Genomic DNA, 136,671 nt, shown 5'->3' on the forward strand with positions numbered 1-136,671 from the left:
TAATCCAGGTTCCTCCTGGTGTTGGACGTCCTCACCTCCCTCCTCTTCCGCCTTCCAGGGCGAGGTTAGACGTTGGCATCTACTTCCCTACTTGGGAAGCTGGATCTCTCTCGGTCGGAGAAGTGAGCATCTGTCTTGCCATCTGGTATGCAGAGTCTTCCAAGGCTCCAGCCAGAAGGCGCAGAAAGTGCAGTTAATCATCACGTTTAAGACGAACAAGAGCTATCTGTGAGCGACAACCACCTGGAATGTCAGTGTGCTCCTCTACAAAGTAGGAGTGGTGGCAACGATCCCCTTCCTTCACGTAGAGCCCGGGGCGGTTCTCACAGCCTGGGCCTCATGAGTTCTGGATAAGTGACAGCTGTTACAGGAGACTGTAACCATGAGCTGCCCTGGTTGGCAGTTGACATCTGATGGCTGCTCCACTGGCCATCTATCTCCCTCATATGACAGGGGTAGGTTTGAAGCCAGGAGCCAGGAGACTCCTCCATTCTTCCGATCTGAAAACGTCCAAGTTTATATTTGATGAGGGAAGATAGGAAGGAAACGGCACCAAGGGCTATGGGAAGACAGATGATTGGCTTCAACTGTGAACTGAATCCTTATTTTTTCTTTTTTTCTGGGAGAATGAAATCTTCAATCGGTCCCAAGCCTTCTCCAATCTTATCCCAATGTCTAGGCAATGTGTTTCTTCAAGGAAGGGGCTCAAATATCTTGGTTTGGTCCAAGTAACTGTTATGAAGATTCCAACATGGGACACCCCTCTTGGGGAATGTGACCCTCAAACTTCTAGTTGCTTTTTGACCAGTTACTTAAGGATGAAACTGACTACTCTAGGGATCAAATGTAAGAGAACTAAGTGACCATGGGTTTGGAGTGAAGCAAATCTGAGTTTAAATGGGATATCTCATGAAACATTCTGCACTCTGGGTTTCCATTTCCTCCTGACAGCTGCTTCAGGAGGCCCTCCTTACAGTGCTGGTCTCCTCCAGGGAGGCTTGCCGGAACTGGTCACAAAGAGGGGATTTCCTTCATGTCTCTGCTTTTCCTCAAGAAAAGTAGTTGTTTCAAACAACGTTGCGCCACTTAGGAAGGAAAAAGGAGGCATGAGATGAGTGATTTCAGGCCAGATTTCAGAAATATTTGGTAATGTGCTTTCTCTTTGCTTGTCCAATCAAATACAAGCAAAGGGAGACTCCACTTTACTTCAAGTTTTGAAAAGTTGTGAAATACTCTGCCAGCAGTGGAAATTTGCTCTTTGATTCTGCTTCCAGCATGGATGTCACTTCTACTTGTCTCTGCAGTCCCCTTGATCTCCACCATTTCCTTTTCTCATCCTTTCAGTTCTGACCTGACCATCTTTGAGTGGTATCATCTTTATTGGAAAATTGAAATATCTGTGAGAAAAATGCTCTTGAGACCTCTAGTTCTTCCCCCTATCCATTTTTCAGGATTTCAGTAAAGACTGTTTTGGAGAAAAACGGTAGTAGTGGTAGACTCCTGAGGCCTCTGAGATTTCTTTTGTCCTAAAAAGGAGTGAGCGTGGCCAGCAGGGACCTCAGGTTATTTTCTTCTGAGTCAGAATACAGGTAACCCAAATGCCCTCCAGATGTGTACTGAGGGAAAATTTAAGTTCCAGCAAATACTCTTATCAAACATCTTTTTTAAAAAAAAAGTTAAAAGTAATTTTCAACAATACTATACTTTGTGTGGTTATGTCTTGAGTACCATGTTTATGAGGACTAAATTTCTTCAAATGCACTGCTTCATTGTTCATTCAGCTAGATTCCATGCACACACAAACACGCACACACATATTTGAAGAACCAGTTTGCTTTTCTCTCTGCCCATGAGAGTAAAAGGAACTGAGTTTACCATCCCAACACAATCAGTTAAAACCTGGGCAGGACATGAGAAAGAGTTCAGATGTTGAAACAAGTATTGTGGCAGGAGAGGAGACAAATGAGCTGACACTAATAGCCCAGCTTATGTCTGCAATTTCCAGGCCACACGGCACAGGGAGAAAGAGCTGCATATCCCGTGCCCTCCTTGTGTTCAAAGACTAGGCTTTGGGAGAGCCAAACAGCCAGAGTTCCTAGAGCAGGGTGCAAGAGTCACAGCTGCTCAGGTCTGTAGAGGGCTCCCCAAGTCTTTAGCTCATGGTGTACCTGTGAACACACTCCTGGAGGTCAGGGAGAGATCCACCAAAGACACAAGCAGAAGAGTTCCTGGAGCTGCCAATTGCCCAGGTTCCCATCAGCCTTAACAGAGCCTTAGTGGAGAAACTGCCCACTTGTCATCAGGCATTGCTTCTGCAGTGGGCAAAATTAGCCCTAATGGCTGCTCTGGTCCCAGCTAAGAAAGCTTAGAAACAGTGAACCCTTTTTATTTATTTAGTACTGGGGATTAAATCCAGGAGGTGCTTAACAACTGAGCCACATTCCCGGCTGTTTTTGAGACAGGGAGTAAGTTACTTAGGGCCTCACTAAATTGCTGAGGCTGGCCTCAAACTTGTGATCCTCCTGCCTCAGCCTCCTGAGTTGCTGGGATTACAAGCATGCACCACTACACTGAAGCCATTTATGTCAAGGAAAGATGGAAATCTAGTATAAGATAAAGATCTCCATATATGGCTAAAAGGATGCTATATGTTATCAATTTCTTTGCAATTGTTAAAGAAAAAGGAGTAATACATTGTGTTCATGACATTTGCACATGGACAGGTATGATAACATGGCACAAGAGCAGAGAGATGGGGAAGTGTGTGCTGTTGGAATTTTCTCACACTGGGTAAAGTGATACGTGTTAACGTGAAAGCACAATACATCTACAGATATAGACTAGAAATTCATTAGTTACTTGTGGTACTGAAGATTGAACCCAGGGGTGCTCCACTATTAAGCTGCATCCTCAGACCTTTTAATTTTGAGACAGGGTCTCACTAAATTGCCTAGGCCGACCTCACACTTGTGATCATCCTACCCTTGCCTCCCCAGTTGCGGGGATTATAGGTGGGTGTCACTGCATACAATGCTAGAAATTTTAAAGGAAATGCAAAACGTAGCGATAGGATCAGTAAGCCAACAAAGGAGATAAAATGAAATATAAAATTACCTACCTAATTAACTAACCCCACACATGTATGGCCAACTGAATTTTTTTTAACAGAAGTACAAAATTAATTTAATGGAGGAATTAATTCAAATAATGGTAATTGAGCAACCAGAATCTATAGGCCAACCCCATCCCCAAATCTTGATGAAACCCCATACTTTATACAAGAATTAGCTCTAAATTTGTCAGTTTAAATGTAAAGCATAAGACTATAAAATCTTTGAAGATAACATATAAGAAAATCTTTGGACTTGGTGGAGTGTCCTTAAACAAGATACTGAAAACATCCACCAAATAATAACTAATAGTACACTGGGCCTCATTAAAAATCTTAGAAGATGGAAAGACCTCCCATGCTCCTGGCTAGGCAGAATAGTCAAAAGGCCATACTACCAAGAGTATTATACATATTTAGTGCAATCCCAATGACATTCTTCATAGAAATAGAGAAAACATTCATGAAATTCACTTGAAAAATAAGAGACCCAGAATAGCCAAAGCAATCCTTATCAAGAAAAGTGAAGCAGGAGGTACCATAATACCAGACTTCAAACTATACTACAGAGCTACAGTAATAAAAACAGCATGGTATTGGCAGCAAAATAGACTCAGACCAATGGTACAGAATAGAAGACACAGAGACAAACCCACATAAATACAGTTATGTCATACTTGACAAAGGTGCCAAAAAACATTCACTGGAGAAAAGATAGCATATTCACCAAATGCTGGGAAAAATGGAAAGCTACGTGTGACAAGATGAAATAAAACCTTTATCTCTCACCCGGCACGAAACACAACTCCAAATGGATCAGACTTAGGCACTAGAACAGAAACCCTGCACTACCAGAAGAAAAAATAGGCCCAAATCTTCACCATGTTGACCTAGGATCTGACTTCCTTAACAAGACCCCTAAAGTGCAAGAAGTTAAGTCAAGAATCAATAAATGGGATGGATTCAACTAAAAAGCTTTTCAGCAAAAGAAACAATAGTGTGAAGAGAGAGCCTACAGATTGGGAGAAAATCCTTACCACATACACCTTCAGATAAGGCATTAATCTCTAGGATATATAAAGAACTCAAAAAGCTTACCACTGAAAAAACAAATAACCCAATCAACAACTGAGCTAAGGAATTGAACAGACACTTCACAGACAATATACAATTGATCAACAAATATATGAAAAAATGTTCAACATCTCTGGCAATCAGAGAAATGCAAATCAAAACTAAGATTTCATCTCACTCCAATCAGAATGGCAATCATCAAGAACACAAGCAACAATAAATGTTGGTAAGGATGTGGGGGAAAAGGTTATCATACACTGCTAGTGGAAATGCAAAATGGTGCAACCATTATAGAAATCAGTATGAAGATTCCTCAGAAAACTTGGAATGGAACCACCATTTGACCTAGCTATCCCACTCCTTGGTTTATACCCAAAGGACTTAAAATCAGCACACTACAGTAACGAAGCCACATCAATGTTCATAGCAGCTCAACTCACAATAGCTAAACTATGGAACCAACTTAGGTGTCCTTCAACAGATGAATGGATAAAGAAAATGTGTGTGTGTGTATATATGTGTGTGTGTGTGTGTGTGTACACGATGGAATATTACTCAGCTTTAAAGAAGAATGAAATTATGGCATTTGCTGGTAAATGGATGGAGTTGGGAGAATAAGCTAAGCGAAATAAGTCAAACCCCCAAAACTAAAGGTCAAATGTTTTCTCTGATAGGCAGACGCTAATTCACATGGGAAAGGGTGCTAGGGAGGAACAGAGTTACTTTAGATTAGGTAGAGGAGAGTGAAGGGAGGGGAAGGGGTATGGGGTAGGAAGGACAGTAGAGTGAAAGAGCCATTTTTACTTCATGTACATATGACTGCATGACCAATGTGATCCTACAGTATGTACAATCAGAAGAGATTATACTCCATTTATGTATGACTTATCAAAATGCACAAATGCATTCTACTGTCATGTATAACTGATTAGAAATAAAAAATTAAATAAAAAGTCTTTTGCTCTGCAAGACCTTTGAAAAGGATGAAAAGATAAGCTGGGAGAAAACATTTGCAAAACAGGTGAGCCAACAAAGGCCTGAGATCCAGAACATAATGAAGTTTCAAGACCCACAGTAAGTCAAACAATGCAATTACCAAGTGTGCAACATCAGGAAGGGCTAATTGGGAGCCTGAGGCAGGAGGATCACAAATTCAAGGTCAGCAACTTAGAGCCTCTCAAACAGGGCTGAGGATATATAGCTCAGTGGGTGAGCACCCCTGGATTCAACCCACAATATCACAAAAAGTCACAAGCAGATGTTTCACGGAGGATTTATAAATGGCAAGTAAGCACACGAAGGGGTGTTCAACATGTTTAGCCATTAGATAAATGCAAAATCAAAAAATGCAGTATCACTTCCCATCTATCAAAATGGTTAACATAAAACACAGTAACACCACTAAATAATGGGTCAAAACACAGAAAACAGTCCACTCATACACTGCAAGTGGGAAAATAAAAGGATGTAGCTGCTCTGGAAAGTTTGGCAGTTTCTTATAAAACTAGCAACTAACATACAACTCAGCAATTGCACTCCTGAACACTTGTTCCAGAGAAATGAAAACCTACAACTAACAAAAACCAGTACTTGATTGTTCAGGGCAGCTCTGTGTTAGTGCCCCAAACCAGGTGTGACATATGTCCTTCAAGGTTGATGGTTAAACTGGTATATACACACTGTGGAGTACTATGTCACAATAACAATGAACTATGAACACATACAACTTGGGTGATCTCAAGAGAACCCTTATGAGTAAAAAGGGTCAATCTCACTGTGACCCTATGTATGATATTCTTGAAATAAAATTATAGAGATTGAAAACAGATGAAGGGATGGGATAGGGAGGGCTACAAAGGGGTAAGCACGACAGAGCTCTGTGGTAATCCAACAGTTCAGTATCTCAGTTACACTGTTTACGTAGATCTATACAGGTGTCGTGGTTTGGATGTGAGGTGTCCCCCAAACGCTCACACGTGAGACAATGCAAGAAGGCTCAGAGGAGAAATGATTCTTAACCCAACCAGTGAATCAGTCCCTGATGGGATTACCTGAGTGGTAACTGGAGTGGGGTGGCTGGAGGGCTGGGCATTGGGGCGAGGTTCTGGGCTCGTATTGGTATCTGGCAAGTGAGAGACTTATATCTCTCTCTGCTTCCTGACAACGTGAGCTGCTTCCCTGTGCCATGACCTTCTGTCATGATGTCCAACCTCACCTTGAGCCCTTGCCTGAGGAAGGGAGCTGGCTGTCTATGGACTAAGACCTCAGAAACTGTGAGATCTCAAATAAACTTTTCCTACTCTACAATCATTCTGGTCAGATCTTTTAGCCACAGCAGCGAAATAGCTGACTAAAACAACAAGTGGTAAATTTATATAGAACTATTCGCACAACACAAATAAAACTGGTGAAATCTGAATAAGCTCTGTCGACTGACCTAATGTCAATTTCTTAGTGTTACTCTACATCTTAAGATTAAAAGTCTTTTTTTTTTTTTTTCCAGAAGTATTTTTAGGGCTAGTAAACAGAGACTTGAATAAAACTTTGGCTACGGGATTGTGAAGGAGAGACTGGAAGACTGGAGATTCTGTTAATGGCAAGGGAAAGTACCAACCTACAGATCCAAGGTGTTTTTTTTCTTATTCTTTTCAGCTCCATGAAGCAAAGCCAGGATATATCTTGAGTGGTTAGATTTTTTTCAGTCTGGCCCAAGCTCCCTTAATAACTAATGACAAACAGCCTAAAGCCAGACCTAGTTAAGAATTATCTTAGACAGTGTGGGGTTGTGGCTCAGAGGTAGAGCACTTGCCTAACATGTGTGAGGCACTGGATTCAATCCTCAGCACCACATAAAAATAAATAAGTGAAATGAAGTTTTTGTTTTTTTTTTTTGTTTGTTTGCTAGAATAATTAAAAAAAAAAAAAAAAAAAAGAACTATCTTAGGGAAGCTTTAACCATCAAAGTATATTATACAAGTACATACAAGGTTATCTACTGCCAACACTGTGTAAGAGTCAAAAAATGGAATGACTCAAATACCCATCAACAGGAGACAGTACGGCCATACAATAAAACATTACATACAAAAAGAAAAACAAACAAAACACTGCAAATTGAAAGGAGAAAAAGCCAAGCACAAACTCAATACAGATTGGATTTCAGAGACTTAGTATGAAAAAAGAATATAGATCTTAATAAATCTTTAATATTCTTTACATGTTGAAATGACATTCTGGCTATATGCATTTCATTAAAAACAGATTAAAAAATAATTTCTAAGATACAAAAATGACCTTGATGTTCATCAGGAGATGAACAAGTGGACACGTGGCCTATGTACCCAACACAGTACCAGTCAGCCTTAAAGGAGGAAAGCCAGCCATATTCTACACGCGGTCCAACCTTGAGGACAGGACGCTAAGTGACATCGGCCAGATGCAGGAGGAGAAACACTGCATGGTCTCACCATGAGCTATCTAAACAGTCCGACTCACAAAAGCAGAGTGGAGGTGGCTGTCAGGGGCTGGAGGAGGGACCCAGGCATGAGGTCTCAGTTATGCAAGATGAGTACACTCCCGAGATGTGCATGAACCCAAGTTCCTGTAGCGTACTATACTGTAAACGTGAAAATCTGCCAAGAGGGCATGTCTTGAGTCCAGTGTTCTTGATATACACACAAAGATACAAAGACCACAGAGGGGCAGACCTTTTGGGAAGGATGCTCGTTTATTTACCTGACGGAGAGATGGAACACAGGTTGTGCACAAGTTCAAACCCATCAGCTGCACACGTTCAGCATGTGTAGTTTTCTGCACAGCAATTATACTTCAATAAAACTGCTAACATTTCTACTGGTCTGCTTTTACTTCATGTGGCTATAAGAATAAAAAACTACATAACTGGCCTGTAACATTGTATCCCTTTCCCTTGTGTGAGCTTTATTCATCAGCACATCATTTTTAAAGATGATACATGTGGAATTTTTTAACAAATACACCAAAAGCTGACCTCAGTAATCACACCGGAGATTCAGAAACCTTGAGCTCTGGTTGCCTGGTCTTGGTCTAAAGCACCAACGCCCTGGAGGAAACCTGGACCCCGGCGCTGCTCTGCAGCTGCATCCCGTTTCCGCCTGCGAGCTCTCCCGTCCCCAAGGCTGAGGCCTGCTAAGCGACATCCAGCTTCACTTTGATGTTCATGGCCGCCAGTTCAGCTACAAAGTACCGGAATACGTAGGGCACTGAGATAGTGTCGATGGTGTCACTGCGGCCACAGAGAACACAGTTGTACTTTCTGTTGCGCATGGCAGACCATGAAGGGGGTGGCTTCTCCAACAGTGGAGAGAGTAAACTGCCACAGCCGACACACACGTGGGCCACCGAGCGGTCAGAACAGTTGAAGAGGCGGTCGTGAAGGAGAAAAGACGTGCCGTGGGCCAGGAGCGCATCCCGCTCCATCTCCCCGAAACGGATTCCCCCCTGCACGTTTCTCCCCCCAATAGGCTGGTTGGTGACTTTGTCCCTGGCTCCAGTTGTTCTAACTTGAAATTTATCAGACACCATGTGGCGCAAGCGCTGATAATACACCACGCCTATGAAAATGTCTGCCTCCAGTTCCACCCCGCTGATGCCACTATACAGCCTCTCTGTGCCATAGAAGTTGTAGCCAGCAGCCTTTAACATCTCGCCGAAGTACTCCAAAGCCGAGTTCTCCTCGGAGAAGGTGAAGGGGGTGGCGTCGTGGCAGAGGCCGTGCAGGGCGGCAGACTTCCCAGCCATGCTCTCAATCAACATGCCAATGGTCATGCGGGACGGAAAACCGTGAGGATTGAACAGGATGTCTGGCACCATCCCACTCTCAGTAAAAGGCATGTCCTCGGCGGGCCACAACCTGCTCAAGATGCCCTTCTGCCCGTGGCGACTGGCAAACTTATCTCCAATAGTCGGGTTCCGAGGGACGCGCATGGTGATGCAGACGCACTTGAACTTCCCACTCCCCGCATCGTTGCTGCACACTTTGATGTTGTCCACGATGCAGTTCTCTTTACTCCTAGGAAATGCAAATCGCAGAAGTCAAGCTTTTGTTCACACTTACGAGGAGTTTTACTGACTGATTAGAGTCTCATAAAGGGCATTTGTAATGTAAGTAGAGCTGGGAACCCTAGAAGTGTTTTAGGGCTATTATGATGTTCATCTGAAAGAACACCAGCAACAAAGGCAAGGAAAAGCCATTAGGAAGGCCTATTAAATCAATTTTGTCATAAAAGAAACTAAAATAAAAATTTTGTTTCAATAAGGAGCATAGTGAACTCAAGGTTTTGGCTCCAAAACCTCCCCCAAATCATGTAGGAGATGACAAAGTCCAACAACAGTTTTAACCTAAGTCACAGACAACTCAAACTGTGAGGTTGTCGACAAAGAAAGCAGAAAAGCAAGGCAGCATGACAAACAGGCCCTCGTCTAGCTGGCAGCGTCAGCTCAGCTCAGGCACGACCGAGTCCCTCCGAGTTCATAGCCCTCCCTGCAGAGTGTTAGAGGAGGGACCCCGGGAGGTGGCCAAGACTGGAGGGAGGGGGAGCCACCTGCTCCTGCTTGCCCTTCACCTTCCACCCCAAGGGCACCCAGACAGGCCATCGGTGGGGAATAAGTCCTCAGTAGACACCGGATCACCTACCAGTGCCTTAAGGGTTTTGGACTTCCCAGCCTCCATAACTGTGAGAAATAAATTTGTTTTTATTACCCAGTTTCAGACATTTCGTTACAGCAGCACACTCTTATTTTTTTCCAAAACCTCCCATTAAAGGACAACTCTCACCAGGTATGGTGGCACAAACCTGTAATCCCAGTGGCTCGGGAGGCTGAGGAGGAGCTCAAGTTCAAAGTCAGCCTCAGCGACAGCGAGGCACTAAGCAACTCAGTGAGACCCTGTCTCTATAGAAAATACAGAACAGGGCTGGAGATGTGGCTCAGTGCTCGAGTGCCCCTGAGGACAATCCCCAGTTCCCCCCCAAAAAGACAACTCTCATGAATAGCCAGTAATTCCACTGAGGAATCACCGCTCTAGAAAATGGCAGAGACACACACTCACTTGTAGAACATCACGAAGCTCTCCCCAGTGTTGATGTTGAGGTAGCCATAATACGGGTCTCCATACTGCAGTGCTGCCCCAATGAATGGCAGCCCATCACCATCCAACTTCCGCAGAGTCCGGGGGTCACCAGGTTTGACGCCGAACACCAGACTATCATCTCCCTGTTTAATCTTTTCAGAGAGGTCTATGAACTCCGACTTGTACACACTTCCGTGGGCAAAGCCTCGCTCCCAAGAGGCCTTATTCAGAATCTGTGAGGACGAAGAATTGTTAACTGAGGCCAACACAGGATTTTCAAAATAAAACCTGTTAGGATTATATTAATACTTAAGATAACTGGCATTGAATTTTAAAACTCTTCCCATATTTTACAAATCATCACTACTATTAATACCCAGCTATATAATTGGCTTAAGGCCCAATCATGCATAAATATAAAAGGTGGCTACATCAGAGACTACTCACTCAACATTTACTGGTACTATGTGCTCAAGTATGGAAGACAGACGTACACCTGAATATCTGAACGTATCTCAAGGCCCACTTCCAACTTAGACGAGGAACTAACAATTTAACAGAACACTAATGTGCCAAAGACTAGGCAGAAGGGGACACCTAAGTGCTCCTTCAGTGACCTCACAGTAAACAAAGTTAAAAAAAGACTGAACAACTTCTCCTGGTAAATCTTACCATGGCATCTTCCATGTCATAGCCAGTGTATGAAATCACAGCAACAATGGCGTTTGTCCCAATTGGATAGTTATCCATGTCATAATAATCATACATGTATGGTCTTACGAGAGGACTTTGTGGAGTCTGAAGACGATACAGTTTATTATCTGATCGGTCTTGGTAAGTGAGAAGGGGAAAGCCCATAGTCTGCTTACCTACAGAGGAAAAAAAATTCTTCGCATTTGTTATTTAGCCCTCAAATGTAAAGATGTTATAAAAAACTGAAATAACTAAATATTCGTCATAGAAGAATGAATAAAAAAATCATGGTGGTATAATCACTACACACTAATACTAGCTGTGAAAATGAAGTGGTTCAGTATCAACATGCTCAGACCGTGAACAACTGAGTGAAAAGTACAGAGGGAGGTGCTGTTGTGGTTGATGTGAGGGGTCCCCCAAAAGCTCATGTGAGGCAATGCAAGAAGGTTCGGAGGTGAAATGACTGGGTCATGAGAGCCTTAGCCTACCCAGTGTGTTAATCCACTGAGAGGGATTAACTGTGTAGTAACTGTAGGCTGGTCAGGTGTGGCTGGAGGAGTGGATCACGGGGGTATTTGTCCTTGGTAAGCAAGGGCTCTGAGTCCTGGTGGCCAAGTCCTAAACTGCTTTCCTCCACCATACTCTTCCGCCATGATGTTCTGTCTCATCTCGGGCCCAGAGCAATGGAGACAGTCATTCACGAACTGAGACCTCTGAAACCGTGAGCCCCAAATAAACTTTTCATCCTCTAAAATTGTTCTTCTTGGGTCTTCTGGTCTCAGCAACGCAAAGCTGACTAGCAGATGCAATGATCATACTATTTGTGTGCATTTGGAGCACATCCCAAACAATTCTATATGTAGTTTATGGATCCATGCAATGTAGTAAGAGGACAAAGAGGGCACAGATATAAAGGCCACACACAAACTGCAGGGTATTACCACTGGGGGAATGTAGGAGAAGGCAGAGAGCAGCTGTCACTGAATTAGGCTCCTTTCTTATACACAGAGGAAAGTGTCAGTATGTGTAAATTCTGAGTAATAGGATATTCTAGGCAAGACTCACTGTACTACTTTATAGTACAGGGAATCATTTAAATATATATACAGAATGGATTTTATTTTTTTTAATACAGGAGATTTACAGTTTTTAGTAACACGGGGCAACTCCCTAAGGGAAAAACCAACTATACACATGGAAACCCCGGCTAAAGCACTAGAGAGTGACCCAACCATCAGACTGAGGATCTGCACCTGGACAGAAGCAATGGCATTACTGGAGAGTGACCCAGCCGTCAGACTGAGGATCTGCACCTGGACAGAAGCAATGGCATTACTGGAGAGTGACCCAGCCGTCAGACTGAGGATCTGCACCTGGACAGAAGCAATGGCATTAATGAGTTCCTAGTTTTTCCAATTTTTTCTCCCTCATGGCTCAAACAGTGCAGTATTACAACTTAGATTGAAATTCACAGCCTTATTGTCTTAAGAGAGCCCAAGGATGGAGTTGGGGACGTAGCTCATTGGCAGAGCATCTGTCTAGCACGTACCAGGCCCTGGGTTCAATTCCCAGCACTGCAAAAAAGCAAACAAAAAAAGAACCAAGGAATAGAGCTCAGATCGTGACAGCAACTGCAAAGCGAGGGGATGATTTCAGAAAGGATGATTTAAGGATTTCAGCCTTAAATCCTGCACTTAAACTGAATCCACGCCTTCAGCAGATTTCTGGGCTCTGTGTTGAAAGGACGGGACCAGGCTGCACACCAGTGACTAAAAGCAAAGTTAGCTACCAATTAAAACTAAAAATCAATTTTATCCAGGAAGTTATAAGAGAATCCAGTTTTCAAAACATATTACTCAGAATGTCCACAATACAATTCATGACTGGTGGACAAAGAAACAGTCAAACATGACCTACTCTCAAGAAAAAGAGCAGGAGATGTCCTGAGATGATCCAGCAGCTGGAATTAGGCAATGATTCAACAACACCTCGCATAATCCACGCTCAAAACTGTAAAGGAAAATATGTCCACAATGAGCAGAAAAACCTCAGAAAATTGAAACTATTAAAAAGAAACAAATATAAGTTCTAGACCAAAAAGTATCTGAAATAAAAATTCACTAGATGATAAAGTCAACATGATTTATTAAAAAAAAAAAAAAAAAATCCAATCTGACAAGAAAGAAAAAATGAGAAAAAAGAAACTCAATGGCTCATGGGTCAATACAAAAGGTTTGACATTAACAATGCACAATAGAATCTTAGAAGAAAAGGAGAGGGACAGAAGCAATAGCTTTAGTTATACTGGAGGAAAACTTCCCAAAGTTGGTGAGTTTATTTTCTCTTACAGATTTAAGAAGACCAGCCACTCTAACCAGGACAAACACAAAGAAACCAAATCTAGGCATATCAGAGTCAATCTCCTAAAAGCCAAAAAAATAAACATCCTTAAGGTCAGAGAAAAAACAACACATGACATTTAGGGAAACAAAAATAAACACTGCCTTCTAATAAGGAGACAGCAAGAACAGGTAGCTTAAGAACTTAAACATGCTGAAATAAAAGTAGTGATCAACTCAGAATTATGTACCCACTGAAAATTTCCTTCAAGTAAAGGTGAAAATAGTTTTCAGATGAATGAAACCAAGAACCTGTGGCCAGCAACCTGTATTACAAAACCTCCAACATTTTTCAGGCTGAAGGGAATTTACACATGATAAAAACGTGACCCCCTCAGGCAGAACTGAAAAGTACTGGCAGTGCTAATTATGTGGGTGACAGTTATAGCCACCAGTCTCCTCAAAACCAAATCAAAGGCCTTGGACAAATCCAAATCAATGGACACAAATAAATCATACAAACAAACAAATCAAATCGCCTTTTTCTTGGAAAATACCAGTGTCCAGACAGACAGAGAGGGGCTAAGGGCCATTCTAAACTACAGGAGCTGGCCCACACGAAGCACATGGTGATCCTGGGCCAAGCGCCTGCAGCATGGAAACGCCCATTGCACACGGATGAAACCGCAGCTACGGTAACTCTCCTGGTTTTGTCAACTAGCCTGTGCTGTGTGGGTGAGGGCCCTGCTTGGAACGCGTGCTGCAGTGTCCAGGGGTGAGCACTGTCTCAGTCTGCAACACATTTTCATGGAAAAAACAGGGCGAGGGGAAACGTCAACAGAAAAGATGACGGTTTATGGGAACTCTGTGCCCTGTTCTTGCAAATTTTCTCCAAGTTTGAAAAGTACTTCAAAGTAACAAGATCGATGTGCATTTTTCTTGCACAACTGCGCCCACCATTGCCCACCGTCCACCTTACCCATCTGGCACTGGTACATGTTCCGTGGACTCTGGTTGTGGTCAGAGAAGGGGATGAAGTTGGCAATCACACTGAGCAGGCTGTGAGGGAAGAGTTCCTGGTGTGTGGTGACTCCAGCAAAAACCTCGTCCTCAAAGATAGCGATGTTCATGAAGAGCTGCAGAAGAGGAGGGATGAGGACAAGGCCAGAACAGCCGCGACTCTCGCCGCCTCACTCCCCCACCAGCATCGTGAATGCTGAAGGGACGCTCTGGGGAGCAGAGGAAGCTTCCACTTAGAAATACCACTCACCTCACCCCGAACCCACCCCACCTGAAGGGGAACCCCTGAAAGACGAGTTTGGTCAAGAAGCGCAAAGCCCCGTTTTGCAATTGAAAGATGTAGGCGCAGCTGAGAGTGACAGGAACTTTACTCTCTCCCACTAGGGGCTAGGGCAAAACCAGGGGCAAAGGCGCTCTGGGAGCTGGACAGCATGGAAAGACAGTCAAGGTGACCACAGGTCCTATGGAGAAAGGCAAGACACGGAAAAGGCCAATATTGGTCACAGAGGGTGCAGAAAACAAGTTCTGACTTTCTTTCAAATGCCTGACTGTTGCTGAAACAACACCCTTAAAAGCAACAGGAATGCCTCTGGAGGTTCTACACTGCACAAGCACAGACTGCTTCGCACGCTGCCAGCACCTGTTCCATTGTGCCGATCAGTTCTTCTTTGCCCAGGTCCAAGTTCTGCACAGGCCGAACCAGTCGGCAAGGAGTGGTGAAGAGCAGCAGCCCTGGGTACAGGCTCGGCTTTCCCGTCACGGGGACAAGCACCACCTCCATCCAGGGGGGGATTCTTTTTTCTCTCAACACCTGTTCCAACAAGAGAATGCAATTAAGAGCACATGCCATGCTTTAGGCCACCCCACCTTCTTGCTGCAAGGCAAAGCACTACCTTAAAATATTAAGTCACACTAGTAATAAACGTAGGGCCAGCCGAACCCGAAGCCATAGCTGTCCCTGCCAGACTCATTCCAACACAGATTTCCATTCACCTCTTATTCAAAAAAGGCAAAAGCCCTACACTTCCGTGGCTCAGGCCCCTTATCGGGCAAACCAGTTATGAGACTGGGGAAAAGGTAAATAAAGTTTATTCTCTTGAGTCTGAAACACAGATGATTGGTTTTACTTTTAAATATATTACATGAAAATACCCTTCCACCTGGGAATTTTAAAAAATCCAAAAACTATTAAGCAACTCCTGGGTGAAGGAGAAATACAAATCAAAATTCCAAAAGTTAAAAAAAAAAAAAAAAGGTAAGACCCCTGTGTCAGAACTTGGGGGATTCTAAACACGTGATGTGGGAACTAAACCATCACCAATAAAGATGAAAGGACACTGGGAGAGGCTGGTTATGTCACAGGAGTAAGATCCACTGTACAGCACGTGACCACAGCTAACGCTGGTTAATGACACCGTAGTGCGCACTGCAAATCTGCCGAGTGTGTAAACCTTGAGGGTTCTTTAAAAAAAAAACAAAATGGTCCCCCAAAACAGTAAACTCTGAACTCAAAAGCTAAAAAGAACAAAGTAGACCAAAAGAAATTAGCGACAATATTTTAGAAGCCAGCAGTCTAAGAAACCAAGAGGAAATGGAAAAAGGCAAGCTACCACACAGACCTTACATAGAAATAGCAGGCTTAAGAAGACTAATCCCTTAATAAAAATAAAGAATTTCTAAAGCTTTACCAACTACTCCAAGGCAAGGAAAACTTTCTCTTTATAAAAGATAACTCTTATGAATGCTGATTTTAAAACAACTTAAAATAAAAAATAAAAATATAAATGAACCACATCTTCTACTGGTCCTATTGCCTCTTTGCCTCACTTTGGACCTCTGGCCTCAGTTGTCCCTAACAGACCCCCCCCCCTGCTCCTGAGCCACCAGGGCTCCTGCACCTGCGAACACGCCTCCTGTGGGAGGGGCAGACACACTTGTTTCATTCCTTCCTCTACCAAGCATAGGAATGGTGGCAAGTCTCTGACTTGCGAAGAAAAACCCTTGAACTACTACTTTTCTCGCCGAATATTGGGAGAAGAATCCAGAGCTTCTTTGCATATGCTAAACAATTGTTCTAGTACAGAGCTACATCCGCAGATCCCCACTGTTTTTGAGACAGGGTCTTGTTAAGTTCTGAGCACAAACTTGTAATTCTTCTGCCTCCGCCCCATAGTAGCTGGGATTACAGTGTACGCCACTGCACTCAGCTTTGAAGTACTAGTATGGTACTCCTTAAATATTAAGAAAACAATCACCAGTGCCAAATGGGATCTTTCCACAAAACTGACTCATTATTCATTACTATTATCAGAGAATGAATTAACATACCATATTAATACATCTACAGGAAAACTTGAATTTCCCCTGCAAAGGTGTCAAAAATTAAATGTAAAATTACTATGTGATCCAGAAATTCCATTTCTAGATATATAACCTAAAAGAACTGAAAGCAGCTGGGCATAGTGGCACATACCTATAATCCTAGCAACTAGGGAGGCTGAGGCAGGAGGATCACAAGTTCAAAGCCAGCTTCAACAACTTAGCAAGGTCCTAAGCAATTTAGCGAGACCCTGAGTCAAAGTAAAAAATATAATGGGCTGGGGATGTGGTTAGTGGTGAAGCTCCCCTGGGTTCAATTCCAGTTTCAAAAAAAAAAAAGAAAGAAAGAAAGAAAGGAAAGCAGAGACTTGAATAGCTATTTGTATAGCAATGATGACAAGCAGATAAACGAAACGTAGTACAGCCACACAGTGGACTGTCACTCAACCTTAAAAGGAAGGAAACAGTGATACATGCTGTGAAATGTCAGACTTGATGAACCTTGAGGACGTTACACTACATGAAATGAACTAGTCACAAAAAAGACACTGTATGCCACTTACACAAGAGACCTAGGGCAGTCACTCCACAGAGGGAAAGCAGAACAGCAGCAGAAGCGGAGAGGGATGAAGAGGCAGTGCTCAAGCAGTACCAAGCCGCAGCGCAGGACCCTGATGGAGGTGTGGAGGCGGATGGGGGCGCCAGCCCACAACAGTGAGACTGTGCCTGAGGCCACTGGGCTGCACTCTTGCAGTGGTTAAAGTGGTCAAAATTTTTATGTATATTTACCAGAAAAAAAAAGAAACCAGTGCAGCGGGGTTCCCACTGACCAAGTCTGATACAACCTGAGCATTAAAATAAATGATAGTGGGCTGGGGTGTGCTCAGTGATAGAGAACACCGAGTTCAGTCCCTAGCAGTGGGGGGGCGTGCACAAAAAAACAAATGAGAACAGAATGCTCAAGAAATAAAGCGAGCATCTACGAATCTATGCTGATGTAAATAAACAAATAGAGAAGAAACAAAAACCACTCTCACAGAATAGCAACTAATAAACAGAACAAATGACAGAGTCAGGAAACGGCATTCAGCAACCACCACAGTAACCATGAACTCTAGAGAGAATCCCCCACGCAGCAGGGATAAATCAACAAAGAACAAATCAACCAGTGGTGAAAAGGGGCTTCATGTACCTTTCAACTCTCTCCACAAATTACTTGTTCGTAATTGTACAGTTACCATTATACAACCTAATAAGAATTAAAGTTAACCTTTCCCCAGGAAAAACCAACATCATGTGCTTCCTGAAATGACATCCCAAATGTCACCATAAGGAAGTAACACACAAACCTACTTTAAGGGGTCTTTTACACAGTAAATGGTGGTTCTCTTAAAGTTAAAATTTGTTAAGACAGGCAGACTGGGGCCTCAATGAAACCAGCAAAACATGCATGTGAGTTAGGTATCTGTCACTGACCCCAACATACAACTCTGGTACAAGGCAAGACTCCACCACTGGAATTAGCTTCCACCCCTGACAGTTAGGCAGCTCCAGACTACACTGGGGCTACCTCATCAACTAGTAAAGGCCTGAGAAACCAAAAGTCAAGGGGCAAGAGAATTCATAAAGATTCACCTTAAAACGTCGGAGAGAATCTGCGATGCCAGGAGCAAGATCCTTATCCACCCAGCCCACCATGAGGCCATCCAGCAGGACAGGGTAGCACTCACTGTAGGGTCGATGTGGCACCCCATCGACAGGAGTGACCCCTGGTGAAGACAGCAGACAGAACAATCAATGCAGAATGCTTTACCCAATCAATCCCCTCTGGGTGGGCTGGATATGCTTCATCAGTTTAGATATCTAATTATGCTGCCTCTAAACAGGTAAAACTGTATTACAGCATGAATCATGTCAGCAAGGATGCAGGTGACACTAGGAATGTGCCTGTTAGCAGACTAGTCAGGGACAGAGTGTAACGAAGCTTCCCACTGTTTAACTTCTGACAAGCTGATTTCTGAAGAGGCTCTTTATTTTTTTGGTGATGCTGGGGATTGAACATGCTAGGCAAGCACTCTACCAACTCCAGCCCTTCATGCTGATTTCTGAGCCATGGAAATCTAGTGACTTTTCCCAAAAGAGCCTAACTATAGTCGGCCCTCATTATTTGCAGACTGATATGTGCATACATGCCCACTTGCCACATTTGATTTTAACTACAAAATTAATACCATGGACAATTTCAATGTCATGCAACCAAAGATTTGAGCCACCTCATGCACACCTTCTGTCTTCTTGTCCCAGCTCTCAACTGTCAAGCACCCTGTTCAAAGCTACATTTTTTGCATTTTTGTGCTTTCTGTTGGAGATTTTGTGGCTTTAAAGGGCCCTCAAGTGTGGTGCTGAACTGCTGCCCAGCGTCATAAGTACAAGGCAGCTATAATAAGCCTCACAGAGAAAACGCGTGTTAGGTAAGCTTCCAGTCGCACTGCTGCTGCTGTGAGCCCAGGGCTGGACTTGGGGTGGGGGCCTGGGTTCAGCAGTCAGAGCAGGGGTTCAGTACTGGTAATTCAGTGTTGGCAATGAACTTACAGAACACAAGTGCTGCAGACAATGAAAATCAACTGCAATTAAGTGAAAAAGAACCCTCTTTCACACACCGTGACCCCCTCTAAAGGCAGCACGTTTCCCTGGTGGCCACAGGTCGCCCGTGCTGTTGCTTCAGTCATCCAGCACTTCCTGCAGAAGGCGGTCTCGGTCTCTGCTCCTCTGCAGTCTTCCCCAGTGCTGCAGCAGATCACCCTTCCCACCCCTTCCTCTGCAGGGGAGATACCTTCTGCCTCTCCACATTGTTCTTTCTTCCTTTCTACCTTCTCCTGGACTTGGACACTTTTAATCATTGGCAGTACACACAATTATCCTTTTCCTTGTAGAGAGCAAAAGTACAAATGACATGATTCTACCTTTAGCGTTGTAACTACTACTTGGTAACTTCCACTGGAACTTCCTCTCACAGGTTACTTTCTAGTTGGGAGAAATACTTTTACACAGAAATGTCTTGACCTTCTTGGGTCGCCTAAGAATATCCATCACCTGAACCATATGAACAGAAGTTTTACTGTATAAACATTAATCCCCCGGAGACCCTCCACCAACCACCAAAGACAGAGCACTTGTGGTTTCTCAATCACAACCAGAGAACCCTAGGACAGGAGAACGTCTTAACACTCAAAGAAAAGGCTGCTATTTGTACCTATGAAGGTCAATTCAAGTTCAGTATCAAACCTGGAAGAACAGGAGCATGTTCCAGGCAAGGCAGAGACAGCAGCTGCTGGGCTACTAGGAACGGGGGCTACTGTACTTACCGCTGATGATATCAGGGACAGAGGAGAGCCTCCTTTATAACCGTCTTCCTACAACCAGCATCGTTTGCTACTTAGAGATACAACGGTCCACCAACAGATGCAGAAAAAGTGCCTCTAAAAGTTATGTAATAGCTTGTCTACTTTCAATATCAACTATTGTTCTATTTCAAATGTTTTGACTTCTTTTTAAGAAGAGAAAAAAAGAAAACCCTACAACTTTTAATTTTTCTTGTTTTCATTTCCAAAAAATGCATTCAATCTTCTTTCAAGAAGCCAAGAACAAAGTCCCACTCCTGCATGGAGTAGTGAAAAAGAGTTTTTGTAAGAATTATCTGCTGAATCCCTAGAACAAGCATGCCTTGATGCTTTGCACCTGTTAACAACCACAAGCCCAAACAAGAACGTTTCCTGCTGGACACCACATACCCAAGCTGCAGAGCAGAGCTGGAAGAGATGTTGTGTACACAAGCTGCGTGACAACCTCGCACGTGGCAGTTAGGTGGTTCATCAGACCACAGGGCGCGCCATCTGGGGTGTGCACAGGGCAGAGGAAGCCCCAGGACTCTGGCAGCAGCCTACGCACAGTGGTGGTCCTCATCTTGGCAAAATCGGCCCCTCTGTGCACACAGCGGAAATGGGAGAGATAGCGTATGAAGTTCAGCTTGTCTGCCACAACACAAAGTCCAGAATCTTGCAGGAAGCCAAGACCTTAATAAAATAGAAGTTACTCAAAAACAGGCCAAACTTTTCCAAAAAATGTCTATTTCTGAGGCTTTGATGGCAAAGCCTCAGAGAACTCTACAGAGCAAAGTGGGTCATTATAACATTCACTCTATTCATCCTGATAAGTAGAAACAGAAAATAATATTTAAAACCCCAAGGATTCAGAAATCTATTGGCTGCAACTGGTTGCCTATCTCCTCCACCACTACCTCCTTTGTGGGAGAACATTAAATGGTAATAAAACCACAGTAATTAAACTCATCTAAGAGCACTGGAAAATATACAAGCAATGCTAGCACGCTAACAAGAACCTGCAGAATCTGCACCAGGAGCACCCGTTTAAAAAAAACAAATTGCCGAGCCCCATTACAGCCTTTTCAGTTTCCCAGATCACTTCAAAGGACCTGGTTCAGGGATGGGCCTACAGCAGTTCTTCTAGGCCTCCTGAGACACCTAAGGCCAAGATGCGTGCACTAGGATGCAAGCCACACACCCATCTAAAGCCCTTTAGATTGACATTCATCAAAATTTGTCATAAAACAAAATCTGTCTTCAGTGAAAGAGAGAAGTTCACTTTTAAAAAAGAACCTTTCTCAGTGACATAAGCCTACACTATGCGAACAGTTTGAAATATATAACTAGAGTGAAGCCTAATATTTAATTTCACCTGTTTTCGAACGCAGATTTCCAGTAGCAAGAAGATATTCAAATGGTCTTGTAAGGTCTGCTCCCATACTAAAAATCTTCATCAAATTTTCAGAGTTGATGGACACACCAGTCTTCTGAGCTTTTTTATCTAAAGCTATTTTAATAGACACTAACCAAGCTTCCATTTTTTCCTGAAAGAAAATTTAAATTTTAAACAGTAAATGCTCTAATTATCACAAATTCCATATTCACTCTGCCATAATCTGTACCATCAGTAACAGTCCATTAATTTATACACTTGATGTAGAAATTGCAAACCACAAGCCTTAAAAACAGCTTTTTGATGTCCTGCGGGAGGCCAAGCATTTCTTAAGAGAGAAGACACAAACTCATCTAGACCAGGGTTTCCTCCCCAGCACTACCAACCCAGGGGCTGGAGACTGTGTGGTAGAGGTTGTCCTATGCACTACAGGGTGCTCAGTAGCATGCCCCACGTCGTGGCAACCAAGTATGTGTCTAGACCACGCAGACGGGGGCAGGGGTAGAGCCCTCCATGCACTGGGGTGGGGCAGAACACTGCTCTGGATCATCCACATTGAAGTGTTGGCCTTAGATAAGCTTTAAATTCAAATGCTCTTATCAAGCAGTCAGAACAATCAACCACAAAGCTTTGAGACCAAAGCAACAATTACTTTGTTCCCAAGAAGAAACACGGCCAAGAGCATGAGGTCTCCAAATTATATCCAACATCCAAGACAGCCACAAGCCTGGAGGGAAGACTGACACTGTCTCCTGTAAATATGAAATATAATCAAAGAGTAACTGAAGACAAAAAAATCAGCAAAGAGGAAAGAAAGCCACCGAGATGCAGGTCAGATGTGGCAAAAGTTCTGTGGCCTAAAGAATAAAGAGCTACATTCTCTCCTCCCTCCTCCCTCAGAGGACTGCTTATTGTCTTTTAAGTATTTATTCATTTATTTTTTGCAGTGCTGGGGACTGAACCCAGGGCCTTGTGCATGTAAGGCAAGCACTCTACCAACCGAGCCATATCCCCAGCCCAAGTTCTGATTTTATTGACACAAAACTGTACCAATTTAGGGATTACAATGGGATGATTTCCAGTACACACACACACACAGTGCAATGGTCATTTGTGAGAACTAGCATTTGTGGGGCACACACTACAGCTGGCACTGTGCATGTTTTTCAAGCCTCACAACAAACTTCCCTCCAGGGAGCGGAGCAGGCCAGGACCACTGAAAACCCTGGGCCAAACTCCTCAGTACCAAGAATTCTGCAGACTTCTCCAGAAGCTGATGGGTGTGTAAAGCACGCAGTGCCCAACACTGGGACCCTGACTTGCAGTCAAACGCACCTCCACAGACCCACACAGCCATGGCAGGACAAGGGAAGCTACATATCTCCTGCAGTCAGGCCAGGTCTTGCTGCCAACCCACTATTTTTGTTCCGGTACTTTTGAGAGCTGGAACTACAGATGGAGCTAGGGACTCCAAAGTGCAGCCTGCATGGTTCGGCACAAGCAGCGGAAGTGAGCGAAGCCCCCGGGTGGCCTCGTATGGGGCTCCAGCCTCTCTGACAGGTGTAACCTGGTGCTTATCTGGGAGCAGACCATGCCTGTGGCAGGGAGGCGGCTGCCAGTGCTCCCACCCCCGCCCTTGCACAGCCCTCAGAACCAATCACATGCACCCCAGAGTGACCCTTGATCCAGCAATGGCTAGGGAAGTCTGGGATTCCTCTTCTGTCACTGTCAGGTATCTTCTGAAGATGGTTTTCACACCTCAGATTCAGAGGTTTGGAAGCTCAAATAGAGCGAGTGCAAGGTAAGGAAATCAAATGTTCCTGTTGCTGACACAGGTCCCCGAACTAATGGCTTGCTTCTGAAGACACGCCGATAGCACAGGGATACGATGAACCCTGTGCTTCACTGTAAGGACATAGTGCTGGGTGTGGTGGTGCACACCTGTAATCCCAGTAGCTCAGGAGGCTGAGACAGGAGGATTGCAAGTTCAAAGCCAGCCTCAGCAATGGTGAGGTGCTAAGTAACTCCATAAGACCCTGTCTCTAAATAAAATACAAAACAGGGATGAGGATGGGGCTCAGTGGTCAAGTGCCCCTGAGTTCAACCCCTGGTACCAAAAGAAAAAGAAAAGAAAAAAAAAAAAGGAAATGTACCTGATAGGCCACCAATAATAGCAAACTTCTGCTGGCTGATCTAGATTTTTATCAGGGAAATTCCAGGGTGCTAAACTTTTTCAATCCAAATTTTATGAACAAAACAAACAGAAACAAAAATAATTACCTGCCAGTAAGAATTATTAACAGGATAATGAGGAATTAGGAGAATTTTTTTTTTCATCTTTAGCCCTCTCTATCTTCCAACCCACAACATTACCTTTCAGATTAAATCTTTTTAGGAATAATATGCAAAGTATAAGATGCCATGGAATCAATTTCCCTATGAAATCACCTTTTACCGTGCCAATTCCCACTGTGTACACAGACACACGGTCAAGTCTCGCTTGCTCGGGTTCCATGCCACTGCTGTAACCTGAATTAGCAAGGGCTGGACCACTGCTCCCAGGGAAACGCAGAGCTCGGTTCCTGCCGGTCTCTGGTCAGAACACTTCTGCAACTGGTCAGTCCACAACACCTTATTTTACTTGTGTTCTGATACAAGGAACTTTGTTTAGTACGTGTAGTTGCTTTACTGACTGAACGTGGGTTCAGTGGATAGAGCACAGCCGTCTCACTTTCAGGAGTGCCAGATGGCACTCTGGCACCATAGGCCATTCTGAGAAGCAAAGCACGCACACACACGCACAAACATAAACCCATAAAAGTGTGAAACACACTCAGGAGAACTCACAAAGGACACCACAATGGCTGAGAGAAGGCAGCGCAGCATTGCCTCATTCATCCTCAACTGGAACACAAGGATCAGGGGTCTCCACGTCTACGTCGTGAATGGCTAAGAAGTGCTGGGTACTGACCTTGGTATACACATCACTTTAGCAAGTAGTGAGTCTGAATATAAAGAGTTTGCAAATAATGAGGATTGACTACACATGTATACAGGCCACTGATACTATACCATCAATGTTATGACCAAGATTTGACATTTTCTTTACACTCTTTAAAAATATTAAAACAAATTTCTGAACCTGGAATAAGCTAGGATTTTTGATTATGTCCTTGCTGCTAAACAAACAAAAAGGAAGACTCTGCAGATGCCAAAATCAGAAACCAAACATGCAGGGGACAACACTGCTGGATGCAGCACACCACTCCCTGAATGGCGCAGCTAGCGCAGGGTGAAAGCAACAGATTTACCTTCAAAAACATAAGGAAGAGCTGACCAGGGGTAAGGACTTCTTGATTCACCAAACTATCAGGATTCTCCTCCATGCACTCTCCTCTGGCTAAAGCAAAGAGCTTCCGGGTCATGAGACAAAGTACATAAAATTTTTCAGTACTGGATTTCAAGTGGATGCAGATGCACTGACTGTAAAATAGAAAAGAAAAAGCTTCCAACAATTCAGCTGCTAATCCCTCTTACCAGATCCCTCTTACCAGATGTCCCTCTTACCAGATCCCTAATTCATGCCGAATTTTTTTTGTAGGCATTAGGGATTGAACCTAGAGGAACTTTATCACTGAGCAACATCCCCAACCCTTTTTATTTTGAGAAAGAATCCTGCTAAGTTGTGCAGGCTAGCCTCAAACTTGCGACCCTCCTGCCTCAGCTTCTCAAGTTGCTGGGATTACAGGCATGCACCCCTATGCCCAGATCCAAGTTTACTTAAAATAAAACACCTTCCTCCAAAAAAATTACATTTTACCTTTACTAACAACATTAGCAAAAAAGCTGAATATCCTCACCAAGTCTAGAACTGTGCTGGCCTATGTGGCTATTTAAAGTTAATTTTGCACTGGTCATATTTCAAGCATGCCGCACCTGGCTACATACTAGACAGTACTGCTCCAGAGCTGGGCTCCTCTAATAATCATAGGGTGGTTACGGAAGACAAAGTTCTTGCCGTGGGGAAACAGAATGACAGGACACTTGTAACCAGTGCATCTACATACAAAGAAATCAAGAAAATGTCTAAAACGTGAACTACTTCAGCCGCTACAGTGTCCAACGTGCTATTTGGACAATGTGCTAGACCCCTGAAATAATTTCAAAACAAAGAAGTACACTAAAATGAATGAAATGACCATAAGGAGAATGGCCAGAGACAAAGCTAGCCCACACTGGCGGGGCCTGGATTCCACCCATGTTCACTGATTCCCGGACGACTCATCAGAACAATCTGTACTCCACTGAAGACCACTGACACCCCTCCTCCCAACCCCGCACCCTCAAAACACAGGCCCAGCACACATACTTGAACAGGAACTCTGCAGCTTGTTCATTAGAATACCAGTCAGGAAGACTGAGCTTTACTCTGAAGCATTCCCCGAGATAGTTAAGGACCTGTTTTTGTGTGGAACAACCCTCTTCCATTACGATCCTCAACATCTGAGACACAGAGTTCCTAAAGAATGAGTCATCCTCTTTTCCTTTGATGAGCTCCTGAAAAATCTGATAATCAGGAAAGCTGACAAGTGCCTAGAATGGAAAAAAAGATTTTTTAAAATCATTTACCAATAATAATGTAACTATTTTATTTGTTTAATTATAATTCTCTCCTCTAATGACTTTAATAATGAAGAAAAATTAGCACTCCGCTATTGCTGAACTGAAGTGAATTCTGCAAAATAAAGCATTCTTTGTGAGATGGCTGGACACCAAGATGCTTCCAGTGGTCCTCACCTCCTGGCAATCACAAACTCATCTAGTGTCCTCCCACACTCAGTGAGTGGTGTTGGCCTTCATGACTAAATCAACGTGTCAAGAAAGATGTTGTAGACTCCCAAGGTTGTCATGAAGGGCACTGCAGCATCCACCTTGTCCTCTTGGCTAACTATATGGGGGAAGATGGGGGAGAGGAACTGAGATCTCCTGCCAACAGCCAGCACTGACTCACCAGCCAGTGGGAGAATCACATGAAAGTGGAGGCTCCAGCCCTAGTCAAGCCACCCCTGCTGACATCTCACTGCAAGCTCCTGAGACCCCCAAGCCAGAAGTGCCCCATCAAGCCACTCCTAAACTCCCAACTCACAGAAACTGTGAAAGAGAGATGTTTACTTATATTTCAAGCTATGGAATTTTGAGGCAATTGGTTATGGAGCAGTAGATAACTGGTATAGCATGTACTTAACAAACAGAACCCATCCAATCTACATAGGATATTACCTCCAATGAATCTCTTCATGACAAAAGGAAACATTCAGCAAGTCATACCTTAAGTGCAAATCCTAATGGAAGAAAGAATAGCTCTTTCCGGTAAATGAAGTTCAACATAACTGTGCCATTTTCCAGGTAGTGAAGGTTCATATTGACCGCAGAATATTCTCCCTTCACACAGTGCATTGAAACTCCTATTGAAACAAACAGGAAAATATCAGAAACTTGGTAAAACCGTAATTTCTTCAATTATTATTTTTCTCTGAATTATTTTACTTTTAGATACAATTTAAGCCAAATCACTAAGTGTAGTCAAGAATGACACCAGATATGTGTCTAAGACCTTCCTTGCCAAATGTCCTCTGGAGTGCAAAATCTCCCATGATGTGAAACTATGACGTAAAACAACCAAAGCCAAGAATTTAAACTTCCAAGTTTCTTTCCAGGCCAGGGCCCACATCCTGGGCCTGTTACAGTCCCAGCACCTTGCAGAACAGCACCGTTCAGGGCTTTCATCCCCACCACCCTATAGTCTGGTCAAGAGATGGTGGCCTGACCCAACAACTCAAACACAGAAAAGGAGGACTTTAGACTCTTATTTCAATTTAAAAACAAGGAAAAAAAATTATTTCATCTTCAGCGACTGCTAAGACATACCATATCAACTGGAGGAAAAGCATAAGCTTGTGGGGAGCCATCTATGACCAGCAAACCGGGCTTAGCGAGCTGTCAGACATGGAAATCTGGCTTCTAGGAACTGGCAATCGTTAAGAGATTGTTCAAGATGGCCTGAGGCATGTGGTATCCGTGCAGTGGCTCACCACCGGGAATCTGCAGGTCTTGCTGGGAGGACCCCCTAGAGCACATGGCTTCCTTAGCTGTACCCCATCCTGTTCCTCACAGAAGCAGCTCCTCCTGGTCCCCCGTTTACCTAAATGACTATAAATAAAGGACAGGTGGACTCTTCCTGCCATTAGAGCCAGACTGATACGGCTCAATCAGTCCTGCCCCTGCTTCAAAGGATAATTGTCTCCTGCGATTCTTCTGTTAAATAAGTTTCCAAGTGATTAATCTACAGTCAGCCCATCCCTCCCACGGAAACCCTCTCTCACCCACGCTGGACATGGAAGAAACTCGACAATAGCTAAACATTCTAACACACTGAGACACTGTTTTTCTAGGTGCCATATGTATGACTACAATGAAAAGGCTGATTTTTATCTCATTTCTAAGGATAAATCATGTAACTGTCAGGATTGCCAAAGAATGCCACATGCTGTCTCGTGAAGCCAGGCACTATCACAGAGAGTGCTCAAACACAGGCTGGGAGGTTGTCAGTCATCCCCTGAGGGGAGTGCCAAGGCAGCTGGAACCAAAGACTACCAAGGCACCTGCCCCCCTGACCAAGTCAGGCCAGTCTTCACCTTCATATCTAGTAACAAAAACACATGTATAGCCTTTCAGTTTGAAAACACAAAAGTAGGTTTCCCAACATAAAAAGTTTTATCAGATATGATTCTTATTAAAGTGATTTAAAGTGATCTGATGACCCTACTGAGAGACAGTGATTTTTTCCACTTCACCATAGTACAAAGGCCACCCCCTATTCTATAGAGATCATGCTTCCAGTTTTGAATATTTTTGTATGGTCCCAGATATTGAACTCAGAGATTCTTAACTACTGAGCCACATTCCCAGCCCTTAATATTTTTTATTTAGAAACAGGTTCTCACGAAGTTGCTAAGGCTGACTTTGAACTCACAATCCCCCTGCCTGAGCCTCCTAAGCTGCTGGAATTAGAGGCGTGTACCTCTGAGGCCCGGGCATTTTTGAACGTGATCTTTGCCCAGGCTCCAATGCCGTGTGACACTTTCTTGTGATGCTGCACAGGGGCAGTGAGCCACAGCTCCCAGTCAGCCAGGTGACCAAGAGGGTAAGCATTGATGGTCTACAATGTACTGTGTTGCCAGTTTTTGGACTCTTGTGTTTTGTATTTTCATGTTCCATCAAGATCACAAAAAAGCTCATCTGTGGGTATATGAGACAATCAATATTTTATAAAACAGACTGTGTTAAGATGATTTTGCCCACCTACAGGCTAACACAAGTGTTCTGAGCTTGGCAAAGCTAAGCTACAATGTTGGGTAGGTTAGATATATAGTGTGATTTTTTTAGTGCTGGGCACTGAACCCAGGGTCTTACATGTGCTAGGAAAGCACTCTACCATCAAGTTATATCATCAGTCCCTTATAGCATTTTTGATATACAGAAGTTTCAACCTTGGATGGGTTTATCAGAAGAGGACCCTAATATGAACAGAGAAATATCTGTACACTATGTAATGATTACCGCAAACTGATTAAAACATCAATCATCACCCATAGTTTTCATTTCTGTGTGTGTGTACACGTGGGTTCATGACACTCTGAATCTACTCTACTATCAAATTTCAAGAAAAAAATACAGTATTAGCAGCCACAGTCACGTTGCTCTTTGTTAGCACAACTTATTCATCTTATAACTGAACATCTGTACCCTTTAATCAATCTCTCCATTTCTTCCTCCCCATTATGAATATTAACACAGAAATGCTTAACAGAAAAACAAAAAATTATATAAGAGAAAAAATATTAAAGATTCTACATAGATTCATCTATGTTTTTAAAAACCAGTTTTAAACTTCACTAAAAAAAATAAATAAAATCCTGATGGTCACTAAAACTTACCAAACTGAGTATAGCCAGGTCCTCTGCTTTTCCACTTTGGTCTGACCATTGCAATGGGGAAATTTCTCCGAGGCATAATTAACATTCGGATGACTTTCTCAATGCCATTGATTATGAAATAGCCTCCCATTTCCTACCAAAGAGATGGATTAAAATTTGTTGAACAAAGGTACACAATTAACTGTAAACACAAACCTTTTTTCTAGCCAGATGCAGTACAGCGTGCAGAAGAGGTGCACACAGAGGAAAGGGACCACAGACCCCCTGGAAACAGCGTGGACATGTGTGAACCCAGTCTTCTCAAATACATTAGAAAGGCCTAGGGACACAGGAGATAGCATGGAAGGAAAAAAGGCACTGCCACTACCAGACAGGCAAGACCTACATGTCCTTTTGTCCTCCTAAAATGTCAATCTTCAAAAGACATTTAAAAAAAAAAAAATTACTCCAAAGAGAAGTCTAAAGATAAAAATGCCAATTATTTTCCTTCCATATGGTTTCCAAATAAGTTAAAAACCATCTGACTGTAGGACAGCTCTGCAAGTCAGAAATTTGGATTAATATAGGAATATATATATATATATATAATTTTTTTTTCAAAATTTTTGTAGCTGTAGATGGACACAATGTCTTTATTTTCTTTATTTAGTTTTATGTGGTGCTGAGAATCAAACCCAGTGCCTCATGCGTGCTAGGCAAGTGCTCTACCACTGAGTCAGCACTGGGAAATATTTTTAATAGCTCTGGTTGTTCACATTTCTGTAACAGAGTTACTACTTACTAACTGCTCTCTAAAACAGGCATATCATGCCAGCTATTCTGTTATATTCAATCCTCATAAACATGAACTGAACAGCTACTAGCCTATCTTCAGCAAAGGAAACTGAGGCTCAGGGAGACAAAAGTTTGCAAGGTGAACAGTGGAGCATCACACCCAGATCTGACAGCAAAACCCAGTGCATACCAGTCTCCCTGCTGTAGGCAGAGTCTGTACATTCAACCACTTTAAGCTGATACTCGAAAGCCCCCAACACAGCCCAAGGAAACTGGGGAAGGTATATGAATTGTTACACCAGATCTTACTGTCAGTAAAGCAGGGATCTCTGACAAGTTTCATGACTTAAGGTAGCTTTAAAAGAACAAAATTCTTCTAAGTATGTCTCTAAATATATATCATTCAGGAAATTAAGGTTGGGGTGTACATCAGTGGCAGTGTGTGCTTAGCATGTCCGAGGCTCTGGGTTCAATCCCCAGGAAGAGGGGAAAGGAGGAGGAGGAGGAAGTGGAAGAAGAGGAAAAGGAAGAAAATTAGGGGAGAAACCAACCACCAGTTCTCCCCCCAAATCGGTGCTAAGTGTAGAGCTGCTCTTCCACACTATCTCAGGTGACAGTCAAGGGCCACATGCAGTATGCAGACAAGATGATCATGCCCCATTTTAACTATCCAGAGCAGAGTCAGGAAAACTGGATCCCAACAACAACTTCCTGTCTTTTCACTCCCAACCGAGGCTGGCTACTGACCTAGTACCTGGACCCCTCAATTACCTCTGCCTCCTCGTGGTGCTCAATGAGGGCTCGAGGAGAAAGGTTGTATAAGTTGCAAAGCTTGGACTTCACCATGATGGGAACATAGCCAAGAAACTGCTTGATGATGCCTTTTGAGATTCCATTCACTGCCCAGCTAATATCAGCCTGAATGAAAATGAGAGGAAAATTACTTAAAATATCTGGATCTGGGGAAACAAACAAGTATTTTCAAAGTGAGGAAGAGGAAAACAAATAATCTTATGCTTTAGGTTTAGAAGATAGGATCTCTTTAGATGACAGCACCAAGAAAGAATTCTTATGAGGAATCAGTTCTATTCTCAAAAATGCAGGGAGTGACACACTGTCATTAATACTCACTGTCAGCTTCCCCCGGTAGGTACTCCTTCGGCCCCGACATTCAGCTGGATAAACGTTGAGTTCTTTGCAGATGGTCCCTTTGGGAACTGTGGGTGGACTAATAACAGCATCCACAATAGTGAGAGAGATACGCTCATCTTTGAAAGCAAATTCAAAGGAAGGTATATCCTGAAATACAATTCATACTATTAAACAAATTGCTTGCATTTCCAAGGCATTTTTTCTCTCAGACTTCCAATTCCCATGTGTTCTACAAGCAGCGATGCCTAAATGCCAATAATGACACATCTAGAGGTGGGAAAGAAAAATAACAGAATGAATCTAACACAATTATCCTAGGTAAATGTATGATTACACAAATGGTATGCCTTTACTTCACGTACAGAGGAACAAGATGTATCCCATTTGTTTACAATAAAAATAAATTTAAAAAATAAATTAATTAATAAAATAATAATGACACATCTAAAGAGGACAGGAGACGTACATTCACTCCACTCCCAATTCCTCTGAGTACTCAGAGACTATAACACATTAAGCATTTTTTTCTTTTTCTTTTTAAATATTTTTTCGTTGTCAATGGACTTTATTTATTTTGATCCCGCACTGTGTGTGTGTGTGTGTGTCAGATTCTGTAGTAGGTCCTGGCGTATAGCTGTGAAAGAGCTCCTAGTCTCTGAACCAAGTGCCCACCTTCCCTTACTCCTACACAGCAAAACAGATGGGACGGCTATTAACAGGGAAAGGGCAGGGAAATGCTCTTCTAATTAGGACAGGACACTGCAGTGCCCTTCCTTAAGGAGCAGCTCTGCCGTTCCTCTGAGGAAGGGGCACCCCCAGCTCTTCTGTGCAGTAACCGTGAACAAGCATCTAGCCCAAGTGTTAGAACGACGAAAACGCCAAAACAGAGCCAAAAAAGAACACAAAGGACCTCTACTCACATTCATGTGAGCCTGAACAACCTTTTCTAAATTTTTTATTAGTTACCTAAAGCTGGTACTAACAATTTAATATTTAAAAATAAAATTTATGACATTTCATGTTTAAGGTGAAATACTAGTTTGAAAAAATATGAGATCTGCTTTCTCAAATCACAGCTAAACTGTCAGTTCTCATTATTTATAATAGTTATGGCCTAAAAATCTACTGCAAATACTCAATCAGCAAATACTGAACCCACTGCTCCTAGGCAAAATGCAGTCTCCTGGGAGCCTCTGGTGGCAACCTTTTCTTGACCAATCAAGACGTAACTTTACTTTCTGTGTCTCTGCTTAAGGACACTTTATATGTACAAGTATGCTTCTGTGTCATTAACACCAGACTCTTCAGCCCACACCACTAACTCATCTAATGTGTATTTTTTCCAAAGAGCACTGCACAGCCTATTATTGGGGGTCATTTCAAGTCGCAAAATCACCAACAAAACGTAAAAAACATGGCAAAAGGATCTTTGCTCATGGTCTGAGGACTTGAAACAAGAAGGCAAAGAGCTGCCTTACTGCACCTCGGCCATGAACACGTACAATGACATACTGGGAAGTAAGGATCAGGGGACTGCAGGCAGATTTTACCAAGTGGGTGAATTTGCAAATACTGAATCACCAGATAATGAAAATCAATTGTATTTTGGAAAGACTAACATGTAAATTTGAACTCACAAAATGGTTAAAACTACTTCAAAGGCGAAACAGTAATTGGAATTATGATAAAGGCCCTTTTTCCTAGGTTTTTTAAGGTCATTTGCCTTATTATGTTTTTTTTTCCTTATTTTGTTTTATGGAACTTTTTTTTAAAGCAAGAATATTTTATGTGTACAAAGCATTATAACCTTTAAAACAGTCTTCATTTATCAACAAACTTTCCACTATATTTATTTAGCAAATTAACAGTGTTAAACCATACCACACTACCTTGTCAAATCCCAAGCACTCAACTAAGACAAAAAAGTGCTCTGGAGCACTGAACGGAAAGAGAAAAGGCGAAGAAAGGTCACAGAGATACCTGAGAAGTTGGGGGAGGGGCGGTTTGGGTGTGGGTGGGAGATTAAATTCTCTATCAGATTTCCCTCAAGGTTCAGAGTTTTTTTACAAAAGAATTTTAAGGGGCTGGGGAGATAGCTCAGCTGGTAGAGTGCTTGCCTTGCAAGTGCAAGGCCCTGAGTTCGATTCCCAGTACCGCCAAAAAAAAAAAAAAAAAAAAGAATTTTAAGATATGAGATTAGAACTAATGAATCTGAGAAACCTGCACTTTGGCATATTAAGCAGGTAATAAGAATTCCTAGATTGTGGATGAAGTGAGTGAAGGAGGGAAAGAAAGAATCAGAAGAGAGAAAGGAAGTGAGACACACAAATGGAAAAAGCTGTGCCTAGAGAAAATTAAGTCTGAAACTCACAAGGAATTAAAAAAGAAAAGAAAAAGACAAAGTCTGGGAGGTGGAGTATGAGAAGACAAAGCCTGGGGTTCCACACCTTCCAGTTGACAATAAATCCCAAAGCTGCACAGTAGTAAACAGTGAGGAACCTCTAACACTATGTCATCTGTTTTATAAAAGTAAGACACTGGCATTCCTGTTTGACCAACTCCAATCAATACTGCTAATTTAAAGCACATGTCTGCAGAGTGCAGCCATCCTACAGGAAGCATGCATACAAGCAATCTAAAGGGACTGAAAACCAAGTGGGATTAGAGGACATGAAACTCAAACTAATATAAACGTCAAGTGATGGCCAACAACAGAATTCATTATTCTCCCGCAGCCTTTTAGTAGTTTTGTTTTTTGTTTTTTTTTTAAAGCTAACCCATTCTGACCATTCTTAATAAGCTACTATTGCCAAATACTGTACAATCCAACAGGCTGACCATGATCAAAGCTCCAATGTTTCCTGAGCCTTCACTGCCTCTGTGACAAGGAACATTGCAGGCAGCAGGGAAATCATTACTTTTTTAGACAGGCAGAGTCTTGGGATCAGGTCAGTTTTTATTTTGATCTTCTCAGGCGAAGATCAAACTCTCCCTGCTCTGCCCGGCAGGGTAAAGCTTTGCATAAACATGTGCCACGCTGCAGAGGCAGCTCCACCGTGCACGGTCTGCCCTCCCTATTCAACCTCTGCGTCCTCCTCTTCGTCCCGTTCTTCTTCCAGGCTTTCCCCATCTTCTTCACTGTCCTCATCCGTGCTCCCGTCCTGCTCCTCTGAGTCTGTTGTCTTTGTCCTTCCTGTGCTCCGAAGCTTCCTTCTTACCAGAGCTTCTTTTAAGGGCGTAATGAGCCGCTGGAACGCCACCTCTCCCGCGGCTGAGAGCACATCACTGGCACTGAGCGTCTGGCGCTTCCCATTCATTGCAAAGCTGTTGGCACAGGACGTGGCGAACAGCACCAAGACGCTGGCGGCTGGTGCTCTGGGGCACCTCCTTGACCATCCTGGTGATGACAGCATAGGGCAGGGCCGAGCCGGGGCAGGAACTTCTTCAGCTTCAGGCCCCTTCTTCCGCAGCTACGTTCTGACCCTCCAAGGCTTCCGTTCTGTCCCACGCCACACACCACATCCCAGGGTCCCCAGCGCCATAACCGCTCTCCGGCCCTAACCCGGCCTCTACCTCAAGTTGGTGCTTGCGAAGTTTCCACACCATAGATATATTGGCCCACCAGGGCTTCCGTCCGAGCCGCGCTGCTCGCTTCTCTCCTTTGCCATTAACCAAGTCTGGGTGGGAACTTTCTCCTTAGGGAAACTTTTCGAACAGCAGTATAATTCCAGCTACAATGAGCTGTCATCATTTATGCAGGGTCAAATTTTCTTCACCTATTTCAACCGAGAGAACATACTGCAACAGACAAAACGCAGCAGCAGACATGAGAATCCTGCTGTCTGATAAGCAGACATTCGAAGATTTAAAAAATGCAATCCACCTACTAATTTCTTCTCTGCTGTGGAAAATGTTTTCCATTTAGAAAGCTAATATAAATAAAAGGGTTTTTTTTTTTTTGGTGGTGCTGGGGATTGAACCCAGGACCTTGTGCACGTGAGGCATGCACGCTACCAACTGAGCTACATCCCCAGCCCTAAATGCTTTATTTTTAAATGAATTACTATTTAAATTTTTTTCAAGTTTAATTTCTAATAAAGTAAATACTGATAAACAAAAGCTGTTTGGGGGCCCCTCAAGGATTTTAAAAGAAAAAAGTCCTGAAAAAAAAAACCTTTGGGAACTGCCAGTCTGCACATTACTCCTTTATTAAAAAAAAAAAAAAAAAGGAAAGAAAGAAAAAAAACCCTCCATGCATAGGAGCTCCTTTAAGGCAAACCTTCCCTGATCATCTCAATCCTGGATTCTTTTATCATTATTTGTATTAAACTCCATCAATAAACTTTCAACAAGATATAATTTTTCTTGTATTTACAGGATGCTATGAGTCCAGGGAACCACACAAATATTTCCCATCACTCTTGTCTTTCTCAAAAAGATTAAGGAGCATCCATCTTCAAATAAGTCCTGTTGGCTCCCATACTATTTATAAGTATCAGACTGGCAATCGAAGCTCTCCACAGTCCATCCCTCTGGCGCACGTCTTACCACCAGCAGAGTGTGCAGCAGAGTGTGGTGTCTCCGAATCTGCGGCGCCCCCTGCTCCTACCCTTCCCCTGGAGAGAAGGCACTCTCCTCTTCCCTTGAACTCATACAGTCGGGACTTTTCCAAAATGCCTGGAAACTGCAGCTCCCCGTGCCTCGGTAGCCTGCACATCTTCTTGGCAGGCAGTTCCCAAAAGCGATGACCCTGACCGCTTTCGGGTCTCCGCCACTTCTGCAACACTCCAAACACTCAAACCCAAGAGCTGCCTCTTCCTCCTCGGCCCGGAGCCCGGAGCCCTGGGGCTGCTTACTAGGGGAGGCCGCCCCACCACCCTCCGGCACTCCGCTCCCCACGCTTCCAGACCCAGCATCACAGGACTCGTTTGCACCTTCCTCAACACCGGCCTCATCCGAGCAGGTGCCGGCAGTTTCGCTCCTCCAAACTCCAAGGCACGAAAGCTGAAGGATGGCCTGTCCCTCACGGTCCACCTGCGGATCCGCTCAGAAGCTTCCGAGGCACTTTTGCAGAAGCGGAGCCAAGCGTGATGAAGGCGTGTGCGTTGGGACAGATGGAAAGCACGCCTCGAATGGGCACGTCCCCACTCTCCCCGCACCGTCCTAAAAAACTACCGCTCGCAGTCACTCCGAAGTCCAGAACCAAACCCGCTTTCCCCTTGTCGAGTGGACAGGCGGCAGCCAAGCCCAGCGCCCGGTTCTCCCGGGCACCGTCAAGCGCACGTGCCTTGGGGCTGCTCCGCGGCCTCATCCTGCCCGGCCGGCCTACCGAGCGCCGCCCGCACCTCCCGCTCCCGGGCCTCCCGCACGCCCGCCGCCTCTCCCCCGGCTCTGCGGGCTCGGCCGGGCGCAGCCCTGGCGCCGGGAAGCCGCCCGCGCACCTGCACCGCGTGGCTGAGCCCCTCGCGCACGGCGTAGTTGAAGGACTCCACGTGCGCCCGCGTCAGCTCCTGCAGCGCCGCCTTCTGCTGCTCGGGAGGGACCCCGTAAGAGGGGTCAGTCAGGTGCTTCAGGCTAGGCCCGCTGGGCAGGCCACGCCACCGGCCGCCGGGATCCATGCCTCCTCACGCCCCACACCGGCGCGGCTGCAATGGCCGGGGCCCGCCCCGCGGCCTGCCGGGAAGTGTAGTTCCCGCTGGCTCCGTCCGGCTCTGTCCGGCAGCTTTATGGGATCGGCTTGCAAACAAAACCGCGGCGCGAATGGGCGGCCGGAACTGCACGGAGCCAAAGTAGGACGGACCGGCCCCGGTCCCTTCCTCTGCAGATGACTCCGGAGGTGGGAGCAGCCGCGCTTCCGCGTGCGGCCTCGGTGGCCCCTTCGCTGGGTCAGTTAAGATTGGGGAGGACGGCTGTCTTCCCCTCCACGCCGACCCTGGGGCGATCTCGGCGGGCGTCTTGGCGCCAGCGACGGGGCAGACGTGTCGGGCACCGTCAGCCGCCTCCACCTAACCGTTACCGCGAGCCAGCTGGTCACTGGGACCGCCAGGCAGAGGCGGGCCGTGCCGACCCCCGCTTCTTATGGACCGAAGCCCAGGGGGTGGGGTGCGAAGCGGGCGGTCTCGGATGGAAGGGCGGTGCACGTGGACTTACGGTCTAGAGGTCTGCTGCTGTCCTTGGACCTCACCATGACTGTGCGTGTGTCAGCCGCATCGTGGCATGATTGGCATACAGAAACTGCACGCATTTAGAGTGCATTGGCGAGTACACTTATGAAACTACCACCAAGATGAAGACACAGCTCATCCACCTCTCCTCCAGGTGTCCTCCCGCTCCTTGGGAACCCTCCCTACTGCCAGCTTCACCTTTTCCTAGTTCAGCTAGTGTGTCAGTCAGCTTTGTCTGGCTGTGGCAAAATACCTGGGGGCGCGGGGGAACAGCCAAGAGAAGGAAAGATCTGTTAGGGGGCTCATGGTTGCAAAGGTTTGAGTCCACTGTCTCCATGGCTTTGGGCCTGAGTGGAGGAGGAAAGTGTTCATCTCATGGCAGCCAGGAAACAAAGGGAGTAAGGGGGAGGGGACAAGATACAGCTCTCAAGGGCATGTCCCCAAAGCCACCCCCTCCAACTTGGTCCCACCTCCTAATAATGACATAGCTGTGAACCCCTCAATGGATTGATCCCACTGATGAGGTCCAATCACTTCCCAAAAGCCTCCCCTCTGAACATTGCTGCATTGGGGACCCAGCCTTCAACACGTGCCCTTGGGGACACTTCATATTCAAGCCACAGCAGCTGTTAATTTCCATTCCTACATGACTTTCAAAGGAGTTGCCTTCTATGTGGAGTTCTTGATAACACCACATCTTCCCAGGTGTGCAGCTGTAACAACCTAGGGCCTGCCTCCCCTCCTTCACAATGTCCGCTCCTAAGGAGACCCTTCCTTCCCTCTCAGTCAAGGACTCCTGGAAGGCAGGAGAATAAAGGGATTCTTGCAGGACTCATCATTTCCATCAGCACACAAATCGGCTGGGAGAGCTCTTTAAACAAAAGACCACTAACGGGTTCCTGTCCCTTTTCAGTTGCGACATCATTTCTCTGCTCCCCTTCAAACTACAAATGAGAAAAATTGGCCATCCTCACTGTCTCTCCGCCGTCTCCAAGGTCCGCGGGTGTGGCAGCTGTTCCTTTCATTTCAGGGTTGAATAATAATCCATCATTATGGATGTACCACGTTTACCCATTCATTCGTTGATGGACATTTGAGTTGATTCCACTGTTTGGCTGTGGGGAGCCACCCAAGTCCAGCAGAATCAGGCTCGGCTGAGCCATGGTTGATAGAGGTCTGACTCCCAGGAACTGGCAGTCATGGGAGACCATTTCAGACAGCCTGGGAGTAGACGGCCCTGTACAGAGGTTTCTCAGAAACCTCAGAGGTTTCTCTGAGGACATGCTAGTTCCCTAAGCAAATGGCTTCCCTAACTCCACCCCCGTCCTGTTCCTCACAGAAGCAGCCCCTCCCCATCAAGGTCCCTTCAGCTGTGGGACTATAAATAAAGGGAAGGCGGGCTCCTCCATCTTGTTGGAGGACAGATCTCCTACAGCCCGATCCATTACACCCCCTTCCTATTAAAAAGAGTATTGGCTCTTGTGTTTATTGATTAGATAAGTTTATTAGCAATTAATTGATCACTGGCACCATCATCCCCCAACAGAAACTCTTCCCCTCATCCATGCAGGGTGTGAACCCCCCCCCAAATTTGACTACTATGAAAAATGCTGCAATGAATATCAGTGCACAAGTTTTTGTTATGCATGTTTTCAATTCTCTTGGTACAACTAGGAATGGAATTTCTGTCATATATTAACTCCATATTTAACATTTTGAGATTCCATGAAACTTCTTTTCCAAAGCAGCTGTGCAATTTATTCAATACATAAGGATACTGTAGCAATATTCTTCTGGGATTCCAGCTTCTTCATGTCAGTACTGTCTTTTGATTATAGTCATCCTATTCATGTGCAGTAGTTCCTAGTTGTGGTCTTGATTTGCATTTACCTAATAACCAATGACATGAAGTATATTTTCCTGTGTTTATTGATCAATTGTATATTTTCTTTGGAGAAATGTGTAGATACACTGCCTGTTTAACATTGGCTTGACTTTCTACTGAGTTGCAATAGTTCTTTATGTTATACGTGCCTGTCCTTACTAAGCATATGATTTGCAAATCTTTTCTCCCATTCTGTAGAGGTTTTTCCCCCCTTGAGGCAAAAAAAAGTGTTTGTAACTCTGATGAAATGCAGGTTTTTTTTCCTTGTATTGCTCGTGCTTTTGGTACGACGTCTCTGAAATGATACCTAACCAAGGTAAGGAAAAAAAATCTATGTTCTCTTTAAAGAGTTTCATAGTTTGAACTTTAACATTTAACTCTTCAAACCTCTTTAATTTTTGTAGCTGGTGTGAAAAAGGGATCCATATATATCTTCAGCTGTCTTGGCACCGTTTGTTAAAGAATATTCTTTCCCCCGCTGCATTATCTTAGCCCCCTTGTCAAAAACCAATTGACTTTATGTGCAAGGATTTATTTCAGGACACCCAATTCTATTCCCTTGGTCTGTGTATCTGTTCTTATGTCAACACCACAGAGTATAGATTAATGGTAGCTTTGTGATAAAATTTTAAATCAAGTGGACATCTTTCATTTTTGTTCTTTTCCCAAACTGTTTTGGCTATTCATGGTTCTTTGTATTAACATGAATTTCAGTATCGACTTGTCAATTCTTCCTCTGCTCTAGGAGGAGGAGAAAGGGGAGAGGGAGTGGGTGAAGAAGAGGAGAAGCATCAGCAGCTGAAGTTTTTGATCAAACTAGCTCATTCAATTTGGGGCTTATTTCTGATACTATCTTACAGTCCACAAACATGAAATGTCTTCCATTTATTTCGGTGTTCCATAGTTTCCATCAAAGATGTTTTTTAACTTTTGTTGTATGAATTTTTGTTAAATTTATGTCTAGGCACTTAATTGTTTTGATGATCCGGCAACTTTGATGGGCTCATTTACTACTTCTAATAGTTTGTGAGATGCCTTAGGATTTTCTGTGTATAAGATCCAGTTGTTGGCAGAGAGTTCCACTCTTCCTTTCTGACCTGGATGCCCGCCCTGCCCTCCTTTTGTCTAACGGCTCTCCTAGAATTAGTACACTTCTGAATGAAGTGGCAAGAATGGGCATTTTTGTTTTCTGCCTGATATTAGGGAGAAAGTTCTCAGTCTTTTACTGTTATATAGGATGTAGTCTATGGGTTTTTCCAAAGATGGCCTTTATCGATTCTTTGATTACCTTCTGAGGAAAGTTCCATTCTCCTCCTAACTTCTTGTGTGTTTTTATCAAGAAAGAGTTGTATATTGTTAATATGTGTGTGCGTGTTTGTATGTAGTGCTGGCGATCGAACCCTGGGGCATGCTACCACTGAATACATCCCCAGCCCTTCTTATTTTTTGAGACAGGATCTCACCAAGTTGCCAACACCACCCTCAAATTTTAATTCTCCTGCCTCAGCCTCCCAAATTGCTGGGAATTTCTTTTCCTTTTTTGTAGTGCTGAGGATTGAAGATAAGGCCTTGTGCATGCTAGGCAAGCACTCTGCCCCTGAGCTACACCCCAGGCCCCTGGCAATATTTTTCTTAAAGCCTCTTTTGTCTAATATTAGTAGCTCTAGTTGAATTTTTGTTTACATAGTATATCTTCTCATTCTTATACTGTCAACCTATTTGTTTTTTAATCTAAAGTGTGCCTCTTGTAGCATGCAGTTGCATTATTTTTTTAAAAATCAATTTTGGCCTAAAAATAAATTTAAGTAATCAGCCAGGCATGGTGGTACACACCTATAATCCCAGTGACCCCAGAGGCTGAGACGGGATCAGAAGTTCAAGGACAGCCTCAGCAATTTAGTGAGACCCTCAACAACTTAATGAGAACCTAATTGGGGATGCAGCTCATGATAAAGTGCCCCTGCGTTCAGTCCCTTGTACTGCCCCCCCATCCACTTTGTCAATCTGTTTTTTGACTGGAATGTTTAATCCATTTACATTTAATGAAATTTCTGGTAAGACAGTATGTATTTATGTCATGTCTCCCTCCCCCTTCACTACTGTCTTCTCTTTTCTTATATACTTTATACTTTCTAGTGTAACATTTCAGTTTCCATGTCTTTTTGACTATAAAGTTAATTTCTGTGTGGCTGATGTGTCTTTGTGTGGCTGAGTCTGTCCTATTTAGAATTTGTGGAGTTTCTTGGATGCATTTTAATTTGTGTGTGTGTGTGTGTTTTAATCAAAGCAGAGTTGGTTTTGGTCACTATTTTAATACATTTTCATATAATAAAATATATGTATTAGAAAAAAAGTGTTTGTGTGTGTGTGTGTGTATTTTGTACGGGAGATTAAACCCAGGATGCTCTACCACTGCGCTACATCCCCAGTTCTTTTTTTTTTTTTTTTTTTTTTAATTTTTATTTTTTGGTAAGTTGCTGAGGCTGGCCTTGAACTTGTGATCCCAGGTCACTGGGATTACAGGCATGCGCCACCACACCTGGCAGATGGGCTATTAATACCCAGCATGGCATGTTGCAGCTCTGCCTTAGTCCTTACTTCCTGCTGTGTAGAGATCAAGACCACACAGAAACAGAAGCTGAGGGAATACACAGGTTTCTCCTGGGCATGCACACAGTCCTATGCATGCATGGGCCTTCTGTGTTCTTAGAAATATGTTGAAGCTTTTCAAAACCTCCTGTGGACATTTCCTTCCCCAGCTTTCCCTCTTGTGGTCAGTTTGTTGTCTCTTCCAATGGTTATAGTCATTAGCACAGGAAGACTGGGCAGGACGCAAACCTCAGGAATCAACTCAGCTGTTTATTCAGCGACAGTTTCACACTGGAACAGGGGATGCAGGGATGAAGTGGCGCCCGTGGACCCACTTAAAGAAAGGGGCTGGGTTTATATAGGTTATTTTGGGGGCTAGTCTAGTGAACATATCAGTTTGGGCACTCAAGAAACAGGTTATTGAGAATTTAAAAATTTGTTCTGACTGGGGATATTTTTACTTGGAGAAGAATGGAGGGCCCGGGGTCAGTGTTCAGTGTTTATCTCTTTCCCTTCAGGATCCCGTTTTATTGTCACTGGGAAAGGATTTATTTGGGGAAGGGTCAATGCTTTGGCTTCCTTCCTGGAGTTTTCCATCATTGGGAGGGAACGCACGGAGAAAACTATCAACGTGTGGCTTTCTTTTTCACTCCCTTTCCTCAGGCCTTACTGTGTTGGGGTTTTTTCTCCATATCTGATAATAGTTACCTTAGGAAGCTGAGATGTAAGATAACTGCTGCTATCATTTTTAGCAAGTGTAAGCAGGGAAAAGGTCGCTCACCTGGGCAAGCTCTGAACCACTTCACATAAGGGAATGCCAGGAGAGGGAACTTCATGGAATCACCACAAGAGCCAAACAGTGACAGTTCCTGGTAACGGGGCTTTAGAGGAGCTCCCGTCTCCTTCTGCACCCTGCAATGGCTGCTAGGACGCTGGACTGCTCCATGAGTTTGTGGCTGCCGGCTTCCGAGGCTCCCATGGAGCAGGGGAGCGGGGATGGAAACAGGCGAGTTAAAATGTCAGAAGCTCATGGTTCCTACTGAGAGGCAGCCGTTTTTCTTAAATACATTTTTTTTTTTTTTCTGGATTGCTAACCTTTAGTAAATGTCCACACCATTTTGCTGGGGTTCTGTTGCTTTTATGGGAGAGGACATTTTCAGAGGTTCTTACTCGGCTATTCCCATAGAGGACATTCACCTGATGTCCTCTCATATGAATTTTTAAAAAGGAATTTTGCTTGCAACCTTCAAGTCATCCCACAAAGCACCCCATGAGGCAGGGGCTTGTTTTCCCTGCCTTTAGGGAAAACATCTTCAAATTTTTATTGCATCTTGGAGTGAAGGAGAACACAAGGTTCTTTAAAGAGGGTCAGCTACTGACAGCAGATGGGCCGAGCTTCTGAGAAGCCCTCTAACATCTTTGAACCTGCCCTGTCAGGCTTCTGCCTGCCTGCTCCACCCTGCACTCTGTCCAGAGGACCTCCGCGGAGCCCTGCAGAGTGTCATGTCACGTCTGAAACTTACTTGGAGCGGGGTACCTAAGCCAGAGTTTCTGGCGTGGACGGACCCTCATCTGTGCCAGAAGTCTGTCTACAGGGTAGAAGCAGCCCCTGGAGGTGGGCCAGCTATACACAAGGAGAGCAAAGCATGTCACCTTGTTGCACAAGAAGGGACAAGTGAGCAACTTTGCAGGTGTGAAGCCTTGAGGTGTGTGAGCTTTACAGTCACCTAAAAACTTGGCCTAAGTGGAATGCTCATCAGGGGACCCTTTGCCTTCCAGCTCATTGTGGAAGTTGGCTCATTTCAGAAGCCCTTCTAGCTCCTCCCTGGCTGTGCTCCTCAACCACGATTCAGACATGTGCAAAGAGCAGACCGGATTTCAGCTTCTGAAATGGCTTGGATGCTCCACCCCAGAGCAGCCCATCAGTGCTGAAGGACAATCTGTTGGCTGAAGTAATGAACAATGTCCTGGGGTCAGCAAACTATGGCCACATCTGGCTTGTCTGTGTGTGACCTATGAGCTTTCTACTTTTTATGAGTTGGGGAAATAACCCCAAAGCATACGCAACAGAGACGCCATACAGAGCTTGCAAAAGCCCAGGGATTTACTAGCTGCCTATTTACAGAGAAAGTGCCTCCCTCTGGGTAATGATATTAGGGATTTAACTAGTGTAGGACACCCTAGGGCAGTCGACACTACAATAAGATGACAGACACATGGGGCAAAGACACTTGGAATATCTTTAATGCGCCAGGCATTTTAGACATCTGTAAAATTACCTTATTTCAGAAATCACTTCCTCTTAGGTACAGAGTCTGTATTCAGGATCAGAGACACACACACCACTGAGTCCTCAACGGCACCACATGCTACATGCGACCCACTCTGGCGCCTCATGCTGGGTAGCAGAGCCACCCCCACCACAGGGCTGGGTCCATGCTGCAGACACCCCGAGTGTTGCACTCCCAGGTGTCCCACGCATGTGACCATCACCCTGAGGAGCTTAGTGACACACCTGGTGCACAGGCAGCACCTGCTCCACTCCATCATTCAAACGCTGAGGCACTTGATGCTCTTGGTGAAATGGGATCACAGTTATCGCAGGAGTTCACTGTGAGGGAAGAGACCTTTTTCTCATAATTAAAACTTGCACATACTTAGATCTGAAAATTCACGTGCGTTTGTTTTCCCACCAGGGGGATCCATGCACTGTTCACATAAATGAAAGCATGTCTATTTCCAAATGCAGTGATAGAAGCACACAGAGAACCTGCTTGGACAACACTGGCTTGTGTCACCCACAGGTCAACATCTGGTTGTTCTTAAAGAAATGTTCATTTCCAAAATGAATGTTCTAACGCACCTTGTGTGATTCGTCTAGCTAATAACACTCTTATCCTTCTGCCCTTGCAGCGGCTCCAGGCATCTCAAGGTGCCCTGCGGCTGAGGCTCTGACGGCACTGGCCAGGGGCAGGTGGGGCGCCAGCAGTTTCTGCCAGCCTCCTGGTGACTCCAGCAGAGAGCCCTGGTGCTCTTCCTGTTCTCAGTCACCCTTATGAAAGCCCTTGAGGTAGTCCTCGGGTCAGGCAGCAGTCTCTTCCATGAGATAAGAAACTAAGGCACAGAGAGGTAACGGGCTCCACTGACACTGGACCAAGACAGAGCCAAGGTCAGGATCAACCGAACATGAACAGCGCCTCCTCCCTCAGCGTCTGGCAGCGCTGACACGGGACAAACCAATGGGGAGCCAGGCGGGTGCCTCCTGTGCCAAGGACGGCGTGGAAGGGCAGAGGGCAGCTCTGAGCCAGCCTCCACCTGACCCAGAAGAGAAGCACCTCAAACTCTAGGAGGGCCCAGCCACAGCGCCCGCTCTCACCCAAAGCCGTACCTCCCTCAAACACATGCCCCACGTGGCTTTCTCAGAAACCCCACCAGGAGCCGACCGCGCTTCCTAACAGCCCATCTCTCCGCTCCTCACCGCAAGAGCTGCAGAGCCCTCCCAGTGCCCCCGACCTGAGTCCCCAGGCCCAAGGCATGCAGAACCTAGACAGCCCTGGCCCACCTCCCGCCACTTGTCGGCGGCTGGCTGTGCACCTGCCCTCCATCGGTCTGCCCTCTGCCTTCTCTGAAGCTCCCAGACACCAGCCCCGCTGCTCTGGGCCTAGGCACTGCCTTCCCACTGGCCTTCTTATTTCGCTCTGATACAGACGTTATCCTCCACACTCGGGTAACTGGGAGGACTTTGATTTTCTAATTCCAAATTACAAGTGATTCTGGCCCCACTGCCCTTCCGTGTGACCCTACCATCACCACCCAGGGCCACACCCATGAGACCGGTTTTAACCACCACTCCTTCACGTCGCCATAAGCTCCCACATCTCATCCTATGTGAGGCGGCGATGTTATTCCTGCTCTTTCTTAAGTCACCTGACTGCAGAAACTGCCAAGCAAAAATGAGTAAGGGAGGCCAGCAGGCACCCAGAAAGCTTCCCCCGGATCTGCTGTGACGTCCTGGACACTCTAAGCTCACACGGAACACAATGACATCTTCCGCCCACTCCTAGCAATGGGGCCTCCTGAGGAGCCCATGAAGTGTCAGTCGACCCGTTACTTGGAAGCCACATCTGAGGAACCCATCTGCGGAGCCACCCAGACCCGCGTGGCACTCTAGACTACGCCCTGCCCAGCTGGCGGACAGACGCTCCTTCAGAAGCTGCCCCTGCAGCTCCAGCCAGTGGTGTGTGGTGCGCGGAGCTCAGAGCGCAGGAGAACATGCAGAGGAAAAGCCACCTGCCTCTGGCCAGGGCCACTGGGGAGTGGAAGCCGCCTTCTCCATAACCCTTGGAGAGGCTTTACAAAGGTTGAAAGTAAGTGAAGGAAAGGGAACTCAGCAAATGTGCATTTAGAATTCTGGTTAAAACAATGCTAAGTGCGAACCGTGTTCCAAAGACCCGCCCACCCTCTCATGCTGACTCGATGCTCACAGGGCCGGCTGCTGCCTCTAAACATGCAGAGAGCAGGCGGAGGCCGTCGTGCAGGCCCACCCCCAGGACCCCGACGGGCAGCCACCAGGAAGAGGCGAAGAAAACGGCCTTCTCCAAGACACCACGCACGGTGCAAAACTGAGGGCAGCCGGTGCATGTGCGTCTAGAGCTAGTGGGGCCTGAATGAGGTGGGGCAGTCCAGCAGGGAGCGCACAAAGGTCCACTGTGTCCCAGCACTGCGGGGCTGCAGCAGGGAAGGACCCCCAGAGGCCCCCCCGCGCCCGCCCTCTGGGAGGAGAGGCTCCGCGCCCAGGGCCAAGTGTAGAAAGACCTTCCGAGAAGAGCACGCACGCAGGAGAGCCAAATCCCAGTCGTGCCGGGAGGGGCGGTTTGCTCTTCCCTGGGGGCACCTGCTTCAGGCTCCAGAAGCCTGTGGAGCACTCTGCCCTGCCCGGCGACTCCCTGAGCAGCGCGCAGCTCTTCGGGAGCTGCCTCCGCTTCTCGGCCCCGCGCCGGGGCCTCTCTTCCTGGCCTTCATAGCTTGATGAACGCCACGGGCTGAGGCTGCTGCTCCACGTCGGGGGGCGGGAAGACGCTGGATATGGCTATGTCCACGATGCCCTGGCACAGTTCTGCATAGAGCCTCCTGAAACGTGTTTTCAGAAATGTCACTGAGGTTGTTCATCAGTGTACAAGTGAAAAATCAAAGGCTTCTCTTGTGGTTTTTATAAAAATATTTTTCTAGTTGTTGGTGGACCGTTATTTTATTTATTTGATTTATAGGTGGTGCTGAGAATTGAACCCAGAGCCTCATGCATGCTAGGCAAGGGCCCTACCACCAAGCCACAACCCCAGCCCTTTTGTATCTCTTTAAACCAAGCTCTGCCTTAGAAGTTCCACCTTGTGACCGTCATTACAAAACTGGCTTCCATCACATAGACAAATCCTGCAGGAGGCCTGCCTGAGGTAAAGAATTCGCTCGACAGATGGGTGGCACACGCCTTTTATCCCAGCAGCGTGGGAGGTCGAGGCAGGGGGAGCAGCTTCAGCAACTTAGTGAGACCCTGTCTCTAAATGAAATTCAAAAAAGGGCTGGGGATGTGGCTCAGTGGTTAAGTACCCCTGGGTTCAATCCCTAGTACCAAAGCTGGGGGTGGGGGGAATTCAACAAATCACTTCTGGAAGGCCCTGCAGGTGAACCAAACAGACCACCTCTGCTCTGACCCGCAGAGAAGACAGTCAGCAATTTCAATATGGTTTGAGAGCCACCTGCCTGCCTGGGAGGGTGGACACACACAGCCGGCATTCCCCAGCACAGGACCAACCCGCCACCCCTTCGGCTCCCTTTCCTCCTCCTCCTTGTTGAAACAAGTGGATAGGCATTGAAAAGTCACTTCCTTCGACACAAGAACGAGACCACAGGGCCCCGTCTTGCACCTCAGCATGGCGTGGGCAGCCACCAGGACCACCTCACTCTGAGACCCCTATCCCATGCAAATCATGTCCCCCAAAGACAAAATCTGTTCACATTTCTGTTGAAATACATTCATAATACAATGGTCTGGGCAGTGCCCACCTCCCTCCTCAAGGGGACTTCCTTGGGGACACTCAACTTTACCTGTCCCTGAGGACCCCCCCACTCCCACCAAGACTGGGCAGAGGGGGTCCAGCAGACATCGAGTGGCAGCACACGGGCCAGGGAGAGGACCCCATAAAAGACAGGGCACTGACGCAGAGCCATGAGGGTCCAGACGAAAGGTCTGGGGGCGGCTCTAGCAAAAGCTCTTCAGGGAAACAGGTGAGCGTCCCTCAGGGACACAGGGGTGCTGAGGGTGGGGGAGGTCAGAGGCTCTCCGCACACTCCGGTGTGAAGTCATTGTCCCCCTCCACTCCCCTTTGGGCATCCTTAGCCCCTCATGGGGGTGAAAGAGGCACACCTAGCCCTTCTAGTACCACTGCCTCCGGCTGAGGCCAGCACTTGCCGGCCCTGCTCAGGGGGTTCCATCCTGCACAGAGGAGCTACCTTAGGGGAAACAGCTTCATTAACATCCAAAGAAGCTTCGAGAAGAAACTAAAACAATCACTTCCCTTCTCCATTCAGTGGGTTCCCTTCCTTCTTTTCCACACCTGATACTTGGATGTCTGACTGCATTCCACCTTCTATTCCCTGAGCACCCGACTTCCATACGTGGCACTAATGTACTCAGAAGCCCCATCTGACATTCTCAAGACTCTCCACGGGAAGCCCGCCCCGCTACCCCAACCCCAGCTGATGTGTAAGGATGGGCTGAACTAAATAAATCTCCCACCAAAGCCACTAGGTAGTAGAAAGGTGACATAAAGATGTCTCTACTTAAAGCACAAACAATAACTCAAATGAGGAGCAGTGTTAACCAGGAATACATTCAATGAATGTTTACAGAGAACAATGTATCCAGCAGAATGCTGGGCTCTGAGACTCAGTGATGAGAAGGACCCAGGCCACCCCCTCATGGTCTAGGCAACCTAGAAAGGAACAAAAGCCAGTCAATTGGTGGCAATCAACACCGTGAAGGAAATTCCTAAGACTCTGGCTGAAGGACATCGAGATTGCCCAGGGACGGCTTCTTGACACGCCATTCTGGCAGAGAAGGAGCCAGTCATGGTAAGACTGGTGGCAGTGGAGGGGACTCCACACAGGGAATACAGCCAGCACAGAGCCACCAAGGGAAATGGCGGCTTTAGCTGCAGCTGGACAGCCCCAAGGATGGAGGGAGAGGTCTGGTTCTAATCCCGGTGTGACCTGAGATCTGGTTTTCACCTTTCCACTCTGGCTGGTCTGGGAAGGACCAGACGTGGAGATGCCAGGGGGCTCTTTCCAATAGCCTTCGGTGACGGCAGACGACCTGCCAAGAGCAACAACACTGACAGTGACGGCAGAGGGCAGAGGAGGTCGGGGGCAGAGCCCACGGCTCAGTGGGCAGAACTGAGGGGGACGGCAGGGGGAGGAAGGATCTGTGTCAGGTTCCCACTTAGACTGGGGACAGGGTGGTGGCCCTGCATCCCCTGCGGAGGGAGGGCGAGGGGGCTGCCTATGGACACCCTCCCAGGATCTGGGGAGGCAGGACCAGGTGTGGGTCTAGAGCTCTAGACTGTGTCAATCTGGTGGTTTTAAAACGGCGAAGCCAAGTGAGCCCACATCCAGAGAAAGCGTGGCAGGGGCAGGAGACATGCACCCCAGGCGAGGGCAGAGGCCAGGAGAGCGACAGGGGGCCAGGCTGCCTAGCACACCCCGGGCTCCAAGCCTCCAGGGAAGGGCATGCGGCAAAGGGTGGCTGGGCCCTCGAGTGCTGCTGACAGGCCCAGGGAAGTGAGCAGAGAATGGGCTGCAGGACTTGCTGGGGACCTTCAAAGAACAGCCTCTGTGGGTGGTCAGGATGGAGGCCAGCCTGGAGGAGACCTGCACACAGACGGGCATTGAGGAAGAGGAGGCAGCTCCTGGGATACTGCTCTCCAGGGGCTGGGCTGTGAAGGACAGGGAGAGGGAGTGGTCGCCACAGCCTACGAGGATATCCCACAGGAGGATATTCTTGAAGAGCTGGGAAATCAGTGTGGGAACATGGTGACGGTGACGGAGCCAAGCAGCAGGAGGGGGAGTGAAGCGCAGTGGGCAGGGCGGGAGGGCGGCACAGAGCACAGAGCAGGGTTAAGTCTGGAAGGACAGAGGCGACTCGGGCGGCTGCCAACGTGGAGAAGGGAGATGGCTGCTCTGCTCCCACCGCCTACATGATGGCGCCTCTCCCCAGGATCTCAGATGCCAACAGCACCTCCCTGCGGGGCCTTCTGCTCAGTCACACCCCCCCCCCCCCCCGCCCCGTTGACCGCTGGTGCCTAATCCGGTCTTCATCTCGCCCACAGCTCCTCTCCCCCGAGGGCAGGGCCCGGGCCTCTGCTCACTCCCGAGGATGCAGAGCCTGGCACTGTCAGGCTGGGTGCAAACTGGGAGCCTGTGACGGCTGCAGGGACTGACGGGCAAAGCAGGTCACACCCGTCCGTCATCAGGCAGGAGACTACTGATTATCCACACTGTCCCCCCAGGCGTGGGGCCTTCATTGGAAAATCACTTCAGTTTCTCCAAGGGGAGACATGAGAGCCAGGAGAGCGTCCTGATGCGATGAAAGGGGGCCTTCAGGAGCGAGGGAGGGTTCAGTCCCAGCGACCTGCCTGCACAGAAGGTCCCCACGGGCTCCCTCACCTTCACCTTTCATTACTCCACAGGTGTTGCTCCCACGGCAGCCAGAGTGAACGGAAGCCCCCAGGGGCAACTTCGGTCCATCGGAGTGTCTCCCGACCTGCCCAGAGCCCGGCACAGGCTCTGCATCCTCATCAACTAACCCTCCCATGCCCTCTGGGGCACCCGAACCCCTCCCCTTGCCTGCCAGCTCCAGCTCCGCCATGTCCACCGTGCCTTCTCAGACCACCTCCTGCCTGGGGTGCCCCTAAACCTCCCCTCTCCATACTCCCAGGATCCTGCTCATGCAACCTGTCACATGAGGGTCTCTCGGCCATTATTAGTTTTGCTGTAAGCTCTCATGGCATCTGCCACGGATCTGACTGACTACCACATGGGGAAATGGGCGAGCAAATGGCACAGCTAAGCCCCCCACCAGCCAGGTCCTCCTCAAGGACCCTGTCACCCTGGAAGCCCCCTGACAGCAGCAAAGGGTAGATCTGAACCTCAAACTATTCCACATGCACAACCAACGCCCCCACCTCTCCTCGCTTACTGAGCACAAGCAGGGGCGCCGTTGACCTCGATGAGCCAGACCTTCAGCTCCTCGTCCACCATGAAGTCGAAGCCAAAGAGCTGGAAGCTCTGGTACGGGAGGTGTTTGGTGCTGATGGCAGGCTCCACGCTCAGGAGGCAGCTCCTGTAGGGCAGAAGGCGGGGACAACTTGCTGAGAGCTGGGTCGAGGAGGCCGAGGTGCACGAGGTGTGCTTAGAGGATTTTATATAAAATGCAAATAAATACTGGCTTCAACTGACTTCTCCCTTCAAGACAGATTACCAAGAGGTTACTTAAGAGAATGCTACTCAGCAAGCCATTTGTCAGAATCCACCGTAACCACTTGTTCTTCCAGGCAAAGGCTGCTGTCCCAGGCCTGGAAGGCAGCTCGGCACTGAGTCAGTGAGGACTCTGTGACTGCAGATGCCACCAAGGTGGGGGAAGGCCCTGCCGCCACACCTTCCTGTACGCCTACCTATAAAATATGGCTTTCCATTTGGCGGAAAGCATCATTTGCAAAAAGAATGCTGGCCTCACTCATTTCTTTGGCTAGCTCTAGTTCTACAGCCAAATTATTGCTAATTAAAAGATTTCAGAACTATACACATTACAACTAAAAGTTGGGGCTGGAGTTGGGGCTCAGTGGTAGAGCACTCACCCAGCATGTGTGAGGCACTGGGTTCAATTCTCAACACTCCGTATAAAAATAAATAAATAAAAAAGGCCCATCAACAACTAAAACAAATATTAAAAAATAAGTAAATATTGGGCTGGGGCTGGGGCTCAGTGGTAGAGTGCTTGCCTGCCATGTGTGAGGCACTGGGTTCAATCACTGGCACCGCATATAAATAAATAATAAAATGAAGGTCCATCGACAGCTAAAAAAAATATTTTAAAGAACCTAAATATTGAGCAACAGCACTGAATTATTATTAGCATCAACTACTATTTGAAAATATTAATGGATTTCAGAGACACAGAAAAAAGTTGCGAGTGAATCTTAGGAACATGAGAAGCACAGGAGTCAGGATCAGGCCAGGATCTGGGACCAGTTCTCTAACTTTTTTGTTGTCAGGAAATGAACCCAGGAGCAGTCTCCAACGGGGCTCCATGCCAGCCCTTCTTATTTTTTATTTTGACAGGGTCTTGCTCAGTTGCCCAGGCTGGTCTTGAATTTGCAATCCTCTCGCCTAAGCCTCCCGAGTCAGTGGAATCATAGGTGTGAGCTTCTACCCCTGGTATTTTTTAACCTTTCTAAACCAAACTTTGATTTCCTTACCTAGTTGGGGTTAAAATTCTAGCTCTACTTAGTGTTGAGAGTTCACTGAGACAATGACCTAAGGAACCTGGTGCGACTCCTGGTACCTAGGAGCCATTTAATAAGTGTCACTCTTAAGAATAGCACATTTCATTAACTCACCAACAGTAATGACAACACATTCATTATTTCTGCATAATAAATGTACATAAAATAGTAAACACATTTATTACTTCATTCTCTAGTACCAACATCCCAGAATCTGTTTCTTCATTTCTTCAGCTGTTTCTGTTTTATGAAGATCTTCCCTGACGTTTCCCTCTGCTGGATGGTGGGCAAAATATTTATGCTAGTAAATAAATGTGTTCTGGTGACTCTGGCCTCACCAGAGGCGACTGTCCTTCCATTCAGCTGTGTGTTCAGAAGGAAGAACGTGCAGGGAAGGGGCTTCCGCGTGACTAACTCTAAGACATACCCTCGCAGGGAGGTTTTGACTTCTGACTTTAAAAGGACCAGAGGCCTTGAACTTAGGGAGAGGTCTTGTTCCCCAGCCCTCTTCCACTAGCCAACCCCAATTTCAATATTCTTATATTTCTTCCTTCCCCCAAAATAAAATGTTTCTATAGATGTCTAAATCTTTGAAAACAATTTTGGGAAGGTTAGTCATTCACCTTTTTTTTTTTTTTTTCTTTTTCTGGGTACCAGGGATTGAACACAGAGGCACTTAACCACACAGCCGTATCCGCAGTCCTTTTATGTTTTATTTCGAAACAGGGTCTTATGAAGTTGCTTGGGAGCTTGCTAAGTTGCTGAGGCTGGCCTCAAACTTGCAATCCTCCTGCCTCAGCCTCCTGAGCCAGAGGGATTACAGGTGTGCACCACTGCACCCTAGCCATTAGTTTCTCATCCACACTGGCCAGTCACACCTCACATTTTAAAACATATGTCACCAACAGGGCATGGTGGTGCACACTTACTTCCCAGCTATTCGGGAGGCCCGGGCAAGAGGATCATCAGTTCACCCAGAAGTTTGAGACCAGCCTGGGCAACACAGTGAGACCTTGCTTCAAAAAACATTTTAAATCTGCTCTATGAGAGAATGCCCTGAAGATATTTAAATTAAAATATCCTTTAAATTATTACAATTAAGGAAAAAGGAAAAACCCAGCCAGAACCACTCCGAAACTAAACCCCGTGCTTCCTCTGCTGGCGCTCCAGATGGGAGAGTCGCCGGGACGCGTCTTCATTATCAGTCTTCATACGGCGCATCTTTTTTTGGCAGCAGTGGGCAGGCAGGGGGAGGGAGACTGGAACAAAGAAGGGAACCTGGGAGCAGTGAGAAGGAGCGTTCACAGCGCCCACAAAGGGCAAGGCGGGTGTTGGCAGCCACGGAGGAGCAGCAGAGGAGCAGGTGCAACCCCTGCCTGGACAGGGACCCTTCCTCCTGCAGGGTTTATTTACCTGGTATCAGAATTCTAATCATCTATAATGCCTGAAAAAATGGGACTCCAAGCCCTGAATCCTGCCAGACTCTGTAAGAGGACATTAGGGAAAGTCTCAGGCACTGCAGCAAGGTGGCAGCGACACAGCAGATAAACAGACCAGCAGAACGGAAGGGAGACTCAGGCACACACCCTCGGCAAGCAGCCCTGACTTCTGATGAAAGCCAGAATCGTGGCTCTCGTGGGCAGGGCATTTTTCAAGGGGGCTCAGAGGTGCTGTGAATGTTTCGGAGTTTGACTTGCATCACAGTTTGGTAAGTGTATGCGTGATTAGGACTGGAGACGAAGCTCAGTTGGTAAGAGTGCTTGCCTCGTGTGCATAAGACCCTGGGGTCAATTCCCAGCACCACGAGAAAAAAAAAATGTATGTACAATTAAAAACTTCCTAAATAGCATACTTTATTTATGTTAAATTTCATGTAAAAAAATAAAGACCTCAACTGGATTAATAAACTGTGATAGATTAGCCCTAAAAAATTATTTCTAGGCATATTAAGAAACAGGACCAGGCTGGGGAGATAGCTCAGTTGGCAGAGTGCTTGCCTTGCATGCACCATAATAGATACAGACCTATTTGTCAGGGGTAGGCAAACATTTTTTATAAAGGGCCTGATAGTTAATATTTTAGGTTTTTTAGGCTACATACAGTTGCATAACCTCTTCTGTCTCTTTTTTCCTTCCTTTCTTTTTTTAACAATCCTTAAGTCTTTATTCATTTATTTATTTATTTAGTACTTGGGATGGACCCCAGGGCTGCTGTACCATGAGCTGCACCCACAACCCTTTTTATTTTTTTATTTTGAGACAGGGTCTTGCTGAGTTTCCAGTTGGCTTGGAACTTGCCATCCTCCTGCCTCAGTTTCCCAAGTAGCAGGGATTGTACGTGTGTGCCACCCTGCCTGGCTACAAAATATTTAAAAAATTTAAAGACCATTCTTAGCTCACAGACCTTACAAAAACAGGCATTTGGCAGGTTCTGGCCTATAGTGTGCAGTTCACACTGGTCACAGGAAATCCGGATTTTGGAGTTACCAGACAAGGATGTTCAGGAATTGCCAATGGTAAGTTCGAAAAAATACAAGATAAGTGGGAGCATTTGTGAGAGAATTGTAGCCTCAGAGAAAAGAAGCAAACACAAATTTTAGAACTAGAAAAGCACAATAGCTAGAATGGTGAACTCAAAAGGCCAGACGAAGGGCAGGTTCTGAAAGCTTCAGCGTTTGAAAACGTTTTGACAGGTGGCAAACCACAGCTGGCAGAAAAGCAGGAGTGGAACCAGGAAGAGAAAAAATGGCACGAAAAGGCTCAGGAGTGGGAACCAGGGCAGGAAGAGAACCCAGAAGACCCCGGAGGCGCCCTCAGCAAAACCCATAACACTCGGCCAAGAGGAAACACAGAGCGAGAGCAGCACAGTGCTTCCCGCTGGCTTCGCAGAAGAAGGCTCAGAACCGGTGACAACGGCATGCCGCCTTCAACGTGGTGGAATAAGTGAACTGCCGACCTGGACATGGATTTCCAGAGAAAATGTCTTCAAAGAACAGACAAAAGACAGTATCAGAGTAATAACTGAATAATCCATTACAAGCAGACATTCCTTAAAACGTACTCAATGAGCAAGACACAAGGGGGCAGGCCTGTAATCCCAGCGGAGGCTGAGGCAGGAGGATCGCAAGTTCACGGCCAGCCTCAGCAACTTAGCCAGACCTTGTCTCAAAATGAAACTCCATGAATACATAAATCTGGCTGAGTTCAATCCTCCATACACATGAAAATCACAATACAGTGGGCAGTGTTAGCAAACTATAAGGGCCCAAGGCTTTTGCCTTTTATTTGAAGTGGTAAATTATTAACGCTAAAAAGGCTGTGAAATGTTAGGTAAGAGGTTAATCCCTAGATCAACCACTAAAGGAAACAAAACAAAAAGCCAGAGGGAGATAGCCAACCAGGCATAGTGACACACTCCTGTAATCCAAGCGCCTCGAGGAGGATCACAGTTCAAAAGCACCCTCACAACTTAGTGAGGCCCTAAGCAACTTAGAGTGACCCTGTCTCTAAATAAAAAATAAAGAGGGCTGGGATGTGGCTCAGTGGTTAAGCACTCCTGGGTTCAATTCCTGGTACCAAAGAGAGAGAGCCAAACACTCAGTAGAAAAATTAAAATGAAACTTTAAAATAACATACAAATAATTCAAAAGAAGGAAGGAAAAGGAGAGATTTAAAAAGAGATAGGAAAAACAGACAATAGATAATAGAGTATCATATTGGAATAAGATTTTAAAAATAAAGAATCAAATCACTGCTACCAAAAACCTACCTTAAATCTAGAGTATGATATAGCATATAACATAGAAAATAAGAGACAAAAATAAAGGGGTGGGACACAACACACCATGGAAACACAAATCAGAAGAAAGCGGTACTGCCTCAACCAAAATCAGACAAAATCATTCAGAAAGTAGTAAAGACTAACTGGAGATAAAGACGAATTACATCCTGATAAAATGGCCAGTTCCAAAGAAGAGGACAATACTGAACGCAGGTGCACCTAACAACTGATCCTCAAGACAGATGAAGAAGAACCCAGTACAAGAGAAAGGAGGTGCCAGTCCACAGCCATGCCTGAGGACGCCATCGCTCTTCCTTGCAATGAAGACAGGCACCTGTCAGTCAGCAAGGAGACTTGCTCAGCCTTGACCTGACGGCAAAGGGAACTCGCCAGCTACAGCAGAGCCCGCCTCATGTCAGTGCACTACCATAGCCCACGCCATGGGCCACAGAACAAATTTCAACAGAACTCCAAAAATGGAATCACATTTCAGGTATGTCCCTGAGACCATAATCCAATTACTAGGAAATCCTCAAATGTCTGGACATGACGCAAAAAGTTTTAAGTCCTATAAGAATCAAGGATTAAGTCACAAGGGAAAGTGAAAAATATATCAGTATAAATAATAAGAACACAACATCTGTAGGAGGGAGCTAATGCAGAACTTGGAAGAAAACCGTAGGCATCAAATGATTGTTGTTTTAAAAATAAGTCTCTCGGGGAGATAGCTCAGTTGGTAGAGTGCTTGCCTCGCAAGCACAAGGCCCTGGGTTCAATCCCCAGCACCACAAAAAAAAAAAAAAAAAAAGTCTCTCAATTCAATGAGCTAAACTTTCACCCTAAGAAACAAAAGAAGAGAAAATTAATTCCCCTCCAGGAGAAGCAGGAATGAAAAAGCATAAATCAAAGAAATTGAAAACAAAAACAACAGAGAAAATCAATAAAGCCAAAAGTTAATTTTTGTGAAAAGTTTTGAAATATTAATAACCCTCTAACCAATCCCTCTAACTAGAGAGAAAATATAAATGATCAATACCAGGAATGAAAGAAGTGACATCATTACAGATCCTACAGGTATCAAAATGAAAATGAATATCATCAATAATTTTTGCCCATAAATTAGACAACGTGAGTGGAACAATTCCTTCAGGCATAAACACGCAAGGCTCCTAGGAAGGCGGTGTGTTACCTTACGATATGCTTGATTTGCAGTAAGATACTGCTTTCCAAGGTGATGTTCAGAGCGCTTGTCAGGTACTGGTTGAACTCCTCGAAGAACATCTCGTTCCCTTCTTCGTACTTGCCGTAATTCTTTGAGTACTCCTTCTGAATGCAGTGGTTGGTCAAGTGGCAGGTCTTGTCTTGGAAGTCGTCGACATGATACGGTTCTGATGCGGTTCGGAGCACACCCTCTCGGTAGAGGTAGATGTTATACTCATGGTCCACCAAGACCCAGCTTCTGCAATCCGACACAAGCACCGCGTTACTGGGGCTACCTCAGCTTCTCCACGCTGTGTGTGCATGCAGTCCCTAGGGGCAATGGTAGGCATCAGCTCTCTCTCTGAGGTGTGTCAGGTGGCAAATGAGGGAGGTGGGTTCTGGAATCACACAGGGCAAACCATGAGCTAGCCAAGACAGTGGGTTATCACCATAACGATGTGGAGACGTCAATCCATTAAAAACATAGCATGTTGCCAAGACTTGGCTGGGTTTTGGGGCCACTAAGAAGCCTCCCTTTGCCCCTTCGGTGTCTGCAGAAGAGCAGCACACATCAGAAAGTGATCCTGATTTGGGCTGATGTCTGAGAAGCAGCAAGTCATTGCAAAGGCCTCAGGGAGACCAGCATCTTGACCAGGAGCTGACTGCAAGGCCAGGGGCGAGCTGGGAGGAGGCCGTTTGGCTTCAGAAAGCACCACATAAATTCTATCTGCATGACAGGCTCTTGGTTCAGAAACTGAAAATCCAGCAACCCAAGGTATGCTCGTGACATCTGTACAAAGCGTGCCACAAAACTGAAGCGGGGACAAACTGGCAGGGTCACACAACGCATTATGTCTGGACTGAGGTTCCTGTGTACACCTTGGCTTCCTCCACAAGGAAGCCGTGTGCAAATACACTCTTCTCTGCACCCACCAGTCATTTTCGTAAAGGAGAATACTTTCAAAGAATAAAACCCATCACCCCAGTACCGTTTCCTAGACAGAAGAAATACTGAAATAAAAGGAGAAAGTCAGGTAGAGCTCGGTACGTTCCCCGTGCTCAACACAAAGGCCCCCTCACATTGCATGTCCCTCTTCCCACCGGGCCCCGCCCCGTCCTCTCCAGACCGATGAAAACAAGCTGCGGACCCCGAAGTATTACCGAATGTCAAACTTGCGGTGACCTGGCTCCAGAAGCAGAGGGTGCTCAAGGTACTTCTGGATCACGTGCACTTGGCCCTGGTTGTCTATGAAATCCAGAAGCTCGGAAGCCTCGGAGGAGATGAGAATGCCTTCGCCTAACAGAACAGAAGCAAGACACACCAATCCAGCTCAGGCCAATGGCAAGGCGCACCACGAAGCCAGGAAGGAGACAGACGCAGCCGAGACGATCCCACGGGAGGCTCCCGGTGGCCTGCTCACCCCTCTCCCTCTCCCCCGCCCCTCCCCAAGTCCCCTTACTCTCACCTTGTCCCCACAAGAGCACCTGGGATTACCCAGCTGACTCTTCTGCCACATAGGTTTCTCATCACTATCTTGGAAGGCTCCAACCATGACGTTCCAGACATCCAAATTGTTTAAGCACTTGAACCAAATGCCATGTACTCTAGGTCACTGGCCACCATGAAGACTATGGTGCACATGACCAATAAATTCATTTCTAACACTGTATCTTACAGGAATATCAGCAAGGTTGGGGCACAGACACAAATGTAGGGATGTTCCTGTGTCACTGTAATAAAACAAATGGAAACACTTGAATTGTCCCTGAACATCAAACAAGTGATGTGTCCTTTTGAACACTTTGAGATGTAACATACCACAAAATTCATCATCTTTTTTTTTTGATAGGAGGGATTGAACCCAGGAGCGCTCAGCCACAGAGCCACATCCCCAGGCCTTTTTATGTTTTATTTAGAGACAGGGTCTCGCTGAGTTGCTTAGGGCCTTGCTAAGTTGCTGAGGCTGGTTTTGAACTCTCCATCCTCCTGCCTCAGCCTCCTGAGCCACTGGTGCCACCACACCTGGCAGAATTCACCTTCTGAAGTGTACAATGACGGGGATTTCCATGCGCTCAGGAGCTGGGCAGGCATCACTGTATCTAGACTTGGAACATCTTTATCACCTCCTCAAGAAAGCTAGGTCCCCATGGGCAGTCACATCCAGCCCCCGACGGCCCTAAATCCACCTCTGTCTCTGTGGATCTGCTTCTTCTGGACTTTCAAATACACAGCATCCTTCGGAGCGTGGCCATGGTGCTTGGCTAACTCTGCACAAGGCTTTCAAGTTCCTTCGTGTTGCAGGACGTTGTAATACTTCACTCCCTTCTATGGGTGAACAGCCTCTAGTGTACAGACAGGTCCATTTTGCTTATACAGCTCATTAACTGGACCCCTGGGTTGTCTCTGCTATTGCCTGGCTCTTTGTCCAGCTGCTATGAAGATTTGCCTCAAGTCTTTGTGTGGACAAAAACGTTTCAATTCTCTTGGAATTGTGTCTAGCAGCGGAATAGCTAAGTCATGTTAAACACCGTTTAACTTTTTTTGTTTTCTTTTTTGTACTAGGGATTGAACCCAGGGGTGCTTAACCACTAATCCATGTCCCCAGTCCTTTTTATGTTATTTAGAGACAGGGTCTTACTAGGTTGCTTAGGGTCTTGCTAAATTGCCGAGTCTGGCTTTGAACTTGTGATGCTCCTGCCTCAGCCTCCTGAGCCGCTGGGATGACAGGCACGTGCCACAGTGCCTGGCAGGTGTTCAACTCTGAGGGAGTACAAGACTCTTCCAAAACATCCGGACCACTGCATGTTACCACCAGTATTGTCTGAGTGCCCCACCAATGCTGGTTATCATCTGTCTTCTTGATTAGAGCCATCCCAGAGTACGTATGTATGTATATATGAAGGGATATCTTAAGTGGCTTTGATTTGCATTTCCCTACTAATAATGTTGAACATGTTTTCTTATGTTTATTAATTTGCATATTTTCTTTGGAGAAATGCGTATGCAGGTTCTTTGTCTATTTTCCAATTGGATTACTTGTCTTTGTATCATTGAGTCATAAGTGGCTCATGTGTGTGTGTTACAGACACAGGTCTCTTATCAGACATATGATTTGTAAATATCTTCAATTCCCAACAATGCCATTGCTGCACAGATCCCATGTGCTGCCTTTGTAAGGCCACACCTTCCTCCCTCCCCCATCCTGGTAACCATCAATCTCTTCTCCACTTCTATAATTCTGTCATTTCAAAATGTGTGCTGGAAGCAGTGGGAGCAGATTGCACGCCTGTAATCCCAGCGACTCGGGAGGCCAAAGCAGGAGGACCTCAGGTTCAAGGTCAGCCTCAGCAACTTAGTGAGACCATGTCTCAAAATAAAAAGTAAAAAGGGCTGGGGGTGCGACTCAGGGGCAGAGCAACCCAGGGGTCTATCCCTAGTTCAGCTAAAACAACAATGTTACACAAATAGAAGTGCACAGCACACTCTCTTCCCGACTAGTTTCTTCCACTTGGCATCATTCTCTGGAGATCCACCCCCGCCGCCATGTGCACTGGCAGCTCCTTTGCTGCTGGGTGGACTTCTAGGTACCAGTTTTCCAGTTTGTTTAATCATTTCCCTGTGGAAAGACATCTGGACTGTTTCTAGTTTGAGCTTCTTACAAAGGTAGCTGCTGTGAAGAATCACACAGAGGTCACTGAGTGAACCTAAGTTCTAACTGCTCTAGGACCCAAGTCCAGGAGTGTGCAGTTATTCGGGTGGCGTGGCAGACATGTGTCCAGGCTTGTTTCTTTCTGTCCGTCTCTTGTTTTGGATTTTGGTTTTGCTTTTTCGTTGCTGTTACCCAGGCTGGTCTCAAACTCCTGGGCTCAAGTGATCCTCCTGCCCGAGCTTCCCAAATGCAAGACTACAGGGGCACCTCACCATGCCCAGATCTAAGGCTTATTTTATAAGAAACTGCCAAACTTTTTGACAGTTTTGTCCAGAGAGGCTGTGCCACTTCACACTCCCACTAGCAAAGTGTGTGTGTGCCAGTTTATCCAGATTCTTGCTACCATTTACTATAATTAACCTATTTTAGCTACTTTATTACGGATGAAGTGACAGTCTGTTGTGGTTTTAATTTACCTTTTCCTAATATTTAACATCTGGAAAAATCTTTTCATTTGCTCATGTCTGTCTATGTAGCCTCTTCATTGAAAAGTATTTCCATGTTCTTCTGCCCATTTTCTAATCAGATTGTGGGCCTCCTGTTGCTGAATGCTGGTTTTGAAAGTTATTTATATTTTCCAGATCTGGCTCCCTTGTCATATATATGGCTTACAAATCCTTTCTTCCATCTGTACCTTGTCTTTTCATCCTTTTAATGGTGTATTTTACAGAGCAAAAGTTTTATTTTGATGAGTTTCAATTAACCAATTTTTGATTTTATGAACTGTACCTATGGAGCCAAGTTTAAGAATTCTTTGTAAAGTGCCTTAATACTGGGCAGAGAGATGAGTTCTACTTCATTCTTCTTTTATAAGGCTGTTGAAGCTATCTTGGGGCTTGCGTGTTTCCACATGAAGCTTTATGTTCGTGCAAAAACTTTGTTATGTCTTGATGGAATTACAGAAAACCAACAAGCACCTTTACTGGAGTTCTGAGACCCACTAACAGTCTGCCTCTTCATTTTTTAGGTGCTCCTTGGCCTCTTCTGTAATTTCTAATTTTTTTAGCATTCAGAGCCTATAGGTATTTTGTCAAATTTAGACCTAAGCATCTCATTTTCTCTGGGGCAACTGTAAATAATATTTTTTAAATTTTGGAACCATCACCTACTATCATAGGGTAGCTTCCCTGAAACTACCCTATGGGTACCTGCCGCACGGGGCCTGGCCCTCTCCCCTCCCATCTGCTCCAACCTTATATTCCTTGTGCTATTTCCTTATAAAAACTATTTTTTTTCTTTTTATTTTTTTTAGTTGTTGATGGACACAATATCTTTATTTTATTTATTTTTATGTGGTGCTAAGGATAGAACCCAGTGCCTCACATGTGCTAGGCAAGCGCTCTACCACTGAGCTACAATCCCAGCCCTGGAAACGATTTCTGATATTGAAAATTAATAAACCTAACACTAGCAGGTCGGGAGAAAACTAGTGGGGGGAAAAGAAGGAGTTCAGTAGATACATTTTTATGACTTTTAAAAACACCATTTTAAGAACAAGACATTAGAGAGAAATGGAAAAGTCAATCATATCTTATTTCCGATTTTAATTAATTTCATTTTTCCATATCGCCTTCCTCTGCACCTGGGCAAAGCCTGGTCAGGCTCCGGGACTCCTCTTTCACTTTATGTTGTATTTTCCCTGTTCTACGTGAACTTCACACTTGTGTTAACAGCTTGAAAACACCCCACTGTGTGGAAGTAAAACATATACCTACACGCATTTGTTTACTGACTTAGACAATATTACTAAAAAATATTCTGCTATTACAGATATCAGAGTAGAAGGTGTCCTTGCTGCAGCTGAGTGTTTCTCTGGAGCAGGTTTCCGGGATGAGACGCCGGGGACTAATTAAAGAAGACTGTAAGGCCCTTGGTCGGCTCAGTGCTCCTTCCAAGGGCTATGAACCACCGCCAGCTGAGCCGTTCGCAGCCCCCCTTCAGCAGCAGCTTCACTGACACCTTCTGTTTCCTTATTTTGCAGCAGTAAAATGGTACATAAAATTCAAATTTATTTAGCAATTTTGGGATACTGGGGTAGCATGTCCCGTGGTCTTTGTAACTGCATTTCTTATTTCACTTACTGGCTCGTGTCCTTACTCACTAAACATGGAAAAATTCTGAGGGGACTTTATTGTGTGGGGATCTTTAAGAAGCTTTAAGGTCATGGTCCCTGATGCCCTGACCCACTGTCATTTCAACTTTTGGTGCTTCTGGAAATACATGCCTCACCACCCTTCTTGGTGACTAGACTATGGGCCCAGGAGGGCAAAAGACCATATATACTTCATTCACCTACTCCTGCATCCCCAAACACGCATCTGTTCAGCACACATACGGAACCTTTGCTGGATGCCAGGTGCTGTCCTGGCACTGGGCACAGATGTGGCACGGTCTGATGTGGCGCTTTAACAGTCTCTGTTTGGGAAGTTCTGGGTAAACCCTGGAGAACGGCCCAGAGCAGGAGGACAGGGAGCAGAGCTCCAGGCGAGACGTGAAGGTAACCTCGGTTCAGAGGTGGCTGGTGGAGGTGAACAGTGGCTTGATATTGGACAAGGTTTCAGGTTGAGCCACGGATACCAAGCACACAGTAGGTATTAAGAAGATCAGAAGCTGCCTGTTCATCCTACTGGCTTCCTTTTGTGGTAACAAATCTGGTATATACCACTTACCTCCTCAACTCATAAGCGAGTCTTTGATTGACACTGTATCCCCTCTTTACCTCTCCTGGCTGCACAGTGTCCCTTGTGTCTGGTCTTAAAGAGGGTTCAGGACCCGTCAGGGTCCTCCCAGGAGCCATCCTGACTCCAAGTCCAAACCCACAGGAGGAATCGGGAATGCCACGGAGGAACACGTCCCCTTCCAACTGACCCCTTTCACCATCAGAACCAAGCGAGGGGACAGTACTCGAGAGTGCAAGAGGAGAAAGAGAAGCTGGTGAGGCACTCAGCAGAGGCCAGAGCCCCACCCTCACGCTTTCAGGAGACTCCAGGTGATGCCCCCCGCCTCAGGCAGGAGGAAAGGAAGGTCTACCCACTGGACCAGGGACAGAAATGAGTGCCCTGGCCAAACGGTCTTCCACAGCAGTAGAAGCAACAGCAAGTTCAAAATGGAATGGTTTTTTAAAGAGCCTACCACAGTAGTGATAGAGAGGCCGTCGATGGGCCAGCTGCAGTGGGAGCCGCCTCCGTTTTTAGCCTGAGCTGAAATTATAAACCTCGACCCTTCAATGCGTTTGTCTGGCACACATTTACTGAGTGCCTAAAAGGAGGGCAGGGACACAAATAAGACAGAAGGTGTTTACGTGGAGTGGACACTAGGCTGGGGGAGACGGACAGACTTTAACACAGTGCTGGGAAGAGGGTACTTCCAGGAGGAAAAAGAAAGCAAAATACAGGACAGGAAGTGACGGGCTGGAGGCTATTTTAGACGAGAAGAGAACTCTCTGGCAAGGCCACAGCTGAGCCAAGAAACCAAATGGTCCACGTAAGCACATTCTAGGCACGGAGACAAATTTAGAGCATCTGAGGGAGGTGAGGCCATCTCTGTGGAGGCAGCACAGTGAGCAAGACCAAGAATAGAAGGGGGTGAGATCAGAGGTCCCGGGTGATGTCCAGAGGGGGCAGGGCCCTCAGGGACCTGGAGTTACTCTAATTGCATTAGGAAGCCAGCTGGTAAGTCAGGAAGTGACCTGCTCGGATTTATGTTTCTGGAACAGCCCTCGTCTGGGGGAACCGGCTGAGCGTGGGCACTGCGATTACAGACGGGAGAGGATAGTGGCTTTGATTCAGGGTGGCAGCTTAGGAAAGGCAAGAAAAAGCCTAATCCAGAGTCTCTTCTGAAGGTTGCGCTAGCAAGACAGAACGTACTGGGTCTAGAGTGTGAAGAACAGGCCAGGAGGGCGATCCTGGTGCTGGGGCTCCGGGGTGGCCAGAGGACAAACGCCAAGTAGGAAGGACAAAAGAGGAGCCAGACCTGAGGAGTTCCATACGGGACGCAACAAGAGTGAAATGCCACTGAGAGATGGAGGGGGACCATGTGCCTGGGCTTAACGGGATCTGGGCAGAGAGAATCATTGAGAAGGCGCTAAAACAAGAGCTCTTAAAACCAGGTGTGGCCTCTGCCCCTGCTGTTCAGGTCACACTGGCCAGTCATTCAAGTGCTTGATGTGCCAGCCGGGGGGCTCACCTTTGGCGCCTGCTGAGGACTTTGCGATCCAGACGTTGCCCTCCCCGTCCTCTTTCTTTCTGTTATATGAAGCCAGGAAGAACTCTCTTTCGTCTGTCCTGGAGTTATTGACAGGTGGCTGGATTCCATTCTGTGCTGGAGCAACTGGGGTCTTGAGATTCATTGGATAAATCACATAGGACTCGGGGAACCATGTGCAGGACTCAGCCAGTTCTGGGCTTGTCTTGATCAGCCTGCAGAGGACAGAGTCAGCCTCCCTTCTCAGTGCATGCTGTCCCTCTGTTCAGAAAGGCCACTGCTTCCCCTTCAGAGGTTTCCAAGGAGTTAAGACATGGCCTGGACTCCTCCTTACCCCTCTGCCTCCTCGTGGCCTCCCTGGACAGACCTCTAACATGTTACAGCTATTATGTGCAACACTAAAGGCAAACCCCAGTGCACTCAGAAGGTTTACAGCTGGCCAGGTGCAGTGGTGCACACCTGTAAGCCCAGCTACCCAGGAGGCTGAGGCAGGAGGATAGAAAGTTCAAATCCAGCATGGATAACTAGTTCAAAAATAAATAAAAAGGCTTAGCCTCAGAGCACCTGCCTAGCCCTGGGTTCAATCCCAAATACCAGGGGGAAAAAAAAAAAAAAAAAAAAGGCTTACTGCCTAGAACTTAAACTCCCTTTAAATGAGTTCTAAAGACACTCAAGTTGTCACAACTCTGAGCAAAACACCTTTTCAAAAAACATGCTGGGACTGAGCCAGACCAACACCAAAAAATGAAATGGGGAACAGAAGAAAAATTCAAACAACTAGTAAAAATGCTGTCTCGGCCTCACTCTCTACTTGGGAATCTGATTTATCTAAGGACTATTTTTAAGTCCTTCATTTCTTGCTTTTAGCTCAGCCTCGCTTCAGTGACAGAATAAAGAAGAAATCCTTCTAATGGGATGCGGCACCAGGGGACATAATGAGACATGCTCCTTAGCCCCACAGTAAACGCACCACCACAGAAGGTAAAGGCCTGCCCTGCGCAAGGTGCTTTAATGATGCAGACATTATTTTAATATTTTACATCTTTCAAAGAACTTCACAACTAGGTTAGATTAAATTATGCATTTGATTTTGGGGGGGTGGGTCCTGGGGGTTGAACCCAGGGACACTTAACCACGGAGTCACATCTCCAGTCTTTTTTATTTTTTGAGACTGGGTTTTGCTAAGTTGCGAGGTTAGCCTCAAACTTTTGCTCCTCCTGCTTCAGCCTCCAGAGTCACTAGGATTTTAGGCATCCAACTGTTTCCTTTTTACTTCACACTGCTGCATGATACATATTGAAAACATGTTTTCTCAGTTTTCTGAAACATACTCTATACAAAATATTATGAATACAGTTGTTGAAATGGTTCAGTATATACTTGCAAATGCTACAATGATTCACCAGTTCATGGAACTGTTGAAAGAAACAGAAGACAAAGAATTTAATGATACCGAGCTCTTAGCCAATACTCACTGTTTGATGATGTTTGAGATGAAAGTTTTACAAAGATTTACTGTACCACTATCTCTGATTCAAATTTTCTTGATATAAAAGGAATGCTTGCCAAATCATCACATTCACTCAACAAGTCATTATTTAGTTCAATAATCCAAGATTTTAAATGACAGTGTTATTTATGTTACCCATATCCATGCTGCATAGGAACAAGCTAAATCACAGCTCCAAGGGAAGGAAAAGACCTAGTTTATGATCCACCTATTCAGGTATTCGTGTTCCAATTTCATAGAACAAGTTAATAATAATGATCTTATATGTTTTTGTAACATGACAAGATGCAGGTTTTAATTATAATAGTATTAAGAAAACCGGCTTCAAAAACAAAAACAAAAAATTGAAGAACACTTTGTTGATATTGATAAACTCCTCTTTATATTCAATACCCCCTTTAAATCCAATATATAATGCTGAGCTGATGCAAGTTGGTGAATTCACTCAACTTGGACAGACCTAGTTTTGCAAAAGATATGCTTTTTCTTCAAAGCCAAATCAATTCTTTTAAATAAGATCAATTCATTTTCTCAATGTATGAATATTAAAACAATTTTTTAGAACTCAATTCAGTTCCTAAAAATTTCTGTGTATTTTGGAACAACTTTAGTATGAATATCTACTTTTTCAATCATAAAATTTCTATGCAATCTCAATTCAGATCAAGGGTTTCCAATGAAAATTTAGTGTCTGAATTAAGATGTGCTACAAAGAGGAAATACACATCAGATTTTGAACACTCAAAATGAAAAAAAAAAAATACCCCGTTGGTTTTTTTACACTAACATGTCAAAAGGATAACATTTTGGGTTCACTTGTTTGATTTACAGTGCTGGGGATCAAACCCAGGGCCTCACACATGCTAGGCAAGTGTTCTACTGCTGAGCTACAGCCCCAGCCCAATATTCTGGATTTAGTTGGTAAAATAAAACAGGCTATTAATTAAGCTGCACCTGTTTCTTTGCACTTAATGTGGCTACTGGGAAGTGTAAATGGCAGGTGCGGCTGGCATTCATTTCTGTTGGACAGCGCTGGCCTGAAAGATGACCTGGTGCGGAAACCCTCACTTCCTAAACAGAACCAGGAGCAGGGCTGCAGGAATCCTCTGCATCTGTCCTGTTCCTTCATCAGCCCATTCAGGAAGCAGTCACAAAGGAAGGTTTACTCCTGTCTCCAGGGGAGAGGAAAAGAAAGCTTCCTACCTCAGCAGAAGGGAACCCATTGTGGCCCTGAGGCTCTGGCCCTGATGAAGCTGATGCTCCCTGCAGTGAGAGCAGCCGGAAGCAGGCCCACTGGGTCCAGCAGAGCCCCCTCGAGGCTCTGGGCCACCCTGAGGGACGCCCACTCATGCTGTTTGTGGGGTCCATTAATATTGATGAGAACATCCTGGCTCAACAGGAACGCTGTGGCCCTGGCTTCTCTGCATGGCCCTTCTGTCCTAGACCACGAGGAAGACTGCAGGTCTGACTCTCTGGGTCCTCCAAGTCACACAAAGTCATGGCATACAAAGGGAACCAAGCCCTCCTAGAATGACCACAGCCCTTGCAGGAAAACCCAAGGGCATGAAGGAAGCTGATGGGTGGGGCAAGCCACAGCTGCACAAGGCACGTCACCGGTTCCCAGGTGCCAGCATGGTCATGTCCCACACCTCCAAGGGTCAGAGAGCGGGCACTGTCCACCACCCATCTCCACTTTGTAGGTGGGACACTGGGATTTGGAGTGGTGCTACCCAAGGTCCAGATGCTGCCTGGGACCAGGTCAGGGCTCCAGTCCTGCCCCCACACCTCATCACAGCTGCTAAACAGGCAATATGCAGAACACTACTCTTCTAAAAAAATTTTAGATGTTGACAGGCCTGTATTTTATTCATTTATTTATACGTGGCACTGAGAATTGAACCCAGGGCCTCACACATGCTAGGCAAGCATGCTAGGCAAGCACTCTACCACTGAGTCACAACCCCAGCCCCTACCTATTTTTTTTTTTTTTTTTTTTTGTACCCAGGATTAAACCCAGAGGCACTTTACTACTGAGGCACATCTCCAGCCCTTTTTATGTTTTATTTTGAGACCAGGTCTTGCTGAGTTGCTTAGGGTCCCACTAAGTTGCTGAGGCGGGCTTTGAACTCGTGATCCTCTTGCTGCAGCCTCCCAGCTGCTGGGATTACAGGCGTGTGCGACGCACCCAGGCAGAATGCTATTTTTTATAGCGTATTCTGCTTCCTACTTTTAAAGGGAAGAATTCTACCTTGATTGTTAGAGAAAAATATCACAGCTCCGTTTGGCTACATATCCGTGTTCACTAGTTACGAGGAGTGCCTGGAGACCTACTACAGCCCTGATTTTAGGGACCATACCCAGTATTTTCCTATCAAAATGACAGCAATAATAGTGGTAATAAAAGGAGTAATAAGACCTTTCACTTGGCTAGTGTGAACCATGAGACAGGCATCCTTCAAAGCCTTCAAATAAATTGATCCCCGTAACAACCCTAAAGTAGTTGCTATTGTTATACCCATTTTACAGAGAAGAAAACTAAGGCACAGAGTCAAAGACACATTATGTACCAGGCCACTGAGTCATGTACATTTACCATGCGTCACCTGATTTAACCCTCACCACTGCCTCAAGAGCTCAGTACTGAGGCAGATCTTGACCACACCAGTAAGAGTTGGGTTACAACCCCCGCTGCCCACCTGGATCCTAGTCATTGTAGGATACTGTCTGCCTCCACTTTATAAAACTGCTCTGGTGGCATCCAGCCATAACAGGTGGAGATGCTCCTGCCACACCTGCCCAGAGCTCCTTCCTACAAGGCCCTCCCTTCTGGCAGGGCTGGCTGCCAAGGGCTACGTACACCTTTCACCAGGGACAGCTCTGCCCAGAAAAGCACAGAAAGCTACGTCCTCCACCTTTCCCTCAACAGTGACTGCAGTATAAAAACCCAGGGTCCTTGGAGATGCGACAACTCCAAGGTGCCTTTCACTCTAGAGTTCCGTGGTGACACAGCAAACCGCCCCTTTGCTTGGCTCTCAGCTTGCCCTGCCCTGCTCCCTGGCTTCCTGAGGGTGTGCCTTGAGAACTAGCCCCCACTAAATCACTTCTGCAGGAAACCCCGAGTCAGCTGCGCTCCTAGGTAGCCTCACCTAGGGAACTGCAGGCTTTACCCCACGACAGCATCGCCTCCAACTGCAAGCAGCCCGGAAGAAGCTTCAGAACTGGTATCTGTTGGCTTTTTAAATAGCAAACGCATTTTCACCCTTTAAATAATCCCATATTTTTGCAAAAGTGTTTGAAGTCAAAGACATTTATGTAAAACATGGAAAATGGAAGAACACTTACTTCACTAAGGAAGCTTTGCGACACAACTTGTCAGCCCCCCTGTAGTAATTCACCAGCTGCACCAGCCCGGGCTCATGACCTGCAAGAAAGAGGAGGCTCAGAGGGGACCTGGACAGTGGAGGGTGACGGCAAGAGCACAAGCATGCCACACAGAGAACAGGAGGGGCAGGTCACTGCTTCCCATTTCTCATTTCAATTCTGGTCCTTAGAAATGGAATTCTCTGTCCCTGAGGTTCTTTCTCTCAGTACCGTTCTGGCCACTCCCCCTCCCCCAGGGGATGCTATGGTACCAACAGGCAGGTCTGCGGGGAGCCCTGCCACCTTGGTCTTCTCTTGTTGCAGTGGAGCATGCTGGGTATTTTCCATGCCTCTCCCTGATCTCACCACGCTCCTCTCTGGCTTAACACTCGAAGACTGGCAACCTCTAAGTACAGGAGAGCTAGCTCCTTTAAGAGTCACGGTCTGCACAGCCCCACTCGGCCTTCCACAGGGCTCCTGCTCAGGCATGACCTCTGCGAGCTTCTGGAGACACCAGAAGGTAAAGGAAGGTGGCGGGCAGGCCGTCTAGAATGTCAGAAGTCTAAGAACTCCACTGTGTGCACCGCCCCAGAGGGAATCCCACTTTCCACAATTCTCATTATACAACCCTTCTCTATAAAATTAGAGCAGAAAGGATACAAATAGAAACACAGTTTTACTTCATTTTTCGGGGTTATTGGGAACCAATGACGTTGGTAAGTTATATTGTTATATTGTGTGCATATATGAATATGTAACAACAAATCCCACCCTTATGCACAACTATAATGCACCAATAAAAAAAAAAAGGAGTGGGGGAAAAAAGACACTGAAACGTTTTGTTTTATTTTGATTAAAATTCTAACAATCCAGGCAGGGTGGCACATGGCTGTAATCCCAAAGACGCTGGAGACTGAGTCAGGAGGATCATAAGTTCAAGGCCAAGCTGGGCAATTTAGCAAGACCCTGTTTTAAAAATAAAAAATAAAAAGGGCTAGGGTTGTAGCTCAGTGGTAGAGTACCCCTGGGTTCAAATTCCAATACTGCAAAAATAAATATATACGTGCATATTTAATTTTTATTTATTAACAAAATGCATTGCATTTCCAATAACATAAAGTAAGACCAAACAAAGGAATCATGAGTTGATATCAGAGGCCATGACTCATCAGAGAATGGCATTCACTCAGATCAAAAGTGTCAGGCATTACTTGGATTTCAGTTTCCCTGGGGCAGAGACTCTAATTCTCCCTGCACAGCCTCCTCCACATGCCCAGGGCCCTGCGCCCTTACCTGATCCCCTAAGCTCCTTGGTTTCCACTTTCAGTAAAAGGTAAATAACTCCAATAGCAACACATAACGACTTTGGTTTGGAGATGCTATTTTTATGGTTTTCCCATAAAAAAACAAATGTTTGCTGATCATCTGCTGAGTCTGTAGTGCTTGTTTAGGATTCGAACCCTGCACGTTTCTGCTTCTCATCCCCCAGCTGGGCTTGAGCTTCACTGCTAGGCCACATACCCCACCTCTACCTGGGCAGTGAAGCCTTTGACTGTTTTCAACATTAAGACTCCACCTAAGCTTTCACAGTCAGGCACTGCCAAGCCCAAAGACGAAAAGAAGTAAGGCAGGAAGGACTGTGGACAAAGTCAGAGGAAATAACTTCTCTACTATAAGCACTTTCTCCTTTCCTTCTTTCAGGGAAGTAATTTAACAAGCACATGTCCCTGCCCTGTCTTGAGGAGGGCTTCCTGAGGAGGCCCTTTAACAGAAAGGACTCTCCAAGCACATTCTCTGGAATCCAAGGCATTTCTAGGGTGCTCCTGTCAGCCCTTACCTCATAAACATGCAGAGCAATGAAGAGTTGTCCCCAGCACTATTCCAAAGAAAAAACTCAGTAAGGTGTTGCCTGGACAAGTTTGGTTCTCAAACTCCGGCCCCACCCAAATGCTCTAATAAGCTCATTAATGGCCAGTCAATTCCAGATGGCCTGTTTCCCTCAACCTATTTTTCTTTCTTTTTTTTTTTTTTTTCCTGTGCTGGGAATTGAACCCAGGGCCTTGTGCTTGCAAGACAAGCACTCTACCAACTATGCTATATCCCCAGCCCCTCCTATTTCTTTTTTTTAAATATTTTTATTAGTTGTTGATGAATATTTACATGTGGTGCTGAGAATCGAACCCGGTGCCTCACACATGCTGAGCAAGTGCTCTCTAACACTGAGTCACAATCCAAGTCCCACACAACCTATTTCTGAAACTCTCCTCCCCCAAGATACAACACTGCTCCCTTTGGTTGGCCCTGCAAGACTGAGACTTTTTCTCCTTATCAATTCTCCCCTTCTGTCCTTGGAGTACAACTGGCTCCCATCCCTGGTGAGTTTTGGGCAGGAACACAGCTACCCAGAGAGGGGCTGCCCTTCCCAGATGACTGTGCAGTAAGCAGGTCACGAGAGGATGCTCAGGTCCCCGGGATGTGAGTTGCACCTTCCGGAGAACTTCTGGATTACGTCATTTGGAAAGGAGCGACTAATCCTCCCCTCTCTCCTGTTCCTTCCTAAGGAGAGTAGGTGTACAGGGTGGTGCCAAGCAGGCTTCCACCGTGTGAGAGGCAACTCCCTCTGGGCAGAGATGAGGGGAACCCAGCCTCCTGTAAAACCTTATTCAATGCACGACAGTGAAATACGTTCTTTGGTGAAGCTAAGGAAAGGTCTAAGTTCAGATGCCCCTCCAGCTTTCCTGGGGGAGGGTCTCCTCTGAGGCCCCTCAGCTGGAGAGGAGTCTCTCCCAAATGCCCTCCCTGCCTGTTCATCTGAGCCTTGCGCTAGCAGAACCCCCTGGGCTTTCAACAACTACAGCGGCCCCCTCCACGCCCACACCAGGCAGGGCGGAATCCTCGGTGGGGGACGCACCGAGGCGACTCCCCGGCTCTGCGGAGCCTCGTACGCCCGGCGCTCAGCTCCGCCAACCTGCCGGATTGGGCACATCGGGCCCGGGGGGCCGGGGACAGCGGCTGACGGTCCCCGGGCTGCAGGGACAGGTCATTGTCAGGAGGCAGCTGGAGCCGCGCCGCGAGTCCCTCCGGATCCGACTTAGGAGATCAGAAGGCATTAAAAGCGAGTCTGGGTGTCTGTGGATCCGCCTGAGATCAGCCCGAGAAACCACGCGGAAGGAGGATTTATGACCTTAAAAACAAAAGCGCTCGCTCTCCGGCCGTGGGAGGAGGGCCCGGCCTCGGGGCGGGAGGCGGGGATGGAGAAGCTCACCCAGTCTCCCGAAGGGCAGCCGGTTCCTCTCCCCCAGCATCAGGTTAAACCTGGGGTTGTCTCGCTTCAGCCTCTTCCAGTGGCCGGAGGCGAGGAGCAGCCGGGAGACCTCGGCGTAGACGCTGCTGTTCTCGTCGCGCACCACGAAGGTGTACATGGCGAGGCCGCGCGCCCGGGCCCCGGGCAGCCGCCGAAGGACGAGCCGGCCGAGGCGGCGGCTCCGCGTGGACCGTGTCCGGCCCCCCACGCCGCGTCCAGCACGCTGGCCGCGCCTCTCGGATCCCGGCGGCGCCTCCCTGGGCGCAGCGCGTCCGCCCGAGTGGCGAGCGCCGCCCGGACGCCGCGCCCACCGCCGCGCGGCCCCGCCTCCGCCCCGTGATTCCGCGCGGCCCGCACGGCGCCTGCGGGACCCCGCCTGCGAGCGCCTCGCCCGGGCAGCGGGCCGGGGCAGCGGGCCGGGGCAGCGGGCCGGGGCTGGCGGGTGTGCGCTGGGGCCGCCCGCGCCGGGAGAGCCGGGGGATGGGCAGATCCTCCAGAGCCCAGGGCCACAGCGGGGCGGTGCCCGCGCAGGGAGTTCCAGTGCTCCGCCACCTAGTATTTCAAAAGGACTTCTATGGGTTAAAAAAAGTTCTAAGGCCCTCTCCTGTGCCCAAGGGAAGGTGCGCTTCCTTTCCTCTCTGCGTAAGGACTAGCGAACCCTGAACCTGGCGGTGCTGTTGGTTTAGTGGAGGGTAGAGCGCTCCTTTCATCTTTTGAGACCTCCTGTCTGTCGCACCGCCGGGGACGGGGGTGACTTCAGCGTCCGCTGGTGGAGACAGTCCGTACAGGCTTCAAGGAGTCCTGGACTTCGCTCCAGTCCTTCCCTTTCCAGCGCTGGGCCATAAGCCTTCCCTATTCCGGATCTCGCCTTGTCGAACCTACTTTATTTATTTATTTTTTTTATTGTAAACAAATGGGATACATGTTGTTTCTCTGTACATGGCGTAAAGGCATACCATTTGTGTAATCATAAATTTACATAGGGTAATGTTGTTTGATTCATTCTGTTATTTTTTCCCTTCCCCCCACCCTTCCCACCCCTCTTTACCCTCTATACAGTACTTCCTTCCTCCATACTTGCCCCCCTCCCTAACCCTAACTCTAACCCTAACACTAACCCTTCCCTCCCCCCCATTATGTGTCATCCTCCACTTATTAGCGATATCATTCGTCCTTTGGCTTTTTGAGATTGGCTTATCTCACTTAGCATGATATTCTCCAATTTCATCCATTTGCCTGCAAATGCCATAATTTTATCATTCCTTATGGCTGAGTAATATTCCATTGTATATATATACCACAGTTTCTTTATCCACTCATCAATTGAAGGGCATCTAGGTTGGTTCCACAGTCTGGCTATTGTGAATTGAGCAGCTATGAACATTGATGTGGCTGTGTCTCTGTAGGATGCTGATTTTAAGTCCTTTGGGTATAGGCCAAGGAGTGGGATAGCTGGGTCAAATGGCGGGTCCATTCCAAGTTTTCTAAGGAATCTCCACACTGCTTTCCAGAGTGGCTGCACTAATTTGCAGCCCTACCAGCAATGTATGAGTGTACCTTTCTCCCCACATCCTCGCCAACACCTGTTGTTGCTCGTATTCTTGATAATCGCCATTCTAATTGGGGTGAGATGGAATCTTAGGGTGGTTTTGATTTGCATTTCTCTTATTACTAGAGATGTTGAACATTTTTCCATATGTTTGTTGATTGCTTGTAGATCTTCTTCTGTGAAGTGCCTATTCATTTCCTTAGCCCATTTGTCGACTGGATTATTTGAATTCTTGGAGTAAAGTGTTTTGAGTTTTTTATAGATTCTGGAGATTAGTGCTCTATCTGAAGTATGATTGGCAAAGATATTCTCCCATTCTGTAGGCTCTTTCTTCGCATTGCTGATAGTTTCCTTTGCTGAGAGAAAGCTTTTTAGTTTGAATCTATCCCACTGGTTGATTATAGCTTTTATTTCTTGTGCTATGGGAGTCCTGTTAAGGAAGTCTGATCCTAGACCAACAAGGTGAAGATTTGGACCTACTTTTTCTTCTATAATCTGCAGGGTCTCTGGTCTGATTCCGAGGTCCTTAATCCATTTTGAGTTTAGTTTTGTGCATGGTGAGAGATATGGGTTTAGTTTCATTCTGTTGCATATGGATTTCCAATTCTCCCAGCACCATTTGTTGAAGAGGCTATCTTTTCTCCATTGCATATTTTTGGCACCTTTGTCTAGTATGAGAAAATTGTATTTATTTGGGTTTGTGTCCGTGTCCTCTATTCTGTTCCATTGATCTACCTGTCTATTTTGGTACCAATACCATGCCGTTTTTGTTACTATTGCTTTGTAGTAGAGTTGAAGATCTGGTATTGCAATACCCCCTGTTTCACTCTTCCTGCTAAGGATTGCTTTAGCTATTCTGGGTTTCTTATTCTTCCAGATGAATTTCATAATTGCTTGCTCTATTTCTGTAAGGTACGTCATTGGGATTTTAATTGGAATTGCATTGAATTTGTATAGCACTTTAGGTAGTATGGCCATTTTGACAATATTAATTCTTCCTATCCAAGAACATGGAAGATCTTTCCATCTTCTAAGGTGTTCTTTAATTTCTTTCTTTAGTGTTGTATAGTTCTCATTGTAGAGGTCTTTCACCTCTTTTGTGAGATTGATTCCCAAGTATTTTATTTTTTTCGAGGCTATTGTGAATGGGGTAGTTTTCCTAATTTCTCTTTCTGAAGATTCATCACTTGTGTATAAAAATGCGTTGGATTTATGGGCATTGATCTTGTAACCTGCTACTTTACTGAATTCACTTATGAGTTCTAAGAGTTTTCTGGTGGAATTTCCAGGTTCCTCTAAATATATAATCATGTCATCAGCGAACAGGGATAGTTTGAGTTCTTCTTTTCCAATTCGTATCCCTTTAATTTCTTTGGTTTGTCTAATTGCTCTGGCCAGAGTCTCAAGAATGATGTTGAATAGAAGTGGTGAAAGAGGGCATCCCTGCCTTGTTCCAGTTTTTAGGGGGAATGCTTTCAGTTTTTCACTATTTAGAATGATATTAGCCATGGGCTTAGCATAAATGGCCTTTACAATATTAAGGAATGTTCCCACTATCCCTATTTTTTCTAGTGTTTTGAGCATGAAGGGGTGCTGTATTTTATCAAATGCTTTTTCTGCATCTATTGAAATAATCATGTGATTCTTGACTTTAAGTCTATTAATGTGGTGAATTACGTTTATTGATTTCCTGATGTTGAACCAACCTTGCATCCCTGGGATGAAACCCACTTGATCATGGTGCACTATCTTTTCAATATGTTTTTGTATGCGATTTGCTAAAATTTTGTTGAGAATTTTTGCATCGATGTTCATTAAGGATATTGGTCTGAAATTTTCTTTCCTTGATGAGTCTCTGTCTGGTTTAGGTATCAGGGTGATATTGGCTTCATAGAATGAGTTTGGGAGGGTTCCCTCCTCTTCTATTTTATGGAATACTTTGAGAAGTATTGGAATGAGCTCTTCTTTAAAGGTTTTGTAGAACTCGGCTGAGAACCCATCTGGTCCCGGACTTTTCTTTGTTGGTAGGCTTTTGATGACTTCTTCTATTTCAGTACTTGAAATTGGTCTATTTAAATTGTTTATGTCCTCCTCGTTCAGTTTAGGCAATTCATATGTCTCTAGAAACCTGTTGATGCCTTCAAAATTTTCTATTTTGTTGGAGTATAGATTTTCAAAATAGCTTCTAATTATGTTTTGTATTTCAATCCTATCTGTTGTGATATTTCCTTGTTCATTCCGAATTTTAGTGATTTGGGTTTTCTCTCGTCTTCTCTTTGTTAGTGTGGCTAAAGGTTTATCAATTTTGTTTATTTTTTCGAAGAACCAACTATTTATTTTGTCAATTTTTTGTATTGTTTCTTTTGTTTCAATTTCATTGATTTCAGCTCTGAGTTTAACTATTTCCTGTCTTCTACTACTTTTGGTGCTGTTCTGTTCTTCTTTTTCTAGGGCTTTGAGCTGTAGTGTTAGGTCGTTTATTTGTTGAGTTTTACTTCTTTTATTAAATGCGCTCCATGAAATAAATTTCCCTCTAAGTACTGCTTTCATAGTGTCCCAGAGATTTTGATATGATGTTTCCTTGTTCTCATTTACCTCTAAGAATTTTTTAATTTCCTTCCTAATATCTTCTGTTATCCATTCATCATATAATAGCATATTGTTTAATCTCCAGATGTTGGAATAGTTTCTGTGTTTTACTCTTTCATTTATTTCTAACTTCAATCCATTATGATCTGATAGAATACATGCTAGTGTCTCTATCTTCTTGTATTTGCTAACATTAGCTTTGTGGCATAATATATGGTCTATTTAGAGAAGGATCCATGTGCTGCTGAGAAGAAAGTGTATTCGCTCTTGGTTGGATGGTATATTCTATAAATGTCCGTTAAGTCTAAATTATTGATTGTGTTATTGAGATCTATGGTTTCTTTGTTCAATTTTTGTCTGGAAGATCTGTCCAGTGGTGAGAGAGGCGTGTTAAAATCACCTAGTATTATTGTGTTATGATCTATTTGGTTTCTGAAATTGAGAAGGATTTGTTTGACATACATGGATGAGCCACTGTTTGGGGCATAGATGTTTATGATTGTTATATCTTGCTGATTTATGCTTCCCTTAAGCAGTATGAAATGACCTTCTTTATCCCTTCTGACTAACTTTGGCTTGAAGTCCACATTATCGGAAATGAGGATGGATACTTCAGCTCTTTTGCTGAGTCCATGTGCATGGTATGTTTTTCCCCATCCTTTCACCTTTAGTCTATGGGTATCTTTTTCTATGAGGTGAGTCTCTTGCAAGCAACATATTGTTGGTTCTTTCTTTTTAATCCAATCCGCCAGTCTATGTCTTTTGATTGATGAATTCAGGCCATTAACATTCAGGGTTATTATAGAGATATGATTTGGTTTCCCGGTCATTTGGTTCATTTTTTAAATTTTATTTATTTATTTGTTTGACACAACTTGTTTCCTCCTTTATTTGACAATTCCTTTAGGATAATTCCTCCCTTTGCTGATTTGCTTCTTTGTTTTTCATCTCTTCCTCATGGAATATTTTGCTGAGAATGTTCTGTAATGCTGGCTTTCTTTTTGTAAATTCTTTTAGCTTTTGTTTATCATGGAAGGATTTTATTTCATCGTCAAATTTGAAGGTAAGTTTTGCTGGGTATAAGATTCTTGGTTGGCATCCATTTTCTTTCAGGGCTTGAAAAATGTTGTTCCAGGCCCTTCTAGCTTTTAGGGTCTGGATTGAAAAATCTGCTGATATCCGTATTGGTTTCCCCCTGAATGTAATTTGGTTCTTTTCTCTCACAGCCTTTAAAATTCTGTCTTTATTTTGTATGTTAGGTATTTTCATTATAATGTGCCTTGGTGTGGGTCTGTTGTAATTTTGTGTATTTGGAGTCCTATAAGCCTCTTGAACTTGATTTTCCATTTCATTCTTCAGATTTGGGAAATTTTCTGATATTATTTCATTAAATAAATTGTTCATTCCTTTGGCTTGTTTCTCTAGCCCTTCCTCAATCCCGATAATTCTTAAATTTGGCCTTTTCATGATATCCCATAGTTCTTGTAGATTCTGTTCATGATTTCTTACCATCTTCTCTGTTTGTTGAACTTTGTTTTCAAGGTTAAATATTTTGTCTTCAATGTCTGAGGTTCTGTCTTCCAGGTGTTCTATCCTATTGGATATGCTTTCTATGGAGTTCTTAATTTGGTTTATTGTTTCCTTCATGTCAAGGATTTCTGTTTGTTTTTTTTTCAATATCTCTAACTCTTTATTGAAATGATCTTTTGCTTCCTGTATTTGCTCTTTTAACTGTCGATTGGTGCGATCAATCAATGCTTGCATTTGCTCTTTCATCTCATCATTCAGTGCGTGCATTTGCTCTTTCATCTCATCGTTTGCTTCTCTGATCATTTTAATTATGTACATTCTGAACTCCTTTTCTGTCATTTCTTCTGCCATGCTGTCACTGGGTTTTATTGATGTAACATCTAGATTTGTTTGCAGCATTTTCTTTCCTTGTTTTCTCATATTGTTCAGGTATCAGAGGACCGCTGAGATATTGCAGATTTCCTCTATTGACTTACAATGTCCCTGAAGATTTCTATATATATCCCCCCTTAGCCTTCAGTAGGCTGAAGTCTTGGAGGAAGTTGATAATGCGGTGCTCCACAAGGAAGCTGCCTCTCTAGGAGTGGTGGCCTTCAGGTGGGGTATAATCCCTGCTAGTGGGCAGAGGTGCCTCCACTTGTTGACCAATGGTCATCCAAAGGGGACCTAGGCTGTGGGCTGAGGCAAGGCCTGTTTGGGCCTGAGTCTCTGGTTTTACCGTCCTTGTGGGGAAACCTCACCCAGCAGGGAAGACTCACCCGGTGGGGAGGTCTCGCTGGTCAGTTCCCTCCTAGAGGTTCCCCTCAATTTACAGCTACCGCCTGGGCTGGGCTGCCTTCCTCTGCAAAGTTCCCAGGGGCCCGGCCCTACCTCCTGGGCCTGGGAGCCTCGCCCTTTGCAGATGACTCTCCTTAGGCTGCCCTTCCTCAGAGAATCTGCCCGCAGGCCTGGAACCTTCGCTCCGCCCTAAGCCTGTCTCTGTGCGGCTCTTCCACCAAGAAGCCTCCTAGATCCTGGGACCCTGCTCTGCACCTAATCGCCTGGCTATGCGGCCCCTCCTCTGAGCAGCCACCTGGGGCCCTGTACAATCGCTCTGAATCCCAGAGACCCGCCACACGCCTCTTCCTCCAGACAGCCGCCCAGTATTCCGGTGCGGTCACTAGGAGTCCAAGAAACTCACTGCGTGCCTCCACCTCCACCAACCACCCGTAGCCCTGGGCAATCAATCACTCCGAGTCGAAGTGACCCTCCCCGTTCCTCCTCCTTCTCCAGATAACCCCCCGGGTGTTCAGGAGCGGTCGCTCTGAGTGGCTCTGAGTCCACGTGACCCGCAGCACGGGTCCTCTGGGCAACCGCCCGGAGCTCTGGTGCGGCCACTCAAGACCAAGCGTCCCACCACGCTTCTCCTCCAGGCAGCCCCCCTGTGTTCAGGAGCTGTCACCCCAAGTCCAAACAACTCACCACTCGCCTTCTCCTCTGAGCAGCCGCCTGGAGCGCTAATGCAGTCACTGCGAGTCCAAAGGACCCGCCGCGCTCCTTCTCCTCCTCCTCCTCCGGGCAGGCCCCGGGGTTCAGAAGTGGTCTGAGTCCAAACAGCTCACCACGCAGCCCCTGCTCTGGCAACCGCCTGTAGCTCTGGCGTAGTCACCCCGAATCCAAGCGGCCGCGCTCCTCTTCCTCCTCCTCGTCCTCAGGGCAGGCCCCGGTGTTCAGAAGCGTCGTTCTGAGTCCAAACAGCTCGCCGCGCAGCTTCTCCTCTGGCAACCGCCTGTAGCTCTGGTGCAGTCACTCCAAATCCAAGTGGCCACGCTCCTCCTCCTCCTCCTCAGGGCAGGCCCCGGTGTCCTGAGTCCACACAGCTCTCCTTGCCACTCTTCCCCTGGGCAGCCGCCGGAGCCCCAGTGGTTGCTCCGAGTCCCAGCGCTGTGCCAAGCGGCCTCCTTTACGATGCTCCCAGTTGTCCAAGTTCACTGCTCCAGCGGGGGGAGGGGCGTCTCACTGGCAGTTCTACTTCATAAAGTTTCCTGCGTTCTGGGACCACCGTCCCATCCGGGACGCCTTCCCAAGGGGTGAGAGTCACCCGGCTGCTTTGAGTTGGTCCCAGGCGTCTCAATATCTCCTCTTTTGAATCCTGAGTCCTGGAGCAACATGAAATGCAGCCACCCTCTAGGCCGCCATCTTGAAACCCCAGGAACCTACTTTTAAGAAACCCATTTTGGTGCATTTGAGGGACAGAGAGGACAGTGACTATCAGATTTCCCACAGCCGTGCCTATACTCCTTCATAAATGACCCACGTCAGCCTTTACTCTTCCTGTAGAGAAAGAACATCCCATCCCATTCTCCCAGTGCTATGGAGCACACTGTAAAAGCGCCCTCCTCCCCCAACTCGGCCCCACCTTCCCTGGTTCCCTGCGGTGGGCCCTCGCCCACTTAGCAAAACGTTCTGATCTGTGCACTTTCCCTGTCCCTAGGGAGCTTGCTCAGAGCACAAGGGCAGCAGGCCCAGAGTGCAGGTGCTTACGTTTCCTCCCAGCCTCCATCCATCAGGATAAGAATGGGTTGGCAATGCCCTGGCTTCCTCACCCCTCGCCGAGCCTGCCAGGAGGCCCACATCCTGGACTGTGTTTCAGGGCCCTGCAGGATCCAGCTCCTGCTGTCCACAGCTGCTCATTGCCCTTCTCTTGGCTTCCCTCCTTTCCCTAACTCACTACCCGACTTGCTCCTCCACATATACCACGTGCTTTTAAGTCCTTGTGTCAGGATCAGTTTGGGGGGAACCCCAAGCCATGATAGGCTGTAGCCGCTGCTTCTCACACAAGCCACATTCTTTCCTCTAATTGTTAGCTTCTTTCTCTGCTGCTCCACAGCCGTGGTCTCTCCAGCAACACCACGGACCCCAATCCAGTGGTTCCTCTTCTCCTTCCTCACCTGCCTTTTGCAGTGAACACCGTTTATACTTGTTTTGGTTTTAGTTTGGGGGCAGCATTCCTTATCCTCTTCTCTGGATAACAGTACTCATCTTTCCCCTTGGGACCTTATATGACTCTGGTGGAAGTGACACTGTCCATTATGGGCACTGGAAAGGGAATCTCCAAGTTCAACAGGTCTACTCCATCCCTTTTGCCATAGCAGGTGGTAAAACATAAGAAAATGACCCAAATTGGGTGTGGTGGCACAGGACCTGTAATCCCAGCAGCTCTGGAGACTGAGGCAGGAGCGTCACAAGTTCAAAGCCAGCCTCAGCAAAACCGAGGCCCTAAGTAACTCAGTGAGACCCTGTCTCTAAATAAAATACAAAATCGGGCTGGGGATATGGCTTAGTGGTTGAGTGCCCCTGAGTTCAATCTCAGGTACCCACCCACCCCCCCAAAAAAAGTAAAATACTTAAGACTACCAATGAAAGCTATGCAAGACCTCTACACTGAAAACTACAAAATGTGAGAAAAGAATTTAAAGCATAAAGTAAAAGGAAACATATACCATGCTCATGATTAGAAAACTCAAAACTGTTAAAGCCATATCAATTCTTGCTGAATGGATCTGTAGATCCAGTGCAACCCCAAGCAGAATCGCTGCAGAGCTATGCATAGAAATCGACAGGTCAATTTTGAAGCATATGCAGAAATGCAGAGGAGCAAAAATAGGACAGGCAGTGCTGAAGAAAGGCTACTGGATACCAAGAGTTACAGAATTTAAATATAAAGGTATTGCTGGATGTGGTGGTGCACGCCTGTGATCCCAGAGACTCAGGAGGCCGAGGCAGGAGGATCAAAAGTTCAAAGTCAGCCTCAGCCACTTAGCGAGGCTCTAAGCAACTTAGTAAGACCTTGTCTCAAAATTAAAAAAAAAAAAAAAATTTAAGGGCTGGGGATGTGGCTCAGTGGTAAAGTGCCTCTGGGTTCAATCCCTGGTACCAAAAAATTAAATAAACATATAAAAAGTAGTAATTTGGGAAGTGGGGATTTCAGAGAAAGAGATCAGTGTAAAGAGACCCACATATATATGGTCACTTGGTTAATAACAAAGGTGATACTTCAGATCAGTAGGGGAAAGGTTAAACTTTTGGTAGATGGAGCTGGTTCACTGAATATCCATATGAAAAACAAATTTAATCTTGATCCCCCAGTAGGGTACATAAAAAACCAGTTGCAGGTGCCCTATGGCCTAATGTATGTAAAGGTAAAATATAAAGCTATAAAACTTCACGATCTTACACTGGGTGATTTCCTTTGAAGACGAAACAAAGATGTGAAGACTGAGGCAGAGACTGAAGTGTCACGCAGCTAAACCCAAGAAACTATGAGAAGCAGGAAGAATCACGAAAAGACCCTCCCCTACAGCCTTCAAACGGAGCAAGGTTCTGTGGCTGCATTGGTATTGAATACTCCAACTCCAGGACTGAAAGAGAAAATCTTTTTTTGTTTTGTTTTAAGCCACCCAATTTGTGGTTGTTATAGAAGTCCTAAGAAACTAAAATACTAGTTAAGGTATATAAGTATTTTGTTTTAATTTTCTTTTCTTTTTTCTTTTTTTTTTTTTTGAGTGCTATTAATACAATCTCATAGCCCCCCTGGGGGGGAAAAAAGCTTGGAATAAAAGGGAATTTTGGTGGATTAGAAACCTTGAAAACCTTGAAAATAAGAACTTTCATGCATCAAGAGACATTGTCAAGAGACTCTGAAGGAAAGTCACAGAATAGGATGAGATGTTTTTACACACATGCATCTAACAAAGGATTCACCTGGTGTATAAGAGAAATGACAAATTAATACAATTCTTTAAAACTGACAAACCAATTAACGAAGGAAGTAATTTGGGTACTTTTCTAAGACGTATGCCATCCGCAAAGAGAAGATTTAGAAAAGAGTTGTACTAAGAAACTAAGGAATATATTGATAGAAAGCAGGTACTCATCTAATCATTTCAGGGCAAGAGTACAAATGAGAACCAGACACCTAAATGTCCATCACAAATATCTCAAAGTTTCAAACCACCCCAATGAGTTAAGGATAATGTCTGTCTCCCTTCCTCATAAATATGCTTTTATAAGGATGACCTGGGAGACCAGGAGTTCTAGAATTATCAAACTCACTGAGTTCCACACAGAACTCAGTAGTCCCAGGAGAGGTGGCCCTGGCTCCTGCCTACCCTGCTCCTACTCTCCCTGACTCTACTCCACACTGCAAGGGGACTTGCTTGCATGCCTAGGGACAGCACAGCCCGGAAATTCAAGTAACACTATTGGAGCAGTGAATGAATTATGGTCCCTAAGCCATCTGGCAACAGAAGCAAAGGCCCTCCTGGCAACTCAGTGCAGGGGCATCAATGTGAGATGCCCAGGGGCTGTGGCAGTGATGCCCAGTTCAAAAGGAGGTTCCGTGCCAGCCACAGAATTGTCAGTTCGTGACCTGAGGGTCACACGCCAGCTGCCTGGGGTACAGAATTACAGATGTGAGCTGAGAGCTCCAACTGGGCTGTTTATGCCCTCGACTTTGGTTCTGTTTATCTTGAAGAAACTGTCTCACAATAAACCCTGCTGATGTTAAAACCCGTATAATGAATGTGCCGAGCGTGTTGGTGGTCACTGCTTCCCACCAGGGTTGTTAGTGAACCACCGGGACCTGGCCTTTTCTCTATTTGTGTGTCTGCCTCTCTTTCTTCATCCCCTCATTCGGTCGGTCACCTGAGTTAATGGTCAGGCAGGTCACAGTTGTTGGTGCCCTAACTGGGACACTGGCCACTCACGCAAACTTTTCATTAGTCAGGTGAGGGGGACACTCCTTAAAAAGACATGCATTGGATAAAGGAAGGGGGGGAGCGAGTTTATGTATTGTTCAGTGTAGAACGTGGGACAATGAGGACCCAAAGGGACTCTCTGCTGCTGCGCTCACACTTAAGCCTATGCTTAAATCAAGGGAGGCACAGCTGTCACTGTTTTCAAACTTAGTTACCGAGATTTGCTGCCGGTTCCTTAAAGAGGGAGCTGTAATGTAGGGATATGGGAGAGACTTGGTGAGCCGCTGCGTGATAGGTATGCAGCCAAGGGACCAGACGAGGTCCCCAGGGTCACCTTCACTTTGTTGTCCTTAATACGAGAGGGTCTCCAGTCGCTCATCGAAGTGTACAGAAGTCAGCTATCTGAGCGTTTGGCTTCAGAGTCTATCATGGTGGTTAGATTTTACGCCTGGCTTTTCCAGCTGAACAGGCCTGCCTATAGTTAAATCATAAATGTAAAAGTCTGATAGGCTCTAATTTCATTTCTAATGGGCTAAATCTAATAGAGGCTTTAGTAAACATCTGTAATATTTCCTCTTCCCTGTGCAGCTACACTTACAAAAACTTAAAAAATCTTTGTTTTGTGTATGTGTACACAACTGTGAAACATATTATTGTGTCTACATATGTGTTGGTGTCTATATATTATGTACGTGGTATCAAAATTAACATAGACAAATGAGCACTCCTAAATTAAAATAAGAAATGGATCCAAATATTTTTTAGTTTATGACTTAGGTATAAAAGAAGTTCAGTTTGAATTGGGGAAACAGATAAAAATAAAGATGTCTTTGAAATTACTACTCATGTTTTTCTAGGTGGTCAGACACTTAATGAAGTGTTGGGTTCTATAAAATGTCTAATATGTAATATCCATTGCTTCTAGGATTTTTTTTTCAACAGGAAATAAATGGTTAATACTGTTGGGCTGGGGTTATAGCTCAGTTGGTAGTTGTGAGCACAAGGCCCTGGGTTCAACCCCCAGCACTGAAAAAAAAAAAAAAAATACTGTTCACTACATGTGTTTGATATCTTGACTTTTACAGTTAAAAATGAGTAAGTTAGATTTAACATAAATGGGATTAATCATAAATGTGTTTGTTAAAGGAAACATCTGATTAATTTACAAGGTTTGAGTGCTAAAATATCAACTACTGAATATAAAATCATCACCCTTAACTGAAATATATTTAAGCATTATATGTGTTTTCATAAGTTGGTAAATAGGAAAAAAGTTTAAGATTGCTTTGTTTCTGTGTCTTTAAGAGTTAAGACTCGCTATGTACAAACAGAGAAACAACATGTATCCCATTTGTTTACAATAAAAAAAAAAAAAAGAGTTAAGACTCTGCTGGGTGTGATTTATACACAGAGTGTGAGAAATTTCAGTTGGGTTTCAATTAAAGTACTATGAAAACAAAAGTAATTCACCTAACTAATTTGTCTTAATTCAAAAATTTCATAGGGATTGTTTCAAAATATAAATTTGGAAAGAGGTCAGTAACTAGAAAAGATATAAGAAGACTCCAGGTGTGGAAATACATTTAATATAAAAAGTGAAGGGAAATGTTTTTGGATAAACAAGTCTTTTGTCTGTTAAAGTAAAAGGTTGTAAGATGTCTACATAAAGTACAAAAGATTTGTGGAGGATAGATTTCAAAAATTTGTGTGCAACTAAACCAGTTATGTATAATTAACACCATCAGCTAAAGTTCTTTAAGGCTTTTTCCTCTTTTAAAAAGAAAGTTCCTAATGTACAAGGCTAACAGCCTTGTGTGGAGTTTCTGGCAAGGAGCATGCTTACAGAAACAGAAAAGAAAAAGCAACTCTTTTCACAGACATCTGTTCCATTTCAAGAGACTAATTAGTCTTCCTGAAAAAGGACTGAGAGAGGGAAGGAAAACTGACTCCTCCCCCAGCACAAGTGAAAACTTAATGTGCTAGCATAAAACAGTTTAACCCTCTCTGTGTTAAAGTAATAAAAATTTCTTAAAACATTAATCCGCTCTCATCCTACAAGATAATGTCTTGTGTCTGTTAAGTTTTATTATTTAGAGAAACTAGTCTTAAAGGAATTAAGGTTTGTACAATTCTGATTAAACGACTAATTTTAGAGTATTATACTACATTATTGAGTCAACATCTTTCTTTACAAGTTAAACTTGGTTAATACAAGAACATTAGTGTAATTGTGGTGTTGCCATAGGCTTCTTTGTATTCTAAAAGTATTCATATACAAGTCTTTAAAGTATAAGATTTAAGTGGACATTTTAACAAGCTGGTGTTCTTCAGACTGAAGTTCTCTGTAACAGTGATCTCTTACAGACTTATATAAAAACAATAAATTTAATGGGAAATTTATTTATGCCATTTAATACTTTGTAATTACATAAAAATAATCTGTCATCGGTTATAAAATTTTTTGTTACTCTGTACACTGGGATGGGAACTTAAAAACATTTTTAAAAGGCAACAAGCAGAGAGCCTGCTTCATTTACAGGTTGACAATATGGGATGGGAAGACATTTTGCCACTTTACAACAAAGGGAGCTGAAAGTTCTTTTAATTTGTTTGGTTCATGTTTCAGATGTGATGTTAAATCATGTTAACTGATTCGTATAGACTTAAAAACGATACATAAAAACTTTATAAAATAATATTTGAAAAAGAGACAAAGATTAGTGTCAAAAGTAAAACACCTTACTGCATATTAAGAAAACCTCTCAAGTTCATTTAAAGTTAAGTGTAAAAGATACATTTTTGTTATAAAGATTAATCTTAAACAGAAAATATAATATATAGCTAAGTAAAGGTTTAAGATTACAAAAAATTATGCTTCTTGGTTCATAGCTATTTACAAACTAAATATGTTTTTACTCTTGTTAATTTCATTTTCTGTTTTCCTTGTACACTTGATAACTTTTCTCTGTTAGTGCCTTACAGGAGTACTACTTTCAATATAATGAACTAAGTTAATTTGAAATCATAGGTCATCACCTGTAGGTCAGACAAGACGTAAGGCTGACTTCCGGGACTGAGATTGACCCCACTTCACAATCGTATCACTCAGCTTATTATTGAAGACAAGAGACAAGTCACACAGTTGGTGGGCCCTGACCCTTCTTTCATTAGGGTGCCCCTTTTCAGTTCAATCACATTGACCTTGGCAGTCCTCACACACTTAACAGCTGACTTTCACTAATTTTCTTGGTCACATAAAAGATACTCATCAAGTCATTTCTCACTGCTTAGCTGCTTTTACAGTGCGGGCCATCCTCTACAAACTAAAACTGACCATGCTCCAGTTTATACTAGTTCTCCTTTTCAACACTTTTTTGATCAATATCATATTGATCACTAAACAGGTGTCCCTTGTAATCCCCAAGGCCCAGCCATTGTCAAATGGGCTCACTTGTCTTTTAAGTTACTATTATAAAAACAAAAAAGGGAGATAGGACTCCATGGAATTTTTGAATCATGCTCTTTGAATCATGTTTTAGATTTTTAAAATCGTGATGAGTGACACATCTGCCCCTGCAGTAGTTCCGTCAGGCTTAGTCTGCTGGAGAAACTAACAAACAGGACAATGGAATGGTCCAGATCCAGTGATAATATGCAGTAGGGGCCATGCTTGTGTCTTTCCAGAAGGTACAGCTCATCCTGTCTGGAATCATTCTAGTATTTACTAATGATACTCATATGATGGGAGATTTTTCAGATTTTACACCTGTTTGTACAAATTGGATTTAATTATACCATACACAGTGGGAGTTTACCTATATGTTGGTCCCACCATAAATATACTGGCTGTCTAAAAGTCACCCCAGAGAAAAAGACAGTATATGGGGAACCAAGGGTAGCCAATCTCCCTGGTCCCTGGGGCTTAAAATTATATTTTCAGACAGTAACAAAAATGGGACTCCCCAAAAACTTAGCAGTGTTTCCCATGGCACATCCACCAATACCTTATTGCCCCAATCTTATACTACATAAGAATTGGGTACCTTTCCTAAATGGATGTAATGTGCTAATATTTTGCCACTGTGACATAAAGTCCCTGGCAGTAGTGAATATTTCTTGAATTGGTCTCGCAGCATTGTTGAGACAATGATGTAAGGAATCTATGACTCCTGGAGGATTTGCTGGCAGTGTTCAGTGTGCATGCAAAAGCATCTGTGGCGTTTAATAACTACCTTAGATTTCATCAATTATTTTGGCAGCCCCTTAACTAACCTTGGGGACATGAGCTGTAAATTGACTCCCTGATATGAACTCTGGTCCTGTGTCCACTCTCCTTATGTTTGGATTTCAGAAAAGCAAAAGTAAAGAGAACTGGAGAAAAATATCGTGTAACTTCTCAAAGATGTAATCTGACCCAGTGCATTTCTAGGTATAATGAACGACAGGGAGTGTTTGTGTTAGTCCAAACCTCCTTTGTTTTACTCACACTAATATTTCTAAGCCCCCGTATGGTATTCGGATGCTGAAGTTCAAGACCTTCGGCAGATGCGTGCCCTGCTGAATAGGCCCCGGCCGTGCTCTTGGCCTTATTGTACTTGGAGTGGTCACTTTGATATCTGTTTTGGTTTCTGCCATGACACCCACCATAGCCTTGTCTCAAAGCATTTTATTTTTTACTTTTTATTTATTTATTTTTTGTTCGACCATTTTATTTTATTTTCATTTTGTTATTTTTATACACAAATGGAGCACAGATTTTCATTTCTCTGGTCGTACATGATGTAGAGCGATACCGTTTGTGTGAACGTACAGGTATCTAGGGTAATGATGTCAATCTTATCCCACCATCTCTCCCAATCCCCTGCACCCTCTCCTCTCCTCACTCCCCTCTGCCCACCTGGAAGTTCCTCCATTCCTCCACCCCCAATTATGGATCAGTATTCATTTATCAGAGAAAATAATTGACCTTTGGTTTTTTGGGATTGACTTAGTTTGCGTAGCATGATAGTCTCCAACTTCATCCATTTACCTGCAAATGCCATGAGTTCCTTCTCCTTTAAAGCTGAGTTTGATTCCATTGTGTATATGTATACAGTCTCTTTATCCATTCATCTATTGAAGGGCATCTAGATTGGCTCCATAGCTTAGCTATCATGAATTGAGCTGCTGTAAACCTTGACATGACTGCATCACTAGTGTGCTGATTTTAAGTCTGTGGGGTATAAACCGAGGAATGGTGGTTCCATTCCAAGTTTTCTAAGGAAACTCCACACTGCTTTCCAGAGTGGTTGCACTCATTTTCAGTCCCACCAATAATGTATGAGTGTACCTTTTTCCCCACATCCTCACCAACACTTTTCGTTGCTTGTCTTCTTGATAATCACCATTCTGACTGGAGTGAAATGAAATCTTATAATAGTGTTGATTTGCATTTCTCTTATTACTAGAGATGTTGACCATTTTTTCATATGTTTCTTGATTGCTTGTAGATCTTCTTCTGTGAAGCATCTGTTCATTTTCTTAGCCCATTTGTTGATTGGGTTATTTGTATTCTTGGTGTAGAGCTTTCTGAGTTCTGTTATACATTCTGGAAATTAGTGCTCTATCTGAAGTATGAGTGGCAAAGATTTTCTCCCACTCTGTAGGCTCTCTCTTCACATTGCTGATAGTTTCCTTTGCTGAGAGAAAGCTATTTAGTTTGAATCGATCCCAGTTGTTGATTCTTGCTTTTATTTCTTGTGCTATGGGAGTCCTGTTAAGGAAGTCTGATCCTAAGGCAACAAGGTGAAGATTTGGACCTACTTTTTCTTCTATAAGATACAGGGTCTCTGGTCTGATTCCAAGGTCCTTGATCCATTGTGAGTTGAGTTTTGTGCAGGGTGAGAGATAGGGGTTTAGTTTCATTCTGTTGCATATGGATTTCCAGTTTTCCCAGCACCATTTGTTGAAGAGGCTATCTTTTCTCCATTGCATATTTTTGACACCTTTGTCTAGTATGAGAAAATTATATTTATTTGGGTTTGTGTCCGTGTCCTCTATTCTGTACCATTGATCTACCTGTCTATTTTGGTGCCAATACCATGCCATTTTTGTTACTATTGCTTTGTAGTATAGTTGAAGTTCTGGTATTGCGATACCCCCTGTTTCATTCTTCCTGCTAAGGATTGCTTTAGCTATTCTGGTTTTCTTATTCTTCCAGATGAATTTCATGACTGCTTGCTCTATTTCTGTAAGACACATCATTGGGATTTTAATTGGAATTGCATTGAATCTGTATAGCACTTTTGGTAGTATGGCCATTTTGACAATATTAATTCTGCCTATCCAAGAACATGGGAGATCTTTCCATCTTCTAAGGTCTTCCTCAATTTCTTTCTTCAATGTTTTGAAGTTTTCATCGTAGAGATCTTTTACCTCTTTGGTTAGATTGATTCCCAAGTATTTTATTTTTTTTGAGGCTATTGCAAATGGAGTTGTTTTCCTCATTTCCCTTTCAGCTGTTTCATCGCTTGCATATAAAAATGCTTTAGATTTATGCGTGTTGATTTTACAGCCTGCTATTTTGCTGAATTCATTGATGAGGTCTAGAAGTTTTCTGGAGGAGTTTTTGGATGCTCTAAATATAGAATCATGTCATCCACAAATAGTGACAGCTTAAATTCCTCTTTTCCTATTCGTACCCTTTAATTTCTTTAGTCTGCCTAATTGCTCTGGCTAGAGTTTCGAGGACAATGTTGAATAGAAGTGGTGAAGGATGACATCCCCGTCTTGTTCCCATTTTTAAAGGGAATGGTTTCAGTTTTTCTCCATTAAGAATGATGTTGGCCATGGGCTTAGCATAAATGGCCTTTACAATGTTCAGTTATGTTCCTACTATCCCTATTTTTTCTAGTGTTTTGAGCATGAAGGGGTGTTGTATTTTGTCAAATGCTTTTTCTGTGTCAATTGAAATAACCATATGATTCTTATCCTTAAGTCTATTGATCACGTTTATTGATTTACAGATGTTAAACCATCCTTGCATTCCAGGAATGAACCCCACTTGATCGTGGTGCACGATTTTCTTAATATGTTTTTGCATACGGTTTGCCAATATTTTGTTCAGGATCTTTGCATCTATATTCATCAAGGATATTGGTCTAAAATTTTCTTTCCTTGATGTGTCTTTTCCTGGTTTGGGTATGAGGGTGATATTAGCTTCATAGAATGAGTTTGGTAGGGTACCATCCTTTTCTATTTCCTGGAATACTTTGAGAAGTATTGGAATGAGTTCTTCTTTGACGGTCTTGTAGAACTCGGCTGAGAATCCCTCTGGTCCTGGGCTTTTCTTGGATGGTAGATTTTTAATGGCTTCTTCTATTTCATTGCTTGATATTGATCTGTTTAAATCGTGTATGTCCTCCTGGTTCAGTTTGGGAGGAGCATATGTCTCTAGAAATTTGTCAATGTCTTTGGTACTTTCTATTTTGTTGGAATACAGATTTTCAAAGTAGCTTCTCATTATGTTCTGTATCTCAGTTGTGTCTGTCATGATATTTCCTTTTGCATTATGTATTTTAGTAATTTTAGGCTTCTCTCTCCTTCTCTTTGTTAGTGTGGCTAAGGGTTTGTCTATTTTGTTTACTTTCTCAAAGAACCAATTTTTTGAATAGTTTCTTTTGTTTCAATTTCATTGATTTCAGCTCTGATTTTAATTATTTCCTGTCTTCTACTACTTTTGCTGTTATTATGTTCCTCTTTTTCCAGGGCTTTGAGCTGTAATGTTAGGTCATTTAGTTGTTGACTTTTCATTCTTTTCTGGAATGTGCTCCATGCAATGAATTTTCCTCTTAGTACCACTTTCATAGTGTCCCAGAGATTTTGATATGTTGTATTGTCATTCTCATTGACCTCTAAGAATTTTTTAATCTCCTCCCTGATATTTTTTGTTATCCATGTTTCATTCAATAGCATATTATTTAGTCTCCAAGTGTTGGAGTAATTTCCCTTTTTTATTTTGTCATTGATTTCTACTCTCAGTCCATTATGATCTGATAGAACACAAGGCAGTATCTCTATTTTTTTGCATTTCCTAAGGGCTGCTTTGTGGCATAACATATGGTCTATTTTCGAGAAGGTTCCATGTGGTGCTGAGAAGAAAGTGTATCTTCTCGTTGATGGATGGAATATTCTATATATGTCTATTAAGTCTAGGTTATTGATTGTGTTATTGAGTTCTATGGTTTCTTTGGTTGGATTTTGTTTGGAGGATCTATCTAGTGGTGACAGCGGTGCATTAAAGTCGCCCAGAATTATTGTGTTGTGGTGTATGTGATTCTTGAAATTGAGAAGGATTTGTTTGATGTACAGGGATGCACCATTGTTTGGGGCATAAATATTTACTATCGTTATGTCTTCCTGATTTATGGTTCCCTTAAGCAGTATGAAATGTCCTTCTTTATCCCTTCAAACTAACTTTGGCTTGAAGTTCACTTTATCTGATATAAGGATGGAAACCCCCGCTTTTTTACTGAGTCCATGTGTGTGGTAGGTTTTTTCCCATCCTTTCACCTTTAGTCTGTGGATGTCTTTTTCTATGAGATGAGTCTCTTGCAGGCTGCATATTGTTGGGTCTTTCTTTTTAATCCATTCTGCCAATCTATGTCTTTTGATTGATGAGTTTAGGCCATTAATGTTCAGGGTTATTATTGAGAAATAATTTGTATTCCCAGTCATTTGGCTTATTTTTGGTATTTAAGTTGGCTTGGTTTCTCCTTTGATTGTTTTTTCTCTAAGGTAATTCCTCCCTTTGCTGACCTACATTGTTGTTTTTCATTTCCTCCTCATGGAATATTTTGTTGAGAACATTCTGTAGTGCAGGCTTTCTATTTGTAAATTCTTTTAACTTTTGTTTATCATGGAAGGTTTTTATTTCATCTTCAAATCTGAAGGTTAGTTTTGTTGGGTATAGGATTCTTGGTTGGCAACCATGTTCTTTCAGAGCTTGAAATATGTTGGTCCAGGCCCTTCTAGGTTTTAGAGTCTGGGTTGAGAAGTCGGCTGCTATCCGTATTGGTCTCCCCCTATATGTAATGTCATGCTTTTCTCGCGTGGCCTTCAAAATCCTATCTTTATTTTGAATGTTATGCATTTTCATTATAATGTGTCTTGGTGTGGATCTGTTGTGATTTTGTGCATTTGGTGTTCTGTAAGCCTCTTGTATTTGATTTTCCATTTCATTCTTCAGGTTTGGGAAATTTTCTGATAATATTTCATTGAATAGGTTGTTTATTCCTTTGGTTTGCATCTCTGTGCCTTCCTCAATCCCAATAATTCTTAAGTTTGTTCTTTTCATGATGTCCCATAGTTCTTGGACATTGTGTTCATGATTTCTTACCATCTTCTGTGTTTGGGCAACTTTATTTTCAAGATTCAATATTTTGTCTTCATTGTCTGAGATTCTGTCTTCCAAGTGGTCTAGTCTTTTGGTGATGCTTTCCATTGAGTTTTTTATTTGGTTTATTGTTTCCTTCATTTCAAGGATTTCTGTTTGGTTTTTTTGGAGGATCTCTATCTCTTTGTTGAAATAATCTTTTGCTTCCTGCAGGTGCTCTTTCAGCTTATTGGTATTATCATTCATTGCCTGCATTTGCTCTCTTATCTCATTCTTTGCTTCGCAAATCATCTTAATCATGTATAATCTGAAGTCCTTTTCTGACATTTCTCCTACCATACTGTCATTGGATTCTATTACTATAGAATCTAGATTTGTTTGGATCATTTTCTTCCCTTGTTTTTTCATGTTGTTCATGTATCTTCCCCTCTAGCAGTGCAGATCTGGGGTATTGCAGATTTCCCCCTATAGGCTTATAGTGGCCCTATAGGTTTCCAAAACCCTTTATTTAAGGGGAGATCAATATTAGCAATGCCCAAATCAGACACTATGCAATCCTAGACCAAATAGCTCCTATGGGGACAATAACAAAATTGTCATAATAAAGTGAGTTCAAATATTATCTTCGGTAAAACAAACAGGTTTGCAATAAGGTCTGCAGTTTCTAATGGAGGACAAAGAGGATGCAGAGGGATGTAGAATGTGACTGTTAATGGGATAAGAAAAGAATATACAGAAGTTCTAGAAAATAGAAAGTGTGAGAGTGTAATCAAAAGAAATCAGATGTTAGCATGCAAAAAAAGGGAGAAATAGATTCTGAGGGAACAGGTAAACAAAAGGAAAAGAGAGCAAGAAAAGTAAAGAAATAAAAATTTAAATTTTTTTAAACAGGAGAATAAAGAAAATCTACTGTATAACAGTCATATACTAATGAAACCTCCCAGTGTTCAGTAGCCCGATGTATGAGAGGTACCTGACAATGAGCTTCAAGCCTCCAGCAGGCGTCTCAGGATGGGACTTGCCCCACCCGAAGATTGGAGCTGTGGCTTCCAGGATTATCCAAGATGGCTGCTCTGGCTTCGAAATGTGTTGGCAAATGGGGAGCTGCAGCTCAGGGGTGGACGTGGTCAGCTGGAGGTCCTGGAGACGGGATGCAGTTGGTCTGGCAGGGGTCCTGGAGGTCCCGTGTGTTTGGTGTGGTTGTGGGATCCTGGAGGCCGGGTGCAATCAGTCCGTCTGGGGTCCCGGTGATAGGGCACACTCAGTTGGTCTGGGGATCCTGGCAGCAGGGAGCAGTCAGTCGATGTAAGGTCCCCAGAGGCAGGGAGTGATCGGTTGGGCTGAGGGATCCTGGAGATGGGGCTCAGTCAGTCTGGCCAGGGGTCCTACAGGGCCTGGCTGTTGTCTCAAAATGGCGGCAGCCACGTGTAATCAAACCTGCAGGTACTGTAACAGTGAACTTCCAGGCAACAGCAGGCAGCTGGCGCTCCACTGGCAGTTGGCGATCAGTTTGCTGACTGTTGTTGGACGATCAGGAGGTGAACCTCGAGCATTGGGTGATGGATAGGGGTAAGGTAGGCGATGGACAGGCGAGAGGCAGGCAAATGGCGGATGATAGACGCCTGACAGTGAGCAATCTGCTCTCAAAAAAGGCATCTATATGCTGGCAGACTGCAGGTCATCACAGCAGACAAATGGGTGAACAGCAGGAGATCGATAAGCAGCCCAAAACTCCAACTGGACTGTTTATGCCCTCGACTTTGGTTCTGCTTATCTTGAAGAAACTGTCTCACAATAAACCCTGCTGGTGTTAAAACCCGTATAATGAATGTGCCGAGCTTGTTGGTGGTCACTGCTTCCCACCAGGGTTGTTAGTGAACCACCGGGACCTGGCCTTTTCTGTATTTGTGTGTCTGTCTTTCTTCATCCCCTCACCTGGTCGGTCACCTGAGTTAATGGCCATGCAGGTCGGGCACTCTATCTGCCATTATCTCCCATCACCACTGCCCCCTGCCAGGGCTCAGGGCTTAGAATGCCACTGACCCCTGGGCGCACAGACCCAGGAAGGAGTCCACACAGGCCCAGGAACAGACTTGGCTGTTTGGACAGTGAATCTGATTCCCAGGTACCTTGCACCCTCTAGACAAAAGGAGCATGATGATCTCTGGTGGCCACATCCGTGGACCTCACAAAGGCCCAGCTCCCAGTGGGGAGTGACGTGGCTGGAGCAGGGTCAGAGCAGGAGCCTCTCCCGCTGTCTGACCTGGGACTAGGAGTGGTGCTCCTAAGAAGTGGGCCTCCCAATCCTGAGCTCCCCCTTCCCGTCTCTACTCTGTGTGTGTCAGCCGCCTAAACATCTCGGAACCGTCCTTCCCTCCCCATCCCCGGCGTCCCAGTCAGCCCATGCCTGTTACTGCAGCTGCCTCTCGCTGCACTCCATGCTTTACCCTTGACCTCTCTGACCCTCCGCAAGCCCCTTGACCACAGGGGGTTTTATAAAACACAGCGTCCACCCAGGCCAGCCTTGCATCAAACCGCAATGGCGGGTAGAAACCAGAGTTCTCATTCAGTCTTCCCTGGGCATCTCCACACGCCCTCAGCCAGAGTCTCCGAGAGGCCCTGTCATCATCGAGTCCATTTTCTTAGTATGTCAGATGGAGTTTCATGTTGAGCATGTATGAACCTTCCAAAATTGCAGAACCACACAGCGCATGGATCATAAAATCTCAGTTAATCAAAACCGTTAATTAGCCAGCATTTTCTACCTCCCCAAGACACCGAATGTAACAGCCCACTCTCCTTTGAGGGCTTGATCTATCTTGAGCACTTTGGAGGTGGAACTCTCCTGCTCCAGTGGAGCCTTTGAACCCCGGGCCCTGCAGACAAAGGCCCCCTCACCCTCCTCTCTCCCGGAGCCCCTGCGGTGACCTCACAGGACCTGCTGTGGCCTTCACTAGCCCCAGGTCCAGGGCCACAGGGTTTCAGTGCTTATTTTATCTTTCACATACACTAAGTGCTTCAAAAAGATCTTTTGAAGAAGAGAAAAGAAGTTTCCAATCGTAAAGAGTTGATGAGTTTGTACAATTAGTTAAACAAGGAAAATACACTCTCTGAAAAGGAAGAGTTTATTAGCTCAGACCTGTCATCCCAGCAGCTCCAAAAGTTAAAGCAGGAGGGTCACAAGTTCGAGGCCAGCCTCAACAACTTAGCAAGGGCCTAAGCAACATAGTGAGATCCTCTCTCAAAATAAAAAAAATTAAAAAGGGCTGGGGATGTGGCTCAGTGGTTAAGCGCCCCTGGGTTCCATCACCAGTACCAAAAAGAAAAAAAAAAAAAGAGTTTAATTGAGAATGTTCTTTCCACCTTTTTCTGATAGGTTGATCTTGGCAAATGCTCTTTAAATATACGTACTAATATTTACGGACTGCTGTAGCTTGGCTTTAGAATGTCCCCTAAAAACCCCAGTAATAAAAGTGTGGTCCCAGGACAGTTTGAGGCCACTATTTATTCAACTATATCCTTCTGCTCTTTTTCCCTCTCTCCTCTCCTGAAAATCCCCCTAAGTGCATATTGGTGCACATGGTAGAGGAGAGGTCACTGAAACTCTGTTTATTTTTCTGCATTTTTCCTTTCTTCTTTGTTTAAATTGGATATTTCTCTCAATCTATCTTCCAGTTCACTGATTCTTCCTTCTTCCATGTTGAATCTTCTGTTGAACAACCTCAGTGTAGTCTTTATTTAGTTGCTGTACTCTTCAGCACCAGATATTTCAATTTTTAATCATCTCTTATTGATACTCTTGAGACCACTATTTGTTCATTCATTGTTGTCGTAATTTTCTTTATGTTTGTGAACATTATTTTCTTTAGAACATAGTTACTATATCTCCTTTGAAATCTTTGACAAATCTAACACTTGAAGTAACTCAAAGGTTTCCATTGATTGTTTTTTCCCCGAATGTGAGTCACATTTCTGTTTCCCTTCACATCTTGTAAATTTTTTGTTTAAAAAATGGTCAGCATAGCTGCTCTGGATTCAGATTGTTTTCTCCTGGAAGTTGTTTTGTAGCTATTTATTCAGTAGTTTGCCTAGACTATAGACATGAAACTTGTCTACCCTGTGGTGTGCAGTCATTAATGTCTTGCTTAAGAGCAGATGGTTTTATTTTTTAGTCTGAATTCCTATGGTCGCTTCGCACCTGCAGAGCTTGGTGGTCAGCCAATGATTTGATAGATTGCTCAAGCACCTCAAACCCATGAGAACTGCATCCTCTGCTGATGCACCAGAATGCACATGGTGGAGCACATTCACAATTTAGGCTGCTGCTGGGGAGATAGCTCAGCTGGTAGAGTGCTTGCCTCACAAGCACAAGGCCCTGAGTTCGATCCCCAGTACCGCGGGAAAAAAAATAAAGAACAATTTAGGCTGCTCCCAGGTTTCCCTGGGCTTTTAAGTCTTCTCTGCTTCCACCCAAAGCACTGGGGTCAGCCAGGATCATGTGAACAGCTTGGTGATTCTCAGTGTCTGCCGCATGTGTGCACAGCATCAGAACACAGTGGCCACCATCATGACCTTGACCTCAGGTCAGTAGAGATCAGACCTCGACTGTTCCCCACACCTGCCTCAGGGAAGTCACTGTCACTGACAGCCATCCTGGGTGTGAGCACTGTCTACTGCTCCCAATGGGGAGAGTTCACTCCATGGCAATGGGGGAGCTGTGGGTCCTTGCAGGTTACCCCTTCTGGTCGAAGCCCCATGCTGACCCAGCTGGTGGGGGTGGGATGTGGACAGAACCAGCCTGAGCAGAGTGCTGCAGACTGCACAAAGGGCAGCGAGTGCCCAGTACAACACCTATCTGCTGCCTGACTCGTTAGTCTCCAGAGCATGAAATGGGTGGGGCTTGTTTAATGTCTTTTCTTTTTTGCAGGGGAGAAGGGATCTTGTCCATCTTTATAACTGCTTTTAGGGAAGTGAGTTGATGATTCCCTTCCTCAGCCACAGCGGTAGGTTCCACCTGAATCCCTATCCCTCCCAACACTTCACTGAACCAAACTCCCTCTGTTCTAAATACTTTACAGCAGTTACTTTTTTCCTGACCAGACACAACTTGAACACAGTAGTCTTCATGAACGTACTAGTAAGTCAAGGAATGAGCTATGATTCTGAATAGGGAGTCATTCTCAAAAGTGTGACATGGTCCGTATGCCCCAGTCTTCTCCCACTCACACGTGCACACTTATACACAGAAAGACCAGACTGAAATCACTCCAGTGCAGACTGGAATCTAGTCTCTACCCACTTGTTAGTTCTAAGATGAGGGCAGATATTGAGTCTCTGCGAGCTTTGGTTTCCTCATCAGTAAAGCTAATAATAGCTGATAATGAATATTTGGTTCATTAAATAATGGGCACATATATAATAATATCATGTTGTATACCACAAATACATACAATATTTACCTGTCAGGTATTTATTTATGTATTTAGTTACTCAGTTATTGATACTTGAGAATTGAACCCAGGGACACTTGACCACTGAAACATATCCCCAGTCCTTTTTATTTTTTTAATTTAGAGACGGGATCTTGCTAAGTTGCTGGGGGTCTCACTAAGTTGCCGAGGTTGGCTTTGAACTTGTGATCCTCCAGCCTCAGTCTCCTGAGCCACTGGGATTACATGCAAATGCGACCTTGCCTCACCTAGGTTTTTAAAAAAGAAATTAATAATACTGCCTAGGGAAATTGCTCAGGGGAAATGAGATGATATATGGGAAATACCTGAATACAATACACACCTGAAACATATTTAAATCTATTTTCTCTCCAGTATAAGCCTCCATTCCTTTTATGGTTCCCAAGAAACAGCAGCCTGGTACTCATTCACAAAAGAAATTCCTATGAAACTCCACACAGGAGGGACCCAGAAGTGAGAAGTTGAATCAATGAAACTGCACAGCATTTCATCCCTGGCTTTTAGTTAGTCCCAGGGCCAGATTCCCTTCAGTTCCATGCATGGGAACCTTCTGAAGCCCCCTGGCTGAGCCTTATTTTTGTGACTGCTCTCAGAGTTCCAGCTTCCCTCCTGGGCTCTCATCCAGGACCTTCGCTGCAGCAGGGAGCTGACCTTCCACATGCATAAATCATGGTCCTTGCTTGTCAGCGATACTGTCTGTGACATCAGCAGCAGAGTCGTTTGACGGTTGCTGGTTGATGGCATTGTTCCGAACTGTGTGCAAATGCAGGTGGATTTCTGTGCCTGGTGAACCAACTAGATCCCTTACCTCTACGGTTAATCCAGCGACCGTCTCTTTTGCTTGGAGAGTGAAGAGTGTCTTCCCAACAAGGTAAGGAAAAACACCTGTGTTTTTTCCCTTGTGGGTTCTTCATGGACGGCTACACTCATGACTGTCAATCACAGATGGATTATAGGAATTTTACGGTTTATGTTCTGGCTAAAATGGTGTTGTTAGGCATATTCAGAAGCAGGAATAAGCATGTATCTCTCTTTCTTATGTGTTGAATTCTTTTTACCGGAATAGTTTATGTTCTGGTCCATTTTGATGGGGCAAAGTATTTCATTAACAGAGTTCATGATAAAAAACATTATATGGGTTATCTATTTTACAAGAGAATCCAAGATGTACTAAAATACACACACACACACACACACACACACACATACACACACCCACGCACGCAGCACTAGATGGAACCGCCTCTCCTTTGGATTACTAGGAAGGTATGTGCGGATTCTGCATGACCTGTCTCCATCTCTGTAGGCACATATGTCCCCTGTAGCTGGCTGAAGGAAGATTCTGGAGAAATGCAGTGCATAAGCGTGCTAGTCAGGCCACCTGAACACAACCAAAATGGTTTCAGCAAAACAAAAATGTGTGTGTGGAGGATAAACGTTTGCCTGACTCTTGGGGTTACGTAGTGTCCCCAGGACACTGCCTCACACTCTGTCCTTGGCTACATCTTCCACAGTGCTGGCCTAATTGAGAAGCAGGCACCCACATGGGCACAAACAGCCATTAGCACCTCCAGGCACAACATGGCCAACCTGACACCTGGGCAGGCTGAGGTCATCTGCCCGCCCTGGATTGGTCCACTCAGAGAGAAGGCTCTTAGCACAGCTTCCCTGGAAGCAAGCTGAGATAATGGTTTGGAAAAACTTAATGTAGTGAAGATCTTATTACCCATCAGGAAAAGCCTATGGGGAGGGAGGGAAACCAGAGAGGCAGGGGAAGGAGCCAAACAGGGGTGCAGTTTCAGGTCAAGTCCACCTGGCGTGATCTGCAAGATAAGGCCAGGAAGCACACAGCGCATCACAGTTCCCTCCCAGAGGCTGGGGACTGAACTTCCACATTCTTTATCCTTGCGTCCTTGGCTAGGGTTCACCCCGGGGGGAGGGACTACTCCCCAGGGAAAGCAGCTCTGTCCTCCACAGAGTTCCAGGCTGGCAAGGGAGAGAAGCACGAATTCCCCAATGGGACAGGGATAAGGAAGACCATCCTTTTCACCATTTGGTTATCTTATCTATGAATTCTAAATTTTAGGACCACCACATATATAATGGCTGCTGGTTTAAGGGGTGTTATGGCTTGAATGTTTGTTGCTTCCAAATGCATGTTGAAATTTAAATGCCATTGTGAGGGTACTGGGAGTGAGACTTTGAAGAGGCGTGCCCATCACCAAGACTGCCCTCACAGCTGGACTAAGGCCCTCATCGCGGGCTCATTATCCCTCTCGATCTCTCTCTCTGCTCTTCTGCCATGTTATGACCCAGCAAGAAGGCCTGCCTCTTACAGCAGGGATTTTGACTTGTTGCAGTCTATTCTTTGGTTTGTTTGTTTGTTTCAGGTTTTTTTTTGTTTTGTTTTGTATCAGGGATTGCACTGAAGGGTATGTAGCCTTTAAGCCACATGCCCAGCCCTTTTTTATTTTTAATTTTGAGAAAGGACCTTGCTAAGTTGCTGAGGCTGGCCTCAAACTTGTGATCCTCCTGCCTCAGCCTCCTGAGGCTGCTGGGATTACAGGTGTATGCCACCACACCCAGTTGTTGTGGTCTATTCTATCCCAACTAGAAGGGTCCATCTCAGCCAGGTGTGGTGGTACATGCCTGCAATCCCAGAGGCTCAGGAGGCTGAGGCAGGAGGATCGTGAGTTCAAAGCCAGCCTCCACAATTTTGCAAGGACCTTAGTAATTAGTAAGAACCTATCTTAAAAAAATAAAAATCAGAAAAGACAGGCTGGGGATGTGGTTCAGTGGTTGAGTACCACTGGGTTCAATCCACTGGTACCAATAACAAACAAACAAACAAAAGAGGTCAGTCTGAGCCTTCTTCTGATAATATCCATTTGGGGGGATATTTTAAATGAGAAAATAAGATTGAAAAATTGCAGAATTTCAACACTGAAGTTGTCTCCATCCACCGACACAATGCTTGAAATTTTTATGTAACAGCCTCAAATTGTCATCAGGTTTGGACACTGCCAGAAGAAGGAAGTTCAGTGTGCCCTCAAGTAACAGCATGATGAGACTTTGAGAATTTTGCTCTGAGATGCGATCAGAAGGAGAACTTCCTGTTGTTGTCCAGTTCTCAGCCCTTCTTCTAAGAAGTTCCGTAGAGTAGATGTTGGGCAGAATCTGTTCCCTGAACTGCATTTAGTGCTATACAGGCTGAAGACCTCGATCACGCACTCACGAGAGTCATCGTTTCTTTTTTTCTTTAACTGGAGTCTGAACCCAGGGCTGCTCTGCTGCTCAGCCACATCTCCAGTTCTTCTGACTGCCTCCTCCCCACTTTTTTTTTTTTTTTTGAGACAGTGTCTCACTTCGTTGCCCAGGCTGGCCTTGAACTTGCGAGCCTCCTGCCTCAGCCTCCTGGGTCACTGGGATCACAGGTGTGCATCACCACACCCAGCACAAGATTAACCATTTCTTTTTTCCCATTTTTTTATTGGAGCATTATGGTTGTGCTAATGGTGGGATTTGTTGTTGCATATTTGTACATGCACACAATATAACAATATGATTTGGCCAATATCATTTCCCAGTATTTCCTCTTTCATCCTCTTCTCCCTCCCCCTAGAAAGAGTAACCATTTCTTAAATTGTCTGTATTTCGTAGTGTGAATCCTCTCTCCATTGTGTTGCCTTCTTTTGTACCTATATTATTATCTCTTTTTTAATACAGTACTGGGGATCAAACCCAGGGCCTCAGACATACTCGGCAAGTGCTCTACCACTGAGCTATATGTCCGGCCCCAAATATAATCATCTGAGTAAGGTTTTTTGTTCTTGTTTTTTTTTTTTTTTTTTTTATTCAGTGTGGGCATTGCATCAGGGCTTCAAGCCTACTAGGTAAGTGCTCTACCACTGAGCTACCCCCCAGCCCTGTCAATGTGTCTTTAGCCCACTTTCTAAAATGTTTCTGCTAGGTCACAAGCTATCCTGTACTTGTAAAGCCCTGAATATAATCCCTACTTATCCCTTTAATATTTTAGAGATTTTCTTCATTTACAGAAGTACTATTAGAGGAACATCAAAGCCAGGAGGAGAACTTTTACCTGTCAAACAGCCCGAGCTGCAACCAGGTCATTGCTTCTGCTCACAGACTAGAAAAGATGGAGTCTTTCCTCTTTGATGACATCGGCTCAATGATACAGAACAAGGCCATAGAGAGAATCATCTCATCAATGACTGTGAAGCTTTGCCATCTGCTCATCTCCTTGGAGAGGGATGATGTGAAGAATGAAGTGTTTGCCTCTTTGGGGAAGGCAGCAGAGGACCTGGCTGAAGCTAGTGAAGAGTTTGTGCAAGTTGCCAAAAGGTAATACTTTCCAAGAACTCCCGGTGTTTACTGTGACAGGTGGCAGGAGGAGCTTGTAACTAGAGCCTTGTTATGGTCTTTGCAAGTGCTTTTGGAAAGAAGTCAGGTGTGGAAAAACAAATGGATAAAGCATAAAGCCAACTGTTTGCTATGTTATTGCTTAGCACTTGGGGTATAATTTAAGTATGCAAATGTTTCAGAAGTGGTTGGATTTTCCACTATGATGGGGTTCTGTGCTCCAGCAAAAGATTTCTAGATTAAATCCTAGTGTGTTTCACAATTTAACCATTTTATTCTAGGATGAGAATTTCATAATTTTCATAATTACTAAACATAATTTCCATGTCAGCCAATTAGTATATTAGACTTGTAAACCTCCATGCAAATTATTCCCCTATTAAGTTCCCATTTCAGGATTAATGTAAAGGGGTTTACTTAAAAGAATAAAACTGAACTCTTTAAATGAAAGTTGAATGCTACAACAAATGTTTACATTTTAGCTAGACACAGTGCTGCACACCATAATCCAGCGACTCAGAAGGCTGAGGCAGGAGGATGGCAAGTTCAAGGGCAGATTGGGCAACTTAGTGAGGACCTAAACAACTTAGTAAGACCCTGTCTCAAAACAAAAATTTAAAAAGACTGGGGCTGTGGTTCATTGGTAAAGCCTCTGGGTTCAATCCCCAGTACAAAAAAAAAAAAAAAAAAAAGAAGTCTTACAGTTTTGTGTCCCAAACTTAATGTAGATACTAGAAATGGACCATCCATATTTGAATCCTAGCCCCACTGCGTACTAGCTGTCTGGCTTTTGGTGAGTTCCAAAATCTCTAGATGCCTCCCCTGTGAAGCTGGAAATAGTATCCAGGCCATAGGACCTTCATCAGGGTCATGAGAATAATCCCAACAAGTCGCTGAGCATGGTGCCTGGCATGTGTGGTAACCAAATTACAACCGCCCCGGATCTAGTTTCAATTTAGAAAGAGGTATGCATTAGCCACCTACTTAGGTACCCAGTGAACGACCTGCCACCGGCGCTGTCCGCGGTGCTGAAGCACAGCCGTGAATGAGACAGACCTTCCCTAGGGGTAGTGGAGCCAGCAGAGAGAAATCACAAAACTTCATCAACATGGAAGAACCCAACACCCATACAGAAAGTGGGGAGAGAACAGGCATTTCGCTGAAGACATGGAAACTGATGTTTTGGAGGCTAATTTGATAATATAGATTCAAGATTTTAGAAAACATGTATCTGTTGACTCATTAACTCCGATCCTACTGATTTATTCTAAGGAGAAACTCAGAAATAAGAGCCAAGATGTATGTGTATGGATGTTTGTTGTGACATTATTTGAACTTCTGAAAAACACAGAAAAAGGCTAAACTACGGCATAACCTGTGTTGAAACAAAATAGATCATCAATGCCTACCATGTTATGGAGGAACATGCACTTGTTAGAGGAGATGGCTACAGCACTGTTTATGTGGGAAGCAGGCTGCCAAACCCTTGAGGCTAACACAGAGCCTTGACTAATTTATACTGGCAGAACACACAACAGACTTTAACAGTACAGCAAAGTTAATTTCTTATGTTTGACAAGCACCATGAAATGCATCATGATTACATAATAGGTTGGAAAGCTGGGTAAAAGTTATGCAGAATTAGGTAAGAGCATTTTTTTACATGGATACATGTTTCAGCATGATTCATAATTATAAAACTTCTGAAGCAACACAGATACCCATTTGTAGAAGACTCATCGAATAAACTGTAGACACACATGATGTCATACAGCTGTTAAAAAGGGAGCAAGAAAGAGTTTTATAAATGGATCTGGAGTGACTTCCATGCTATGTTATGTGAAAAAGCAAAGTGCAAAAGAAGACGGGAGTCTGTGTGGTGGTTGCTGGGATGGCACCCACCAGGTTCACTTTGGGAACGAAGGACTTGGTGCTGGCGGCAGAAAGCCCTGAGGAGTCAGTCTCTATGCAGCCCACCCTGGCTGCAGAGAACTGCCTTGTCTGTGGGATGGTCCCCATCCAAGGACTGATTTACGCAGGTGTGCAAAGGCCCCTCAACTTTCCACCCAGCGTTGACAATTCTGAAGGATCTACGGTTTCATGTGGCTTGGTGGCTCAGCTTCTCCCTTGAACCCACAGCTGCTCCCACCCTTCACAGGGGCTATCCTAGAAGCACTTCCTACTAAATCTGCTTCCTGATTGCCTCCTCTGTTTGCTTTCCAGAGCCAAACTGTGGCAACCTGCCACCTTTTGTTAAGAGAGGAATAAGAAAATACCCATGATTTTCTTATTGTTGCTTAAAAAAAGAACAGGAAAGATAAAATAGATACTAATGAATTTGGATGTGTTTGGTTACCTTCAGAGGTTGGCAGGTTGGATGGAAGGGGTGAGGCGGGGCAGAGTGATACTCCTATGATTGTGTCTTCTTTTGTATAATTTATATATATTTTCTGTGTGTATTTTTATGTTGGGAACCACACCAATTTTTTCTGCATATGAAAAAACATTTAAATCTTCAAGGATGTAGGTGAAACCATAAAATGTAGAACAAAAATAAGAATAAATGTATCCAGCTAGATTTGACTTGCAAAATTTGAATATTGGCTTTAACAGCATTGTATCAATGTTTAATTTCCTGGCTTTGATAATTATTCTGTGGTTATGAAAGTAAATGTTCTTGTTTGTGGGGAATCCATGCTGAGCCATTTCAGCATAAAAGGGGCATCGTGCATGAAGAACAGAGAGAGAGAGAGAGGGAGAAAGAAATGATAAAGCAAAGGTGGCAAAATGACAGTTTTGAACTGGCTAATGGGTGTGTCGAGTACACTGGACCATTTTTGCAAATTTGTGAGTTGGAAATTATGTAACGATAAGGAATGACAAAAATGTTGCTGAAAAAATATTCATGTCCAGAACTGAATTACACGAGAGGATTCAAAACTGTGTATGAATTGTCAAAGATATAAAAAGAGAACTGCCATATAATTCAGCACTTCTACCTCTGAGATATACCCAAAAGGGAAGAAAGCAAGGACTTGAGCAAATGCTCATACTGACAGCAGCAGTATTGACCACACGGAAAGGCAGAAGCAGCGTGAATGTCCACAGACCGATGAATGGTAAGCAAATCGGGACTCGCATGGCGGCAGGTGCTCAGCCTCAGAAATGATGGAGCTTCTGCAGGCGACAATACGGACGGACTTCGGGGACATTATGCCAAGGGAAATAAGCCAGACACAAAGGATTCCCCTTATACGAGGATCCGAGAGCGGTCGTATCCAAGAGAGAAGTGGAGTGGTGACTAAGGGCTGGCGAGGGAAGGCGGGAATCATCCCTTGGTAGGTTCAGGTACCGTTTGGGAAGATGAGTCAAGTCCTGGAGATGGACGGCCTGAGTGGAGCACGGTAGTGTGGACACAGCACTTAGTACCAGGGCTGTACATCTGAGGATGGTAAAATCCAGGCAGGGGTTATAGTTCAGTGGCAGAGTGCTTGCCTAGCATGCACAAGGTCCTGGGTTCAATCCCCAGCACTAAAAAGAAAAAAAAAAAAAAAAAAGATAAATTTTATGTTATGCATATCTTACCATGATAATATAAAAATATGGCAGCAGGTTGGCGGCTATACATGGTGTAACCCCAACGAGGCAAATAGAAATTTGCCCAAAATATTTATTTTGATTCATTTAGGAGTTTGGGAACAGATCGATTCCATCTTAATCTAACACTTTGTACCTTCTACGTTTTGAAACACATTTTTGTAATCACACAGAAAAAGGCACACTAAACCTTTTTATGTGTTTCGCTGAAAGTGCTTTCACTGCGTTGCCTGTTTGTGGCATCACGAATCACTCACACAGGTTCTCGACCATGGGCAACCGTCCAGCCCTTCTCTCAGGGCAACACTGCAGCATGCACTAACTAACTTTGCAGTCATTCCTGTCTGGACTTGGGTTTGGCATGTTGACTTTGGAAGCATCTCCTCAAGAAGCGCTCAGGGAGGCCCGATGGAGGCCCAGCACAAAGCGCCCAGGGCCTGCTGGCCAGCTCCGGCTTCCTGCTGCCGGCTAAGCTCTCTGGAACCCAGAAAGAAGTGGCCCCATCCACTGCCCTGGACTAGTGCTGGCCAGCATGGCGGGGCTTCAGGAAGGACCCTGTGTGTCTTCTTTCCTTTGCAAATATCCCATATGATGAATTTTTAAGAAATACGAATGAGCTGAAGGAAGAAAAATTATCTATAAACTGATGACCTAGAGCCACACTGTGAACATGCAGGTCTGTATTCCAGACATTTTTCTCTTCTTTCTCATTTTTACATCCTCTTCCCATTGGTTTCTTCCCCATCTTCTACCATTTTTCCATTTTTAAAACTCATTTAAAAATCGGCGTAGGTGTACGCACACACCCATGAATGTGCTCATGTTTGTGTACACATAAAACAGTCACACTGGTGGTGAGCAGGGAAGGTCACCGCACTGCATGTCCCTGGAGGGTTCCACGCTCAGGCTTTGTGTGAACAGTGCTGGGAAAGATGGCAGCCTCCCCTACCTCCTCCCCTCCAGATCCAACTTCGGTCTCTCCTGGACACACAGGTAGAGGTTTTCTATTTACTGTTTTGGTCTTGTTTCTAGTTAATTGCACTGTGGTCCACTAAATACATATTTTTAGCCATATTTGGTGGCCCATTATTTGACCTCTATTTGTAAATGTTCCATATGTCCTTGAATAGACACATATTCCAGATTACTGGGTGAAATGTTTTACATATATCATTTAGGGCATATTTATATCTTCAAATGTCCTATCCCTAAGGGTTTTATTTATTTAGTTAGTTATTTGTACCAGGGATTGAACCCAGGGATGCTTAACCCACTGAGCCACATCCCAAGTCCTTTTCATTTTCTGTTTTGAGACAGGATCTTGCTAAGTTGCTTAGGGCCTGGCTAAGTTGCTGAGTCTGGCTTTGAACTTGGGATTCTCTTGTCAGCCTCCTGTGTCCTGGGATTACAGGTGTGTGACATCATACTGGTGAGAGGAATTTATTTAAAGCACAACACTATGTCTTGGAAAGACTTCTATCATCACAAATAAAGCCCTACATCTCTCTTTTAATGGCTGCTTAGTGTTTTCTAACGTCCGTGTATCCTAATTTCTTGGTGGGTATGTTTTTTAACTTTTTTGCATGTTATAAATGCAATGTGTCTTTCCAGGTTGGCAGGAGAGTCCCAGAAGAGCCTCCAGGAGGAAATGAAGCCTGTGCTCGAGTCTCTGATCCTGTCTGGGAGGAACATCACCCTGGTGGCTCAGAAACTCCATTTGCAGCCAGAAGGTCGGTGTCACCAGGAGGAGCTGGTGACCACAGCTCAGCAGATGCTGGTGAACACCACAAAGGTGAGGTGCTGTCGGTGCCGGCTGACATGGATGGGCATGTGACTCCCACAGTGAACAGCTGTCCCTGAGAGTGAAGCCTGCTCGTTTCTGTAAAGATCACAGGCACAGAGTTCATTACCAGGTTAATCAATGCTAAACGTGGAACCTTCCACAGGGAGCTGGGTGGACATACTTAGGGTCTACACCTTGAGCTCCCATATGTCTCCTCACCCTCACACTTAACTACCAATCTCTAATAAAAAGATGTCACTCAAAGGGTCAGTTTCCATCCTCATGCTGCCAGGAGCTACGGGAAGAGGCTACGGAAATCTCTGCAACCCTCAGCCTGTTTGGCAAACCAGGCTCCCAGCTGAAAGCTCTGTGGCCTGGTCTACAGCTGGAAGGCTCCAGAAGGAAGCCTGGGTAATGCCTTAGCCTTCAAATACGCTCCATTTTCCTTCCTGACAAGCCACCATTATGACACGACTTTTAAACTGGGACATGGCTGCTTATTAAAATCCATGTGCCTTAAATATTATGAAATAGAATCATTAAAACTGTAGTAGTATAGGCTATTAGGGGGTGGGTGCTTGAATTTTAACAGATTCTATTGAAGGAGGACTGGAAATGAAGAGATGAGAGAGGCAGAACCAGAGGGATCTTGGGCACCTGCTGACGGCGGGGAGGAGAGGGGTGGAAGGGCAGGCTCTTGGTTTGGGTACCAGTTCTGTTGAAGGAGTGGACACAGCTGTCTAGGAGTGGCAGGGACAGGCTAGGCAGGATATCTGAGAGGCACTTCATGTGCAGGCCGTCACTCCAACCCCCAGTGTCCTCATCCAAACAATAAACCCTCCAGATGGCTTCATCCATGCATCAAATGCAGGTGCCTCCCCTTCTCAGTTAAACCAAATGTAACCAAATAAATGCCACTCTTGGGTGACTGTTTGGGCTGAGTCTATACTCTTCAGTCTCGGGAGTTTGGGGGGAACAGAAGTAGCAGCCATTGCTGTCCCCATCACTCCAAAAATGTGCAATCGTCTTCAAGCTCCTCTTGTCCTGGTTGCCTGAACAGGTCCTGCTCCTCGAAGACGCAGCGATCGCAAGGCAGACGGTGCGAGCGGCAGGCAGGTGCCTGGACTGCCTGGACGCGCTGGAGGCGGTGGAGGACGCGCCCTCGCTGCGAGGCCGCTGGGCGGAGCTGGCGGCGGCGCTGCAGCACCTGAGCGGACTGGAGGCGCGCGGATGGGAGGAGAGCCTGGGCCCCACGGGTCGCCTGCTTCGGAGCTGGGTCCCCGCGCTGCTCGCGACCGCCCGCGGCCACCTCCGGCATCCGCGGGACCCACAGCTGGCCGCGTCCCGGAGCCGAGTCTTCGCGGCCACCAGGAAGACCCTGGGAGAGCTGCTGGGGCGGCTGGAGCCCGGCGTCGCGGGCCCCGCGGCCGGCACCGGAGTGGGCGCGCTCTCCTGGCGCCTGGGTCAGCTGCGCGAGCTGCTGGCGGAGCCCGAACGCCTGCGAGACGGCCTGCTGGACTCGCCGCTGGCCGCCGTGGTCGCGCACTGCATGCGCCTGGCCGCCTGCTCCGCGCCACCCGAGAGACTGCGCCTGGTGGCCCGCTGCGGCCGGCTGCTGGAGCTGCGGAGCGTCGGGACCGCGCGGAGCGGCCCCGAGAGACGGGAGACCGCCGAGCAGTGCGCGGAGCTGCGGGCCGCCACCGCCGCCCTCTCCCAGGGAGTGCGCGCGGCGCTCCTGCGCCAGATCCTGGACACGTTCACGGACACTCACAGCCCTCTTCAAAGGCTGGTCCACGCCGCCGTGGCGACTTCCGCAGCTAGGTGGCCGAGCGCGGGCGGGGACTTGTGGAAGGGCCTTCAGCGTTTCCGTGCGGCCTTCCATGAGCGGGCCACGCAGATGCTCCGGGTGGCCCACTTGGTCTTGGTGTGCTGGTCCCGGAGGCAAACTGGCAGAGACCTGGAGGCCGCGATGGCAGACCTGGGCGGCCTGGTGGCTAGAGTGCACCGGCTTTTCTCTGGAGGCCCCGCAGAGTCTGGTGTGGACTGGAGCCCTGCGGCCCTGCGGGCCCTGCTTCAGGCCTGGGCCAAGGCTAGCGATCGCCTGGTGGCTTGTTTTGATGATGTTCTCAACATCCCTGAATTCCTGAGCGTGTCCATTCAGGAAATGATCAAGCACTTGGACTTCCTCACGTGGGCTTTGAAGAGTGGAGATTCCACAGGGTTTTCCAGGCCTGTGATGTATTTACAGGGTAGAGCCACACACATAGTGCAGGTAATGAGCAGGTATGTGGGCCAAGACCCAGATCCCATTTTCCGTAATGGCCTGCGAGTTTTGATCTGGCAGCTGGAACAGTCTTCCTTGGTCTTGGGTGCAGCTGCCTGGCACAGCACCGGCAGGTGCAGCCCCGAGGACCGAGATGTGTTTCTAACCCTGGCGAAACAACTGGTCTCTTCAGCTCAGCAAGTCCTAGATGGGCTGGATGGGACCAACCACCCACCTATCCTCAGTCCTCTTCGAGACCACGTCCAAAGATTTGACATTGGTAAGGGACAGCCCCATATCCCTCTCCCAAGCCTCCAGGACTCCACGCCTCCTGAGTGGAAACACCAGAGGGTGCCTGCGTTGGGGGAAAGTGACCCAGCCACACCCTGTCCACCACCGGACTGTCCTTCTCACCCTTTGAGTCCCGACACCTTTCCGCAGAGTTCTGCTCCTCTCCTCCCCACTAGCAAACTCAGTCCTGCCGCAGAGAGCCAAGGCCATCAGGCAGTGGCCTCAGCTTGCACCCAAGTGCTGCAGCAGGGTGCAGCCCCAGAGGCAGCTCAAGAGGCTGGAGGGGCACCACTGGGGTCAGAGAGGATGACAAAACTCCAAGAGATCCCAACACTGCCACCTTCTATGATTGACCTAGCAAAGGAGATAGCCCCTTACACAATTGCTGGAGGTGCTAGCTTTCTGGAATCTGCCCCTCGACTGTCTGGGAGGACCAGGGAAAGCAGGCTGGGTCAGGTAGCCATGGCTGGTGACTGGTATCCTCTGTGTCAGCAACTCTTTTGCCATAACCCAAAACCTGATCTACCAGGGAGCATGGCAGTGTTCACAGAGCTTCAGCAGAATTTAGCCTCAATGGTTCAACTAGCAGCTAAAAGTGGACCCATGAATTTGGATAAGAAGGACCCTGACTCCAGGGGGCATCCAGATGTGCTATTACAAATGCAAGACAGATTGGAGGAGGCAGAGATCCATGCCAAACAGTTGTTGGACGCAGTTCTGGCCTCCAGTGGTCTCCAAGCTCCCACATCATGGGAAAAGAACATTGAGAATGGATGCCTTCTGTGGTCAGTGGCAGTCCAAGACCTGATCCAGAACATGGAGAGGCTAAGTAGGAGGCAAAGCCTGTTTCTACTGCCCCTGCAACAAGCCGTAAAGAATCAGCAGGGATTGCAGGAAGGGTTGGATCAGGCAGCAGATGTTTGTCAAAGGCTGCAGGAGGCTGCCAGTCTGTCCAGCCTTCTGTGTGGGGATGAGCAAGTAAAGGATGAGATCTCATTTCTGTGCAGGGAAGTTCATGTACTCAGAGACGCTCTGCTGGACTTGGCAGGGATCCTAGGCTCCTCCCCCAAACCATCTCCCAGTCTGTCCACACGCTTTCAACTTCTCTGCTTAGAGCTCACCCTCCGAGTCAAGACCCTGACTGGTCACCTTAGCAGCATCAATGCAGAGTACGAACGTGCCTTTCAAGATGCTGTTTGTCCAAGGTTTTCTGTCTGCAAGAACCTCCAGACCAGGACAGAGAGTTCCCTGGAAAGAGTGATCTCTGGTATCCAAGCTGTACAGGGAATTGTAGTGAGAGGTCAAGAGTCTGGACCCTGCCCAGAAGACCTTCTTGTAGCTCTGGAGAGCATTCTTATCCTCACCAAGGAGGTGAGCCAGAGGGTCCCTGTGCTCCAAGAATGCCCAGAGGCGTGGGGCACGCACCTACTGGAGTGGCTTCAGTGGGAGTGGGCAGCGAGGGCCCACCATGCAGTGACCCAGCTCCAGGCCTGGGGAGGTGGCCATTCCAAGGCCTGCAGACTCCTGGACCAGTGCTTGAAGCTCAGGGAGGAGCCAGCAAGGGCCCCAGAACGGGACTCCGAACAGCCCCAGCTCCACTGTGAAGAGGGTGCCACAGGGGGCGACGTGGGTCCTCTGGGTTCTGCCTCCAGGGCCCGCCCTGGGAGCTCAATGGGAACCTGCATTGCTGAGCCAGTGGTCACTGGGACCCCCACAGCCAACAGGGGCATGGTAGGCTGCTCCGCATCTCTCCTCCACCCATACCTTGGCCCTCTTTCAGAGATCTTGCCAAGTCCCAGGGTCTCAGGGCTGTGTGCGCACTTCGCCTTGGGCAGGTAGCACACCACCTCTAAGAGCCCAGGCTGGGTCAGACTGCCGGGGCTGTGCCTGCCTCTGCCATCTCCCAGCTGAGCTCATCTCCCAGCTGGGAAGCTCCATAGCCATTTTGGACTCTGGCGTTCTAGTCTGATGGAGGACGAAGAGTATCCAGGCAACATATTTTGCATTTGCCTGGTGTATGACACGTGTCCTACAAACAGTGCCTATACTTATGCTGTCTTCCATGAGGCTTTCCCGGAGCACCCCGGCCGGACGTGGCTTCCTTGCTCTGCCTGACAGCACTCTCTTGTGGGTCAGGTTTTCCCCGCCACTTTGACCTCCGAGGACGGCCGGTACTTGCCTGCTCCAATCAGGGTTCTTTTGTTTGCAAGTGGCAGGAATCCAGTTGAATTACTGTCGGCAAGGAAAACTTCAGAAAGCATTTATTGAAAAGGTGCAGGGTCTGTCCTTCCACACACACATGTTTCTTTCCAGGGTGAGACCGAACACCCAGGTCTTGTGGACCCCAAATGTCTAATTCATTTATAGTGACCACGACCAAAGTCAGTGGAGGATAGGCCAGCTTGGCAGGGCGCGGGAGGTTCCCAGCAGACTCGTTCAGCCCAGCACTGCAGCCTGGTCTGTCCCTCTGTGAGGTCGTGTGGGCTGTGCAGAACCTCCCGGACCATTCCCAAGGCCTCCTCCCAGGCTGCGGCTGACCGCAGCCTGTGCTTCCCCCTTCCACCCTTCCCCTCATTTTCCTCACTGAAGCATCATTGTCCTGAGAGGTGACCCTATTACCAGGCACAGTCCCTGCTCCTGCAGCCAGAGTCCTCTGTGCAGATGCCCATGGGGCTCTAGGGTCCCTCGCTGCCACCTTCAGAGGACTGGCAGGCTCCTCCTTGTCCTACCTGTTTCTACGTAGGGTCTTCTGACCGTCTTGAGGCCACCGGATTCCCTGCTAGGTCACCTGACACATCCCCTCCATCAAAGCCTCCCACGGAGCAGCCCCCACGCCTTGAGGGAAGACCGTTGCCAGCTGGCCGCCCAGGTCCAAAGGTCTCGGGGTGGAGGGCAGCAGCTCATCCAGCCACACTGCCCCTCCTGTCCATGAAGGGAGGTCACTTTTCTGTTGGAGTCCCTCTGGGCGAGGGGCACACTCTGAAGTTTCTGCTCCGGGGGTACTGTCCTACATGTACAGGAGAACATTGGGATAGGAAAGGACGCTGCCTAGGGCCCACCCTTGGGTGAGGACACTCCGAGAAGCCAGCACTGCCACCAGACACTTGTCTGCTGCAGTCCCCATGCCCTGGGGCTCCTGCGGTGCAGGCACACCCTCCATTCAACCCAGATCGGCCTCTCAAAAGTTGAGTCTCCAGTCAGAAGCTGGTGGCAGGACAAGGACCTGGGGAGGGGCTTGTGCATGCCCTGGCCCCAGTGAGTCACCCTCGGAATCTTTGCTGCATTCAGGACACACCTCCTAGGCTCCTCTCGTTGTGGAAGAGCCTAATGACAGGGCTAGATTTGGGTGCTTATGGTCTCCACAGTTCCATACGGGACATGAGTGGAAAAGGGTATTTCCCATCTCCTCACCCTTGGCTGGGCTCATCCGGGCACCATTTCCTCCCCTGGCCTTCAGTCACTGCAGTTGAGTCTTGGTCTCCACAGATTTCTCTCCCTTTCCCTTCTTTTCACCTTCTGGGCCCCCTTCTGGCTGGCCTGCTGGTGCTCTCCAGAAAAGGCTCCCAGGGTTCAGGGGACACCCTACACTGTCCAGCACTAGACCAGTGAAGCAGTAGAGGGCACTGCACATGATCAGAAGGTGCGGATGATTTACCTGAAGGCAACGAATAGGTGTAAGGCCGGGTGACTTCTTGGTTCACACTAGCTCAAGTGTCTTAGTCCACGTCTTGCTGCTATAACAAAATACCATGTGCTGTGTAATTCATAAAGATAAGAAATTTATTTAGCTCACAGTTTCAGAGGCTGGGAAGTCCTAGACAAGGGTCCCATCTCTGAAGAAGTGAAGCAAAGACATAATCAAGGATTTTCTCAACTTAGTTACTGCATTTACTTCCAAATGTAGAAGAACTTGTCAATCCCAGAGTCTGGAAAAGACTTAGAGGAGGGAGGCTCTGTTAAAAGTTCAAGAGGGACATAGCATGGCCTAACTGTGAGTGTACAGCCTGCTTGTCGAGGTCAGAGGCTGCTCCTCTTCTCACTAGAAAATAACCACCAAGCTGTAGGTGGTGGGGGGTCATAGTTATTGACACCCAAACCGTCAGATCCTTTTGTGAAAGTGGCTTCCCAAAATTGTAATATTTAAGAGTTCTTGGATTTGTTCAAGAGCCTGCAGATGATCCTTCTCCCATGCAAAAGCTAAAACTTCTCAGAAGAAAAGAAAATTTAATATTTTAACTATTTTGGGATCTAAGTGCACCAGGTTTCAGGTTATGTAACTTCTGGATGAAGGGGGCACAAGTTAATAGGGAACATCCCATCCCCTCACTGTTTGCCTAAACATCTGGGGTAGGTGGCCAAGACTGCTGGGCCGTGGAGGAATCAGGAAACCCTCCTGGTTCCCTTCCCGTTTTCTCTAAAACACAAAGGAAATGAAAGGGCAGGCGGCTGCGGTCTGGAGGCTGAGCGTGCGGCATGCACTCTTCTTAACGCCCTGCCTTCTTACCGCAGCAGGATGGCGCCCCCTGCCCAGCAGCCAGGCCGTGTGCTGAGCTGGACCAGCCAGCCCTTGAGGACGCCAGCATGGACCCTGAGGACAGGATCACCAAGATCACGCGGGAGATGACCACGGAGGTGTCCCTGATGGCTCAGAGTCTGAGGAGGAGTGGGCGCGTCCTGGTACCTGGGCATCAGCAGCCACGGCGGAGGGAGCCTGGGCATCCTGGGGAAGTCACCCTCTAGGAGCCGGGGGCAGCCCTGGCCAGCTCTGAGAAGGAAGGGCACTGTGGCACCGATCAGCACTCAGCATCTTGGTGCTCTCCTTTCAATCCCTACCCGGGTTTGGCATCGCGTCACCTCACCTCTTCCTTCCCCTCCTCTGATGCTGGATCTCTAAGGCTTTGTCATGTTGCACCAGGGAAGATAATTTCCCCAAACCTGCACCTTAGTAAATGAAGGCCTCATTCGTATCCCAGAAGAATGAACTGAAGGGAGCTATTTATGTCTTTAAAATTCCCCAAAGCAAGCCCAGAGTGGTGGTGCACACTTGTGATCCCAGTCATTTGGGAGGCTAAGGCAGGAGGATCACAAGTTTGAGGCCAGCCTCAGCAACTTTGTGGGATCCTGTCTCAAAATAAAAAATAAAAAGAGCTGGGGATAAGGCTCAGTGGTTAAGAGCCTCTGGGTTCAATCCCCAGTACACCCCCCTGCCTCAAAAAACCTTTAAAGCAGAGGTAAGGAGGACAGCCACCTCCTGAAGGCTGACCCCTGGGGCCACTCATCCTGGAGGGGAGGCACTGCTCCCACCAGCCCCTGGGGACCCACTTCAACGATGTGAGGCCTATTCTAATTCTTTATCCCTCTTCTTGGTGAAATTGAAGTAAGCATTCTTTAATATCAACACACCAACATGGAAAAAAGCCCATTTGCTGAGTGTGTAATGGGAAGGAAGATAGAAAATGGCAATAAGTTTCCATGCAGGAAACTTCCAGTGTGAACCTGCCAGGTGCCAGTGGTTCCAAAATCCACGTCTGAGCTATGTGGGCCCCTCTCTCCGTCTAGGATAAATGGTTCAAAGAGAAGGGTGGATGTCGCTGGCTAGATGACCTCAAAACCAAACCCAGCAGCCCCGCCGCCCCAAGCCACAGACCTTCCATCGTTCTGTCCTTCTTCCAGCCTCTGCTCACTCACTCCTACTGGGCAGCCTCTCATGGGAACAGTGGCTCTCCGGTCTTCGGACCCCAGTGAGGGTAGCTACCTCCTTGTATTGACTTCTCTTTTCTTTCTAAGTACCTCAGATATTCTGATTTATAGAGAACTGGGGTGCTGGCAGGTGTGGCTAAGGACCCCCGAATAGGCAAATCCTCCACCCACTGAGTTCCCTCTGGAAAGGACAAAAGGAAAACCGAAGGGCCGGTTCTAACAGTGACGCCAGTACCTGGTAACAGAATCCCTGCGCAGAGTCCTCCGCAGGCTCTCCAGTCCCAGATCCTGATCCTACAATGGACTGAACTTGAACAACCAAAGCAGTTGGTGCTCTTGGGTCAGAGGAGCGTTTAAAGGGCTGATTGGGGGGCACTGGCAACAGGTGTGGCACTAGGGCTTCCTGAAGCAGCATAGTCAGATGCCACGACGTGGTGACAAATGCAGAGGCCACCTTACCAGCAACTGTGCATCCCCACGCTGGGGCTAGAGTTGCAGAGAGCAAGGGGGTGGCAGGTATTTCCGCTCCATCTCTTCGCTTGAGCCCTTCCCCTTCAACCGCAGAGGTCATCTTGCCAGATCTGAAATCTTTGTTTCCTGAATGCCTTCTGTGCCAGCAGAGAACAACAGCCATTCCTTAAGTAAGGCATCATCCAGGCTAGGGACTTCGATCAGGCACTCAAACCGCATTCTGCACAGGGAGGAGGCTGAGGGACCAAAGGGCTTGCCTGGACCCAAGCCTTATCCAGAACAAAGCAAAATACGCATTTCGTGACTCACCTGCTCACTTGGCATGTCTTAAACAAGCTGCCAGAGTGCAAAGACCCAAGTCCTCCTAAGAGGGCCTAAAAGGAAGTGGGTGTTTTGGGTGGGTCTCAGTTTGGGGTGGCCTCATTGATCTTTAAAAACCAGAAGGGACCACACAGTCCCGGCGACCCAGTGCAGGTTCAGGTTCAGGCAGTTTGGGGACAGCTGCTTCAGTCCCTGTTTCAGTGAGGCTTTCCCATCTCCCCGGGGCCTGCCAAGGAGCTCGGAACTGCTCTGACTTAGGCGCTGGACGTGGCTGCCCCTGCCCCCTTCGCATGGACTTTGCAGACCCCTCTCCTGAGCTGAGCCCCTCGCCCTGAGACCATTGGTACTGCATTCCTTTTGACTGGGAAGCCAGGGCAGCATTGTGCATAGAGGGGAGAGAGCCCGGAAGTGGTTCCCCTCGAGCCAGCCATTTTGAAAGGTTTGGGGCAAGCGAGGTTAAGCTCTGTCCATGAAATCAGTGCCCATTCCTCATGGCATTTAGGAGTCCCTCAACAGGCAGGTGCAGCAGTCCAAGTGCATTTTGATGTTTGCTAAGAGTGTTGAAGCTTCACTCCTTCCTCTTCCCTTCCGGCCCCACCTTGGGCAAGACTCAGCACCACATATAAATATATAAAATGAAAGACCCATGGACAACTACAAAAAGGAAAGAAAAGAAAAAGCCCAGACGCTGCCGCCTTCAAACCACATAAGCCCTGGCCCATGTGTGGACACCTGCCTCCCCGAAAGCCCCTCATCGTCAGAATCAGACCTGCCCCTTTCTCTGTTCTCTGGCCATCCTTAGACTTGGGGGGAGCCTGCCCTGCTCTCCCCAGAAGGCCTCGTCACCGGAGGCAGAACTCTTTTCACAACTTGGTTCACGTGGGATCATCCATCTCTACGTCTGCACTGAATTTGGAGAGGGCACGCCCGTCCCCCCAGGGTGACTGCAACAGCAGGACTGGCATTTCCTGCTTCCTCTGCTGACCTATGCCTGTTGGAGCGCCAGCAGGGAGGGTTGCTGGGGGCTCTGTGTCCACCGAGCCCCCACTGTCCTTCTTTTGTTTGTGTGAGTGGCCCCAACATTCACCACTACATTTAAGATTTTCTTTGAAGGTGCTGGGGAGAGAGCTCAGTCGGTAAAGTGCTTGCCTTGCAAGCACAAGGCCATGGGTTCAATTCCCAGCACCATTAAAAAAAAAAAAAAGAATTTTATTCGAGCCAATGGTTTTGTTGCTTTAAATAGAGGAAAGGAGTGTAGAACTGTTGATTTAGGCCAGATCTCTCTCAAAACTTCAAACAATGGGGCTGGGGTTGTGGCTCAGTGGTGGAGCGCTTGCCTGGCGTGCGTGAGGCCCTGGGTTCCATCCTCAGCACCACAGATAAATAAAATGAAGGTATTGTGTCCACCTACAGCTAAAACAAAACATATTAAAAAAATGCTTTCAAACAATGAATAGGAAGTTCCTGTTCCCTATTAATGACCAGTCCTGAGCAGAAGCTCTACATGTGACTCCGCAGCTTTGCTCCAGCCTGGATGTCCCATCCCTGTCCCTTCTTGAGGTTTCACACCTGCCTTGCACCAGCTGACAGCTGAAAGCAGGCCACAGCTCTGGTGGAGGGCCAGTGAGGTCATGACCCCATGGCTGCCCTCCCTTCCAGCCACCACGTCCTGCCAGGTATCAGAGGGTCAGCTTCTGACCAACCCAGGGAAGCTCAGGAGATGGTGGCTTATGCTGATGCATGCTCATTTGGGGAATGGAGAGAGGTAGTGCCCAGCAAGTTTTGGACAGGCTTTGCAGTTTGCCACCAGTTTCTTGGGGACAAACTATGAGGGCGGTGTTTGCCCACGCTTAACTCTTTCATTTCTTTAACACAGACCAAGGATCAGCTCATTACCTCTGCTAAGAAAATTGCAGCCTCTGGGCAAAGCTTCACCCGACTTCTTCGCGTCATTGCTGAGAACTGCATGGATCAGAGGTGCTCCCAGGAGCTCTGGTGTGCGTTGGAGCAGGTTCAAACCATGAGCAGCCAGCTCCGCATCATCTCCAGGTAGGAGGCAGCCCAGCGAAGTGCTAAGCTCTGCTTTCTTGAGACCCAGTGGGGAGGGTGAGGTTCCACTTCTGTTTGCTTCTTTTAATCTTCTAATCCCCAAGAGCCTGCCTCAGTCCCTCCTCCCTTCCAAACACCAGGAACTTACTTTGGTGATGTTGCTGGTACACAGCACTTTGGGTTAATCTACAACTGATCTCTTTATATTATAACCATGTTTAAATTTTGACCGTGAGTTCTGTCTTTGTTTTCATACTAATTTTATTGAATGAAAAAGCCAGTTATCTTTATCAGTACAGTCATGTCACACATAATGACCTTCTGGCCCATAATGTACTGCGTACGCAAAGGTGATCCCCTGAGATTATCTTCCCCAGTGAAGTCATAGCCATCTCAGTTTGAGTAAGTCCTCTCTGATGGCCACCCAACAACAAAAGTCACCCGAATGCAGTTCTCAGAATGTGTCCCATCCTTAGCGATGCATGGCTGTAGGTGAATGGCCAAGGAGAACGCCATGAATATCATCCACCAGGAAGACACGCCAGCTCACGTGAGGATCAGCCCATTCCATGGGGCCAGACTCTGGAACCGGCAGTTCTCATTGACAGTCTCCTCATTGTAACACCTTCCTGTAGATAAAACAGAATGTCTTAAAGATCACAGCAAGGATTCCTTTCCACCCGAGTCCCTTGCATTATAGGAAAGCTTGGTAGTTGAACTATTATCAATTATTGTGAGGCATAAAATTTATATCACCCAAACCAGGTACATACATGTTTTTTAAATTAAAAAAAAAACAAACAAACACCTGGCTATTGTTCTCTAAGAAATAATATTTTAGGTACCTAGTCACCTCAAGATGAATTACCAACATTTTTCTACTTAAGATACAGGATAATTTTAGCATTTCATGTGTGGGTCTTGTTATAAGGATCCCAGGATTTACCTTGATCGGGTAGACAGAAACCAAACTCACAGACAGGAAGGCAGTTTCATGCTCACAGAGCTCCGGAAGCAGGAGGCAGAGCATGCCACCCGAGGCCGCACAGGAAGCACCAGGGTCAGACCCAAGGCAGGGGAGCTGGGGGAGACGGACAGGAGCATGTGGCCTGGTGTTCACAGGAAGGCACGGGTGAGGCAGCACAGGAGGCTGGTGTGTCCAGGATGAGTGAGTCCGAAGGATTTCAGGGGCTCCGGGTGTGGAGATGTCTCGTGGTCTGGGACCTGGCCTTGGGATGACCCAGGCAGGCCTGGAGTGTGGAAGCAGTAAGGGAGGTGAGTGGGGTGTGGGCTCTGGGCAGGTGGGTTCACACACCAAAGGTAACTCGTTACCGTCTCCAGGAATTGGCTGTCCCTTGAGGGGCAGTCCCTCTGGTACTCAGCACATCAGTGCATCAGAAAACATGCTTAGCATGCTCAGGGCCTGGGTTCAACCCCCAGCACAAAGGAAAAGGGAGAGAAGGAGGGAGGAGAGGCGGGAGGTGGAAAGGAAGAAGGTAAAACGGCATGGTTAGTACAGGTGTATTTATCAAGCTCTCGGTCTTCTAACGGACCGGAAAGTCTTGCAGTTTTGCCACCGTGAGTCAAATTTCACAGCATTTTTATTTTCAAGGGTAGAGCATGACCTAACTAGATTCAGTTATATTCAGTTTAAAACAAATACCATTGAAATGTTAAATCAGTTACGAAGAACGAGTCTGATCTTTAATTACAACTTTTAATCTAAGTCTGGAATATAATACCATACAAAATTTCTTTTTCCCTTCCATTGTTTGGGGTAGTTGGCATTGGTTCTGTTACATCTGTTCAGTTGTTTTCATTAAAAATGTACTTCTTGGGGCTGGAGTTGTGGCTTGCCTGACATGTGTGAGGCCCTGGGTTCAATACTCGGCACCACATATAAATAAATAAAATAAAATAATCCACTGACAACTAAAAAAATATTAAAACAAACAAAATTGTTTAAAAATATATCTTTCTTATTAATGTGTAGATTCTATATGAGTCACATTTTCTTGGTATTAAAATAAAAATTTCACTTAAAATGTGAAATTAGATCTTTAGAGCATTCTTCCTTTGAATAGGCCCCAGCAGGGCAACCCTGGAAGAGGCTCATGTTGTAAATCCTTCTGGCATTTAATTATTTGACATCGCCTCTCCTGCCCCATGTAAGGCTGGCTTCCCTTCTGTAAACTCCCAAGCGTAAAGTCCTCCTTGGCAAGAAGCAGGTCCTCTGAAGAGATACTAGTTGACAACGCCCAGCGACTCCTCCAGGCCGTCTCCAAGACCATGAGGGCTGCAGAAGCTGCGAGTCTCAGGGTAAGTGCTCCGGGGACATGGTGAATGGCAGGCATTATCAAGGATTCTCTCTTCTGCTTAACAAACGTAACTTCGTTCCTTCCCCAGACCTGTCACCTGCTTTCCTGTTTCCATTTGGCTAATTTCCACCAGCCAACCTTCCATTTCACTGATTACCTCTTCAGCTGTATCTAGTCCATGACTGAGCCAGTCAAAGCCTTCTGCATGTCTGTTACCATGTTTTCTCTTATTTATAGCATTTCCATTTCTTATTTTTAATAGTTGTTAATCTCTCTGCTAAGATTCCCAGTTTTTCCGTGCATTTTCATCTACTTTTTCCACTAAAGGCATGAATATATTCATCATAGTTATTCTGATTTCCTGTCTGACAATTTCAATATGTGGCTCATGTTGGAGTCTGTTTTTTTTTTTTTATTATTATTATTTTTCTTGACAGTGGTTTGAGTTTTTTGATTTTAGTTTTCTTTCTTTCTTTCTTTCTTTTTTTTTTTTTTTTTTTGGTATATCTCATAGTTTTCCATTGAAAACTTGATGTTGTGGTATAGGGACCTAATAAATAAGAGAATGATCATTTGTCCCAGGCCTCAGTGTGCAGCAGGAATGGACAGTCAGCAGCTGATCTGAGCTGGGTTTTGTGAGTAGAGTTGCTGTAGGCACAGATGTCCAACCTGCTGGCATCACCGTAGCCTTAGTTTACCCTCCTTCCCTCAGGGGCTTGAGGCCCTGTACCCTAAAGGACATGGATCTGGGTGGGGATTGGTGCCTTTGTGGTAGTGGTGGCTGCACCCAGGGAGGTGTCCCCAGTCCCATTTCCTGACCTGAGTCTTCCTCCTGAGCACCTTTTGAGATCTGAGACCAATGCCTGCCAGGAGATGAGGACTTCTCTTGAGTTGCAGCTCCCATGGATTCTATACTTGGCCATTAGTGATTTCTTAAAATTTTAATGGAAATCTTATCCATTTGTATGGCAGGCCCATGTTCCTCTTATGCTGTGCCCTGTATACACCAGTGCTCTCCTGTCTCTCCTTGGAGTTGTCTGTCTTTTTTGGGAGTAGGGGAGTACTGGGTGTTGAACCCAGGGACACTGAGCTACATCTCCAGTCCTTTTTTGTTTGTCCATTTATTTTTATTTTGAGAGAGGGTCTCGCTAAGTTATTGAGGGTCTTGTTAAGTTACTGAGGCTGGTGTTGAACTTGTGATCCTCCTGCCTCAGCCTCCAGAATCACTGGGATCACAGGCATGCAGCACCACACCCAGCAAGGTGTCTGTCCCTTATTAGACCTCACACTAAAGAGCTTCAAACTCAGCTGTCTAAGGGTTCAAGAAAAGATATGATTTTGCATATTGACTTTTGTTAGAGTGGGAGGAACAATCTTTCCAGCTTTTCATATCCTAAGTGGAAGCTAGAGATGGACGGTATTTGCATGCCTGAAAGAACACCTTCCTCGGGGGCTTTATATGAGCTGCTTGTCCTATGGAGACCCACCCTGCTCTCCATTTCACTGCTTCTTGTCCTTCAGACCTAGACTCGATCCTGCCTTCTCAGAAGGGACAGAATACCTTTCCTGTATAGTTGGTCCTTAACTGGTGATGGGGTTGTGTCCCTATAAACCCCTTTAAAATTGAAAATACCATTAAGTTGAAATGCGTTCAACTCACTTCACCTTCCAGACGTCTCCTCCGTGGCTTCGCGGTGCTACATGCTGTAGTTGGCTGTGCACCCTGGAGATCTCATGGCCAACTGGAAACTGCAGTTCTGCCACTGCCCTGCATCTGGAGAGAGTATGGTACCACATAATACCAGCCTGAGAAAAGATCAAAATTCAAAATTCTAGTTGAGTCTGTTGAGTGAAGACTGCTTTCACAGCTTGGTAAAGTTGAAATATTCTGAACCAAACCATCACCAGTCAGGGATCATCTGGACCTAAACTAAACCAGACACAGTTTCCTGCTTCAGCGCCTTGTATGATTCCTCCATAGCCCTCAACACAGTTCATGATTTCCTTTCCTTGTATTTACTTATTTCTCTGGCTGTTTTATTAGAAAGTAAACTCTGAGAAGTCTCAGACCTAGACTAGTGGGCTAGTGCATGAAAGTGCTAAAGAAAAACTAAAAACAAACAAACAAAAAAAACCTAGAATTTTCATTTTGAGTTTAAAGAAACTTTGGACCAGCGAAGTTCCAAGAATGCACAGACTAGACGTGCACTGTGAAGAGGCCTTGAAGAATATACACCTTCTGGTCCATGCCCCAGAGTCCACGCCCAGAGTCCGCACCTCAGAGTCGACACCCCAGAGTCCACACCCCAGAGTCCACGCCCAGAGTCCACACCTCAGAGTCGACACCCCAGAGTCCACACCCCAGAGTCCATGCCACAGAGTCCACACCTTCAGAGTCCACACCCCAGAGTCCACGCCCCAGAGTCCACACCCCAGAGTCCATGCCACAGAGTCCACACCCCAGAGTCCACACCTGAGTCCATACCCCAGAGTCCACACGCCAGAGTCCACAGCTTCAGAGTCCACACCTCAGAGTCCATACCCCAGAGTCCACACCTTCAGAGTCCATGCCCCAGAGTCCATGCTCCAGAGTCCACACCCAGAGTCCACGCCCCAGAATCCCTTGAGTATGAGGAAACTGAGGCGAAAGCTCAGACGGGCCCTTGGAGCCGTGTTTCTGTGCCCGAGAGCCTGGCCAAAGCCCTCCACCTGTGCTGACCCTGCAGCACCGCCCGAGGCAGGGCCACGCCTCCCCGGCCCCAGACCCTTTGAGAGCCCCAGGGCCGGGCGAGCGCTCCGACCTGCCCCTGCGTCCCGGGTCTGCGTAAACCTGGGAGCCCCCCGTGGGCATTTTGCATGAAGCGCCATCCTAAGGGAGGCAGCCTCTGGAAGGAGCGTGCTCACCAGCTGGCTGCATTCTCGAGCATTGCGTGGTGACAAACTTCCATCCCAGCCCTTTTCCTCGCAGGGTGTGCAGGTCAGTTGAGAGGACGCCCTCCAGCATGGATCCTCCATCTCCAACAAACCAGGGCCAGGGGTCAGCACAGCGGCGCCAGCCCCACCTGGAGGAGTCCAGGTGAGAGCTCGGAGAGGCCGATCTCCTGGGGAGCTCAGCCTGCTGACCAGGAGCCTGCCCACACACACTCAGCGCCTGCTCTCCTCCAGGGCTGGAGACAACCCTGCCAAGAGCTGGAGGAGCCGGAAGTTGCTGCCTTCTGCATACAGTGGAGGAAGGAACTACTACGTCAGAGACTCAAGAAACCTCAAACAGACTGTGATGAGCGGCCCACAAAAGCCAAGCTCTAAACCCCCTGCATTTTTTATAAGTTTCAAGAAACCTTATAACAAGCTACGACATCGTCTCCAAGGCACTCTTTGCCCTGCACTTTTGAGACCCTAGGGGCCTCTAGAATGTGCCCTTTAGGCTGAATCAGAGTGACACTGAGCGTTGGGTGGCCAGGGCCCGTGCTTTCTCAGAGTTGACATTCCTGGTGACGCAGACACCACCAGCCCCTGATGGCCACTTTGCTCCTGGGAAGGATACTTCCATTTCTGGGCATAGGAGGAACGTGCCATGTAAACTGAGGGGAGACAGTTCCAAGTGCCATCAGCTTGAGCCTTTCTGAAGATGGTGTGATGTGAGAACATTGCCAGAAGTTTCTGCAGGGAGCCAGGAACTGTCACCCTGGGGAGGACAGAGTTCACCTTGCTCAGATGTTCAGGAACTGTTCAGATTCTGAAGAGATGGAAAGAGGTCCTGCTGCAAGGGTGGGATGCTCCCCTGCAACCTGGAGCTGCTGGACTCTGACCTGGTGAATCCAGATGGGGAGGAGCTAATCCTGGCCAGGGTCTGTGGAATATTTCAGTTCCCAGCATCTTGCACAGAAGATTTAAGGAAACAAGGAAAGGGGGATTGAGGAGACCAGAACTGTCACCTCAGAGGCTGGCCCACCAGGGCCAGGCACAGAGGACCGAGTCTCAGTCCAGGGACAGGAAGGAGGGAACAGGGGTCTTGCTTGTTTGAGGGGAACCAGGTAAGCCCCCTGGATCCTGGGGCAGCTCTCAAGAAATTCAACCATCCAGGTCAACATTGGATGACTGAGTTTCCCATTATCCAGGGGGAGAGTAGTTTGGATTTACAGTAAAGACAAGAATTTTTCTTATGCTTTTTAAAAAAATGAGATATGCTTTGATGAGTTTTGACACATATGCCCCATGAAACCATGAGGACAATTGAGAAAATGATCACGTGGATCACCCCTGAAGTATCCTCAGGTCCTTTTGCAATCTCTCCTTCATGCCCCTTCCTACTTCCAACCAAGTCCCTCCAAACATTTATCTGTTTTGACATTTAAAGATTAGTTTGCATTTTTCTAGAATTTTTATGAAATTTTATTCTGCCCCCTCTGGCCTGATATCGGGCCAAGTTGCTGCGTGAATCAGTGGTCCGTTCCTTTTCGTGGCCCATGAGAATGTATCCATGCAACCATAATCTGGAAAAACATAATCCAAGTGTCATAAAAAAATAAAAAAAAACCCGAGAGATAAAAATTCCAAATATCACAATCCTGAAAGATTAAAACCTTCAATGTTGAAATCCTGAAAGTTGAAACCCTCAAAACTGCAATTCCCACATAGAAAAAAACTATGTAAGAGCGGTAGGAAAAGCATTCTAAGAAAAGGATCACCCAAAGGGTCATTTTAGACTTTGGTTTAAAAATGTGTCACCTTTCTGCACTGACTTCTTCCCACGGATGAATTTCAGGAGTGCTGCATGATTGAAACCGAGTCTGAAGAAACCAGACCGGCTCCAGCAAGAGTAACGCGCCCAGCAGGGTAAGGAGATGCGCCTGGGTGCTGCTGTTGGGCACCTGTGTTGTTCCCGCCAAGTCTGTTCTGCAAGCGCCTGGTGGGTGCGTTTCTGCTAATGCAAACAGGCAGGCTTGGCACCGAAGATGGAAAGGTTTAGCAGCGCATGCTCACTTCTGTGCGCTACCACAGATCGTCAGAAAGCGCAGCACCGTGTGGGAAGCGCATGACTGGCCCTGCAAGAAACAAGGCTCTGCTCCTCAAAACAGAGCGGGGTGACGGTGATACCACCTGTCCAAGTGTCGGTCCTCCACCTGGCAGTACACCGTCACATGTCAAACTTTCTGTTTCTTTTTCTCATATAAGTGTTTTCCACCATTTTAAATTATCAGCATTTTTATGACAACTCACTGTGATACACATTTCATCTTCATTTCTAATATTGGAGGTAAACATTGTAAAGCTTTCAAATTGTATTTAGACTTTTTACACTTTTTTTTTCAGATTTGATTCTGTGAAAGTGGACTCAGACATTGACGTGTATAAGCGTTGTGCATCTATGGAAAAGTGTCAAAGCCTTTTTAATAAGTGGAAATGTGTCCTTATTTTGTACATTTGTTAGATCATTAGATCTGTTGTATCATTTGTTAGGGATAATTTCTCGAGATCTCACCCCTTTGGCAACTGACAGAGATGGTGACCCACTGTGGCTTTGGAGCGATCCCATCTGAAGACAGCGTATCCGTTGTGGGATTTCTGACGACCACAGTCGGGAAGCTGGGTGCACACGATTACCAGCAGTAGGGTTCCTTGACTCACTTTCATCTACTTCTTCCTGGTTGCGCTGTCTGGTCGTATCTGGTGCACTGAGCAGCTGTGGTTAGTATGCCCATGTGCTTATGCTTGTAAAATATAATGCAGTCGATGAAGTGTTTTTTTGCATCTTCACGTTTCTCAAATAAATCTACTGGAAACGTAAATGAATGTCTTTTAAAAATTCTTAAATTACTTTTTTCAAATGGTATCTTTTAGGACTTTGATCCTTTTGGCTTTCAACATTCAGAATTATGATGTTGAGAACTGGGTCATTTGGATAATGGCCCAAACCCAAAGAGGCTACAATTTTTATCTTTTGACCTGTTGATGGACACTTGAGTTGCTCATGACCTGGGGTTGTCACAAATAAATCTACTGCGAACGTCCTTGAACAGGCAATGCTTCCATCTTTCAGGAAAACGTCTTGCAGTGGAATGGCTGGATGTAGTGCTAGTGAGGGTTTGACTTTTAAAGAAACTGACAAGTTGTGTCCCAAGGTGGCTGTACCATTAACATCTGATTAGCGTGTCTGAGAGCTCCAGCTTCTCCACAGCCTCGTCACTGTGATCTGTCTTTTTAATTTTAACCGTTATAACAGGAGGCAGTGGTAGCTCATGGTTTTAATTTACATTTTTCTAATTATCAATGATGTTGCACTTCACATATTTGCCTTCAATGACAGTGTCTTTTAAATTTATTGCCACCATTTTCTATTTTTTCTTGTTGACTTTTGAGAGTTCTTTATATATTCTGGATACGAGGTTTTTTTTGACAGATATGTAATTGCAGATGTTTTCTTCTAGTCTATAGCTTATCTTTTCATTCATTTAATGTATCTTTTAATTTTTTTACTGGATCCCTGTTTTCTGTTTCATCAAGTCCTCTTGCCTTTAATGTTTCCTTTTTTTCTGATAATTTTGGCTTTAGTTTGGTATATTTTTTCACATTTCTGAATGTGAAAGATGAGGTCATTATTATTATTATTATTTTTAGTGTGGCCATTAAACATGTTATCATTTTATTACTCATAACCAAACCAGAATTAAATTTTCCAAAATCATGTAGCAGATTATCATAATGGCTTACTACAACCCAGATGCAGTAAAAATGAGTCTGGCTTTTAAAATTCCATCACAAATAAACTTCTGCTGAGAAAATTGACTGGGAAGTCCCATATGGCTTGACCTACTGTCCTGCCACCTATGATTTATTAGGCTCCCAGGTGAAGCCCTTGGGACAGGCTCTGTGGCAGGTGGTCATCATTTATACAGCTGTGTCCCTGACCAGTAGCTTGGAAAATCCCACTACTGGACACTCTTGCACTTGGGAACACTCCTGCCAAGATGACTAGGGTTAAGGCTTATGAAAAAATGGAAACGCCAACAGTTGTCAGTTTGTTGCAGGAGGCCTGTGGTGTACGCTGCTCAAAGTGGTTCTGGATCCTCAGCTGGGTCACAGGAAATTGGTCATGGATGACATTTGACTTCAGTGTGGTGTGAAAGTGCAACCATTTGATTCTTCTGTTCTCACTTCCAGTACACTGCCGGTAATGCGTTCCACATACGAAAACTCATTCTGAAAGGGAAGACACTAAAATTGAACGTGCAAGTTTGCTCTTAATGCACAAGGCACTTCCAGGTGTTTTGCTGGGTGCTTGCACACGCTCAGGCTCGGCCCTTCCTGGCAGTGGCTGCCGGCCGGCTCTGGTACTCACCCCGGAAGGTTGGGACACGGCCCGCACCCCACAGGGAGGCTCCCGGACCCCTCCGGTGCCGACCTGTGCCCCGAGGTTATTATTTTGTGACATTCTTTTCAGTATGACTTTTACTGCTCTACATTTTTGAGCACTGACTTAGCTAATCCTAAATTTTGATTTTTATTTTTGTCTATCTTGGTATATATTTTTTTAAAAAAAACATCTTTAGTTGTAGATGGACATAATACCTTTATTTTGTTTACTTAGTTTTTTTATGCAGTGCTGGGGATCAAACCCAGTGCCTCAGGTGTGCTAGGTGAGCGCTCTACCACTGAGCCACAAGCCCAGCCCTCAGTGTACATCTTAAATTTCCCTTTTGGTTTCTTCTTTCACCCATGGATTTTTTTTTTTTTTTAACTGTTATTTAAAGTATTTGGAAAACTTCCAGACTTTTTTCTCCTTTTATTTCTAATTTAATGATTTTGTGATTAGAGAACATTCTTTGTACGACTTGAATCCTTTGAATGTTTAGAGCCTTGTTTTTGAGCTGGGTGTCTTGGTGAATGTTCCACGTCCCCTGGAAAACCATGTGGGCTCTGCTGTTAGGTGGGGTGTCCTGTGGACACTAGTTGGCTCGGGCCACCTGACACTGCTGCTCAGGTCTCCTCTGTCCTTCCTCATTCCCATTCTATGGCTTCATCAGCTCTAATAGAGAAAGGTTATTGGAATCCGTGACCACAGGTGAGTTTGCCTAGTGAGTTTTACCACGTGCATTTTGAATCTTTATTATTAGGTGCATAAACACTATGTCCTCTTGATGAATTCATTCCTTTATGAAATTATACTTTTTATTCCTGGTAAAATTATTTACTCTGAACCTACATTGTCCAATTTTTTAATCACCAGGCATTTTTTTATTAATGTTTACATGGCATATCATTTCAGTTGATTCTCAAATTTGTACCTTTATAAAGTGGATTTCTTATAGGGAGCATATAGTTGGATCTTAATTTTTTAACCAAATCTGATGATCTCTGTCTTTAAATAAAGGTGCTTAGACCACTTATATCATGATCACCAATACCACTGAGTTTAACCTATCATCTTTCAACTTGTTTCACCTGTTTGTCCCTTCCCTTATCTTTTCTGCTTCATGTTGATTTTAACAGCTGTATAGATTCATCTATCATATGACCTACACGTTTAAGTTGTCTGGCTCAATGGTTTTTGATCCATGCATCACCACAATGGTTTTGTAATACCTTCAACACCCCAAAAGAAACCCACACCTCTTAATTATGATCTCCTCTTCCTCCTCCTCCTCCTCCTCCCAGCTCAAGCAACCACTACTTACTTTCTGCAGATATTTTTATGGATTTGCCTAAACATTACATGTAAGTGGAATAATACAACTGTGACTCTTTGTGACTGGCTCATTGTCGTAGTTTCTAAAAGTTCGTCTGCATCGTAGCATGTATTAGTACTTCCTTCCTTTTTATGGACAGATATGGCCATTGTACGGATACACACATTTCAGTCATTCATCGGTTGATGGCCATTTGGGATTTTCCAATTTAGGGCCTACTCTGAGTAAGACTGCTGTAAACATTTACTTGAGTTGTCACACTTACTGGCACAACACTGTTTGTAGTATGCATTTTTCTTTTGTTATCTATGGAAGATACAGCAACACATCTCCCACTTTTTATATAGCTAATTTGCATCTTCTGTCACTCTTTTTCCTGATCACTGTGCCTGGTGATTCATTAATTTTGTTGAACTTCATGAATAAACGTATTTTAATTTCACTGTCTTCTGTACTGTTTTTCTCTTTTCCATATTAGTGATTCCATTGATTTTCCTGCATTTTCTAGTTGTTTAAGGCAGAAGAATAAGCCTAGTCTCCGTCACATGTAGTAACTGCTTATTGGCTTTAGGTATGGGTGCAGTTGCTACAGTCCCAAGAATGAACAGAGAAGGGATGCCTAGAAAAGCAACTTCTTAGAGGAAGGAGATAAATCAAGATTTAAAAGTGGGTGGCAGGACAGATGTCTCCTTCTGAAATAAAAACAAGAAAGGTAAAAATTGCCATAAGAAAAAAGTAAGGTTAAGCCTAAAGATCAGAGAAGAGAAAGGGATGGCAGGGAGTCTGACAGTCCTCCTTCCCCCCGACTGTCCTAAGGGGCAGATAAGGCAGTCTCAGAAACTGGGACACAGGAAGCTCATCTGTCAAGGCGTCCAAGGGTCCCAAGGGGAGAACCCTGGGCAGTTGCTCTGAGAGCCTTTCCTGTGACGAGACTCTATTTTGATCCCAAATTCCTGCTCTACTTTAAGCAGTTCATCTACTAGCGACCTTTCAAACTCAGATCTTTTAACAGAAAATGAATTTAAGCAAATGTAAGAGATGCTTCCTGGACAAAGGCAGCGCCAGGACACAGGGCCTTAAACGTCAGCCGACACAGTGAGTAAAGCGTAGTCTCCCTGGACAACAGATAAACTCCAGGAAAGTTTAGTGCCAGGGTCCCTGGGAAGGCCTGGGGTGCGTTCCAGGTGTACCTCTTGTTTGTGCACATGACTCCCCTATATTCTGTGGCTAAATGCTGAAGATTTATCAAAGCAAAGCAACACACTGCCAAATAGATATTATTAGAAACATTTTAATTTAAATTCAGACAATAGAAGGGTGTCACAGGAAAAACATTACAGAAACTTGCAACAGCAGAATGCATCTTGGAAATTTATCAACAAATGAAAAGAAGAAAAGGTAATCCTGATTTTACCAAGCAATTTGTTAGTCCTTGATAATTGATCAATTCAGCAAAAAAAATACCCCTTGCTGGTGCTTTTGAACAGACAGTAGATTAACAATTTAATCTACCAAATTGGTATGTACCAAAACCTTCTGAAGTGAGATAGTCCAGTGGCATTTCCCAACATTTGACATAGAACTTGGGGAACTAAAATAATAACAAAACACCTCATACCAAAAAGGTGTGACCTGGATCTCAGCCCACAGACTGCATTTGTGGATCTGACAGGAAATGGGTGATCCTGTCTGGCCATCTCCCGACCCTCAGCACACATTCTCCATCCTGGGATCCCCAGCGTCCTTGCCTTCTGCGTGCACAGGAGCCCTCACCTGAAACACAACGTCCTAGGCCCCGCAGCTCAGGGTAGGGCCTGAGCCCTTTCTGAATGGGAATGGATGGAGCAGCAGGTTTAGCACAGGGATATAAAAATGCTTTGAACTTTGGCAAGTTAAGTGTACAAATTATTTGATTGTCACTTTTATAAGGAACTATCATTCTGCCTCTTGAAAAAATATTCTTATTTTGAGTTCCCTCTCAAGCATCTGGAGGACAAACTCCTATAAAAGAGAGGTAGGTGAAAACCTCTTACCTATAATGATGGCCAATTTACTAATTTCACCTTCTCTATTTAAAAAGTATATAAAATGTCAGTCTATCATTGGCAAATAAGTTGAAGGTATTGCTGGTAATGGAGGTTTGGAAACAACTTTGTTAATTTATTTAAAAAAATCGGGCCTTTCTATATTTAATTCCTTTACAGTATGCTATAAATCAGACCTCTGATAAAGTACCAGAGAATGCAAATTCCCATACTTCCAACTTTAATACCCTTATGAAAGTACTAAAATCAGTGACAAAGGGCTGGAGATGTGGCTCAGTGGGAGAGCACTTGCTAGCTTGTGCAAGGCCCCAAGTTCCATCCCCAGCAACACACACACACACACACACACACACATATACAGAGTTTATAAAATCTATAATGAACCAAGAAGTGAGGGGATTGATAACTTGCAGAGCGAATTTTTTCTAAAATATGGTAAGTAGCTGTATATTCACTTTTTTCTTACAAACTCTAAAAAAATAAGACAATTCAAGGATAAACAGTGCCATAAAATACTATTATAAAAACTCAAGAACTCTCTTTGAATCCTCTTTAAAGATTTCCATTATACCTACAATGATGTTCTAACTGTACCATATTGTTTGATTCCCAAGGTGTTTTAAAAACAGATCCGAGGCTTAGAAATCAAAAGTTAACTCAATTGAAAGTGTTCATAATATTGGGGAAAAAAGGAATTTTAAATGCTTTTGATAATTCACTACATTAGACCTATCTTCATAATTTTAGTTGACATTTTGAGGGGAATAGAAAGGAAGAAATTAGAGAATTTTAAAAATGAATGTGCTGGGTGCCATGGCACACACTTGTAATCCCAACAAGTCGAGAAGCTAAGGCAGGAGGATGGCAAGTTTGAGCCTCTGCAATTTAGTGAGACTGTGGCTCTAAATAAAAAATAAAAATGGCTGGGGACATATCCCAGTGGTAGAGCATCCCTGGATTCAATCCCCAGTAACAACCTCTCCCAAAAAAGAGAGAGGAAAAGAGACTCCAGCTATGCAGTTCCTTATCTGGTTATAGAAAGAATTCTTCATAGATGTATAGGATAAATGATTGATCTAACCAAACTTCTGTGGAGCAAAAGAGACTACCTTGTAAGCCAGGAGGCATCTGAACACTAGATTCATCACAGAAATATTTAATTCCCAAGTAAAGCTGTCATAAACCTGCCTTCTCACTGTTTAGGGTAGGGGCAGGGATAACCCAAATGGGCAGTATGTTCCTGGTCTACTGAGGTCTAGCTGATGAGCTGCAACCTTTCTAACATGATCACGGACTGTTCTGCCACAAAGTCTTCAACCGGCAATTAGTAAAGCACCCACTGTGTGCCCAAAACTAGATTTGTTGCTCTGGAGACACAGATGGGTCCTTCTTCCAAAAGCAATGCATAGGGTTGAAAATATACATTTTGTTTCTTATTTAAACATTAAAAATTCTAATACTATATTGATGTTACCCTAGTCTTTTCTTAAGTCTGTATCCTTTCCAAAAAAAGCAAGTTAATTTGGGCTTTGTTACAGATGCAGATAAATAACATACTCAAACACAATACCCCAACAATGTAGTGATTGGTGGCCACTAAAATTGGTTCTGCCAATCACATTAAACCGCTTGGGGCAAGGCACTAAATAAATGCTAAATTCTAACACATAAGTGAAGAAAGCAGCTTAAAACACCTAGACCCTGTTTGGTTACATTTGTCAAAGCTTAGCTTTCTTAAACTGTCTCATTTTAAAAGATTATAGTTCAGTAATGCTTATATATTCTATTGAACTTCATTTCTAACATATCAAGTACTGCCATGTCATTTTTGGTAACACAATTACTCTTCATGTAAGATGAGATTGACAGAAAGTCTGATCACTGTAGGCAGCAGGGGCCCAACAGCCGACTGCCTGATGACAGACCTGCCCTCTGGGGCAAGCCTAACTCGGGGAAAACCTGGCCATGGTGACGTTCTGTGTCACACCCTTGGGAAGGTTCTGACAGCTTCTCCAAGACCTCATAACAACATCTCTAGGAACTTCCTGACTTCTAGTTGCCATTAACCAGAAGAAAATAAAAATACCTTTATCAAGCATGTGGTCACTCAGGCATGAGGTGCCACATGCCTGCAGAAATATGTACCAAGGGGTCGAAGATAATGTACCTTGTTTCTAGGAATAAATGGCTTTCACACTGAATGAGCTGGTCACTTTGTCCACACTCACTATGACTTAAGCAAACAACTGCACAACATGGATCGTCATAGCCTTTCAACCCTCCATCAACATCCAACCTAAAAAAATGGAAAGGAACATCAGCTCTTGAAGAGACTGCAAGTCTACATAGCTCCAGTGGGAAAATCCTGTGTCTTTTGATACACCCGTACTTAAGGACACGGCTTACTTTCTGGGTTAATATTCTGAGTTTCTCAGGCAATTCTGCTGTAGTAGCTGTGGTGCATATCATCTCAAACTTCATAAAACTGGTAAATCACACAAACCCCATGGTGTTGTTCTGGACTTTGTACAACCTAATACAACTGAATGGTAGCAAAACAATTATATTTGTGAAGGTCACAAAGCAATTTTATATTTACCAATACTTTACAAAAATAACTAACACCCTCCCTTCATCAAACATGTGGTAAGTCAAAATTATCCCCATTTCACAGATAAGAAAGAAAACTTTGAGATAAACTTCATAGAAATAAATTCAGAACAAGAATATGGATTCCTTGTCCTTAACTCCCAGTCCTTGAGAGTCCTCTCTCCTCCTCTCCACTTAATTCAGCCCATGTAAGATTTCTTTACTAATCAACTATTCTTTTGCTCTTGGAGTAAGTAGGACTAGCAAGGAACACTACAATTCAGCCTGAGGCAGTTGAAGA

At 45.5% G+C, this 136,671-nt stretch overlaps 3 protein-coding genes across 3 annotated transcripts; 1 reads left to right on the top strand and 2 right to left on the bottom strand.

The window, feature by feature from the left end:
* Positions 1-7,372: 7,372 nt before the first annotated feature.
* Positions 7,373-37,006, bottom strand: POLR1B (RNA polymerase I subunit B). The gene is made up of 15 exons (XM_079110648.1): positions 36,807-37,006; positions 31,345-31,512; positions 30,985-31,131; positions 29,440-29,572; positions 26,771-26,907; positions 25,812-26,035; positions 24,754-24,925; positions 21,422-21,593; positions 20,458-20,739; positions 18,302-18,435; positions 14,988-15,158; positions 14,302-14,463; positions 10,965-11,156; positions 10,272-10,525; positions 7,373-9,233 (listed from the first exon to the last, which is right to left on the bottom strand). The coding sequence occupies exons 1-15, from the start codon at positions 36,981-36,983 to the stop codon at positions 8,351-8,353; spliced, it is 3,408 nt and encodes a 1,135-aa protein (XP_078966774.1). The 5' UTR covers positions 36,984-37,006; the 3' UTR covers positions 7,373-8,350.
* A 7,218-nt stretch (positions 37,007-44,224) lies between these two features.
* Positions 44,225-73,944, bottom strand: TTL (tubulin tyrosine ligase). The gene is made up of 7 exons (XM_079110672.1): positions 73,588-73,944; positions 70,305-70,383; positions 65,435-65,667; positions 58,701-58,836; positions 57,529-57,798; positions 51,254-51,397; positions 44,225-47,133 (listed from the first exon to the last, which is right to left on the bottom strand). Exons 1-7 carry the CDS (start codon positions 73,742-73,744, stop codon positions 47,022-47,024), a joined length of 1,131 nt encoding a protein of 376 aa, XP_078966798.1. The 5' UTR covers positions 73,745-73,944; the 3' UTR covers positions 44,225-47,021.
* Positions 73,945-104,065: 30,121 nt separating this feature from the next.
* Positions 104,066-130,224, top strand: LOC306644601 (uncharacterized protein; the record flags this gene model as incomplete). Its single annotated transcript, XM_079111653.1, has 9 exons — positions 104,066-104,238; positions 109,465-109,645; positions 110,697-113,921; positions 116,700-116,867; positions 120,559-120,731; positions 122,933-123,050; positions 127,815-127,885; positions 128,051-128,139; positions 130,211-130,224. The coding sequence occupies 9 exons, from the start codon at positions 104,066-104,068 to the stop codon at positions 130,222-130,224; spliced, it is 4,212 nt and encodes a 1,403-aa protein (XP_078967779.1).
* Between the last annotated feature and the right edge of the window lie 6,447 nt (positions 130,225-136,671).

This window comes from Sciurus vulgaris, assembly GCF_902686455.1.
Source record: "Sciurus vulgaris genome assembly, chromosome: 14".
Classification (NCBI taxonomy): Eukaryota; Metazoa; Chordata; class Mammalia; order Rodentia; family Sciuridae; genus Sciurus; species Sciurus vulgaris.

What these genes read in the sequence shown, in the direction of transcription:
- POLR1B (XM_079110648.1), bottom strand. Translation starts at nt 36,983, where the DNA reads ATGGATCCCGGCGGCCGGTGGCGTGGCCTGCCCAGCGGGCCTAGCCTG. An exon ending in AGCACCACGAGGAGGCAGAG is followed by an intron (nt 29,573 to 30,984) that starts GTAATTGAGGGG and finishes TCTCTTTGGTAG; the next exon opens with GAAATGGGAGGCTATTTCAT. An exon ending in ACCTGGCTATACTCAGTTTG is followed by an intron (nt 26,908 to 29,439) that starts GTAAGTTTTAGT and finishes TTGTTTCAATAG; the next exon opens with GAGTTTCAATGCACTGTGTG.
- TTL (XM_079110672.1), bottom strand. Translation starts at nt 73,744, where the DNA reads ATGTACACCTTCGTGGTGCGCGACGAGAACAGCAGCGTCTACGCCGAG. An exon ending in CACCGCAAGTTTGACATTCG is followed by an intron (nt 57,799 to 58,700) that starts GTAATACTTCGG and finishes GTCGGATTGCAG; the next exon opens with AAGCTGGGTCTTGGTGGACC. An exon ending in GGCGCCCCTGCTTGTGCTCA is followed by an intron (nt 47,134 to 51,253) that starts GTAAGCGAGGAG and finishes AACACGTTTCAG; the next exon opens with GAGGCTCTATGCAGAACTGT.